At 33.2% G+C, this 144,179-nt stretch overlaps 9 protein-coding genes, 5 long non-coding RNA genes and 2 pseudogenes across 21 annotated transcripts; 6 read left to right on the top strand and 10 right to left on the bottom strand.

The window, feature by feature from the left end:
• Nucleotides 1-485: 485 nt before the first annotated feature.
• Nucleotides 486-2,057, bottom strand: LOC146952299 (uncharacterized). The gene is made up of 3 exons (XR_015020217.1): nt 1,865-2,057; nt 732-763; nt 486-644 (listed from the first exon to the last, which is right to left on the bottom strand). It is a non-coding gene; the product is annotated as an uncharacterized LOC146952299 (long non-coding RNA).
• Nucleotides 2,058-7,942: 5,885 nt separating this feature from the next.
• Nucleotides 7,943-9,110, top strand: LOC146952298 (uncharacterized). Its single transcript, XM_085700804.1, has one exon. It carries the CDS (start codon nt 7,982-7,984, stop codon nt 8,990-8,992), a length of 1,011 nt encoding a protein of 336 aa, XP_085556930.1. The 5' UTR covers nt 7,943-7,981; the 3' UTR covers nt 8,993-9,110.
• A 3,459-nt stretch (nt 9,111-12,569) lies between these two features.
• On the top strand, nt 12,570-34,324 carry LOC146952297 (myosin-15-like). Of its 2 annotated transcripts, none has more exons than XM_085700670.1 (38): nt 12,570-12,927; nt 13,021-13,167; nt 15,194-15,339; nt 15,469-15,608; nt 15,719-15,777; nt 16,638-16,794; nt 16,956-17,105; nt 17,214-17,350; nt 17,952-18,098; nt 18,192-18,293; nt 18,737-18,794; nt 18,915-19,016; nt 20,134-20,171; nt 20,264-20,390; nt 20,486-20,659; nt 20,829-20,960; nt 21,362-21,471; nt 22,724-22,784; nt 22,897-23,074; nt 23,681-23,886; nt 24,144-24,263; nt 24,349-24,447; nt 24,914-25,135; nt 26,632-26,771; nt 26,986-27,097; nt 27,271-27,318; nt 27,406-27,495; nt 27,810-27,980; nt 28,175-28,327; nt 30,348-30,524; nt 31,277-31,414; nt 32,289-32,359; nt 32,485-32,584; nt 32,660-32,716; nt 32,810-32,866; nt 33,385-33,465; nt 33,554-33,636; nt 33,748-34,324. In XM_085700670.1, exons 3-38 carry the CDS (start codon nt 15,309-15,311, stop codon nt 33,869-33,871), a joined length of 4,152 nt encoding a protein of 1,383 aa, XP_085556796.1. In that variant the 5' UTR covers nt 12,570-12,927; nt 13,021-13,167; nt 15,194-15,308; the 3' UTR covers nt 33,872-34,324. The 2 variants fall into 2 exon arrangements, with proteins under 2 accessions (XP_085556796.1, XP_085556789.1); XM_085700663.1 differs by having other exon boundaries at nt 15,452-15,608.
• A 4,189-nt stretch (nt 34,325-38,513) lies between these two features.
• LOC146952296 (uncharacterized) lies at nt 38,514-40,383 on the bottom strand. Its single transcript, XM_085700653.1, has 2 exons — nt 40,080-40,383; nt 38,514-39,055 (listed from the first exon to the last, which is right to left on the bottom strand). The coding sequence occupies exons 1-2, from the start codon at nt 40,358-40,360 to the stop codon at nt 38,566-38,568; spliced, it is 771 nt and encodes a 256-aa protein (XP_085556779.1). The 5' UTR covers nt 40,361-40,383; the 3' UTR covers nt 38,514-38,565.
• A 10,668-nt stretch (nt 40,384-51,051) lies between these two features.
• On the bottom strand, nt 51,052-57,388 carry FAP2 (Chalcone-flavanone isomerase family protein). The gene is made up of 10 exons (XM_085700795.1): nt 56,749-57,388; nt 55,316-55,538; nt 54,079-54,154; nt 53,840-53,942; nt 53,481-53,549; nt 52,248-52,284; nt 52,082-52,156; nt 51,942-51,993; nt 51,682-51,726; nt 51,052-51,591 (listed from the first exon to the last, which is right to left on the bottom strand). The coding sequence occupies exons 1-10, from the start codon at nt 57,180-57,182 to the stop codon at nt 51,494-51,496; spliced, it is 1,212 nt and encodes a 403-aa protein (XP_085556921.1). The 5' UTR covers nt 57,183-57,388; the 3' UTR covers nt 51,052-51,493.
• A 995-nt stretch (nt 57,389-58,383) lies between these two features.
• LOC146952294 (uncharacterized) lies at nt 58,384-59,433 on the top strand. The gene has a single exon (XM_085737784.1). It carries the CDS (start codon nt 58,384-58,386, stop codon nt 59,431-59,433), a length of 1,050 nt encoding a protein of 349 aa, XP_085593910.1.
• Nucleotides 59,434-68,829: 9,396 nt separating this feature from the next.
• Nucleotides 68,830-71,017, bottom strand: LOC146952293 (uncharacterized). Its single transcript, XM_085700772.1, has 2 exons — nt 70,212-71,017; nt 68,830-69,637 (listed from the first exon to the last, which is right to left on the bottom strand). The coding sequence occupies exons 1-2, from the start codon at nt 70,750-70,752 to the stop codon at nt 68,835-68,837; spliced, it is 1,344 nt and encodes a 447-aa protein (XP_085556898.1). The 5' UTR covers nt 70,753-71,017; the 3' UTR covers nt 68,830-68,834.
• Nucleotides 71,018-71,562: 545 nt separating this feature from the next.
• LOC146952292 (F-box/kelch-repeat protein At3g23880-like) lies at nt 71,563-74,699 on the bottom strand (annotated as a pseudogene). Its single transcript, XR_015005708.1, has 2 exons — nt 73,134-74,699; nt 71,563-72,265 (listed from the first exon to the last, which is right to left on the bottom strand). The product of XR_015005708.1 is annotated as an F-box/kelch-repeat protein At3g23880-like (transcript).
• On the bottom strand, nt 74,700-77,336 carry LOC146952290 (uncharacterized). The gene is made up of 2 exons (XR_015005714.1): nt 76,839-77,336; nt 74,700-75,470 (listed from the first exon to the last, which is right to left on the bottom strand). It is a non-coding gene; the product is annotated as an uncharacterized LOC146952290 (long non-coding RNA).
• On the top strand, nt 75,070-76,196 carry LOC146952291 (uncharacterized). The gene is made up of 3 exons (XR_015005722.1): nt 75,070-75,205; nt 75,467-75,542; nt 75,810-76,196. It is a non-coding gene; the product is annotated as an uncharacterized LOC146952291 (long non-coding RNA).
• Nucleotides 77,337-81,635: 4,299 nt separating the features above from the next.
• On the top strand, nt 81,636-82,935 carry LOC146952289 (uncharacterized). 2 transcript variants are annotated; one of them, XR_015005697.1, is made up of 3 exons: nt 81,636-81,923; nt 82,131-82,183; nt 82,633-82,935. It is a non-coding gene; the product is annotated as an uncharacterized LOC146952289 (long non-coding RNA). The 2 variants fall into 2 exon arrangements; XR_015005694.1 differs by lacking the exon at nt 81,636-81,923 and having other exon boundaries at nt 82,108-82,183.
• Nucleotides 82,936-89,128: 6,193 nt separating this feature from the next.
• On the bottom strand, nt 89,129-92,024 carry LOC146952288 (F-box/kelch-repeat protein At3g23880-like). 2 transcript variants are annotated; one of them, XR_015005650.1, is made up of 3 exons: nt 90,704-92,024; nt 89,951-90,030; nt 89,129-89,911 (listed from the first exon to the last, which is right to left on the bottom strand). XR_015005650.1 is itself a non-coding variant. In XM_085700644.1 (2 exons), exon 1 carries the CDS (start codon nt 91,957-91,959, stop codon nt 90,706-90,708), a length of 1,254 nt encoding a protein of 417 aa, XP_085556770.1. In that variant the 5' UTR covers nt 91,960-92,021; the 3' UTR covers nt 89,129-90,030; nt 90,704-90,705. The 2 variants fall into 2 exon arrangements, 1 of the variants encoding a protein (XP_085556770.1); XM_085700644.1 differs by having other exon boundaries at nt 89,129-90,030; nt 90,704-92,021.
• A 2,328-nt stretch (nt 92,025-94,352) lies between these two features.
• LOC146952287 (F-box/kelch-repeat protein At3g06240-like) lies at nt 94,353-95,346 on the bottom strand (annotated as a pseudogene).
• A 4,307-nt stretch (nt 95,347-99,653) lies between these two features.
• On the bottom strand, nt 99,654-106,676 carry LOC146952286 (G protein alpha subunit 1). 4 transcript variants are annotated; one of them, XM_085700725.1, is made up of 14 exons: nt 106,110-106,676; nt 105,399-105,466; nt 105,238-105,310; nt 104,169-104,206; nt 103,998-104,087; nt 103,759-103,836; nt 103,479-103,586; nt 103,261-103,362; nt 102,965-103,020; nt 101,670-101,804; nt 101,271-101,364; nt 101,072-101,131; nt 100,912-100,991; nt 99,654-100,134 (listed from the first exon to the last, which is right to left on the bottom strand). In XM_085700725.1, exons 2-14 carry the CDS (start codon nt 105,459-105,461, stop codon nt 99,957-99,959), a joined length of 1,155 nt encoding a protein of 384 aa, XP_085556851.1. In that variant the 5' UTR covers nt 105,462-105,466; nt 106,110-106,676; the 3' UTR covers nt 99,654-99,956. The 4 variants fall into 4 exon arrangements, with proteins under 4 accessions (XP_085556851.1, XP_085556857.1, XP_085556864.1 ...); XM_085700731.1 differs by having other exon boundaries at nt 105,399-105,469; nt 106,110-106,591; XM_085700738.1 differs by having other exon boundaries at nt 105,399-105,546; nt 106,110-106,569.
• A 5,570-nt stretch (nt 106,677-112,246) lies between these two features.
• On the top strand, nt 112,247-120,123 carry LOC146952285 (S-adenosyl-L-methionine-dependent methyltransferases superfamily protein). Its single transcript, XM_085700623.1, has 12 exons — nt 112,247-112,398; nt 112,493-112,554; nt 114,106-114,156; nt 114,255-114,281; nt 114,761-114,865; nt 115,504-115,611; nt 115,782-115,853; nt 115,953-116,003; nt 117,950-118,012; nt 118,101-118,225; nt 118,327-118,531; nt 119,124-120,123. The coding sequence occupies exons 1-12, from the start codon at nt 112,290-112,292 to the stop codon at nt 119,835-119,837; spliced, it is 1,692 nt and encodes a 563-aa protein (XP_085556749.1). The 5' UTR covers nt 112,247-112,289; the 3' UTR covers nt 119,838-120,123.
• A 1,982-nt stretch (nt 120,124-122,105) lies between these two features.
• On the bottom strand, nt 122,106-123,631 carry LOC146952284 (uncharacterized). Its single transcript, XR_015005647.1, has 2 exons — nt 123,420-123,631; nt 122,106-122,361 (listed from the first exon to the last, which is right to left on the bottom strand). It is a non-coding gene; the product is annotated as an uncharacterized LOC146952284 (long non-coding RNA).
• Between the last annotated feature and the right edge of the window lie 20,548 nt (nt 123,632-144,179).

The following is a 144,179-nucleotide window of genomic DNA, read 5'->3' as shown; positions in this document are numbered from 1 at the left end:
GGTGGTGACAGAGAAGAGAGGAGATGTAGGTGTTGTCGCCGACGAGTCATGTTTGGTCGATGAGAGGGGGAGGAAATGAAAAGGAAACATGTTGCTTGAAGTAGTTCGTGAAATAGGAAATTTAGGTTAGGGGTAAAACAGGAAATTTAATCCCTAGGTTTAGGTTAAAATTAGGGCTAACATTTGCTTATGGGTTAACTTTTATATATAGATAGATGTTTTTGCCTCCCTTGGGAATCGAACCTAGTACCTGGGGATAAGTACTACTTGAATGCATTCCCACTACCAATTGAGCTAGCTCAATTGGTAGTGGGAATGCATTGAAGTAGTACTTATCCCCAGGTACTAGGTTCGATTCCCACGGGAGGCAAAAACACTAGTATGGTGAGGGGGCTAGTGATTAAGCTTGCGAGTAACAGTGCAGTGCGGGGGGTGCAGTGCCTTGCCTTGCAAGGGGCCCACCGGGCTGTTACAATACATGCTTTGCACATCGCCTGCCACTCACCAGAAAACATGCACGACACATCTCCATCGTGAGAGAAATCCATAAGCAATTTCCAGGGATAACCAAGGTAATCAATGACAGTTATCTTAGATGGCTCAGCAGGAAACGCAGATTGAGAAAAACCAATCCAATTCAGCTTCTGAGTATACGAAAAAAAAGGTTCGGTTAAATATCAATACACTTGTTAAAACACAATTAGAGCTTAAGAATATAGGACATAACTCACCAACATTGCCTCTGTGCCAGCATTGCCTACAACTATTAACATGATATTTAAGGTTAGCAAATAAGATAAAAGACTAACACATACAATTGAAAAAACATAAGCATGGACACACACACAACATTCAGAGGACAATCATACAGCTGATGAAACATGTAAATGAAACATAATTGGTCATTTTACAAATAAATGGTCAATTACAAATAAAATAATTGGTCATTTTACAAATAAAAATTACTTGTTCGATTTAGACATGTAAATGAAACAACTACCAAAACACATATTTAGGCATTGAAGAATGTAACAGGAGTGGAGACAATTTCAAATTCTAAATCAATCAAATCAAAATCATTACTATAGTTTTTTTAATCTTGCAAGCAAGTCATGACATACAAATAAAAAATCAATAAAATCACTTCATGTCAAATGCTTAAAAAATAAGTTCTTAAAAATGCAAAGAAACATATCAATATCAACAAATTGAGAAAGAAAGCAAAGAATAAAGTTTTTACAGTTACTATCTACCTTCATACATGATGTCATTAGATAAATAAACTATAAATTTTCAAAGACAATATCCATTGTTGAGATTGACAATTCCTAAATAACAATGATAGAAACATATACATTCTGAAATAGTTTTCCAAGGGGTGGAAATAAGCCATCTGATAGAAGGATGACCGAGAAAATTACTCATGTTAATCTACATCAGCACATAGAAAAGGATACCAAACATAAACAAAAAAATCAAAGTTTTAAAAAAAGGACAGATCTCTTAACTAAATGATATTAAGACATATTTGATGAAGTTTTGCTAGCATTCAATCCATCCAATAAACAAAAAGCCCCCTATCTCTTTAAAACATCCTAAACATTGACACATTGCAAACTCTAAGCAAACTTCAATGGAGAATATACACATTTGAGTTATGAAATTATGATTGAAATTTGAAAACTCCAAAAAAGCTTTACAAGTTAGCAAAAAAATTCAACTAAAAAACTAAATTAAACTAAAATCAATATGTCTAATCTACTACAATACATCCAATAACTGAGACGATAAAAACAACAAAATGATGATTAGAGGGGAAAAAATAGTCTTAACAGATTAAAGGGGAAAAAAAATATGGATCTACCTTCATTGATATCATACTACCAACCATCTACATGATTAGAGGGGGGAAAAAATACTCTTCACCAATTTCTTTTGGTAGGCCTACATACTTTATCATTCTATCATTTCTTCTTCTCTTGCCTGAAATCATTAAGGGCCTTCTCTGGAATAAGGAGATTAAAACGAATCCTAAATCAATAAATGAGCCATGGATTGATCAAGAGGAAATTTGAGATAATCATGAATTAATTAAGATAAAAATAAGTAATTGTACAATACTTACAATGAACTCCTAACAATAAAAAAAAAAAAATGCTTTCATCACAATGATGCACCTAGAGCTCTCAATTACAGGAACAAAATCATAAGATGGAGAAACCATAAACAAATTCAGATAAATTATTTAATCACATAATTGACAAAAAAAGGTTAACAACAAAACCTTACATAAAAATCGTTTCCAGAACCAATGAACCATACATCGTTAAATCGCAGACACATACCTTCAAATTGCAGATTCAAAATCGATTAGATTTTCCAAATCGCAACTTCAAATCGCAGAATTCTATGTCTTTTCAAATCGCAAAACTTTGTTTTCTAGGTTTTTCGAATCACAGCATCAAGCTTGGTGTTCTAGGTTTTCATCTTCGAATCACAGCATCAATCGCGTTTGTGTTCTGTGTTTGTGAACATTAAATTTAGCAGCAAAGTAAAAAAGGCATATGGAAGAGATTGAAATCGCAGACACATACCTTCAAATCGCAGAATCAAAATCGATTAGGAGGGAGGAAATGAAAAGGAAACTAATGATTTGGTGGTGACAGAGAAGAGAGGAGATGTAGGTTTTGTCGCCGGCGAGTCATGTTTGGTCGATGAGAGGGGGGAGGAAATGAAAAGGAAACATGTTGCTTGAAGTAGTTCGTGAAATAGGAAATTTAGGTTAGGGGTAAAATTTAGGTTAGGGGTAAAACAGGAAATTTAATCCCTAGGTTTAGGTTAAAATTAGGGCTAACATTTGCTTATGGGTTAACTTTTATATATTGATAGATATGAGAAAAAGACTCCTCACATAATACATCGTAATATTTTTTTAGTTCATTGTTGTGATTTTATCAGGTATTCTTTTCATTTTTCCCCGCTTTTTACTACCAAAAAAGAAAAAAAATCAAAAAAAGATGAGTCAGCCACATGATCCTAAATTCGTCTCTTATGATTTTGTATAATGATATAATTTAATTTTTTGGAACATTTGAAAGACAACATTAAGATTAATTTCTCTAGTAGACTTATTTTCAACTAAAATATAATTTGTTTTGTTATAAAATTCTCAATTTCTTGGATAATAAATATGACCAATATATTTAATATTAGCGAGGCACGTTATTAAGAAAAACTGAAAAATTTATAGGGAGGGTATATATAGAAATCTTTGTATAAAAGAGGGTATATATAGCAAATTGAGACAAATGGGCCATAAAAATTAACGGGCTTCAGCACAGCCTTTCAACATGTTTGGACCTTTCAGTAAACTTTGATATACACTCCCGCGAGAAACCAAATATTTCTATATACACCCCCTATCGTAATTTTTTTTAGGGCCCCCTACCAGCAAAGGCCTTAGGCCGTCGCACCCCCGACCTATGCCTAGGGCCGGCCCTGGGTGTATGAATCCTACCACAACGTATGTCGTGCCTTAACATCATCTCAAAGTTTTTATTGATTTCAGTAGAAGAATATTATGTTAATTGAATTGTATCTGATATTTTTAATTGAATTGAATCATATATTTTTCGTTCATAGAGATAATCAAACCCAAGAAGAAGAATTTTAATATGCAAGGAAAGGCATCAAATATAAATAATGTGGGGTTAAATATATTTTTACTCCCTATAAATATGTCAACTTTTCGTTTTAGTCTCTCTAAAAAATTTCTTCAACTTTTAGTCCCTCAAAAAAATTTCATCTTCACTTTTGATCCCTTTTTTAAAGTAAACTCATATGTATAATTCATATTTTTGAATAAAAATTTGCAGAAAAATTCATAATATTATAAGAATCTCTCCCAAAAAAATTTAGAATTTTTAAACGAAACATGAATTTAATATGAATTTTTATATTTTTGACGGTTAAAAATTCATATTTGATTTATGCTTTGTTAAAAAATTATAATTTTTTTTGGATTTTTTTTTACAAACATTTATGTACAATTTCATTAAAAAATACAAAAATTAACTTAAAAACAGGGACTAAAAGTATTGATTGAAAGTTTTAAAAAGACTAGAAGTTGAAGAAAATTTTTAGATGGACTAAAACAAAAAAGTTGTATATTTATAAAGACTAAAAACATATTTAACCCTATAATATATCACCAAAATTAGATGTACTAAATTCTTGTAAGTCAATCATTTGAGATTGAAATTGAAGGCACACACAAGTTTGTAGGTGTGGATTGCAGATTCTCCAAGGTTCCTATGAAAAAGGTTCTTGAGACATTCATCGTTTATAGGATATTTCCGTATCACCAATGTTAGTTTCATAAAGGAGGAGATAGGAGTAATAAAATCTTATTCTAAGGATTAAGAGTAATCAATCACAACTATTAATTAATATTAAAATATTTTTTTGACGGTATATATAACAATTATTTATCATTTATATTTTTTTTAAAGGAAAAAAATATAAATGATATTGTTGGTGAAAAATTTGTCAATTGAATAGTTTAAAGGGGTGTGCTGGACTATAATTTCAAAAGATTTTAAATAAAATCGGCAGATTTTTTTTTTAGTGATTAATTGAGACTTTTACTCAAAAAAAGTAAAGACTTCTAAATAATAATATAAATAATTTTTATTTGTCAAAAAAAAATATAAATAATTGTTATGGTATTACTTGAGACGAAAGTTTTGGTACTTAATGATATGAGAGATCTTGATATTATTTATAACGAAACAATATAGAGAAAATCCCTTAATTGAGAGGAAAATCTTTACAAAATCAATTATAAATAAATAGAATTATATACAAGAAAAATCTTAATACCGATAGTAAAGATCAAAGTAAATTGTATCCTTGAGCATAGCTCAGTTGAAGTTGACAGAGACAATGCAAAAAAACCTTTCAAAAATTAAAAAGTAAAGATCAAAGTAATGCATTTTTTTTTATAATAAAGTAGTGTACACATTAACACTTCCTTCCTTGAGTTTTTTTTTTCTTTCTTTTCTTTTCTAAGGGGACTTTCCCCATACAAATTGTTTGCATCAAGTTTGAGGCGTGCGTTATCGGTTCTCTCTTTCCAAAAAAATTTCTTCCTATATTTCTCTTTTCCATTTTTTTTTACTCGAAATCACCTCTCTTCATTTTTTCTTCTTCAAAAATTGATTTTTTTTCTTTGGACGACGTTACATAACTCTCTTCCTACCATGTCGATGTTGTGCCATCGTGGTATGATCCAAGTGAACATATGTTTGCGCTGTAATCAAGAACTTGAGACCACCTTCCAATGCCTCATGGATTGTGAGTTTGCAACTCGTCTTTGACAAACTATTGGCTTTACCGACTTATCTTTCTTCCAAGGGGATGATTTTTATGTTTGGTTGCATTGTGGTATTGATGGTCATTCTAGATTTCTTTTTATGTCCGCTTGTTGGATGTTAACGTGCGCGCTAGGAATAACTTGTTTATAGCAAACGAGGTTGTTTCCCCCTTTTCTATTAGGATGTGTACGGAAAAAACTATGCTAGGTGCTTCCTCAAACATCATCTAATTCCACTCATGCGAGTGATAAAATGGAACGATAAAGGTGGTAATGGCCTGATTTTGAATGTTGATGGCAACAATCTTGACAATCTCGGTGTCTTCGGTTTTGGGGGTTTGCTTAAGAATGAGGATGGTGCTTGTAACGCCCGTCTTAATTATTCGATTATTTAAAAATATATTTATATATATGATTTACGTGATTTTCATGACTGATATGTGTGAATTTTATGATTTATGAAGTTGAATGGGTTATATGATTTATAACTGAATTATGAGGGATATTTTGTTGTGGTGAAGTTGTTATGTTGTTATGACTTATTTTATTATTAAATAAAATAAGATTTGATAAATAAAATAAAAATATTAAAAATTGGGCTGTGTTGTGAGATGAGCAATTAGTAGTGATAAGAGTAATTAGGAGAGATAAATAGACAACAAAAGTTAGAAAACAGAATACGTACGTTTTTGGAGAAAAAGGGAGAAAAGTCAGAAAAGAGGAGAACCAGAGGGAGAGCTGCGATTTCATCATAACCAGGTAAGGGTGAGACTAATTTTCAATATTATTAAGGGTATAATTCTATAGGATGAATTTAGCATGATTAGGTTAAGTTTTGGTGAGAATTGAGAATTAGGTTTAGGATCAATTTTGATGAATAAATCAAGAACAGATGTTAGATTGATGCAAAATTAGTATACAGACCTTAGATATGACTTAAGATGATAATTAGATGCCATTTGGATGAAGGAATCATGAATATAGGTGAAAAGTTGTGATTTTTAGGTTTCTGGCCGTACTGACATTCATCGCTCGCACCTGCGAGCAAGAACACTCGCATCTGCGAGCTAGAACCCAGAACTCGCAACTGCGAGCAATGCAACTCGCAACTGCGAGTGACCTGTGAGCTCGCAACTGCGAGCAGAATAACTCGCCACTGCGAGTAAATACGTAGGAACCCAGAATGCACACTTTGCTCGCCAGTGCGAGTGAAGTTACTCGCCACTGCGAGTTAAGCTGTTAGTTGCCCAAAATTGTCCCGATGCGATCCTTTCGCACGTGTAGTCTTGAGATGACCTTAGAAGTAAGTTAGAGAGCTGTTTAGGATGCTTTCATAAGCTCCAGAAGTCTGTTATGGTGACTGAAAATTAGAAGTGTTGCTGCATGAATGCTATAATGATGTTTTATGATATTTATATTGATGTAATTAATTCCTTATGTGAATGTTAACACATTCAAGCGTTGTTAATTGTTGTATGTTGCTGCTGTTTTCTGTTGTCGACTGATAGTGTCTTGAGGTTGCATGAGTCGGTCTATGTTGTTGGAATTTAAGAAGTTGTCCATGATTATGAGTCGTATGAGTTGTACACGTCGTTGTCTAAGTTGTTGGAAGTTGAGTCCATTGCATACTCATATAAGTTGGTTGAGGGCTTGATGCCCTGGAATGCTTAGTCATTCACATGATTGGTGAGGGCTTGATGCCCTGGAGCTTTTGCTCACTATGTTGGGGGCTTGATGCCCTGAAGAGCCTAATTACGCTCATATAAGTTGGTTGGGAGCTTGATGCTCTGTATTGGTACCAAATGCATTTGCATATCAAGAGGTTCATGATGTTTAAGTTGTCAAGATGTTGTCGAGTTGATAGAGTTGCATGGTCAAGGATGAGTTGTGTCGTCAAGTTGAGTGTTAAGTTGATTATGATTTGTGATGAGAATTAGTAATGGTATTGATGATTGTATTTGTTATGTAATGAAAAATTATGCTAATTGTTAATTGTTGATATGTTATTAATGTTTAAGTTGTTAAATGCATTTTATTGGATTATATGCTTAATGTATTGATTATGAAATCTCACCCCTTCTGCGTATATGTTGCCTCGACCGTGGGTAATGTGCAGGTAATAAAGATTAGAGGCGTTCATGAGTGGACTCTCAGTTGGTGTCTAGGTGCTCTGATACGTAACGGGATGGGGGCTTGCTTTTACTTCTATTCCTTACGTGTCTCTTTTATGAACTAATTTATGAGATTTTTCAATAAGGCCTGCGTGCCAAGACTTTTAAATGTTGAACTATTTTCCGCTGCAATAGTTTAAGATTTTTCATGATGTTGAATTTGAAGGATAATTATTATTATCCATTTTATGATTTAATTGAAGTATGTGACATTCCGTTGTAATCAAAATACTCTGATTTTAAATGAAATTTTCATGTTGGGAAAACGGGGTGTTACAATTGGTATCAGAGCAGGTCGGTCCGTCCGGCCAAGTAGTGAGTCAAGTTGTGTCGTTTTAACAGTTAGGATATCCTTATTGTGTTATTCTAATTGTTGTGTGTTGCGCAATGAAGAAAACTGGAAGCTGCAAATCTTATCTGTTATAAGAGAACTAGAATGGCTGGAAGAAATGATGCTGCGATGGCTGCTGCCTTGGAAGCCGTGGCCCAAGCTATAGGACAACAACCAAATGCTGGTGCTGGTGTTAATGCTGATGTGAGAATGTTGGAGACTTTTGTGAGGAATCATCCTCCTACTTTCAAAGGAAGGTACGACCCTGATGGAGCACAGACGTGGCTCAAGGAGGTTGAAAGAATTTTCAGAGTTATGCAATGTACTGATGATCAGAAGGTGCGTTTTGGTACGCACATGCTATCTGAGGAAGCTGATGACTGGTGGGTTAGTCTTCTACCTAACTTAGAGCAAGATGATACGGTCGTTACTTGGGCTGTGTTTAGGAGGGAGTTCCTAAACAGGTACTTTCCGGAGGATGTTCGCGGGAAGAAAGAGATTGAGTTTCTTGAGTTGAAGCAAGGTGAAATGTTGGTGACTGAGTATGCTGCTAAGTTCGTGGAATTAGCTAAGTTTTATCCACACTACACTGCTGAGACTGCTGAATTTTCTAAGTGTATTAAGTTTGAGAATGGCTTACGTCCTGAGATCAAGCGGGCCATTGGATATCAGCAGATCCGTAATTTTTCCGAGCTGGTGAGCAGTTGCAGAATTTATGAAGAAGATACTATAACCCATTACAAGATCAGGAATGAGCGGAAGAGTAAGAACCAACAAAATCGTTATAAGCCTTACAATGCCCCTGCTGATAAGGATAGTCAAAGGGTGAATGATGAAAGGAAACCGGGAAGGAAAGATACTAATGCTGAGGTTGTTTGCTACACATGTGGTGAGAAGGGCCATAAGCGTAATGCTTGTACTGGAGAGGTGAAACGATGCTTTCGTTGTGGTAGAAAGGGACATACTATTATAGAGTGTAAGCATGATGATGTGGTGTGTTTTAATTGCAATGAAGAAGGTCACATGGGTTCACAGTGCAAGAAACCTAAGAAGGCTCAAGCTAGTGGGAAGGTGTTTGCTTTATCTGGTACTCAGACGGAGGGTGAGGATCGTTGATCTGAGGTAAATTTTCGAGGACGAAAATTCTATAAGTTGGGGAGAGTTGTAACGCCCGTCTTAATTATTCGATTATTTAAAAATATATTTATATATATGATTTACGTGATTTTCATGACTGATATGTGTGAATTTTATGATTTATGAAGTTGAATGGGTTATATGATTTATAACTGAATTATGAGGGATATTTTGTTGTGGTGAAGTTGTTATGTTGTTATGACTTATTTTATTATTAAATAAAATAAGATTTGATAAATAAAATAAAAATATTAAAAATTGGGCTGTGTTGTGAGATGAGCAATTAGTAGTGATAAGAGTAATTAGGAGAGATAAATAGACAACAAAAGTTAGAAAACAGAATACGTACGTTTTTGGAGAAAAAGGGAGAAAAGTCAGAAAAGAGGAGAACCAGAGGGAGAGCTGCGATTTCATCATAACCAGGTAAGGGTGAGACTAATTTTCAATATTATTAAGGGTATAATTCTATAGGATGAATTTAGCATGATTAGGTTAAGTTTTGGTGAGAATTGAGAATTAGGTTTAGGATCAATTTTGATGAATAAATCAAGAACAGATGTTAGATTGATGCAAAATTAGTATACAGACCTTAGATATGACTTAAGATGATAATTAGATGCCATTTGGATGAAGGAATCATGAATATAGGTGAAAAGTTGTGATTTTTAGGTTTCTGGCCGTACTGACATTCATCGCTCGCACCTGCGAGCAAGAACACTCGCATCTGCGAGCTAGAACCCAGAACTCGCAACTGCGAGCAATGCAACTCGCAACTGCGAGTGACCTGTGAGCTCGCAACTGCGAGCAGAATAACTCGCCACTGCGAGTAAATACGTAGGAACCCAGAATGCACACTTTGCTCGCCAGTGCGAGTGAAGTTACTCGCCACTGCGAGTTAAGCTGTTAGTTGCCCAAAATTGTCCCGATGCGATCCTTTCGCACGTGTAGTCTTGAGATGACCTTAGAAGTAAGTTAGAGAGCTGTTTAGGATGCTTTCATAAGCTCCAGAAGTCTGTTATGGTGACTGAAAATTAGAAGTGTTGCTGCATGAATGCTATAATGATGTTTTATGATATTTATATTGATGTAATTAATTCCTTATGTGAATGTTAACACATTCAAGCGTTGTTAATTGTTGTATGTTGCTGCTGTTTTCTGTTGTCGACTGATAGTGTCTTGAGGTTGCATGAGTCGGTCTATGTTGTTGGAATTTAAGAAGTTGTCCATGATTATGAGTCGTATGAGTTGTACACGTCGTTGTCTAAGTTGTTGGAAGTTGAGTCCATTGCATACTCATATAAGTTGGTTGAGGGCTTGATGCCCTGGAATGCTTAGTCATTCACATGATTGGTGAGGGCTTGATGCCCTGGAGCTTTTGCTCACTATGTTGGGGGCTTGATGCCCTGAAGAGCCTAATTACGCTCATATAAGTTGGTTGGGAGCTTGATGCTCTGTATTGGTACCAAATGCATTTGCATATCAAGAGGTTCATGATGTTTAAGTTGTCAAGATGTTGTCGAGTTGATAGAGTTGCATGGTCAAGGATGAGTTGTGTCGTCAAGTTGAGTGTTAAGTTGATTATGATTTGTGATGAGAATTAGTAATGGTATTGATGATTGTATTTGTTATGTAATGAAAAATTATGCTAATTGTTAATTGTTGATATGTTATTAATGTTTAAGTTGTTAAATGCATTTTATTGGATTATATGCTTAATGTATTGATTATGAAATCTCACCCCTTCTGCGTATATGTTGCCTCGACCGTGGGTAATGTGCAGGTAATAAAGATTAGAGGCGTTCATGAGTGGACTCTCAGTTGGTGTCTAGGTGCTCTGATACGTAACGGGATGGGGGCTTGCTTTTACTTCTATTCCTTACGTGTCTCTTTTATGAACTAATTTATGAGATTTTTCAATAAGGCCTGCGTGCCAAGACTTTTAAATGTTGAACTATTTTCCGCTGCAATAGTTTAAGATTTTTCATGATGTTGAATTTGAAGGATAATTATTATTATCCATTTTATGATTTAATTGAAGTATGTGACATTCCGTTGTAATCAAAATACTCTGATTTTAAATGAAATTTTCATGTTGGGAAAACGGGGTGTTACAGTGCTTGGATCCATGGATTTGCTGGAAATATAGGTTTCTCTAACATCCTCCATGCAGAGTTATTAGTAGTTTATCATGGGTTACGTATGGCCTGGGAGTTTGATATTTCATAGTTGTGCTGTTATTCTAACTCAAAGATAGCAATCAAGTTTATATCTAAACCTGTCAATGTTTGACATCACTGCGCATAAATCATTTATAATTCAAATGAGCTCATTTCCAAGGACTGACACATTCACATGCATCACACTCTTCGGGAGGGAAATGTTTGCGCCAACTATCTTGCTAAGCTTTTGGAGGTGGTAGCTATGAGACCTATCATTCTACTACAGTTCCTTCAACCGAAATTAATCTACTCCTGCTAGCTGATGTTAGTAGGATTTCCTTTTTTTATATAGTTTTTTTTCGTTCTCTTTATGGTTTCTTTTCGCCTATTGTAAAAAAAAAAAAAAAAAAAAAGAAGCTAGTATTGTCGTTATGATAGATGGATAAACATTTATGATAGTTTTTTTTTGAGAGAAAACATTTATGATAGTTATTAATAAAATAAGAAATAAAGCTAATATTTTCACTCATACGCCAAATTTTATAATTTATTTACGTAGTGGATATTTTTCTTGTTAATTAAATTGGTCAAAAGCATCTCCTAAAAAAAGTTGGTATAAAGAAAACATAATTAAATAATAATTAATATTATTCTACCATATAAAGATAAATAAAGATAAACATCAATTTTGTTGGTAGATAAATGAAATTACAATAGCCGCTAAAAACTCATGCATATAAGTGGAGGATTTTGAACCCAGATCACAATGTCAAACTTAACAATTTTAGTATTTTTCCCACTTGAGTTAGGAGTTGTGGCCAATATTTTTTTGGGTTAAGTAGCCTAATTACTAGAAATTCACATACCATTATTATTATTATTATTATTTTTTATGAAAAACCATCCTTCTTGATGTTGCATAATATAATGAATACAATGATTAAAAATTAGAAATATATTATCATACACATACAAATAAATTAATGTTCTCATGAGCTTATCATACACATACAATTAATGATTAAAACTTAACAATACATAATATATGCAAGTTCAAACCTCGACCACTACAAAAAATACAAATAAAATAATGTCAATCTCAGAATAATTCCCGCGATTACGGGGCGCGAACTTGAGATATTTTATTCTTGGGTAGTTTTCAGATGATATTCATCACTTCGTTGATTGACAAAAAAAATTATATTTTAATATTAATTAATATACTAAATATATTTTTCCTAGTTTACCTTTATTATTACCAAAAAAAGATTTTACTAAAAATGTTATTTTTGGTAGTTGTTGACAATTACACTCCCATTTCTCTCTTTCTTTCATTTTCTTCCTTTTTTTCAACATTTATTGTATAACTACTATAATCTATGGCTGCTAAATTTTCTACGGTACACAAAATTTGAAACTCAAACTCAAAAAAAGCGTAAAGTCGAAAACTGGACTCGTCACACTGTGTGACGTGTTGCTCAACCCAACCACGGTATAAATAATCTTCAGCATCGCCATTTTCAATTTTTAACTTTCAACTCAACGCACTTTCTCACAGCGCGGGAACTAAAACACTTCAACTCCTTAGATTAGGGTTTCAAATTCAATTTCATCATTTCGCAATTTTCATCAACGATGAATGCACGCAAAGGTTCAACGGTTTGGGTTCCGGATAAGGAACTAGCGTGGGTAGCTGCTGAAGTAATCGATTCTGATGATAATTCCGTTCATCTTGTAACTGATTCCGGCAAGAAGGTGAGTTTTCTTGCTGTTTGATGCTGAATTGTTGTTGTTTTGGTTGTAATTGTTGATAATTTGAGTTGTGACGGTGCCGGAGGAATTGTGCAGGTTGTTGTTTCCCCGGAGAAATTGTGTTTGAGAGATGCGGATGAAGATGAGCTTGGTGGATTTGAAGATATGACGAGGTTGACTTACTTGAATGAACCGGGAGTTTTGTATAATATTCGGAGGAGATACGCACTTAATGATATCTATGTGAGTTTGTGTTAATTTGTTTTTTAGCTAGCACTTGCACCACCGAAACTTCTGATGGAAGGCGTGTCCAGTGTTTGATATGCACGGACATGTGTGAATACATTTAATTTTATAATTTTTCGTAATTTTCTATCGGTGCTGATGTGTCCGTGTTTGATTGGTTATGAGTTTATTTATGAGTGTAGATTTATATGATTTTCAATGTAGCTCTTTAATCTTTATTATCTGAAACTGCTGTTTTCGTGTTGACACTATGATTTCCATAGTTTGTGTGTTAATTGATTGTAGATTGTTCAATTATGAGTTTATTTATGACTGTAGATTTTGGTTCTATTTGAAAAAAATTTTAGTGGATAGCTGATAATAAATTAACTTATGGCAGATGAGCTTATAAGCTGGCTTATAACTATCACAGATAAGTTGGCTAAGTGGGCTGATTGAATTTGCAGTGTTTGGTAAAATTAGCGTTTGAACTAATTTATAAATATGAAATGACATAAAAAAGATATGTTTAGTTAATATTTAATTTTTTTCAAGTAAGATGACAAGGGTAAAATTGAGAGAAAAATTATAATATAAGCCCGTGAGATTTTTTTTACCAAACAAGTTTTTTTGGGGGTTATAGCTTATATAACCCAAAAAAAGCGTGTATGATTTTTATTGGGTTATATAAGCTTTAACCTCAAAATCTAGCATTGCCAAACAGAGCCTTGTATGATTTTAAATGTAGCTCTTTATTGTTGTAGGGGGCGGGGCGGGGGGGTTGGGTAGCTCAATTGGTTTGTGGCAAGGGATTAAAGGAGTTGAGGAGTTAAAGTTCCAGGGTTCAAGTCTTGGCAAGGAGAAAAAAATACTAACAAAACAATTGACATACTCACTAACATTTGCCATTAAAAAAAAACTCATTATTGTTGTAAACTGGTTTTTTGCGTGGAATTACTGTTTTTTTTTTGTTTTTTTTTTTGGAGTATGGAAGTTTCCATGCGAATTGTGTGACAGTTGATATATGCTTTCTTGGCAGTTTCTGAATGATACTTTTTTTTTTTTTGGTAATTAAAAATTTAGGCGAGTCGAGTCTGGGGGCTTACTGGGCAGACCCCAAGACTCAGAGGGGTTTCACTTGGGTGACATTAATTTTGGTGACATTGGTGCATTTTAGATGAGAGAGAATGATCGATGAATGATTAAAATAAATTATTTTGATGAAAGAGAATAATTGATTAAGAGAGAGAGAGATAGGAACAATGTCACCGATAACAGTCACCCAAGTGCAATCTGACTCAGAGAATGCTTATAGAGGTACTTACAAATTATCCACGAACAAGGTTCTAACGTTAACATCGGGAGTTGAGCCCACGCCCTTGTGGTGTATGAATCAACTTCTTACCATCGAGACCAACCTACGTTGGCCGTATGATACTATTTTATTATTTTCATTTATGAGGTTTTTTACTGAAGATTTGGATGGGTGCATGAGTTCAATGTTGTTAAATAGAGGCTATAGCGACATTATAGCGTTATCGCATTGTAGAATTTGAACAAATCACTATTGTTCCGCGATACGCTATTTAGTACCAAATAATGTGAAATAGCTGCTATAGTACTGTTGCATAACGGAATTTGAGCAAACCGCTATTTTTCGTGATCCGCAATTGACAACACTGCATGGATTAATGATTGGGAAGTTCAGACAGGAAGAATCATTTTCAAATGCATCAATTAATTGAGTCAAAAAGAAAAAATGCGTCAATTAATTGAGTCAAAAAAATGCGTCAATTAATTGAGTAAAAAAAATGCGTCAATTAATTGAGTCAAAAAAATGTCAATTTATTAAATTAATTAATATATAAACAGTAGCTTTTAAAACTTTATTCTCCCTTTTGGCTATTTTACTTGATGAATTTCACGTGGTTTTAATGTGTGGTTGTTGCTTTTAATGTGTGGTTGTTGCTTATATGAATGGTTTTGTTTTCAACATGGACTGTCATTTCCTGCCTTTTGCCTGACTTATTTGTCTTTGCTATAGACATATACAGGGAGCATTTTAATAGCCGTTAATCCCTTCACCAAGCTTCCTCATTTGTATGATAACCATATGATGGAACAGTATAAAGGAGCTCCATTGGGTGAGCTTAGCCCACATGTTTTTGCTGTTGCTGATGCATCTTATAGGTTAGTACGCATTAAATGCATTTGTGTGCTATTTATATTTTTTTTGTTGATATTTTCTGTTTGTTATTTTATATATTGCATATTTAGTGAGATTTTATTGGTTATGATTTAGAGCAATGATGAATGAAGGTAAAAGTCAATCTATCTTGGTAAGCGGTGAAAGTGGCGCTGGAAAAACTGAGACTACAAAATTGATTATGCAATATCTTACTTTTGTTGGTGGTCGTACCGGTGGTGATGATAGAACAGTCGAACAACAAGTTCTTGAAGTAAGATACTCTCGAACCTAAGCATTCATTGGTTTAGGCATCGATTTAGTGCCAAGTTTCAGTTTTTTAGTATCAGTATGGGATGCTAATTTCACTTTTGCTTGTTTCAGTCAAATCCACTTTTGGAGGCATTTGGCAATGCAAGGACTGTTAGGAACGACAATTCAAGGTGAATTTGGTTCTCGTTTTTGTGCGTTTATCTTGTTTTATACTCTACCACTTGCCTTTGATCTTAGATTCCATCTTTTGCAATTTTCTTGGCATTTGCTCGCCCCCCTAAAAAAATTTACAAAAAAAGTTGATACCTAGTGTTTGGGCTGTCATTTTATCTATCCCACCATTTGTATCATGGAATGCATACTAAGTGGTAATGAGACTGCCAAGAGTCCCACATTGAATGAGATATGACCTGAAAATGTGTTTATAAGTTAGAGGCATCATTCACTTTACAAGTCAGGCTTGTAGGATTGAGTTCGACCCAACTCAAATTTTAAGACAATAATAGAGCTTATCCAAGATTCTACCGGGTCACTGCTATCAGACCACTTGGATCACGCTCCAAATCTTTAGTTCTTTACGAGAGGTAGGTGTGTGGAGAGTCCCACATTAGATGAGATATGACTTGAAAATGTGTATAATCGGGAGACATATTTTACTTAACAAGCCGATTTTGCAGGGTTGAGTTAGGTTCAACCTATATTTTAATATTTACTTAACAAGCCGATTTTGCAGGGTTGAGTTAGGTTCAACCTATATTTTAATAGGACCTTTATGGAAACAAGGTGATGAAGGCATGTTTAAATCGTGGACATGAATTTTTAGTCAGTATCCTGATTAAAGGAGATTGATCAGAGAGGAATTCTCAATTTGTTATGTAATACTTCGTTTTTCTTTAGATATGTGGGTGATGTGCAGTCCTTTATCAGTACCTTTTCTGTGCAAACGGTTTTTAGGGTATAAGAGTGTCAAATACTCTGCCATTGAAATTATAATTGTTCATAACCTATTACTGTGTTTTTTTGGTTGCAGTCGTTTTGGGAAGTTTGTTGAAATTCAGTTTGATAGAAATGGTAGAATGTCCGGTGCTGCCATCAGAACTTACTTATTAGAAAGATCACGAGTTGTGCAGATAACGGACCCGGAAAGAAATTATCACTGCTTCTATCAGTTGTGCGCCTCTGAAAGGGTATTCAATTTCGTTGAAGGCTTTTATTTGATTTTGTATTTTGGGGTTACATTGAAGCATAATGCAATAATTCGCATTGTGCATGTGCAGGTTATGGTTTTTATAATTTCACTGTCAAAGTATTAATTGTTGCATTTTGTAATTGGAATGCCTCATTTTAGGATGCAAAGGAGTATAAATTAGGACACCCAAGTCATTTCCACTATTTAAATCAAAGTAAAATCTATGAACTAAATGGTGTAAGCAATGCTGAAGAATACATAAAGACGAGGAGGGCAATGGATATTGTAGGCATCAGTCACGAGGATCAGGTGTAATATTGTTTTTATCCACTCTTGCTTTCGTACATGTTTTAATCATTTAATGAGTAGTTTTTGTGCTGGCCCTCTCTTATAGTTTTCCTTTCTTCCTTCCATCAGGAAGCCATATTTCGTGTCTTAGCTGCGATTTTGCACTTGGGAAATGTTGAATTTTCTCCTGGAAAAGAGCACGACTCATCAGTAACGAAGGATGAAAAATCAAGATTTCATATGCAGATGGCTGCTGATCTTTTTATGTATATGATTCAGATTATGTTTTGAATCTTATTTTCTTAAAATGACATAAAATATAAAACCATTTCCCTCATCAGCATTTGCATTCAAAATGCAATTACATATCTTTTCACCAATTTTTTATGAAAATATTTATGCTGCTGTTATACTTTCTGATAGTACGACCTTGTAGTGTATATAGACAAAATATATAACTAACATTTGCTGGCAGAAAGGGGATGGAAAAAGTTCTATACACAGCAACAACTAAGAAGTGACGTGGATGCATACCCAACTAAGTTCAAATAATTCGATCATATCTGTGCATGAGTCCAATACCTAACTAAATATTGTTTTGCATAACCAACTATCGACCTAAAAAAGATAGTAGTCTTATTGCTAAGTCTAAAGAGTTGGATGATATCCGTGTAAGAATCCAAAGCAGCTGACCCCAGAATAATCAGCATTGGTCTCTTTGGTACATTTTGTTGTTTCATAGAAACGATAAAAGTACTAAATGAATGGGATTATTGGTCGTTTCTCCTTTTAGATGTAATGACTAGACATAATATTAGACTTTTGTCCTTTGCTAAAGTTAATGACTTAATTTTTTTTCATCACTAGGTGTGATGTAGACCTACTGCTGGCAACATTGTGCACTCGAACAATACAAACTCGAGAAGGAAATATTGTCAAGGCTCTTGATTGTAATGCTGCGGTTGCTGGTCGGGATGCTTTGGCAAAAACTGTTTATGCTCGTTTATTTGATTGGTATACATGTGGTCATTGCAAAATCTACAAATATGTGTTTTTTTATTATGCATTGTTGGGTAACAATTCTATTTATTGTTGCTACTCTAACAGGCTCGTTGATAAGATCAATAGGTCTGTCGGACAAGATGTCAATTCCCAGATGCAAATTGGAGTTTTGGATATTTATGGTTTTGAGTGCTTTAAGGATAATAGGTAAGCCGGTTTCAGTTATTTTAGGACAAAAGCTGGTTTCAGTTACTTGTCACTGGAAGTATTTTTTATTTTCTTTTATTTTATTTGCAATACTTTAGTTGATTATGGAGAGTACAAGTTCACTCCGTATTTTACATTATGGAACATTCCAATGCATCGGTTGGGCGTTTATTCTTGTGTGTACTTGTCACTTCTCTGGTGTTCTTTATGTATTGTAAACTTGTACTTTCACTGGTAGGAAAGAGCTTAACGCTCAGCCTTTTCATTAGTATCATCTATGATCAATATATTACTTTAATTCGTATTCCATTGCTATTCCTATTATTAGATTTTAGTTTGTTGTTGTCACCAAAAAAAAAAAAAAGATTTTAGTTTGTCCACTGCTGCTGTTTGTTCACATTGGTTATTTTTTTTCTCAATCTAATAATATTCACTTCCCACAGTTTTGAGCAATTCTGTATCAATTTTGCAAATGAAAAGCTTCAGCAACATTTTAATGAGGTATCTGCATGTTATTTTAAGTTAATTTGCATTTACCAAGTTAATGTCGTCTTATTTTGGATATGCTAATGTTTATTCACCTATCTTTTTTTATAAATTATGTCTCGTCATTTCTTCCAGCATGTATTTAAGATGGAGCAAGAGGAGTATGGCAAAGAAGAAATTAACTGGAGTTACATTGAATTTGTGGACAACCAAGATGTTCTAGATTTGATTGAAAAGGTTTTTATATATTTATAAAAGATCAAAATTGAGAATCAGAATACATACATGTGCATCTAACTTGAGCAATTTATTTCATTAAAAAAAGTTCTAAAACAAGATACGATAGTATTTGACCTTTATTTATCCATCTACTATCGAAAAAGCTAAAAACGTTGTAATCAACTTTAATCTCTGTAACCCCTTGTTGATCAACATTTCTCAAGAGATCTTTAATCTTGATCTACCGTGTGTGGAAGCAGATAAAAAAATTCATACATTTGACTGAGTTGTTTGACACGCTTCGTATGAGTGTTATATAAGTGTTGAAGTAAAGAAAAAAACAATTTTTTAGGACACTTACTTGTCTGAATTGTCTGACACGTGTCATCGGAGTTTGGGCACCGATGCATGTCGGATACTGCGACATGCCTAGTCCTAATGTGTGTCCGTGCTTCATCAATTTATTTGTTGTAAGTGGGAGATCTAGGTCTGAGATAATGATGACTGAGGAACTGTGAACAAGTACGTCAGGTTAGAGGTTCTGAAAGTGCAAAGGGTTCTTTATAAAGAAGGAATCTACTCATCTAGTCAGCAATATATCAAAACTTTTTTGTCTAATCCTACAACCTAGGTTTTATGTTTAAATCTATCTCAAGATATATTAGTCTACAAATACATTGGCACGACCTGCTTATCTAGGATTCATATAATCATAGTTGTTGAAGTTATGGTTTTAGATAAAACAAGGAGAGAAATAATAAGAACTTTCAATATTGTTGATAATAACTTGATACAAAAGATAACACTAATTCATGTCTATGGAGACACAAGACTTCTAATCCTAAATAAATAGAGAAATCAGGAAATAAATCATGATAATAAATAACTAAATATATGAAAACTAATCCTAGAAGATACTCTTAAGATTAGAAATTTATCCTAGAAGATATACCAAGATACTAACAATAATCATGGCAATAAAAAGTGATATAGTTTCATTTGGTAGTGCATTGAAACGTTATGAATCTTACAAATGTGTAAGTCGTTGTTTTCTTTTGATTTCAATTTATATGTATTATGTATGCCTGTAATTTTCGATTACTCATTATTTTCTTATTCTTGCTTCCTTTTGCAGAAACCCATTGGTGTCATTGCTCTGTTGGATGAAGCTTGGTACTGTTTGAGTTTTTTTAACATTAATTGGTGTGTATTTGTTGATATCTATTGAAAATTTAACTTTATTCCTGAATCTCTTCTTTTTGCAGCATGTTTCCAAAATCAACACATGAAACATTCTCTACTAAGTTGTTTCAGAATTTCCGGTCTCACCCTAGGTTGGCATCGGAAAGGTTTTCACAAACAGATTTTATAATTTCTCATTATGCTGGAAAGGTGAGTATATGTTTCTTTACTTTTTCTTGATTTTGACATGCAATCTTGTGATATAATTTTACAAATTTTAAAGAGCGCTTCACTGCGTCATGCAGGTTACATATCATACAGATGCCTTTTTGGACAAAAATCGTGACTATGTTGTTGTAGAACATTGTAATCTATTATCTTCTTCAAATTGCCCTTTTGTTTCTGGTCTTTTCCCTTTGCTACCAGAGGAATCTTCAAGATCATCATACAAGTTTTCTTCAGTAGCTACCAGATTTAAGGTGTGAAAATCTACAACCTTTTCATATTGTACTGAAGACTAAGGGATGCATTACAACGAGTCAATGACCAAATTGTATAGAATCTATAGACGACTAGATTATTTCGACATCAGTTTTATGTTGTTAATTATTTTGGTATGGGGTGGTTATTGTCTCTTTGTATTCCCAGCAACAACTTCAAGCACTCATGGAGACCCTCAAGTCAACAGAGCCGCATTACATACGATGTGTGAAGCCAAATTCATTGAATCGACCACAAATGTTTGAGAATGCAAGCATCATACACCAATTACGCTGTGGGGTTAGTAACTTATATAGATCTCTTTAATTGAACCCACCAACGGAGTAACGTAATTGCTAACATGTTAATTAGTAAACTTGGTGTTAACTTGATTGCTATCTTAATTGTTACATTACTCAAATGGAAATTTGTTTGCCCAATTTTAACACTGATGCTTGATGCGGCGGTACAACTTATAATATATTTTTGGTCATCAGTGGCTGTACATTTTATTTTTCCCTCTTTCTCCGTATTAGTGGTTTTTTCACTTGTGACATCCAAAATAATCGTATGCCGTATGAACTTGATTGAAAATTTCATGCAAATAAGGCATCCACGATTCATATGTCTGTCTTCTAGTTTACTTTCTTGTAAATTTTCATTTATCAAGTAGTCTTACTCACAATCTCTATTTTATTCAGGGCGTCCTTGAAGCTGTTCGGATAAGTCTGGCAGGTTATCCCACTCGAAGAATGTATTCAGAGTTTGTAGATCGCTATGGATTAATAGGCCCGGAAATTTTGGATGGAAGGTGAGTTATTTTAAGGTGGTTTTAGCAGTACTAGCACTTTACTTGTTAGTTTAAATAAAAGTATTAGGTTAGAGTTGTATGAACCTTTTTTTTATATCATATCAGTATCAATCACATCTTATGCTGAGTATTTCTTTTCTGCCTATTTAGTTTTCTATATATAAACCTTATAATTTCAACATGGTGATAGTCAAGGACTACAGGAGCTACACGAGGTCAGATTGTACGTTCCATAACTGGCCGAATCAGATCAGACTGGGGCATACCATTTTAGACCAAACCGAATCAGACCAAACTTGATCAACCGAACTAGGCCGACTAAACCATACCATATGTCTGCTAGGATCAGTTTTATCAATATCTCACGATTCATGTCTACTTGTATCTCAGTTTCAAATTAAATCAAACACAACTGATACAAATTGGATCACAGATCTCTTTTGGACCTGTATCATTACAAGAATCTTGAATCACACAAATCGTGAGCCTCACTGAATTGTGCAGTATGAATTCCATTGTCGGTGGAGTCCAGAAGTTTTCTAGGTTGCATGACTCGGTTTCTAAAGGCCTAGTCGGATTTTTCCCCAATTTTTTTCTTTCATGGGATAGAATCGGTTAGTGTCATACCTTCCAAATAACTCAAGTTAGACTCACAAACAGAACAACCTTAGCACACTGTGTTTTTGGTTCCAATCCATCCTACATTGCAATTTTTTTTATTCTTCTTGCTTACACATTGTTTTGTGCTCTCCTTTCTTTATTCTTCTCTGATTTTTAGCCTCCTTTGTCTTGTTTTGAAGACAGTGAGCTCTTGCTCTCTCTTTGGTACCCATTTCTTCTCTCTTTCCACTTGCTGCTCTGCTGTGTTATTGCTTCTCTCCAATTTATGACTTGAATTCGTTTGAAGTTGATATATGATAAATCAACTTATGTTTTTTTTTTTTTTTTTTTTTTGCTTATGTTACTTTTGTTTTAACTGATTGCATATGTTATTTGTTTTTATTGAAACATGCCATATTTTTATTGATTTTGTATCTTTGATTCATAATGATTCGATTCATGATTCACAAAACAGGCTTTCTGGTTCACAGTGTGAATCTCAACATGATAACCTATTAGCCTTGTTATGTAGTATTACTTTTTCTTGTCATTGACGACAACTTTTTTTTTTCTTTTTTCTTTTTTGAATATATGCAACAGTATGAACTTCCTATTCGATATTTGATAAAAAATGCATTGTTTGCATTAACAGTTATGATGATAAAGCTGCAACTGAGAAAATTTTGCACAAGCTCAAGCTTGAGAATTTTCAGGTATGCTCTTTAGGAACCATGCATGAAGCTTTTTTCCATACATAAACTAGGAATATCAAAGTGTGACTTTAATGGGTATAATCCTTGTTTTTTGTTTTTCTTTCTTGTTCAGTTGGGCAGGACCAAAGTATTTCTCAGGGCTGGTCAAATTGGCGTTTTGGACTCCAAACGTGCTGAGGTTTTGGACAACGCTGCTAAGTGTATTCAGTGCCAACTGAGGACATTTATTACACGCAGGCATTTCATTTCAGTAAGAGCAGCTGCAGTTTCCCTTCAGGCATGCTGCAGAGGTTTGTTTTCTTAATTTTTTGTTGTATTATATAATGACTGTCTATTGGGAGGGGCTTCGTGATAGATAGTTTCTGCCATGATGGGATACAAGGAAGGGTTAGATGTATCGTGCTCTATGGTGTGCAGCCTTGTGCTGCATTAGCTAGAAACCGATTGCATGACTTGAACTTGTTATCTCCTTTCTCAGAGGAATAATTTCAGCAATTGTATGTTTAGTTTACAACTTTCAACTGCTCCTGGAAAAATAGTTGGCTTACCTGTTATACTCCTATCACATGGTCAACTGTCTTGAGACCATATGATTAATTTGATTTCAAATTGTGGGGAACTAGTTCTGAATTTGGCTTGGATTAATATATGTATGGTTAAATTGAATTTACTTATTTCCATAATGACAAGATCAGAAACATGTCAATTTATTTTATCACTTGTTTCTTAGTGCAAGCCAACTCATTGATGAATTTGTGTTTAGTTGGTTGGCTGCATGTTTAGAAATAGTCAACTTTTTCAAACTTGTTTCTGTGAGCACTCAAAATATAGGGAACTTAGGGTCACTAGTTCTATAATTACATCAGCCTGGTCCTCATAGGTTTTGGTAATTGTAGGATACATTGCCCAAAAGATGTATGCAGCTAAAAGGGAAACAGCAGCAGCTATCTCCATTCAAAAGTATATACGTATGAGGCTAACAAGGCATGCATACATGCAACTATATTCTACTGCTATTATCATACAATCGCATATTCGAGGTTTCATTACTCACCGAAGATTCTTGCATGAAAAAGAACACAAAGCTGCTATATCTGTTCAGGTAATTTTATCAAGAGATTGTTGTATGTGTTAGAACTTTGATATTGTCAAGATCATGGCCTATTCTTATTAAACATTTCAGTGAAGTTGATATTATTTTGTATCTATCCTTTTAATCGTGGTTGCCAATGCTTCACTGATTTGCATTCAATTGCTGCTGCATTCACTTTCAATATCTTTCCATTTATGGTTGGTTACTTGTGGACGATGGGATTTTTTATATTATTTTATTGATCATATGTAACACCGATATTATAGGCCTATTGGAGGATGTACAAGGTCAGGTCTGCTTTCCAGCAATATCTTGCTTCAGTTGTGGCAATACAATGTCTATGGCGGTGTAGACAAGCAAAAAGGGAGTTTCGTAAACTTAAACAAGTGAGTTTTTTTTTCCCCTTTTGATAGGAGATCCAATGTAACATATGTTGTTCTACTTGTCTCAATTTTTGTTCACTTTCTTCAGGAGGCCAATGAATCTGGTGCCCTCCGTCTGGCTAAAACTAAACTTGAGAAGCAATTGGAAGAGCTCACATGGCGTTTGCATCTAGAAAAGAAAATAAGGGTATTGCATCTAAAAGAAATGATGTTATGGATGGGTCGCATACTTGTGCATTTTAATACTTCTGTATATCTAGTCTTCCTACATCAAATGTGTTTTGGGATGTGATTTGTTGTTGCTGCTTCAACATTCTCTTATAAGTTTAGCACTCGCTGTGCCTGCATTTTTCTTAATTTTTACTATGGGGCTCAAATGATTTAAATGGCACGATGGTCACATGAGGTTGTTTAGTATAACTATTTCATTTTATGAGGATATGCATCAGTACCACATTCTTGAAAATTTAATCTTTCAAGTTCTTTGCTACCTACTTTTGTAAAATGTAACCTAGTGTTAGATCTGCCCGTGAGTTAATTAGCTGGTGCAGAGGCCTTTGCGATGTCGAGTCTGATCTTGAAAAAAGCACCATAATTTTAATACAGGTAGATATATATAGAACTTTTTATCATGATTTTGCATTGTTGTGCAGGTTTCTAATGATGAGGCCAAGCAAAGAGAGAATTCCATGCTTCGAAAAATGTTAGAAGCTCTGAATCTTGAATTAGATGCGGCCAAATTGGCTACGATTAATGAGTGCAACAAGAATGCTGTTCTGCAAAATCAATTGGAATTGTCAGCCAAAGAAAAATCTGCTTTAAAGAGAGAGCTAGTTTCTGTGGCTGAATTACGAAAGGAAAATGCTATGCTAAAGGTGCTTCATTAGTTGCTTGATTGTTTTCACCGCTGACAAATATTTTACTCTCATCATATTAGTCTATTGAAAGGATTTTGGATCTTGTTTTATGGCATGGCATCAAAAGTGAAGCTCTGCACACCATCACAAACTATTTCACATTCGTGACTGTGTTATGATATGAACTTACCTTTCTATATTTTATGATATAGTAAGACATTTTATAGTTTTCTATCTGCTAACATATATGATATAGAAATGGAGTACATTAAAGAGGTTTGTAGCATACTACTAATTATAATGAGTAAGGTTTATGCTAAGTTACAGATTTGGCTCAAAGAAAAGTTACTGGTTAGGTTTTTGCATGATGTCTATGCATCAACAGTATCAAAGTAAAAGGTAGAACATCGTTTTTATACAGATTAACTGATGGCAGAAGGGGCATGAAACTGTTTAGGTTTTTCTTTGTGAAGAATAAGAAAAGAGGTGGCATGGAATAGTCTAGGTGACGTGGAATTATCTTGCACCAATTTTACGTAGATACTTAGCGAGATGTAAATTGCTTGGTGCATTCTTCAAGTTCTAAGATTTTGCATATGGATAGAATTTATGGCATTTATTGGCTGTATTAGTTTTTCTTCGAATAGAACTTATATGGACATAGTAAGATCCTACATGCTGTCTGTCATTCATTTTTTTTTAAAGCCTGTAATGAATAACCTTTAGATGAAAACACATGTATGGCTGTTGAGATATTCCCCAGGTTTGCTTTCCGTTATTCCTGTTGTTTTAGATATCCTGTTTACATCTTTCTTACTGTAGCTTTTATTCTTTTCCCTATAATTTAGGATCTTGATTGTAATCTTTTTATGATAAATACACTATGCTGGGGGTTTAGCTTATCAAGTAAATCAAATCAATTTATGTTCCAATTTCAAGTGGCTTTGTCTCCTAGCTCCTTAGACAATCCTTTGGTTTAAAATGTGGAATAATGTACAAGCCCAAATAGTCTTTAAAGGCTCTGATAAGTTACCTGAACAACCTATTCTAATAGTGATCAGAGAATTTTTCCGTTTCCAAGAGCATATATCTGATGTGTTTTAAAACTACTATTTGTCGCATTAGGAGAAAGTTTAGGTTTGGAGACATATCATCTTTCAATATCTGTATGTTTGGCTAAACAACATAATTAAACGTTTAAATAAGCTCTTATGTATAAGATATTCCTATAATTAAAAGTGAAAGTATGGTTAAACTGTTTTCATAGAAGTTGTAAGTTGTTTTCATAAGTAACCTGAGAGAGCTTTATTGGAATGGGCTAAAAACAACTTGTAGGCATGCTATAAGCTCTTTTCATAAGCTCTTCCAAACGTTGACAAGTGCTTATGCCTATAGATAAATCCAAATAAGTTGTTCATAAGCCAATCCAAACACAGTCTATGTTACTGACCTGTTTGTTTGTTTTCTGTTCTGAATTTATACATTGTATTGCTTTTCTTGTCTTATATTTTCAGGTTGCACTGGATGCCTTTGAGAAGAAGTACTCATCTTTAGAGCTTGAGCATATAAATGTTCAAAAAGGCCGAGACGAAACGATTGAGAAACTGAGGGAATTTGAACAGAAGTGCTCTCAGCTCGAGCAAAATGTGAAAAGGTGCCTTTTCGGTTCCCTTTTTCTTCCTTCCTTAAAAAATGACTGAGTTACTGAATGGTGTTACATGTAACCCCATTCTATGCTCTTTATTGTTTGTGCTTGTTAGGGTTGTATTTTAGCTTTGCTATAAATTTTAATGAGTTGTGTCTGCCTAATTTAAAAAGTTATGTTCTTTTTTTATAATTACTCTTTTACTTGTACTTATTAAATGCAGCCTTGAGGAAAAGCTATTGAGTTTTGAGGATGAAAATCGCGTGCTTCGTCAGAAAGCCTTAAGTGCTCCTCGTAAGAGTATTCGCCCGAGTTTTGCTAAGTCTTTTTCAGAAGTAAGTTGCATTTGTATAGTTTTTTTTTTTTTGTTGCATTTTCTGTTATTAATTTGTAATTTCTGTGTTTCATGTTTCCATACAAATAAGATCTTTAATAGATATGTCTTCCTTATGTTGACAATTGCGCTGTAGTGACATTATTAGTTAATTTACATTTCTTTCTGCTACAGAAATACTCAACTCCAATTGCCTCCCGCAGTGAGAGAAAGCCCGTATTTGTAAGCTACTACTTTATCATTTTATTGTCATAAAAATAATTGCTAAACACAATTATAACTGTTTTCATGTGCTCTAATTTGATGCAGGAGACACCCACACCCACAAAACTTACTACCTCTTTTACGCCAGGCATGTCAGACTCTCATCGATCTAAGTCATCAGCAGATAGGCACCAGGTTGATCTTATTTCACTTCTGTTTTAAATTGTATAGTTTTGGCATGCTCCCTGCCCAAGCTTCAGCAAAACTTTTAAGGATAACAGATTTTTTTAAAGTCACCAGTTTTGCTTTTGAAGCGATATATATATTATTGAAGTTTTAAGATGATAGAAAAGGGGAACAAAAGAAGTGAATATTTTTTATCTTCATGATGGAAGACCAGTGGGATGTTGCATGTTGATTGTTTGAATCAGAAGACCATTTAGAACCACATTATTCACGTCTGAATGTAATCATGCACTCTAAGCTGATAGATATCATATGTTTTGCAGGACAATTATGAATTCCTCTCTAGATGTATCAAAGAGAATTTGGGATTCAAAAATGGTAAACCTATTGCAGCTCGTATCATATACAAATGTCTTCTTCACTGGCATGCTTTTGAATCTGAGCGCACAGCCATTTTTGATTACATTATTGAAGGCATAAATGACGCTCTAAAGGTAAATGACATGCTCTCAATTTTTAACCTCTACTTTTTATTATTGTTGTTGCTTGTATTAAATTTGTAATTTAAATTATAATTGAGTTTTGACAATTTTCTTTGGCAAAGTTTATCTTATATAGTTCTGTATCTGAATCTTATCATGTTTGTGTAATTTTTTGAGGTTTATTCATTGGAGTTAATCTGCTTCAGGTTAGGGAAGATGATATTGTCTTGCCATATTGGCTGTCCAACACTTCTGCTCTTCTATGCCTCTTACAGAGGAACTTACGTTCAAATGGCTTTTTAGCTACCAATGGTCAGCGTTATACTGGACAGTCTGGCTTGACCAGCAGAACTGGGAATGTGAGTTATCTAGTTGAACATTTGCATCATCACATATGTGCGTGAATCTGTGTGTGTGTGTTAGTTTCTTCCATTATGCAAGTCATATTATGTGATTATGTGGTCGATAATCAACTTGATCTAAGTTGCATTTAGTTCTGTCTAAAACGAGGGCTGTTGTTGTCAATTTATAAAATTGGCCTGGTAAGATTGGTGAACTGTAAGACACTTGAGGTTTAACTTGGAACAATGGAAGTTAGTCTTGTTTCACTCTTTTATGTATTTTGTTTTTTGAACACATGATAAGGTAGCTTTTGAACAAAACTCAGCAAAAGCACATAGAAGAATAACAAGGTAAAGAAAAAGAAACAAAAAAACAGAACTCACAGTAAAGAGAAAAAATTTGAACTGCTAGTCAGAAACAACAGAACACAAAGGAAAAGAGAAAATAGAGGTCAAGGAGAGAGCAAAATCATCCTGGTGGACAGTGAGAAGAAAAGGGAAAACAGAGCACTTTCCTGGAGTTTATGGATGGAGAGTGGGTTAGCAAACAAATGGCGAGTGCTAACTGAAAAATACCATTTCATGGTTGGAAAGTGTCAAATGGGGCCGTGCTGTAACAGAGAGATGAGTTTGCCATTCAGAGATGAGGAAGAGGCACACATATTCTTCTTTAAACCCTGTTTTCCACCCAAAAACCCCAAAATACCCCAAACTCACATGTGGATTTTTAGATGATTCGGCCATCAGAGGATGAGCCTTGTGCAACTGTAAGGTTGTTTCCTTGTGACCTCGAGGTCAACCTGTTAAAATCCTAAAAACAGCCTCTCTGTTTGCAGTGGTATGACTGGACATCTAGCCTAACAATTTGTGTTTGTTTATCATTGGCTCATGGCCAGGATTACACATGAAGTGTGGACAAATGCGGGTAGCCCACACTCAGGATTACACATGGAGTGTGGACAAATTCGGGTTGCCCACACTCAGGATTGGAAAATTTTTATTTATTTTTTGAACGGCAAAAAGCAATGTTATGTATAAGAAGCGAGCTACAAAGTACAGTTAGTACTCAAACCACCAAAAAAGGGTACAAAGTATAAGGGGTACTCAGGCCACCACTACCCAAATAAAGAAGGCAAAAAACACGCCCAGTAGAGAGAAGAAAATTAACTCCTCAAAATACACTCTCTTGGATGCATTAGCCATTCATAAAAAAGGCAAGGTATCCCCGCCTTCCTAGCCAATAACCATTGCCAAGACATATGTTAAATATGATCCACAATCTCTAACACGCTTAATTTTGAATCCAAAAAAATCCAATCATTTCTTGTCTTCCAAATGGCCCAAAGCGTTACATGCTACACCAACATCAAACCTTTTCTTTCCTTCCTTTTTCCGGAAAAAAGACACCAAATTTGGAACAAGGAAAAGTTATTTCAGGGACAAATGCGAGCGACCCTATAACAACATCCCATATGGCCAGGAGGGCTGGTCATCCAGACTCCAGAGCATGGATAAATACGGGTGATCCAATAATAGATCTAGATTTTGCATTGATACCATGTTTAGAGAGAGAAAATGGGAAAGCAAGTGATAGAATACATGTATGTTACTCAACAAAGCTGTACTATATATAAACTGATTCATGAAATAAATATAAGTATTGATGCTTCCCTATTTACATGATAATATCAACCACAATTATCATTTCTAACACACATATTGGACCCAAGATATCCAGACAGGAAGGTTTAAGGTATTGGTATGTTCTCCAATTTTCAATATTGAAAAAAGTGGAAAACAAACATATATAATTCTTTGTTTTTTCTACTGGAAGAAATTGGAGATCATTTTTAGCATTACAGATCATTGTTGAGGCCTCCTTAAATGTATTACCATATAGTTTGGTTTATTGATTTATTTGTGTTTTTCACAGTTGATTTTTTTAATAAAATTTCGTATATTTTACACTGGTTGACATTGGTTTCCCCTCCCTTGTATTATATCTTCCTCCTGATTGTAGTTTTGGTGTTACTTTTAGGGACCAAAATCTCCATTTAAGTTTATTGGATATGATGATGGTATGTCTCACGTGGAGGCAAGATATCCAGCTATACTTTTCAAGCAACAACTAACTGCATGTGTTGAGAAAATTTTTGGGCTTCTACGTGATAATTTGAAAAAAGAACTTTCTCCACTTCTGCAACTATGTATTCAGGTGAATTTTGTACTCTTAGTTGATACTTTGGAGATGTTATTTGTAGATAAATTACCTTGTCAATTGTTCAAACATTGTGATTCAGTTCTTGGTTCCATTGTAATCAAGAGAAGATCTAGAAGTGAATCAGTCTTGGACGTAGTTTGTAAAACACTATTCTGTTTTTATGCTGGGAGGGAAAGGGATTAATTAAGTCAGACTTAATCCACTATTTCCAAAACTAGTCTGAATTGCTTTGACATTTCCGAATGTATTATTGTAATATCACTGTAGCATATGCTTTCAATAAAGCAATTTCTTCCATTGAACATTGTTCGTTATATGGTGGATTTTGCATGAGCTGAAATATAGTTTCAGTGTGTTGAGAAAGAGGAAAGCGGGAAAACATATAAGAAAATTTGCATGTTTGAATTACACGCTAGAGAGTATGTATGTATGTATGTATGTATGTATGTATGTATGTATGTATGTATGTATGTATGTATATATATATATATATATATATATATATATATATATATATATATATATATATATATAGATCCATAAACACAAGGATTTGCAATTACACTAATTACTTAAATTCAATCCATAAGTACTCTAAAATGTAAACAACTGGCAGTTATGATAACTTAGATTCTATACCCTGGTTTGGTAATTTACATTTAAAAAATTAAACATTTTATTTGAAGTTTACATTTGTGATTTGGTGCATGCATTATTTGTAATTTATAATATACTTTTTTTATTAGACACCCAAAACAGGAAGGGCGCATGGTGGGAAATCATCTAGATCTCCTGTTGGGCTCTCTCCACAATCATCTGGCAGTCAGTGGGGCAACATTGTCAAATTTTTGGATTCACTCATGAGCAAACTTCGTGGAAATCATGTATGTTTCTTAATATTTCAATGGTCTCTTTATTACTGTTCATCAGTTTGTATATTTTTGTCCATTTTCATCATGATCTAGTGATCTATATCCATACACCTATAGGAGTTTAATTCACTGTATATTTACTGTGCACACTTCATATTATCTTGGAAATGAACTTTTCCTTCTTTTTTTCATGTTATGACTCCATAAATTGCAGCCTGAAACCGAATCAATATAAAATCTATATGGATACTTGCTTCTTCTACCTTAGATTTCATTTTTAATTTTCTTTTGAATGGTGATAATTGTGTCCGATTAGGATTGGGGCTAAAACTGAAAAATGACAACACACATCTGGCGTATATATACTGAAATATTTTCAATGTAGTTTTAGATGGAAGCCTTCAAGCCTATCTATTGTTTTTGATGATTAGTATTGGGAAAAACCCATGTTCCACATAGAATAGAGATAAGGTTTGAATGAGTTTATAAAGAATGACACCCTCACTTTATAAGTCAGTTTCGTAAGGATGAGTTAAGTCTAATAAAATAACCAATATGGTATCAGAGCCTATCCATTGGGAATCGTACCATTTATATCCATGCACTAGGCCCTAGAGTGTTGGGTGTGAGGGGGTGTATTGGGAAGCTGTGAGATTGCACACCTCTTTGTGGGCTATGGAATCAGATGCATTGTCCTTTATGCTTTGTAGTTAGGGCGACATTTGGTAAAAAAAAAAAATCATTTATTTTGGAGAACAATTAAACAGTGATAATTTCTAGGTTGTGGATTTATCTGCTTGTACTAACTTGTATAGAATTCAACCATTCACCATGATCTATTTCCCCGCCCCCACATTTTTTCTTACATAAACTTTTACATGTTCAGGTGCCATCCTTCTTCATTCGTAAACTTGTTACCCAAGTTTTTTCCTTCATCAATATTACACTCTTCAACAGGTAAAAATACATGATTTCATGAATTGGTTTTTTTGGCTTCAAATCATCAATTTACTTTGTTGTATAGATAATTTCTCTTTGTTTAGTTTTCTATTTCATTTTTTATCTTCTCATCATTTTTGTAGTCTTCTATTGCGTCGTGAATGTTGCACATTCTCCAACGGTGAATATATGAAATCTGGTCTCGCAGAACTGGAGAAATGGATAACCAATGCAAAGGAGATGGTAAACAGAGCTTGCTAACATTTCTTCAATATTTTTTTCATCACATGGGTTTGACTAGGTACTTGTGAAATGTAGTATGCAGGAATGTCTTGGCATGAGCTGAATTATATAAGGCAAGCTGTTGGATTCTTGGTATAAACACTGCCTTGTTTTTGTTGAACATCTAGTACTGTCAAATAAAGTCGCTGTCTCCTATTTATGTGTTCCTTTGTTTGAACTATACAGGTAATACATCAGAAGAGGAAAAAATCATTGGAAGAGATTCGACAGGACCTTTGTCCGGTATGATTATTACATTAATAGAGCGCGCAATGTCATATTAGCATGCATTAAAACGATTACTTTCCTGATTTGTAATTTTCATCATTTTATGAAGATTGTAGTGATAAATTAAACCTATTTCTCATAGTTGCGATCGCCTGAATCATGGGCCATGAATGTTTGATTCTAGCTGTTTATTATAAAACCTATATATGTACGTTAATATGATAGAACATCGTAAATCAGATAGCTGCTTTTTCCAAAACTCTTATTCCTGCTACTTGTATTGAGTTTATACCAATGCCTGACATGGTTGTTCAGATTCACTTTGGAGATCTTCCTTTTACTCTGTTATTCTCCTGTAGTTTTATCTTTTTAGTGTATGTTTGATATATTACTTGCATTTTGTTAATCATGGGGTTTTGGTTTTGTCCTCCAAAGAAAAAATATGTTGCTTGCATTGTATTTGCATTATTCTTGATATACCATTTGCCTGAGCATATAAGATTGGAAAAGGCTTAGAGATTTTCTTTCAACAGGCATTGACTGTCAGACAAATCTATCGAATCAGTACTATGTACTGGGATGACAAGTATGGAACACAGAGTGTGTCCAATGAGGTAAGTTGAGTCTATTAATTGATTCAGGTTTCAGAATACAATTACTATGGTAGTTTCTTTAGAGTTCTGAACCATATATGGTGAACAGGTAGTTAGTGTAATGAGGGAAATGGTTAACAAAGACAATCAGAATATGCCCTCTAATTCTTTCCTATTAGATGATGATCTGAGGTACACTGCTTTTTCCCATCCAAGTTCTTTTAACTTGCTTGCAGTTGTACCAATCAATGTTCATAGTTCCCCTTGCTTGCGGATAACAATATGTATCAATTCTTGTTGCAGCATTCCTTTCTCTGCCGAAGATGTAGATATGGCAATCCCTCCTATAGATCTGGACGAGATTGATCTCCCAGTATTCGTGTCTGAATATTCTTGCGCACAGTTTCTTAATTCACATCAGCAGTAGTTGACTTACAATTTCTTGGTCGTCACTGAAGCTTGACATTTAGATTAATACTTCAACTCTGGATTTCAGCTATCACTTTGTGCAGTTGCTAGTCATGATGTCAAAGGTAGAAGAGTAACGATCTTGGTTGGTTTGTAATTTACCCCACAAATTACCTAGCTAAACCAGCAAATTCCAGTAATCTATGTATAGAAAAGTAGAAGATGGTGTAAGCTTGACGTCCTCTTTGGTGTATTTATAGTAGTTTTTATGTTTGTGTTGTACATAGGCAATGCAATTGTAACTAGAGTAGAAATGAATTTCATTCATTGATGTAAATACTATTCTTATTGAATTTCGCTTTTGCGAACTCAAATTTTTGGTTTTACCTGGAGCATTGTGGTGTCCATTGTATGTGAAAACTTAGATCAGGCATTCTATAAATGTCTTTAATCAAAACATTTCCTTTGTAAATCCACCTCTGGGTAATTTAAAATTGGAAATATGTGGTCACTATTTTTTTTTTTCATCTTTCATAACCAGGCCTCAAGTGATGTCTGAAGTAATTTTATTTTGGGGTGAGAGTTTGCACATTACTCTTTTTGATAATAGAAAGTGTATTATTTTTTATTTTTTGAAAGGAATATAATGTGCATTATTGTAGAGCCTATTTGACTCCCTTTTATTTTTGGTAAAAAAAAAAAATCGATTCCATTCTTAAATTATGTTTTTCAATTATTATTTTTTTTAAAAGAAAATGGAAAACTTTTTAGTAACGTGTTTTGTTAAACTATTTTTAAAACAAACTGCAAGCAACACAATTGAGTATCTGGTTTTCTCGTCTTCTATTATGATTGGAGAATGCTTGTTTTTAGTGATGGTACTAGGTTTTGTTTTGGTATTCATGTTCACGAAACCTGTAGATCCATGAAATGGATTGAATTAGAGTATTGGGGGGGATTTTTTTTTTTTTTTGAATATATTCTAATAGTTAATTTTTTTTCTCCTCAAGATAAACCGAACTACGAGCCCTATTAATCCATATTTTAACTATATTGGTGGAATTGAGCATGGCATTTGGGAAGTATACATCCATATTGAAGGGAGTGACTATTTTAAATTATTTTTTAAATGTGAGATGATGATCGACATAATACAACTCTTCAAGAAATCAGTCATTTGGTCCTTACCATTCTTTAAAAGAACTCACGTCACCTCCTGCGTACAAAGAGAGCATTACGAAGAGTTTAAGCAACTGTAACTTAAAAAAAGTGATTAAATTTGTGTGTATTCATATGCCAAAAACACTCTCTTTTCGTTTATTTTCATATTTGAAGAAACCAATATTGATTTTACACTTTGAGAATGAGTCTCGTAAAAAATAATCAAACACATATTGATTGTATATAATAAAAGAGTAAGTATTAGAGAGAATGTTGAAGGAAAAAAAGTATTCATATCATTCTTCGTTCACCTATGATATAATATTGAATGCATCTCTTTAAATAAATGTTTGTCATTTGTGGATTTCACTTAGATGTCATTGGATTTTTATGCCATTGTACATATCTATAACATAACCAACCACTCTCTCTAATCTAAATAATTTATTTTAATCATTCATCTATCGTTTTTTCTAATTTAAAATACACTAAAAACACAAATGACATAAAAGTCAATAATACGCAAGTAAATTTGTATTAATTTGGCTGGTACTCGGTTGGTGAGGGATGGACTTGAGGTGAGTTTTTAACTTTCTATGAAAGATATAACATAAAATTTGTGAACCATATAATATAATATTACTTCGTAATTTATTATTTTCGTTTTTTGACGGAGTATTCTATCATTTCGTTGCAGTCAAAGTATATAGGGTGACTTGTATATGCGACGTGTGGAATTAAAATTGAACAAGAGACGCGTTATTCATGTCCACCGAAACTAAATTTGTAACACCAAAAAGTCTTTAAATTCCTTTTTTTTATTTATTGATGGAATAGTCTTTAAATTCTAACTCATCTTTAATATTATAAATGTATTCAACCCAAATATTATTTTTTAAAGAAATTTACGGTGAGGCAACCCAAATGTTAGACAAAATTTCATTTTTTTTTTCTCTTAACATAATTTCAGATAACAATTTAATCATCTGTCTTTTTTCAGTTTAGTTAGTAATTTAGGGTGAGGCAACCACAACCATCACAACACCAAATATGGATTTCAAATTGCAAATAGACGAAAAGAGCAAAAATGAAATTAAAAAAAAAACAAAGGACCAAATCATTTTCATAAATTAAGTTAAGGGACCGAAATGTAATTTTTCCCATATTACTCATTCTGTTTGACAATAACTGTCGCATTTGAGTGTTTTTCACATATTAAGAGGAAATGGTCAATAAAAGAAAAATAATTGTAATTTTATAAAGGGTGCTGCTCACCGGTGCCCCGGGACACTGGTTAAGGAGCAATAAATTGATCAGTTCATTTATTTTATCTCAATTAATATGAGAAATAGTAAACCAACTAATTAAAATTGTATTCAATACTCTCTTAAAGGCACAACTATTATATAATTTTGAGAGTTGACCAATTTATATCCTGTGAAATAGAAACATAGTATTATGTGATTTCTTCTTGTGAATTTTCCTCACAACAGTATTGGTTTTTTCCCATGAATTTTTTTTGCACCATTTTTTTTCATCCCGTGAATTTTACTCAGAGCATATTGTTTTCTTTCATTTTTTTAATTAAAAGTTGTTGAAATAATTAAATTAAGACAAAATATTTTAAAGTCCAAAATAAATTAGCAATTTCAAAGATAAAACATATTCAAATAAAATATCAAATACAAAATCATTAAATGTGTAATTAAATCCTCTTCAAAACAAAATAGCATCCTTTCATAGAGTATTGACTACAACTTTTATTAATTTTAATTAGTTGCTTATTATTTCTCACTTTAATTAAGGTAAATAAGTAGAATCTATGAATTTATTGCTTCTTATAGCATTACCCTTTTATAAATTACTCTTATTGATGTATTTTTATTCTTTTTAGATTTACTACCTTTTGAAAAGGTTTTGGTATAGTCCCCCTTTTCTTCTTTGTACTCTTTTTTTGTTCTTCTAATGGATAGTTGCTTTTAAAAATAAAAAAAAATACTGATGTATTTTTATCCTCATAAATGAAAAATTTAAACTAAAAAATTAGAAGTAATTAACAAAATATAAATTAGATTTGTGGCTAATTTTAAGTGTTAGTATGGTGTTGTTCGAGTTCTAATAGATGTCCAAATCTGCCTATATTGATGTTCGTTGGATAACCTCTTGTTGGTTATTACAAGTTTACTATTGATGAAACGAGTCTGAGTTATGTTAATAAGTTCTTGTATTATGTCCCCGTGAGTTTAACCCAGTTGGTAGGGACAATGCATAATATATGCAAGGTTCGGGGTTCGAACCATGGACACCACCAAAAAAAAGTCCTTGTATTAAAAGGTGTAACAAAAGTTTTAGCTATACGAACGAGTTTTAAATTTTTGAAAAATATGTTGTTCCTAAATATAATAACAAAAGAGTATTGCTATAGCTAGCGATTGAATTATCAAGAAAGGCTCGCTAATAAAAGTTTGAAATAAGAGCAATGCTATATTTCTAGAAAAATAACATCAAGAATTCTTCAAGAATAAAGAATAGCCAATCACAATGCACTATTTGCCACAATTCAAGGAGGTGTGGCTGAAAAATAGGAAGTGGACAAATAAATCATCCAATTAAAATTTGCCAACTATTTCTTGAAAAATTCTTGAAGCTTTTTTTATTGAGAAGTAGCATTTTCCTTGAAATAATATTGAGTTAGTGAAAGTGTGAAACACACATTCGTGATATTTTCGCAAAACATTCTGTCGCAACATCTATTATTTCCCATAACAAAATCTGATGCTTCAAACTATTGATTTTTTTTTTTTTTTGAAAGGAGCTTCAAACTATTGATGGTTCTATTATTGATGTTGAACATTCATCAACAATAATCCAACTATGTTAGTTCTATTTTTGGAGATTGAATTTTTATTGACAGATAATGAGTTCATTATCTTTTTTTTTTCTTTTTTTTGGTCAAGATGAGTTCATTATCTTTAAGGTTAATGTTATTTACATATTGGTTCATATACACATAAATATGGGTTTGTAACAACACAGACACCTAAAACAACCTAGTGAACCCGGTGATCCTAACCAATTATATTGGTTCGACTTTTTTCGATGCTAAACCTAATCTTTATTGATTCAGATATGAATGTTGCGTAATTCAAAATTAATAACCAAAAACTAAAACTTCTTTTATATACTTGTTCAACGTTATACACTAGTTTTAAAAGTTATTTAAGTTATTTATGGGACATTTTAAAATAAATTTTTAAAATGCCCATCTGATCATACCAAACCATCTTTCCATCGGTTTTCCAAAGAAAAGATTGTAAGATCAAACCAAGTATTATTTGTTGGTTCGGAGATTTTCTCTTTAAAAAATCGAATCAAACCGACCCGTATATATCATCAACTATACATTGTTAATATGAAGAGATCATACTAAAAAGATTTATCTATGATTTTATTCTATAACCTCTTTCTCGCTGAAAGAAAATAGAACTAGAGCAAGAAACTCAAAAAAAAGTTAATAGACGTTGTATTTTAGTTATCATAAGGTTTTATACACTATGATGGATGATTAGTTGTTTCATTTTCAATTGAAGAATTAGGCATTTTCATTGTTGCAGCAATGGCACAATGATGCAGATCAGCCAAGGAAAAGAAATTCCTCTGCAAAGGAGATGCTAAAGAAGACACTCTATTTCCCGGATGACGCGGTGGAAGTGGCGAAGAAGGTGCTGAAGAATATGAGGTTGAAGCAGCTGAATCATCACTTGTAAAACTAGAGCTACTATCAGAATTGCTTAATGCAACTGCAAGAGCTAAAGCACTTCTACTTAAGCTCATTGTTCTCTTTGAAATTCCACCACTATTGCTTCTCAAAGGGAAATTTTTGTTCTTGTCCCAACCATGATTGAAAGCCAGCAAATTTCTACGTCTTCTTGTGTATGCATTCTCTGGTTTTACAATGTCTTTTACAGATGGTGTTGTGACAACATCAGCTAGGCTTGTAAAGGACTTAGACTTCCCGCTATAGAAATTTGAGATACTTCTCCTGCATAACCATAAAAGATTGGATTAGCCTTTATAATTTACAAAAAATTAATTATCAAAACTGAATTTGAATTGAAGCGTACAATGTTTAAAAGTTTTTATTCAATGGTAAATTTTGAAGAAAAATGCACAATTGCACAAATTGGATCGAGTGAGTTTGGCAAAATCATAATGAACCACCAGAAACTACACTTCGTAGCTTCAACAAAATCACACGATTTTGTCAAACTCACAGCGATTACAAACAAGGCAAAAATGAATTTGCAAAATGTCCTTAACCAAAACCAAAAAAGGCCATATTCAGTTTTAGTATTCAATCCAATTCAAAAGTTTATCCAGTACCAATTGCAAACATGTTCTTTAGTACAAAGTACAAACCCAAGTTTTCTTCAATCAAAAGTATGATTGAAGCTTACAAAAGGTTTATCCAAAACATGATGAATTCATTGGTTCAAGCCATATCAAATCAGAAACCCTTACTATTTTTAGCAAAAAACTACTCAGTACAATATAAACCTAATTTTGTGAAACAAAGGGAATACAAATACAGACAAAACCTATAGATCACATCATCCATCATACACTACTGGATAGACATGCCTTACAATACAATCACCAAATTTCATTTAATCAAATTGATCCAACAATAGTTCCATAATTAATTTAACTAATACCCCACAAAAATTCATTTCTCAAACTTTTCTTTTCATCAAAAATTGATCCAACAACTAGTACCCTAACTAAATTAACTAAAAATGCAATCTTTACAATTTAACAACCCTGCTTAAAACATTAAAAAAAAAAAAAACTAAATATCAAAACACAATCAACAAGCAAACAAACTATATTAATTGAAACTAAGATCAAACAAAAAAAGATAAAAACTTGAATCATTTTAGTAAAACAAAACATTCAAAAGTGAAGGATCTAACATCAAATTCACATGATATATATGATATGATCTACCAAAACAATAAAAAAATACAATATAATATAATAGGAAAAAAAATGTTAATAATGGTTACCTTATAGGAAGAACCTCTTCTAAAGCCTCCATACAATCTAAAGCACCACCATTATATTTACTCTCAGCTTCATTTTCACCATTCTCGTCCATTGATCTCTCTGATGAAACCTCATCATCATCATCATCATCACTATTTCTTCCGATCGATGAAGACGACGTCGTACTACACACCTTCCCTTGATCATCATCATCATCAACATGATCCCTTCGCGCGTCAAATAATACAGAAGTACGTGATCCCACGCGCTTAAACGCCACCGTTTCAAGCTCCATAATCATCAAAATGAAAAGAAGATAGACACGAAAATGCAAAAATGGATTTGTTTGTGTATTTATAATAATGGAAAGGACAACATAGTAATAACGTTGTATTATTTAATACATGTGTTTTTTAATGCTAAAAATTTAGGTAACATGTGTTATTTTATTGTTAGGAGGATAAGGTATCCAACATCATAGTACTCTTTTTTTAATATTGCTGTTTGGTCTTATCCTTTCTTACTGGATGCTAAAAAAAAGTTGGTTTCTTTCTTTGCTTTTTATTTATTTTTATTAATATTAATAAAAATGAGCTGTTATCCAGTGCTTGTTTCAACTACTTGATAAGGCTTTTAATTTTTATTGGGTAGTGTTAACTTGTGCCTTTAGGGCACATGTTAAGAGACCTAAAAGGAGAAAGATTTTATAAAATTTTGTGCATTCAACTCATTAAAAAGTTAAAGATTAAATGTATTGCACACATTACAATGAGCTATTTCTATATTTGTTTCATTAACTTGTGCCTTAAGGGCACAAGTTAACATTTCCCATTTTTATTTATTTTTTTGTAACAGTCTTTTTTGTTTAATCTTCTGCCATCAAAAGTTCAGTTTATCCTTTTTAATAGTAATAAAATTATCTAGTGGGAGTAACCTATAAAAAAATTAGTGATAAAATGAACAAGTCTACTATTGAAACAGAATTTGTCAATCCCTTCAAAAAAAAAAAAAACTGAATTTGCCAAGTCACGTTCTTATCCTCCTAGGATAAAAAGAGAATAGTTATCTTATCGTAATTAATTTTTTGTTAGTATCTTATCTTAATTAATTATTCGATTATTCCATCAAAGTAAAAGCCCTCTTTCCTTAGATTATTTAAGCCTTTTAATAAAAAAAAAATTAAACATTTTGTAAAAAAAATTAAGACGTAAAAATGGAATGTATTAACACAACAAAGCACCTCACTAGCATAAAATGTGTCAAATAAGACGGCAAAATTTTACAAGCAAATCTTGCTCTAAGAGATAACATAAGACAATATTAATCGATTCCCAAACAAACAAACGGGCACAACCACCATCTGTGATGGCCAAAAACAAAAGTGACATTAGCCACCTTTAAACATCAGAAGGAATGAAATTTTACGCTATCTAACAACTTTTCTAGAGATTTTTCTTTTTGGTTGAAAAGTCTATTATTTCTTTCGCTCCACATTACCCAGCACACATGCAAGCCAAATTAGCTGCATAAGCTAACGTCTCGCCAATAAGCCACCTGCTGAAAAAGCGAACTAAACAAAATGGTCATCAATAGAATTCGGCTCTGCCGTAGAAACCTCAATCCAAGCTCGGACTAGAGACCAAAGAGCCCTGAAACCATTACAAGAGAGGAACAAATGACTAACTGATTCGACATTACCACATCCATTAGCGCATAACTGCGTGTCTTGGGAAATAATTCCATGCACCGCCAAATTGTTCTTGGTCAGTAACCTGGCACGCATAAGTCTCCAAACAAAAATCGATACTTTTGGAACCTGTTTGTGCCAAATCAAGTCTGACATTGCCCCAACAATAAGATTCTCATTAGAAGTAAGCAACTGATAAGCACCACGAACAGAGTAGCCACCTACAGGATCCAACTGTCACTAATCTAAACTGTGATCCTGCAAAATCACATTAGCAAACAATCTCCAACACTCCCCTACCATTTCCTCCTCACATTCCCACAACCGCCTTCGTCACTTCCACGCCTCACCACCTTTCCCCCACCCGTACACAAACATATCATACACCGTTCATGACTTATTAACTAATAAATTATATAACCGCCTAAACCTCACCGACAAAGGAACCCCTCCCACCCAAGGTCCAGTCCAAAAAAAAATGTTCCTACCATTCCCAACCTTTTTCGCTATACACTCACGGAACCACCCTCCACCAAGACCACCAACACCCTCACGAAATTTTCGCCACCTCCATCCACCAATAGGAATCACATCGCCCCCTTCTCTCAAAGGCTATCCACCTCACCATAACGAGCTACCAACACCTTATACCACAATCATGGTTATCTGTTCAAAAATGGAGGGAAAGATGGGGAAAACCACGTATTTATATTAAAAGATGAAAGGAAAAGAATAAGACATGCAAATGAATAAAATTATGAGTCTTGTTAACGAGTGTCATAAGGACACCTTTTAAGGATTTCTAATTTAAAAAATATTTTTAGAAAGAGTTAAATAATTCAGTTTTCAATGCATTGAATACATCAATTTGTATAAATACTCGTCAATATTTCCCTAAAAATATCTCAAAATCACCTTTCTCTTTTTTTGAACAAGACAAAATGAATTATATTAACATTGACACCACTATCACCTCAGCACAAGGCGCCAAAGCAACCACAAAATATACAAAAGTCTGTCAGAAAGAAACAAAAGGTTAGCCAATGCCCAAACACAGAAGAGGGCTCGACCACCATAAATGAGTCCTGAATACAAAGTTAGTGTTACAAGCTTTCAGCCACCATAACGATTTGGACTTAATTTTATCTACCAACTGAATAATAGAACATTCCTTATTTTTAAATAACCTGCAATTGCGTTTGTTCCATACGACCCAAACGCACAAAAGCCAAATCATATGCAAAAAGGAGCACCGCGACTTCAGACCACCTGTATAATTAATAAACTGCAAGAAGTGATCTGAAAGAATCTGAGAGTCCACCCCATAAAAACCAATCCACGTCCGTACCAACGGCCAAATAGCACCGAAGGTACGGCACGACAGAAACAAGTGAGTAGTGTCCTCAATGTGTCCGCAACCCGCCACACACAACCACGACTCTGTAGTGATAATATCCCAGAGTGCCAAATTGGATTTAGTAGGAAGTCTGTCACGGAGAAGTCTCCACGCAAAGATTGATACTCAAAGGGACCTTTTTGTGCCAAATGAGATCCAGATTAAGATGTAACTGAGGATTCTCATGTGATGTCAGCAAGTCATGAATAGCACAAACAGAGTATCCCCCGATCAGATCCAAAAGCCACTCTCAAGAATCGCATGTCTCTAATAAATGAAAAAGAATGAATAAGAAAGTTAAGAGAGAGTCTGAAAAAATGTTAGGGCTAGCTCAAATAAGAGTCGGAGTTCTCATGACATTGGTTAAGCAACTAAAACTAATAAATTTTTATAAAAAATGGTGTAATTATTACTTACTCAAAATTCAAAACTTATATTTTCAAAATAAATTTTTAATTTATAGTTCTTTAACCATATTGGTTAACAAAACCCATAAATCATACTCGAACCACTTTTTTTTTTCTAAGGTGCTCGAGTTGACTCGTTAACCCCCTAACAACAATAATATGTCAAGTACAAACGTGGCTGCCTATGCCTGCAATGAAATGAAATAGACACTTGAAGATGTGAAGAAGCTAACAATGTAATTACGTAATATGAGGACATTTTGAAGAATATGTAGACTGCTAAAATGCTGAGCATAGTTTATATACGACAAATTATCTTTCAACATTTGCATAATATTAATATTGAAGTTTTGCCTTGTCGCTGTCTTTTTCTTTATCGTCTGAACATCATATATATCAAAATTTTATTATATATGAGTAATAAGGATTGGTAGTAGGTATCATTCCATATTTCCATTATATATCAAAACCAAAATAATATAAAAGTCTCTGATTAAATTAAACGTAAACGTTTTCAATTTTGACATCATATATAATGTTCAAATAAGAAGAAAATTGTTACTTGGGAAGCATGTCAGAAAATTGTGCATCATCTTCTTATTTGGTGTGTGTCACAATCTTAATCTCAGTAAGTTGGATGCATATGACGTGGCAATGAGGATAGGGTGTGTGGTGTCCGTCTTGTGAAGCTTATCCACACAAGAGAAAAAGTAGAACATGGGCCCCACCCTATGAAATTAACAATAAATGCCAACCTTCCAAATTCGTATCCTATGACATTATTTTTTATGGATGGATATTCTTGACAAACAAGGACTATAGTTTTGTGATACTTAAAATATTAAGTGAAGATGCAGTATTATTGTCATTTGTCTAATTGTTTTCCGTTCAATAGATTGATTCACACAGGTGTTTCAACAATTGGTATTATAGTCTGATTTGATTTTGTGGAAAAGCATGAATGCTTCATGGTGATAGATCTCGGATGCAAAGAGTCTCTTACTTGAGAGAAAAATGTTAATACGTTAAGTGTGAGTTGAAGTTTTACATTGAATGCAAGAGTAGATGTTAAGCGACAAATAAGTGATATGACCTTATACCTAATTTCTTAAGGTTTAGGATTAAAATGCGGTGTCAAACTCACTTGTATGAATTTACTTTGTCTAAGGTGATGATCAAACTCAACGTAGAATCTCACGAAAGTTACAAATGAATTGTTTATTTAGTTTTTGGATGTCATTTGTTTACTTTTTTTATCTTAAAATTTAGTTTTTAAATGTCTTTATCTTTTATGTGATTTTTTATTTTAACCTCTATTATTTTAAATTCATTCACTTTTAGACTTTGGTGGCAAATGACAGTAGAAAATTACATATGTGTTATGTTGAGTTAACAAAATACAAGCATATTAGATATTTAAAATTATGTGATATTTTTTAATTGAATAAAAAAATTTGAAAAAGTAATTACCTAAAAATCTCCAACTCCTTTAACAAAAACATAAAATTACCATAAACTCGCATTATTCTCTATTCTGCCACGAACATAACACACAATAATCTTTTTCCCTTATCTTCTCTCATGTACAAATTCATTTTTGGAAAAATTACATTTTTAATCCCTTGACTTAATTTCAGGTAAAAGTTTGGTGTTTTATCTTTTTTTTTAATTTTATTTTTGTCTTTTAGTCCATTTTCATATGGATTTTTAAGTTTCAAATCTAATACTCATATGCAAATATAAATGAAAGGCCACAGATTTAAAAATTGAGAGGCGATAAGAAAATAAAAACATGAATTTTAAGCTTGAAAATCTATACACAAATGGCCCAAAAGCACAAGATTGAATGAAAAAAAGATAAATGACTAAACTGTTAACATAAACTAAGTTAAGGGACTAAAACTATAAGTTTGCCTTCTTTTTTCAAATTCGTTGTTTTTCCTTCTAATTTTCTTTCTTTCTTCTCATAAAAGAAAGAAACATAAAACTCTCATCATGAAACAACCACCGATCAACCTTTTGGAACATTATCTGCCTCAGTTGGACCTTAATTGACTATGTCATGTGATTATAGACACAGATAGTTGCCACTTGATTAAGAGATGTTAATGTATCAAATGTGAGTTCAAATTCTACATTGGATAGAATGGTAGATTTCAAGTGAGATGACACATACATCTGATGTATTGAGTTTTAGATGAAGATGTGATATCAATCTCACATGTGTGATTTTTCTTAGTTTGATGTGGTGATCAAACACGGTCTAGGATCCCTCCAAAGTTTCAAAATTATGATGAAGTGTTTTGTCAATTTTTTGATGTCATTTGTTTGATTTTTTTCTTAAATTTTAGATATTGAATGTCATTCGCTTTCATGTTATTTTTTTATTCAGATTATTTTAAATTCTTTGACTTTGGTCTTTGATCGAATCTAAAATGCAAAAATATAGATGTATTATGCTGATTTGACAAAATATATACTTAACATAAATTTTAAATTGGCGTGTCATTTTTTTTAATCGAGTCTAATTTTTTGATAAAATAATTATCCCAAAATCTCCTAATTATTCAACAAACCTGCAAAATTACCAACAACTCATTTTATTCCTTATACTCTCACGGTTAAAGTACACCGTCCTTATTTTATTTTGAGGAATGATTGATGAACATCAAAAAAGTTGTTCACACCCTCTTTTTATACGGTTAACAGTATAAAGTTAATTTTTTTAATATTTTGTATTTGTCTTGAAATGCGTGCTAGCCTATAATTCCTTCATAAAACCATACGGTGTTAAATTGGTTGTTGAATTTTGATTGTCAATATATCATTGCTCTTTTCTTTTCCCTACCATTTCTTTTGTTGGTGAGTTCTAAAAGGTCCACCGTGGAATAATGATGAAAATTATCATAAATTTCAATCACTCTCAATCATATATTAAAAAAAGTTTAAATATATTTTTAGTCTCTATAAAAATTTTAATCATAACTTTTGGTCGTTATTTCTAAGTGAACTCATGTGTTTCTATTTATTACTCTTTCTTCTTTCAATTTTTTCATTTATCTTTTTCATATTATTTATTAGAAACAATTTTATAAAACAACCCATAATATATATTTCTCACACAAAATCAATTACATTTTTCAATACGTGTGAAATGTCGAAAACGTCATATAACTTAGGATAGAGCATGTAGTTCATGAACCATTTACGAAGATAATCCATATTGAAATTTCTATATCTTTGATTTGTGACTTTTCTCCTCTCACCATAAGCTGTTGTTGAACCGAAATTTGAAATTCAACATCACAAACCTAAACCGTGAGATTTTAAGCCGTGAGATTACAGTAATTGAAGAATGAATGATTGAAGACCATAACGATCTAATTCAATTCTTTCTGCTCCCTTATCCCCCACTCTTCAATCATGTCCCATCAACTCCAATTGGAATCCAATACGCAATAGAGATAATGGTATTAATTGACCAAAAAAACAAAAGAGATAATGGTATTAATTAATGGGATTTGCTAGAACACACCCACTAGTTTATATGTGGGAGTGTTTTAGCAAGCTACACCTTAAGGTGTATTTAACTACTTTTTAGTTATAACTTGCTAAAACACACCTTCTAAAAAATAAGTGGGTGTATCCTAGCAAATGCATATAGGAGTTGCTAACATACACCCAATTATTTTTTAGAAGATGTGTTTTAGCAACATTCACCTTAAGGTGTATTTAACAACTTTTTAGTTATATCTTTGCTAAAACACACATTAATAAAAACTAGTGGGTGTATCCTAGCAAACCCCTTAATAAATGACTTTAATATAAATGACTTTAGAGACAATATACTTTAATATTTTTTCCACAAAAAAAGCTATACTTATAGATATCTGTTTTAGTGAAAATAATATATTTTGTTGCTAACATGTTTAAAGGTTACGGATCAGGAGTGTGGAAAACATTACATAAATATTTCTTCCATAAGAGTAGAATATAAAAAAAAAAATGAAAAAGTCAAATGTATTCCCCAAAAAAAGTCAAATGTATTCACTAGTAGTTTAAAATATGGACCAAATACAATAATTTTTTTGATTATTTATATTGCATTCTAGAATTTTCAATCAAGTCTTAAAAAAAAAAAAAAAAGAATTTTGAATCAAATACATTTGATGTTTTGAATCCTTTTTATTCATATTGCATTCTAGAATCTAACAACAAAATATATTGCATTCTAGAGGGAGTAAGCTAATTATTTTTTCTAATCCTCTTTCCTTTTTTTTTTAAAGTGTAGTTTTTTGTAAAAAATTTATTTCATTTATTTTCAATTTTAAATTGTTTAATATTGGTTTGTCAAAATTATCTCTGATTATTTATTATAAAGTGAGATATGTGAAATAAAATAATAAATAGGTCTTGTAAAAAATAAAGGTGTTATACAAAAGATAAATAATTTTAATTTTTTTTATTGATTTTCTTGGTATGAGTAAATAATCTTAAAATGGTTGCGTAGTTACAACAAAGATAGTAAAAAACTTCAGAGAATTCATATATATTTATTATAAAAAGTAATATCATGACATGATATTATAGTAGAAAATAATTATATTTCAATGTATGATTAATGTTCTATAATATTATTATAGTAGAAAAAAATTAATATATATTTAGACAATAATTTTTTTGTTTAATCTCAGTAGCCAGCAGGGGTGGATCTAGACATTTGATATTGGTGTGGCAAAACTTTCAAAGCAACTATATATATGACATGATATTATAGTAGAAAATAATTATATTTCAATGTATGATTAATGTTCTATAATATTATTATAGTAGAAAAAAATTAATATATAAATTATATTTAGACAATTATTTTTTTTGTTTAATCTCAGTATCCAACAGGGGTGGATCTAGACATTTGATATTGGTGTGACAAAACTTTCAAAGCAACTATATATATTAACAAAGTAGACCATTTCAAAACTGCAACTCGATAGGAGTTGAACACAGGTCAAACGAATCATCCATCAAGCATAAACCGCTAGGCCAAGAGAGAAACCTATGATATGTGAGCGACTTATATTATATATATATATATATATATATATATATATATATATATATATATATATATATATATAATTATTTAAGTAAAGTATATGAAAAAAAAAAAGGGAAATAATCTGGTGTGGCAACTGCCACACCATGTTTCACAGTGGATCCAATCCGCCCCTGGTAGCCAGCCCAATGACCGACCAATTCAAAGGATCCAAGAGATTTTAATTTTTCACCCTTCAAGATTCTTGCGCTTCCTCCATGTTTTTTTTACCAATTATATAATCGAAACCAAAAAATACGATCTGAATAATATGATTCAAACCATACCTATACATACGCAAAACCAACTTGTTTCATCATTTTCTAATTTTTGCCCTAAATCTCTTCTAAACACCCAAAATCCGAACTACCGTCCAAAATTCAAACCCTCCCCATCAAGTTATTGAATGTTAGATAGAATATCAAATAAAAGTCTAGAATAGTAGAGTTTTCACCATATGTGAAATGAATAAACTACCAATTGATTCTACAAATCCTCACCATCACTCTAATTAAATTCTAAATTATGTCAATATAATAACTAATAAGAATTCTTTAAAAATATAAAATTGTTTATGTAGTCTGAAATTAATATCAAGATGTTAGAATCTTTTTTTTTTTTTAAGAAACTAAAATGATGTTATATAGCCAAACCAAAGAGCGATTCCAAGCACAAGGCGTGCCTAGGAACCACTACAGAGTTACAGAGTCGGTACACAAAAGCATAGAAAAATAAAGTTAGCCAATGCCCAGACAAGCTAAAGGGCTTGACCACCACCTCTAGGTACCGAACATAAACATGACATTTTTAGCCTTCAGCCACCCTAGAGATAACAATTTGACCTTGTCTAACAAAAGGGAAACAGGAGTAACAATATTATTGAAGATGTTAGAACCTATATTAACAGATTTTTATATACTTTAACGATTAAGTTGATGAGTTTGGTATAACTTGAAGACTATTTGAATACAATTTAGACTTAGAGATCCAATTAAAAAGTGAGTAACAGTTTAAAAAAATCAAATTGATGGATATGGAATTGAATTTGAGAGAATATGTTTTTATTCTGTAATTTACAAGCAAATTAAAGAGTGGATTAGGAAATGATAGGAATTAACGTGGTATGGAACACTTCAACTTCAACAATCAACATATATCACATTACACGTCTTTGCATCACGTGGTAGTGGTGGTGGGAGGGAGTCACTATATTGCTATTTCATTATCACCAATACCACCTTTTAATTTGTAGGTGGTTAACCTACGTACACTATTTAATTTAATATAATTTTAATGGATGAGCTTAATCGGCCCCTTAAAACTAAACGATTTCTTATATGTTTAATGGTGTAGTAAGTTTGATTCCTTAAATTTAAGGAATGACTCTCGTATAGTTTACCCTAAAAATTGGTTCCTTACGACTCAAATATTATCTTTTTTATTACAACTATCATCTCAATAGAAATTAATCATTCTCATCATATTTATACAATGCACCCATTTTGTTTGTTCCAAATTAATTATTATTTTAAAAAAAATTATGATATGAATTAATTGAAATAAAATATAGTAGGTATGTTAATTGCACTTTTGGCCCCCTATCTTTCCAAAACTTGCGGTTACAGCCCCCTAACTAATTTAAATACAAAACAGCCCCCTAAATACAAAACATCCCCCTAAGTATTGAATCTTTGACAGTTTTGGCCCCCCAACGCTGACGTGGCACCCTAAATGAGGTGCCACGTGTCATTTTTTTATTTTTTTTTTGGCCTTGGGGGGCCAAAACTGCCAAAGATTCAATACTTAGGGGGCTGTTTTGTATTTAAATTAGTTAGAGGGCTGTAACCGCAAGTTTTGGAAAGATAGGGGGCCAAAAGTGCAATTAAGCCAAGAATAATTAAGCTGAATTTTATTTTTAATAGAAAATATATTTTTAAAGTAGATTAATTTGAATTTGAAACAATCGAGTGCAAATATTTTAATATTAAAGTCTGAGTTGTTTAAAAAATGCTTAATTTTTATACAATTGGAGTAAAATATTTAAGAGCTCCTAAAAATGATGTAGCACTGTGAAACTAATTTTTAATGGTTATGCAACTCAAAATGTGTGTTCCTCATTTTCTCCCAATTGTTTATGGGAATGACGAACCATTTTGAGTTGCATAACCATTAATCAAATCATATTACTATAAAAAATCATATTACTAACCGTATTTCATCTCCTGTGGTGTATACTGAGCAAAAATTGAAAGAAAAAGGATGTCACTTGACTTATAAGGAACAAATGAATGGAGAGGAAAAGCAAGTGATTATGCTTTAGGTGTGGAGAAATATTCCACATCCATCACATAAATGTGCATATAATAAACAGATGAAATTGGTGGAAATTTAATGCTAGAATCAAGTATTTCTGATATAGAAATGTTGTCAAATAATATAATTTAAATACTGCTACTTGTAGCATTTCTCGTCTGTATCAAAGAATGCCAGTTCAACTATGGTTATGATTGTAATTGTGTATAAATGTGGCAAAGCGCAATTTTTTTCTTTAATTCTCTAAAATAGGAGTACACATCTAACAAGGGATAGAGGCATCAAAGAGATGTGTAGTATTATCAATAGCAACCGAGAAAATTTCAAACATAAATAAATCTAACTTGAGCTATCCTAATGACTTCTATGATTCAAGGACAAACCTTAAATGGTAATTCCGGGGAATTTTGAGCAGATTGAAATCGATTTTTTGAAACAACTGCTTCTGCTATAGGGTGGGGATAAATGCCATGCCACCCTCCATATCCAACTGTCCATTCTAAAAATAAGGGCAATTGGAAAGAAAATGAACAGTTTCAACAATTCCTAATAATATTTACGATGTTTGTGCCAATCTCTTTCTTGGTTTGTTCACACACAGGGACATCTCCAATGTACATGCCAAAGAAAGCCCCTGTAAGTTTAAAAATATCGAACAAGTTCAGTTTGATACTCTAGAGTCTAGAAGGTGCAATACAAGCACATAAGTTATAGTATGACTTACGACACAAATCTTTGCTGTGGACACTTCCAACATGATTGCCACCAACTGTACGGGTAAAAGAAGACTTTCAGTTGTGAACACTATTTATCAAATAATTCAGGTTACATACAAAGATACTACAAAGAAATATGCATATGCCTCCAAATATCAGAGAGAAGGCACACCAAAACAACACACGTCTTTATTCCTTAAATACCCTAAGGCAAACACTAAAGACACAGTTTAAAAGGTCAATTATTATGCCAGCAAAAAATACTTACTTTCAGTAATCAGACGTCCATCGAATGTTCGTTTAAACTCAATAACTGTTCCCTGCAACGTTGCAGTAAAGCTAGTGTAACTACATGACATGATTAGTTATTTAGTATTATTACAAGAAACATATTCGTTGCTTACTTACCAAAGGTATCGGGATATTCTCCGTAAAGTATGAACCAAATGTCCAAAGGCAATGAAAGTCTGTGGATGGATTTGTCTAACCAAAAAGTGGGGTTCGGGAAAAGTTAGAAGTTAGAACTAATCCAGAGTAGAAGTGTTAAAAACTGATTTTTCAAAAGGTAAAGTACCTTAACTAATCGAGCTCTAAGTGATTTCTCAAAAGCGCTGCAGTGAAGAGAGAAAAAATCAGTTCCATGTAGTCGATTTTAATTTTATTAAATCAAATATATGCCAAAAGTCTCAATGCCAAGGCTGCATCAGAGCATTAGAAGAGCAGGCCTGCTCTATTCATCCTCAATTTCGTTGAGGTTGTACTAATCTGAATTCTGAACAATCGGTTCTAAAAATTACTCCCTCCTTTTCAAAATGAGTATCGTTTTAGGTGTTTACACACATATTAAGAAATGCAATGATTAAAAGAAAGAGAATGGTTATTTTACCAAGTTATCCTTATTAACTACTGGTTAGTTTTAAAAGTAATACTTTGGAAGTAGTGTGTTGAGTATTAATTGGAGGGTACAATTGAAAAGAAAAAGTTATTATTGCATTGGAAACTGAAAGTGACATTCATTTTGAAACAAATTTTTTTGGCTAAAGCGACACTCATTTTGAAACGGAGGGAGTACAAAAAAACTAAACTGAACATTATGGTTCAGTAAATTCTTGGTGAGAAAATTCTAACTACTCAATATTGGTGCATAAAAATGTGTAAAATAGAAAGATGGAAAACAAACCAAAATCATGTGGACGGTATAAGCATTCAAAAGTGTTGTTTGAAAACTAAAACTAGCACACTCAAGACTTTTTCTAGATAAAAGCAAGTTTATCAGATATAAGGAATAGAGACCAATCAGGAGAAGGTAAAATATATATTTAAAAATGGCTTAATTACTATTTTGGTCCCTTAAGTTATTTGTTGGTTACATTTTGGTCCCATAAGTTATTAACGTTACAATTTGGTCCCTTAAGTTATTTGTTGGTTACATTTTGGTCTCATAAGTTATTAACGTTACAATTTAGTCCCTTAACTTAATTTTTGGTTTCGTTTTGGTCCCTTAACTTATTTTTTGGTTTCGTTTTTGTACCTTAACTCTAATAACATAAAGGACCAGAGTGGTTGACGGAGGAAGAGTTAAGGTACCAAAACGAAACCAAAAAATAAGTTAAGGGACCAAATTGTAACGTTAATAACTTATGGGACCAAGATGTAACCAACAAATAACTTAAGGGACCAAATTGTAACGTTAATAACTTATGGGACCAAAATGTAACCAACAAATAACTTAAGGGACCAAATCATTAATTAAGCCTTTAAAAATTAAGCAAACATTTATGCAACACTAAGAAAAAAAATTACTTACTCTCTCACGCTGTTAATTTTCATTCCTTTGCAATTTACGACAAGCCTAACAGTCATATTGATATCTTCCCTGCATAAGTAAAAACCCAAAATCAATATTTTATATCATATTCATGAAACCAACCAACAGCTTCTTGAAGTTCACAAACCCCACAGGCACAAATTATTTTGCCAAATCCTACTTAAGGAAATGTAATGCTTGATTCAACCCATCCTTTTATATTTCATAGAAATCCACAAAGTTTGCCAATGTATCTTTTAAAATATTATGTATAATTGAGTATGAAAACCGAGAAAGATCACTTGCATTCAATAACATTTCATGCACATAAAACAAAGTTAGCACAAGATGTTTGAAACCTGAGAAGATCCTGGTAGAAATCATTACGGTCATTCAATTCATCTGCAGAAATTGAAGCATATTTTGGGCCCAACTTCTCACAGAGGGAGTACGGGTGAACATCTGTTAAATAACATCCAAGAGTGACTCAATGTAAAGGGGAACTTTTGCCAACAATAGCACAAACAAAAATCAATAATATTCTTTTTTCCCTTCAAATGGAATGGGAAAATCAAGTATAGAGAAAAGAAAAACTTACAAAATCCAAAGGCATAGACTTTCAGGGTCTTGATTTTAACAATTGTCATGTTTTTGGATCCTGTTCCAACCAGGACCTGAAGCAAATTTAATTGATTAATCATGTGAAAACGAAGGTAAGTATGGAATTTCAAACACACGATATGTTGATAGGCAGAAGAGTGAAATCCAATAAGATTTGAAAAACTAGTATTAGTTACCAAATAACCACATATGCCAGAAATTGAGAAGTAATGCTACCACGCTCTTCCAACCTATTAATTATTAACTATACTGTAACTGTAAGTCATTTTTCAGTAGCTATTTATCACCTCATTTGGTTCATGGTTGAGTTTGGTTAACTGGTGACTCGTTACATGTTTGTGATTTGTTAGCTCTCTGCTAACATACAAGCCCCTCTAGGACTCGGTACATTTCAGTTTCTTCTCTAACCACCGTTCTTTCGACTTCTGTATGTTTTCCCTTTTCTTCTTTATTTTTTTTTTTTTTTTCTTTCTAGATTTTCAATGTTTCTTTGTTAAGAGTCTCACATTGGATGGATAAGGCCTGACAATGTGTTTATAAGTGGGAATAATTCTCACCTTACAAGCCTTATCCATCCAATGTGAGACTCTTAACAAAAAGAAACATTGAAAATCTAGAAAGAAAAAAAAAAATAAAGAAGAAAAAGGAAAACATACAGAAATCGAAAGAACGGTGGTTAGAGAAGAAACTGAAATGTACCGAGTGAAAAGATCTATTGATTTATAAATAGTTTAAGCATCTGCTGATTTCACTAGTAATCGTGTGAAACAGAAGCAAGGTTTGAACCGGAAACACTGAAGAGAACTAGGAAAATGACGGCCAATTTTGGATTGATTTTCTAAGAAAAGTCTGAAAATTTAGGTTGGGCCTAACTCAGAAAATTCACATTGGATGGATAAGGCCTAACCCAACCCAAGATGCTTAAACTATTTATAGATCTGCATTTATCTTTTCCGTCCTGACTTTCTTATATTTGTGAGCATTGAGCAAACTTCCAAGATTTAACCATAGCTTTGCATTTATGAGTAAGCCACCCCAAGATACTAGCTAACTATGTATTTGATAACCAAAAATAACCACTAGACAGCAATCAAGCAAGAATCTAGCAAGAGTATATAACTAAAACTAAAAACTGGTCAATAAAGAAATTCGGCATACAACTGCTGTAAGAGTTAGAAGAGCCAGCAAAGAATAGTAGTAAAACAGATATTAACCTCTGAGCCAAGGCTGGAATTCCGATCTCCAGCTGATAAATTATCCAGAACCACAGGAAATTCGATGCCAGTTTTAGGCTCCACGGTAGAGTTTGCTAGGCTCAACTCGGAAATTGATAGGCGAGGACATCCCCGGCGTTCAACATCCTTAGGCACTTGGTCCATGCCGCCATGCATTTGTACATCAGGATCCTGCATTGGCCCAGACAGTAGATTTGATGACCTAGAAGCAAAATTAAGATAAAATAAGAAAATCAAAAGGACTGAACTGTTGTAAAGCAACAAAACGGAATGGAATAAACATAGACTGTTTGAATTTTGCAGAAATGGATAGAAGGAAATGTCATCAGACCATTATTTGGATATATAAGGGTCCAGTCCATTTACTTCGTCTTCAAATTTTCATTTTTTTTGTCTTCAATACACATACAAGTAGTGCACACATAATCAAGGAGATAATATACAAAGTGAGATGATATACATAGTTGAGAAGTATCATATTTTGAAACGTTGAAAATGCTACAAAGTTATTTTCACCAGTTCCAAAGATGTTATTGATTCTTGCAACACTAATCTCCGTTCTGAATATTATTTCTTTGACTTTGCACATACTGATATGTGTATTTTATTGAAAATTGAAATGAAAATTTAAAACTAAACGAGCCCTAAACTTCTTAAAATTCAAATGAATGAAAAGGAACAAAATGGAGTCTATTGTATTCTACTTCATCCAATACTTTTGTTTTCCCCATTCCCCAGTTTGTGCAATAAGATAAACTCTATTTAAGTTATAAGGGTGACTATATTTGGATACCCCAAAGTCCCCAACACCCATTTCAACACCTCATTTTCTCTATATATCTCTTTTCCTCACATCACTCTCTCCATTTCTTTCTCTCTCAAGGTGCATATGGAATGTATGGGTGTCCATGAAACATTTTCCAATATAATTCATACCATTCTATCAGACTGAAAACCTGATTATAATCATTATATTCCATTCCATCGTCAAAAATCAATCAATAATACAGTAATTCCATCCCATTTGATCTACTTCCATTCTACTCAACCCATAATCAAATATCCAAACAAAACCAAAAGATTAATCAGATAACGAGGTCGTGAGTTCGATCCCAACTCCCACTATAATAATATTAACAATACTAATATCGGTCATTTCACAAAAAAATAAGTAGCAAATTTTTTCAAGCTTAATAGCTATATACACTATTAGACATGCAATCACTTCCATTCTACTCCACTAATGATCACATATCCAAACACAGCCTAACTATCAATCAAATAATTATTAATATCAGTTATTTTCAAGTTTAATAACTAAAAAGTATCAACATTGAATCATATTTCGCCATCATATCATAAAATCATAACACTGTTACAAAAAATGAAATATGAAATGATAATATACATACAAGTTTTGAATTGGCGGCACCAATGCAGCAGCAAGAGAAAGAACAGGAAAAGATTGAATCCTTTTGGCTTCTCTCCAAAACAATCTAACAACAAAACTTGAAATCTTCCCCAAACTCACACGTTCACAAGTTTTCCTCTTCGATCCAAATCCAAAACCAAACCTAGGTGCCACATTATTCGTTATCACAGGCTTAACCTTCAAATTCACATTACAAAAACCACCACCGCCACCGAATCGAAGAGAACCAGCACCACTACCACCGCCGGAAAACCAAAACAACAACGCGCCGGCGAATTTGGAAACGCGGCCGAATGCTTCTTCGATTGCAGAAGTTTCGTAGAAGGTTTTAGAATTATCTAGAAAGAAGAGGAATGGTTCGAATGGGAATAGGTTTGGATCTGAATCCATCCATGATAACCAATCGTTCTTCATTCGTGAATAAGTGATTATGTTGTTTTTTAAAAGCAATGAAGAAATGTGAAACGATTAAGCTTTTGGAGTTGGAAAAGTTTGGAATGAAACGAAAGAGTAAGCAAAATGAAAAAGGAAGAAAATGGAATATTCGTTGGGTATGAAAGGGAAAATCGCGGTGGAGCCAAAAACAATAAAACAAACAAAAATGCGACAATGAAATGAAATGAAAAGCACGTTTGGTAAAATTAATCACTTCTATTAATGGTCGGAAGTAACCGGCCACTTGAGTTTGTTTGACCATGTACTTTCACATGTTGGGTGTCAAATTGTGAAAATTAGGTGGGTATACTATTGGAATGTTATGACTTGACTTATATTGGAACATTAAGCCATGTGGAATGTTTTGCTCATGAATAAAATTGCTATCATATGAAGGGAAAAAAAAAAAAGTGTTTTTTTAAGGAATAAAAAGTGTTTGTTTTAACGGAAAAAAAAGTGTTGATTACGAATAAAATTATTGTCTAGTTTTTTTTGAATGAAAAATTCATTCTCTATTTTATAGGTTAAACTGCACTTTTCGCCTTCTAAGTTTTAAAATGTTGCGATTTTGGTTCCCTATTAAAAACAATGATAATTTTGGCCCTTTTCGTCCCAAAATTGCTGAGAAGACACGTGTCCCAGAACAAGGGTCATAATCGCAACTTTCTGATAAGATAACGGGTCAAAAGATCATATTTTCCTTATGTTAGGGGGGTCAAAAGAGCATATTTCTCTAAACATGGGGTCATTTTTGCTTTTTTTTAATAGGGGACAAAAATCACAACATTTTAAAACTTAGGTGGCGAAAAGTGCAGAGTTTTAGAGTTTGGTCTTTTTACAATCATAATCGGTAGTAGTTCAATTATAACCAATGTGGAATTATCACTCACTATATTTGTCAAAATAAATTGGAATTGTCGAACCAACTCATAATTTTAATGGATTGTCGTAATAAAAAAGAATTTCCAAAGGTGTGTTTGGATTGAGGGTTTAGGAGGAGAAAGGAGGGGAGGACTCACTTTTATTTGTTAAATTATGAACAATGTAAAATGATTTTTTTAAAAAAAATCATTGTATAATGTCCGTAATTTAAAAAAGAAAAGTAAACCCTCCTTTTCCGCCTTCTCTCTAGAATTTACCATGCAGTATCATTGTCTACACTAAAGACAACTCACTAAAGATGAATAATCACAAAAATCCGGTGGTGCAAGGCAAACATGCTCCATTACCAGAGTTCATCAAGGCTAGGTTGTCTAACTCAGTTTCTTTTTACTTCTCCAATATTGATGAAGATACGAAGAAGGGTGAGCTGTGGAAAGTGTTTGGTCGTTGTGGTAAGGTTAAAGATGTCTTTATTCCGGCGAAAATAAATAAAGATGGTGTTAGATTTGGCTTCGTCAGGTTCGCAGCAGATAGCCTGGGGGATGATTTATTGGCTAAATTGGACCAGGTTTGGGTACATTCACTCAAAGTTAAGGTGAATATATCACTGTTTGAGAGGGAAATGGTGGCGGATGCTCAAGTGGATCAGGGTAAGCCGGTTCATATTCAACAATCTGGTGGTGATACTCTTAACCAGAGGGTGCTGGCTGGTAGGTCCTTCGCAGGTCAGGTAGTGAAGGAGGTGGTCTGCGAGGTTCCGGAAGGAAGATTGGAAGAATTATCTCAGAGTGTGGTGGGTCTTCTACTTCCAGGCTTCTGTGTGCAAAAGGTTAGGGAAGCCCTTATAATTGCGGGGATGCCAAATATCAAGGTGCGCTCTTTAGGTGGGAACCAAGTGCTGATAGATTCAGACATTGAAGGTTTGCTTAAAGATTCTTTGCTTGAGAGGAGAGACTGGTGGCTTTCATGGTTCAAAGGATTTTCTAGGTGGTCAGTAAATGCTCCGCCACCAGGACGCTGTGTTTGGTTGAAGATAACTGGTGTTCCGGTCCAGTTGTGGTGTGATGAACCTTTTGCTAATATTGGGGCTTTGTTCGGTGAAGTGCTGGAAGTGGAGTCTGGGAATTTGAATTTTGAGTTTGGTAGGGTGCGTATTATTACTCCATGTGTTAGTCCAGTGGCAGAGACAGTGATGCTGTTGGCGGAGGGGTCTAAGTTCGCTACATATGTCATGGAAGAATTCCCGTTGATGGAGAGCCAACTACGGGTTACGCCGGCAACAGGTGGTTCAAAAGTTGATGGTGGTGCTTATGTCAGAGAGGATGATATCTCAGATGTAGAAGCATAGGCAGAGAACATTGGAGACTCCTCCTCCTCTTCTGGTTGCTCAGATACGTGGCAGCATTGGGTGGAATCAAGGAGAGAAGGGACAACTTATGAGCATGAGGAGGACACTGATAGAAGGAGGAAAGTTTCCTTAGAATATGAAACGGTGAGTCCCATATGCAAAAAGGTTTGTTTAGAAAATTCAACAAACTTGGTGCAGGACAACAATATGTCAGGAACGTGTGGTTTTCTTGGAGGAGTACAACTTGTGCAGGATGGTCAAAGCATGTGTAATGATGGCCATGCTGTAAATTCAACATATGTTTCCTTTACCACACGCGCGTGTGAGCCAATCGCGGAAAAACAAGGAAATCAGCACATGGAACTGTTGGAAACGGGAAATACACTCTCCACTCCAAATGTGTCACGTGGCACTGCTGAACCCAACTCTTTCTTGGGCCTTTCTACAAATGGGCCGGCCTTAGAGTTTCAACCTTCTAGCAGTTTGGACCTCCTCAAACGGTTTGGCACCCCCCCAGCTTCCATCTTCAAATCCTCAGACCGGTTCCCATGGTTTAATGTCACGACTTATTAGTGGTTCCCCGGAACGGGTTGCTAATACTGAGGGTCTGCTTCCAGTCTTTGAGTCTCAAGCGGTGCAAGCTAGTCAGGTAGCTATTCTTGAGGGTGGGTTTCGGCCACAGGTGGTTTTTTCATCACTATCGTCACACGATCAGGATCCGACGGTGATACCCGCTTTCTTCTCTAGAGATGCTAATCATAAGAGAAAAAGGGGAAGGCCTAGGAAGACAGTTAGAGGTGGGCGGAAAGGCAAAACTTCATCGCCATTACTTGGTGATTCTAGCGTTACACGCCAGCTGTTTAAGGATGGAGAACAACATGTTAGCTCGAAGGATTCGTCGGGGAGGCTAGGTGCGGTGATCCCACTTCTGACTTCTCATGCGGCATCAGGTATTCCTTGCCCTATCTCCTCTACCTTTTTTACACACGGTGATGGGGACCCAATGCCGATTTTAGTGGAGGTAGGGACTCCCCTGGGCAGCAACCATACCACTCCACTTATACGTTTATCGTCCCCGAGGGGTTCTCTCTTTGAGGCCCCAGAGATATGTCTATCCGGGAGCCATGTTGGTCCGTCTAATAATTGTATTGCCAAACAAGTTCTTAGTTCGGGTAAGAAGATGGGGGTGTTTTTTAAGATGTTAGATTCTTTAGAGGTGTCTAGGTTAGTAGCCTTGGAGGTTAGAGACAGTGCAACCAAGGCGGCCATAGGGACTGACAAGAGTATTCCATGATAATCGGATCCTTTAATGTTAGAGGGTTAGGGGGTAGGATTAAAAAGAGGAAAGTTAGGGAGTTCATCTCTAATAACCATCTAGATTGTGTGTTGATTCAAGAGACTAAATTGTCTACCGTGTCGGATGCTCTTTGTCATTACCTTTGGGGTAATACTTTTTGTGATTGGAGTTTTACCCCGGCAACAGGTAATAGTGGGGGTATCTTATCTATTTGGTGTAGCTCCAAAGGGAAAGCGTCTTTTTCATTCTCATGGCCTGGTTTTATAGGGGTGTGCTTGGAGTGAGGGGTTCTGAGGCAGAGATGTTTCATTGTTAATATGTATTCAAAATGCTACATTGCGGAGAAAAGGGTTATGTGGGAGAAATTGGTTGATTTTAAAAACTCCTTGGGGGGGATCTATGGTGTGTGGCAGGGGACTTTAATTCGGTTCTTCACGAATCAGAAAGGAGAGGTAACCCTCTGGGAGGTGGTAATGTTATGGGTAGTGAAATCCGCCTCTTCTCAGGTTTTGTTGATAGGATGGGTTTGTTTGATTTCCCTCTGCTCGGAAGACGCTTCACCTGGTGCCAGCCTAATGGACTTGCGATGAGTAGACTTGACCGTTTTCTCCTTTCTGATGGGTGGGGGAATTTTTGGGGTGAGGCGACTCAGTGGGCTTTACCCAGAGATGTTTCTGATCATTGCCCGGTAGTGTTGAGGTACTCCGATCAAATTTGGGTTCCCAAACCATTTAGGTTCAATAATTTCTGGCTAACTAATTGTAAGATAGAGGAGATGGTCAACCAAAGTTGGTCCCGGTCTAGACCCGTCGAATGAATGGCTGTTAGGCTTTCAGCTAAGCTCAAGGCTCTTAAATTTGATCTAAAGGGTTGGCATGCTCAGACCTTCGGTAGGTTGGATGAATGGATTGAGACCCTAGCGGATGCTCTAAAGGTCCTTGATCTCAAGGCAGAAACATCTGGGTTGTCTCCGGCAGAGACGGAAACGCGCTCTACAGGGTTCCATGATTTATGGGATCTTTTAAGAGCTAGAGATTCTAGAATTTTCCAACAATCCAGGACAAAGTGGCTTCGTGAGGGGGATGTTAACTCCAGATTCTTTCATGCTAGTATCAAGATGAGAATTCGAAGGAATTCTATTCTCGCTCTAAGAGTCGGTGATAGATGGGTTGAGAGTGTCCGTGAGGTCCATGAGGAGGTGGTGGAATTCTTTAGGAGTCACTTTACTGATCCTGAAGAGAACCATCCAACCCTAGATGGTGTGCCTATGTCATCACTATCGGTTGTAGAAGCGGAGGGGCTGTCTATTCCCTTTAGGGATGATGAGATTACAGATGTTGCGTTATCCTCGGATGGCTCGAAATGCCTGGGTCCAGATGGCTTTAATTTTGCTTTCTACAAGAGATTTTGGGATCTCTTGAAGGGAGAAATCTTTATGATGTTTAATCAATTCTATCACTCGGCGACTCTTCCGCGTAGCTTTTCCTCTTTCTTTGTTACCCTCATCCCGAAAGTTCATTCCCCGTCTAGTTTAGGTGATTACCGTCCTATATCTCTTTCGGGGTCCCTCTATAAGTTGGTGGCCAAGGTTTTGGCAGGTAGGCTGGCACCTATTATGAATAGACTCATCTCTTCAAACCGATATGCTTTTATTAAGGGTCGTCAGCTTGTGGACGGGGTGGTTGCGGTGAACGAGATCATTGATTTCGCTATGAAGAAAAGGAAAGAATGCCTTATTTTCAAAGTTGATTTTGAGAAAGCTTATGACTCCGTCAGCTGGAGTTTTCTTGAATATATGATGAGGAGAGTTGGGTTCAGTAACAAGTGGTGTAGGTGGATCCGTGCCTGTGTTTGCTGTGGTAATCTCTCGGTGCTTGTCAATGGGTGTCCCACGAAAGAGGTTAATATCCAGAGAGGTCTGAAGCAGGGTGATCCTCTAGCACCGTTCCTCTTTTTGCTGGTGGTTGAGGGCCTTAGTAGTTTGGTTCGGTCGGCTGAAACGTGTGGCCTTTATCATGATTTTAAGGTGGGGAATTCTGGTCTATCTATCTCCAAGTTACAGTATACCTTATTCTTGGGGGAACCTACCGTGCAAAATTTATGGTCCCTGAAAACCATTCTACTGAGCTTTGAGCTCGCGTCGGGTCTCAAGGTTAATTTTTCTAAGAGCTCCGTGATGGGGGTGAATGTGGGGGATGAGTTCCTCGGTCTGGCTGAAAGATTCCTATATTGCAGGATCGGAAGTGTCCCCTTCACCTATCTTGGGTTACCTGTTGGTGCTAACCCTCGTCTTGATAGAACCTGGCAACCTCTCCTTCAGCTACTTACCAGTAGGCTTGGCTCTTGGGGGTACAAATATGTGAGCTTTGGTGATAGAGTTGTTCTTCTTAATTATGTCCTTAATGCTATACCCATCTTTTATATGTCAGTTATGAAGATGCCTGTTAAAGTCTGGAAAAAGATTGTCCGCATCCAGAGGGAATTCTTGTGGGGTGGGGTTAGGCGAAGCAGGAGTATCCCTTGGGTTTCTTGGGCGCTTATATGTAAGCCTAAGCATGAGGGAGGGTTGAGGGTGAGAGATCTTCGTCAGGTTAACCTAGCCCTTTTGGCTAAATGGCGGTGGCGTTTTCTCCTTGAAGAAGGGGGGTTGTGGCGTGATATTCTGATCGTCCGTTATGGTGTTTGTTACCCCTCACCCCATCTGGGTGGCAAGCCTTCCGGCCTTTGTGGTGCTTCACCTTGGTGGTCGGTTATCTCCCTTTTGGGTTCTGATAAGGAAGCGATTGGGGATTGGTTTTCTGATAGTGTGGTGAGGGTGGTTGGTGATGGTCTGACTACCCATTTTTGGCATGATCCGTGGTGTGGCAGCTTTATTCTTAGTGTTAGGTTTAGGCGCCTCTTTCAACTATCCCTACAGGTGGATGGGAAGGTGGGGGATCTTGGTCACTTGGAGGGGACTGATTGGGTTTGGAATCTTAGCTGGAGAAACCCTCTTTTTGTTTGGGAGTTGGATCTGCTGGCGGATCTCCTCTTGGTCGCCTCTAGAGTTACACGGGTTGTTAGGAAAGACGTTTGGTCCTGGAATCATAGTCCTGATTGCCAGTTTTCTGTCAAGTCGGCCTATTCTTTTCTTCTAAAGGGTTTGCCAGATCCGGGGTGTCCTGATGGGGTCGTCCTACAGGCGGTTTCTAGGGTTTAGAAGTCTTAGGCACCTTCCAAAGTGATTGTCTTTTCGTGGCAGCTTCTCCTCGATAGGATCCCTAAACGGACCAACCTTATTAGGCGGGGTGTGCCACTTCCTTTGGATGGGGTGGGGTGTGTTTTTTGTGACAGGCCTTCTGAGACTGCTATCCACCTTTTCCTTTCTTGTCCTTCTTCCTTTCCAGTTTGGTATCAGGTGTCTAAGTGGTTGGGTTGGTAGTTTGTGATGCCATTGGGGTTGGCCCAGCAGTTACAGGCTTTCACAGGTTTAGGTGGAGGGAAGAAAGTGAGGTTAGGGTTGCTTCTTGTTTGGCATGCTGTTATTTGGACCGTTTGGTCTTCCCGAAATGACCGTATCTTTGCTGGTGGCTTACTCCATGAGAATCCAGTGGTTGATAGAGTTAAGCTCCTGGCTTGGAAGTGGTTTAGGGCCAAGTGTCCTGCGAGTTCCTGCTCCCTCTATGAGTGGGAGGTGCAACCCATCCTGTGTTTGAATCAGTAGAGTAGTGTGGTGGTTATGTTTCCTGGGGTTGCATCGGGTTGGGGGTGGTTGTATCTCCCCGTCCTTCCCGGGGTGGCCTTCTGGTTACTTTTCTTGTTTTCTCTATTCCCTGCAGGTGTTGCTGGAGACTTCTTTTGAGGGTGCTGGCATATTTTTAGGGGTTTTTGGGTGTTTTTTTGTTCTTTTTGGTGTAATATTGTAAGGGGTTTTCTAACCTGTGCAATGTTGCACAGTTTAAAGGGCATTAAATACATCATTTGACTCACATAATCTGTCTAATAATTGGTCTTTCCTTGAAAAAGAATTGTTTTCTCTCTCCTATTAACGTTTCAAGTCAAACCTCATTATCTCTAAGAAAACAAACACAATGAAATGCCATTTATGTCCCTCAAGGATTTGTTTTTGCTCTCTCCTAGAAGCAGTCAACGAGAGAATTCACCTTCATGACAGAAAGAACAACCGGTATCTCATACTGACATTGTACTATACACCGTAGGTATTGCGATACATAATGACCTCTTGATCGGAATTTTCGCCGGCGACATAGGCTTTTATCTCATTAAATTTTGACCCGACCCAGATGGATTTGCATCATGAGGTGACCCTTCCACATGGACCTCTAAATTACAGTGAAGTTCGCCGGAGTATTGTGTCAGTAGTGACCGCCGTGACGGCAACGTTGCACAAAGTTAGGATAGAGAGAGGGACAAAAAGAGCATTTCGTTTTGTTTGTTTTCTTGAGACTATGGATGAACCTCTCTGATCTAGACTAGTTAATTGGAAAGTGGAAAAAATCATTTTCAAGGAAAGGCTATTTATTAATTGACAGTTTCTGTGAATAAAAAAGTGTATTTAATGCCCTTTAAGCTGTGCAACATTGCACAGGTTAGAAAAACCCATATTGCAATATTGGAACTTTGTTCCTATTCTTAATATATATATATATATATATATATATATATATATATATTTTGCCATTCAAAAAAAAAAAAAAACCCTCCCTTTCCCTCCCCTCCCCTCCTAAACCCTCCCTCCCTCCAAACACACCCTAAACAAATAGGGTGATTTCTTATTGTGCCCTCTGCACTTCTTCCCCCATCATACAAATATTTTGGATTCTATCTTCCGAACAGGTAAAAGCAAGCAAGAACCCTCCATTTTTTGGATTACAGATATTTTGGATTCTATCTTCCACCACCATGGCACTATTGCTCCTCTTCACTATCCACTTATATTGCATTCTATGTATTTTTGGGTTGAAACTGAAGGAAATCAACTCCGTGCCTTTCATTGATAATGATCAAGAGTACATATAGTTACAATAGGTAGAGTCAAACCTAGGAAAATAATTACAAAATAATGGAGAGTAATTACCTAATAATAACTAACATAATGACTAACATAATTACATAAAGTCAAGCAATAATTATTAACATAATTACATAAAGTCATATTCTATCACACCCCCGCAGTCGAAGCGGGAGGTTCACGGACGCTTAGACTGGTCCGAAAATCATCAAAAAGAACTCGAGGTAGGCCTTTGGTGAAAATGTCAGCAATCTGATGACGAGAAGGAACATGAAGGACGCGTGCCTGGCCACGCGCGACCTTTTCCCGAACAAAGTGAATGTCCATCTCAATATGTTTAGTACGTTGATGCTGCACTGGATTACCAGAAAGGTATATGGCACTAACATTATCACAGTACACCAAAGTAGCTTGGGAAAGTGCGTAGTGAAGCTCTAAGAGAAGATTGCGAAGCCAACACGATTCAGAAACCACATTAGCAACACCCCTGTACTCAGCTTCTGCACTGGAGCGAGAAAGTGTGGGTTATCGTTTGGAAGACCAGGAAATGAGGTTTTCACCAAGAAACACACAATAGCCAGAGGTCGAACGACGGGTGTCAGGACATCCACCCCAATCAGCATCAGTGTAGGAGATAAGTTTCTCAATAGGGGATGAATAAAGATGCAAACCATAGTGTAGGGTGCCCTGAACATAACGCAAGATGCGTTTGAGGGCAAGCATGTGGTCGGTGCAAGGGGCATGCATGTGAAGACACACCTGTTGGACAGCATAAGAGATGTCAGGTCGGGTGAAAGTAAGATACTGCAAGGCTCCTGCAAGACTTCGATATAGAGTAGGATCGTCATATGAAGTGCCGGCGGTGGTACTGAGCTTCTGTTTGGTGTCAACTGGAGTAGCAGAAGGTTTGCACGAGGCCATGCCTGCTCGAGCAATAATATCACTAGCATAAGTACTCTGGCTGAGGAAGAGTCCACCATCATGTCTAGTCACGGAAATGCCCAAGAAGTAACTCAGTGGACCCAAATCCTTCATGGCAAACTCAGATGCAAGGAGTGCCATGATAGATTTTCGAAGATCATGGGAGGAAGTGATGAGGATGATGTCATCAACATAAAGCAAGATGTAAGCCATATCAGAGCCACGTCGGTAGATGAAGAGTGAGTGATCTGAAGTGCTATGCTGAAATCCAATGGTGGAGACAAAGTCAGCAAAGCGCTGGTACCAAGCACGAGGCGCTTGCTTAAGACCATAAAGTGATTTTCGCAATCGACACACATAATCTGGGCGATGAGGATCACGAAAACCTAGTGGCTGATGCATGTATACTGTTTCATGAAGGTCACCATGTAGAAATGCATTTTGAACATCTAGCTGATGAATAGGCCAGGATTTGGATAGTGCAATGGTGAGAACGGTGCGAATCGTCGCCGGTTTTACTACAGGACTGAATGTCTCATCACAATCTACACCTGCAATCTGTGACCTGCCATCACCTACAAGACGAGCCTTGTAACGCTCAAAAACACCATTAGATTTCTTTTTATGACGAAAAATCCACATACAACGAATAATATTAACATCACAAGGTCGTGGAACCAAATCCCACGTATTATTTCTAATAAGAGCATTAAATTCAGACTGCATTGCGGATTTCCAATTAGGGTCAGATAAGGCTAGTTTAGGGTTTTTGGGAAGTGGTGAGATGGTCGGATCATCAATGGTGACAGAAAGGTTAAAGAGTTTTCTGGGTTTGTGGATACCTCGCATGCTACGGGTGGCCATGGTCCTAGTAGGAGGTGCGGGCGGGGCCGGTGGTGTAGGTGATGGAGAGGTATTAGGTGAATCTATAGAGGTGGAAGAAGATGTCATGGTAGGAGAAGTATTAGGGGTTCCGGCCATAGAGGGAGACAGATGGTCAGGTGGCGGACTAGGAGGGTTAGCAGGAAGAGGTTGTAAGGTAGGATTATTCCACTGGTGGACAATATGTGGGTGTAAGTCATCAGTAAAACATTTATAGTCAGGGAGAGGTGGTGAAGATAGTTGGGAAAAGGGGAATTGGGTCTCATCAAAAATTACATGGCGGGAAATAATGATCTTTCTGTGCGACAAATCAAAACATTTATAACCTCTGTGGTTAATGGGATACCCTAAGAAGACACACGGGGTCGAGCGTGGTTGTAGTTTGTTAATGGTAGTTGATGGAAACAAAGGATAACAAAGACAACCAAAGACACGAAGATGTGTGTAGGAGGGGTCACGGTGATACAAGAGTTGGGTTGGAGAGTAATTAGCTAGATTCTTTTGAGGAAGGATATTAAGAAGATATGTGGCCATTTGAAGTGCATGATGCCAAAATGAGGGAGGAACAGACGAATGAGCGAGAAGAGTGCGAATCATGTTGTTAATAGTGCGTATCTTACGTTCCGCCTTGCCATTTTGAGATGATGTGTGAGGGCAAGAGAAACGAAAAATAAGACCATTATCAACACAATATTTATGAAATAGTGAATTATTATATTCACGCCCATTATCACATTGAAAACATTTGACAGTTTGAGAAAATTGTGTGCGAATTTGATTGGAAAGTGAAATGAACATTTCAAAAACTTGAGACTTGTTGCTTATAGGAAATGTCCACAAAAAATCAGAATAATCATCCAAGAATAAAACATAATACCGATGACCAGAGGAACTTAAAATTGGTGATGTCCATAAATCACTGTGTAAAATATCAAATGGCATTAAAGTAACATTTTTGGATGAATTAAAAGGCAACTTAACATGTTTGCCAAACACACAAGAATTACAAATAGTCTTAGTACTCAATTGTTCACTACTAATGAACTTATTTTTATGAAGAGACTGCAAAATAGAAGAACTAGGATGACCAAGGCGTCTGTGCCAGATACTGGAAGCAAGACCAGCAAAGTGAGAGGGAGAGGTGACTGGATAGAGATCTCCGAGGCTATTACATCTCATGCGAGAAATCCCCGTCTGAAAGTCAAATATCGAGAAACCAAATGGGTCAAATGACACAGAAACATTATTGTCAGTTGTGAGTTGTCGCACAGAAATCAAATTTTTAATAATTTATGGTGTGTGTAAAACATTGTTAAGGTTTAAGGGTTTCTGTTTGTGAGATGTAGGTAAAGTTGTGTGACCAGACCCTTGAATTGGGATACCTTGTCCACTACCAACAATCAGTTTCTGATTTAAATGACTCAAATTAGAATAAGACGAGAGATTACCTTGCGATGCGGCTGTATGGGACGAAGCTCCAGTGTCCATGTACCATGTGCTATCCGGAGGAGTGAGAGACATGGTATGCATAGCAGCTGCAATGTCAGTGGGTGCTGGTGAAACCGTAGCAGTGTGAGCCTGAGGGCGCTGACCTAGAATGCCCGGCTGACTTGAAGGACCGGTGGGACGAGTCCACTGAGATGTAGGATAAGGGCAGGGAGGCACACCCCAAGGAGGTGGGGTCCAACCCCAAGGAGACCAGGGTGGATACTGCTGCTGCCAGGGCTGAGAAGGCCAAGAAGAAGCTGCTGCCGCAGGTCCAAAGGGGCCATCGGAGCGTGAACCACCACGCTGTCCACGCCCTCTTGGGCGATTCTGATTGTTGCGGTTGTGTCCAGATCTAGAGCGGTTGTTCTGACGACGATTTGAGTGCTGCTGAGAGGAGTCATCAGAGTCTTTTGGAGCTGCAGTGTGCAAGGCAGTATGAGAACTAGTGTTGTGCATTTTTGCCAAGCCGGATTCCTCCAAGGTAAGCATGGATCGCGCCTGAAAGAATGATGGCAATGGATTACTTTGGCGGATTAAGGTGGCAACCCCGCGGTACGGCTCAGAAAGACCAGACACCAGCTGAAGGACCAGACGGTGACTGCTGACTAGGGATGGCAATTGGACCCAAGCCCATTGGGTACCCGCAAAAAATACCCACGATGGGCGGGTAAATACCCGCATTATTGGGTATGGGCCTGGGCACGGGTAATTACCCACAAATTTGAACGGGTATGGGTGCGGGTGCGGGCACTCTAGTGCCCACCCCGCCCCATGCCCACACATTATATACACCATGCGAATAATTTTATTTATATTAAAGTTAGTTAATTAATCCTAAGTCTTTGATATTTTTTGTAATATGCACTTGTTTTTTATATTTTAGATGCTTTTTATTTGGCCAAATAATATGATGCGTAATATTTTATATGTTGATTTAGAAGATTTCATATCATATTTTAATTATGTTGTGATATTTTTTGGTATTTATTATCTTTTTGTTGTGAAAGTGCGGGTAATGGGTGCGGGTACGGGCACTTAGATACCCATAGGGTATGGGGACGGGTACCAAACTTGTTGCCCACGAGGGTATGGGCCCGGGTATGGGGATTTTTTTAAAACGCGGGTATGGGGATGGGCACTATGGTACCCTGCCCAATGGGTACCCATTGCCATCCCTACTGCTGACAGGTGCTCCAACGTTTTTCAACTGATCAGAAAGTTGCTTGAGACGTTGACAATAGGCAGAAACATTTGGAAAATCCTCCATGCGAGTGGATGAGAAATCTTGCTCAAGAGCAACTGCACGTGAGTTTTGATTATCCTCAAAGATGTCAGCCAAACGTTTCCAGGCAGCCATGGCAGTGGATCCTTTTTCCATAATGGTGGTAAGGAGATCAAAAGAGATGGTGGAATAAATCCATTGAAGAACCGTTGAATCGAGAATTGTCCACATTTCAAAACTAGCATCAGTGGAAGCAGGCTTCTCTTTTCCAGGTTGAGGAATAATGTGATCGACAACCTTGTGGGCACGAGCATGAATCTCAAACAATTCAGCCCACATGGCGTAGTGATCCTTCTCCATTTCTAGCACAAAGGGAATGCTATTTTTTATATTGGTCACGGCAAGGGCCGGATGAAAATCAGGTTTTGCCGAATTGGAGGTCGCGGCAGTGGTGGAGGACACGGCGGCGGACGACGACATGGCAGGAGAGGAAGACATGGTGTGGCAGCAATGGGTTGCGCAAGAGAGAGGCACGACACGAGAGAAAGCTGCTAGTTGGTTTGGCTAAGGAAGACGCTTGAGCGGCAGTGGGCGGCTCAAGGGAGTAGGAAGCGGCGGCCTTGGTTGAAGAAAGTGGCGGCGGCTGTAAGGAAGAAAGAGATAGGTTACTGGAAATTAGACTCGTGATACCATGAAGGAAATCAATTCCGTGCCTTTCATTGATAATGATCAAGAGTACATATAGTTACAATAGGTAGAGTCAAACCTAGGAAAATAATTACAAAATAATGGAGAGTAATTACCTAATAATAACTAACATAATGACATAAAGTCAAGCAATAATTATTAACATAATTACATAAAGTCATATTCTATCAGAAACTTCAAAATGTAATTTTTGCAAAATTATGATAGTTCGTTGTGCGTCCATAGATCCAAACATGCACTTGGACACTCTACCATTGTCACCAAACACCCTCCACTACTGATATTATTGCCCTTTACCAAACTACTTCTATCACATTAAAAAATTATCAACATATTTGTTTTCCTATCAGTTCTAAACATATTGAAATTAATATAATCATGTACACACAAAACAGTAAAAAAGAAACTGCATTCAAACATGTCCTGCTCGAATTCCTACACATGTTTTATCTTTGAATGTTCGACTTGTAAACGTTAACCAATTAATCCAATGTCCACAAAGCGGTGAACATACTTCTCAAATAAGATTATCTCCAATTGAACCAGAGATGTAAATTTACCGAATAAAGAGTAGACGCAAAGTAGTATTACTACGAGTACTAATACAAATAAATATGCAATACTTCATATCATTGCTGATTTTCAATCTATAAAAAAAAATCACAAAGAGATTCCTCTTATATAACATATATGGTTCATTCACTGGTCATAACAAGCCAGAACTCAGAAATACAAAGCTTGAAGACTCGGAATCTGAATCGCAGGCCGGTCGGACAAAATCCAAATTCCAAACCTCGCCAATTTACGGAACAACAAACATCTCACCAGCAATTTGTCACGCCAGAACTCTGCTACGATGAAAACTTATATATAATAACCAGCATTATGTCTTCCAATAACCCTTAGACCCATTAACGAAGTACACTAACAAGGCATAAAACCCAAGACATCAACAAAATAATACCAACACCCCAAAGGGCTTGAACGCCATGCAGCCAAGACAACTACAGATGATAAAAATACGAAATTAATGCAACACTAGCAGTCCAGCAAGCAAGATACAACGTCAAACAGACCCCAAAACGCCACAACACTGCAGCAGAACTAGAACATCAGAGCAGGACCGGAACAGCTGAAGGTCAGAAGAAAGCAACAGCTGAACTAACCCCTTTGACTTCAACCAAAATACACCAATGCACTTTTTCTTTCTGATTGTTGAATGAAATATTTATATATTTATATCTGGAGTTTGAAGATTCTGTTGAATACATAGTTACATATCTCCAGGCTCAGTTTGTCCAAACTATGTAAGAATCAAAGATGTATCAAATGAAGAACCAAGAGTGATGGCAAGTAAGTAGTAACTATCAAAACATAACTAAATACACTTTATTCATCAGGGTTAACGTTACAAGGCATGCAAAAGGAACTAGAGTCCATCTAGTGTCCACATGCTATGTTGAATAATTCCATGGCTTTAAAGTTAAACTTGTAAAAAAACTAGCAAAATATTAGGATTTTCTTTTCATATTAAACTGAATCTTCAATTTCTAGGCTCCATGCCTTTACCGGGAGAAGCATAACTACACATAAGAAATTACGCAGAAAAATCCTAAAACATCTTCCATGCCGATCTGAAATCCTATGTCCAAACAAAAGGAAAAAACCTGAAGACCCTGAATAAAAAATATTTACTATACAAAACTTAAATGTTGAGATTGTATGCATATAATTATCACAGTCTAGTTGTGTCCTCTCATCAGATGTTGTTGGTAATGGTACCGATTAGTCAAATTGCGGTCCACTTCCCTCTTTCTTAACGAGAGGGACCCCTCGTGATGGTGTGTAACTACCACAACCAAAATATGCTTTCCTATCTTTAAAAATGAAAATTTCATCTTGCGAACAAAGAGATAATTCAAATTCTGTCCACAATGATGTTATCCAGTGCATACAGTAGCAGGAAACAAATATCCCAACATGCCCATATATAGTTATACATTCTGATAATAATCATATAGACTTTTCTCAATATAAGCCACATGCTCGATATACAATTGAATTAACCTAAGCAATAATAAAATAGAATATTCACACAATCGTTTATTATAAAACAACATATAACATATGAACATAAATTCAGACAAGTGAATGATGCAAGAGAAACTTACTTTCAAAAAATTGGAACTAAGCTTTCAACATAATCTTCGGACTCGTTCAAATATACATCATCCAAATATTCATAATCAACATCGCTGGTTCTATTATCGGCAGTAGTTCTACATGCAATAATCTCTGTTCGCTTAGTTCTGTTATCTCTCCTATTGTAGAGAATTGTTTCAAATTCTTGATTGATCTTAAGTATAAGGGTATCACCATCCTCAGAAAGAAATAATGGCTTCAATTGAAAATATGTTCCGTCATCACGGCTAATGTCATAATCTATTAGAAGATCATGATAACTAATTTTAAGCAATTGAGTCCAAGAATCTTCAACTCCAAACTTCTTATTCTGCCAGATACAGAAATCGGTTTCCCTATGGAAATAAGAAAAACAAAGGCAGCCCCCCAACACACTAATAGTTGGCAAGTAAAGCGGACCTTTATCAAAGCCATGAGGCACCATGTATTGATTGTATGTCTCCGTCCCCAAATCAAGAGAAACAATAGTAAATTGTTCAATAATGTGGTTGTGAATAGCCAACCAGTTCAGAGTGCCACTCAAATACACATAATCGACATAATCGGCACCAAGGTCCAAACTTAAAGGAGCAAAAGGAAAACTTTCAATATTTCTCCAAACACGATCACCACCCAAATTGAGAATTTTCGCCAAACACGGAGCCAGTGCTTAAATTCGCCATCAGCGAAAAGAATCAAACCATTACAGGAACCAACTATAAAAGAGGCTTCTGGAAAATCTTTGAAGTTCAGATTGTGAGAGTGAGAATCGTTATAAACGGTGAAGGAAGGGTTTTCGAATATACTATCGACGGGGTATCTAACGACCCTGTATTCCTCCTCAATATCATCATTTAAGTATTCGTGCTTTGTGATTATTGTTAAGAGTGAAGAGTTTAGTTTTTGTGATTGTGATTTCTGGAGGTGCAATTTCACAAAAGTTGGATCGAAAATTAGGGTTTTCCAAGACTTACACACGCATCTAAATTGGAGAAGAGATCTAACAGGGAGAAATGAAAGTACCTCAGCGATGAGATCGTCGGAGAGGTTCGCCGGCGACCGAGTCATCGTAGATCGTTGTGAGGACTGAAAGGAGAAATACGATAATGAGAGCTTTCTTTCTTTCTTCAGAAAAGTTTTACCCCAACTCTACAATTATATCTTAACCCCACAAAACATTCATATTTCCAACTTTCGACGACACAACGGTCTTAATAATCGTAACCTTAACTTGGTGTGATAATGAATGTAAAGGTCTGAGATTCGAAACATCGATCACCGCAAAAAGAAAATCTATCTATTATATATTATATATATGAGAAAACAAATGCCTACCAAAATTATTTAACTGTCCTTTTCTCTAACTTTTTTTACTTCACATTTTTTCAACTTACTAAGGTTAAAATTGGTAATTCAAGTTCCAAGAAGGCTTCACAATTCTTTTGTCAATCTGGACTAACATACCCTTGTCACAAACACTAACATAACTAAAGCAAAATCAACTTTTTAAGGCTATTTTAGATATTTCGCAACTAAACTCAATTTTCTCACTTTTATCTAATCTCTCTTAATATAAGAAGGGAAGATGTTGTGGAAAATTTATTATTACCCTAGGCTGGTTGCTTGACAAATCACACAATTGAGGGTAAAAGTTGTCTAAAAATTACTTTATTGAACTAAATGACCACAATTAACTATGATGATGTCATGTAACAACTAAAAGCATTTGGTTTAGTTTATTTGCTCTACAAAAACACCATTTCCCTTACATTGCAACTAGATAAATTACTTTTGCATCAGCTTTTATGTCTTTAACCAATGCTGCAAGTTGTACTCTTGGGGGCAAAAATTCAAATTTCAAATTTCAAATTTCAAATACTCTTTTATATATCATCCAATACTTCTTCACTATTATATCATTCTCCCTTTTTCTTCTTTCATTGTTTTTATGAGTACTTTTTTTTCTTCTCAATTTTTTCTAACAACCATTTTTTTCATCTCTGTTTTGCAGAAAAATCTTGAACACATGAAGATAAATGAAACTTCTTTTATCTTCACAAAGGTATGAAGATGATAATGAACTCATTTTTTAGTTGTGCATTGTCTTTAATTTTTTTTCCTCTTCATACCAAATCTCTATAACATGTTAAATGAAGCTTCTACATGAATGCAAAAGAAACAGTATACATATAAGAGGAAATAAAACAATGAATAACGGGGAGAAGTGAGTGAACACATTTTATATCGTTTGCATCTTCTTATCTTTGATATCTCTACTTCATATATGTTACAAGAATGTTGAATGATCATCTTGTGTCTCCAGCAAACTATAATACAAGAAGAAAAGCACATATAAGTTGAAAGAAAAGCACAAGTAAGTAAATGATGAGAAAACATGGGTAAGTGAATGATCCTTTCTATTTTTTTCTTCCATTTCTATTGTTTTGAAAAATAAATATAACTAATTTGTCAAAATAAAAGTTCAAGAAATAAAATAAAATCTACATAAAATACATGTTTGGACACATTTCTACTTTCATTCATAGACATGCTTTCTTGTGTTACAAAATCAAATGCTCAAATATCAATTCTTCAAATGCTAATCTCATTATTTGTCATTGTCATCTTTAATTTGTTTTAATAGTGGATATATTTTTACTTTGTAGGAAAGTTGAACATGGTTCTTATCTCTCCAAGAAACATCAAAGAGGGTAAATAAATGATGAAAAACAGGCAGAAGAAAATAATTGGTTCGATAATTGTAGAACCACTGTGGTAACCATGATTCCAAATCAAAACAGTTCCCAAACCATGTATAAAGTGTTGCTACCTAAAAATTTGAATTTTTTTGTTGCAGATAGATGAACTAGGAGATAAATACATGTCAACAGTGCCTTGAGGATAATGGAACTGTTTTTCTTTTCTTTTCTTCAAAACACAAAGATAAATGGTCTTTTTATGCAAACCTATTTCTAGAGATTCAACAAAAGTTGCTGTATAAAAAAATACACTATTTAAGCACTATTTTTAGTTATTATATAATAAAAATAAATGTCATGCTCACATATTTTTTTCTAGACAACAGATATGGAAATAAAAATATTATGCATTCATTACTTTATTTATGTTATGCAAAAGAACAAATAATACATCCGATTTTAATTCATTGTAAAAACAAAATTACACATGACTGTACAGATAGCACAATTTTAACTTTCCATTCTTTGTTTTTTTTTTCACATTTTAAAAAAGAAAACAAAAAATTGAAACAACAAACCAAAAGTCATTCTAACATTTACTCTTCAAAAATATTCCTGTTAGTATAGAGATTGACTATTTTTTAATTTAGTTTTTTTTTTGTGTGTGTATTTCAATTCAATTCCTCTACTTTTTTCCTTGAAAAGTTATTATCTCTTCAAGCGATGTTTAGATAAAGCAAAAATCCATGAAAGGAAAAAGGAAATATCATAATTTTTTTTTTTACCATGAATAACTAACTACTCAGGTACAAATGTTAGAGGAAAATTCGAATTTATCATCTCTAAATAAAATTAAAACTCTAATCAAAACTAAAATAAAATGGCAGAAAATAAAATGGCAGAATGATGAAAGAAAGAAGGAAGTAAAAAAAATAAAAAATTGATGAAGTGAAAGTAAAAGAGGTTAATAGAGACATAAGATGTGAAGAACTTGACCTTTATTGATACACCAACCCAGAAATTGATGAAGGAAAGTAAAAGAGGTGAATAGAAAGAAAAACTTGACCTTCATTAATACATCAACCCATATTTTAGACCATAACACAATGGTGGCTGCAATTTCCGACGCGGTGGTCGTCGATGAAGGTATCTCAGATTAATGATTTTCTTCGTGGGCTTTGTAGAGGAGATAAAGGAGATTCTTTCTATGGTGTTGATTTTTCAAAATATTGTCTATGTTGGTCGAGATCTAGCCGAGAAGGTGGTGGATGAGATGTTTAAAAATCTACCGGATCTGAAAATAAATTTAATCTACCGGATAGAAGAGAAAAAATAGATGAAGATTTGAGGGTAACTCGGCCAAAGGCGGTCGGAAATGAAATATGGAGGTTGTGAACAGTGTTGCGGCAGCTAGGGTTTACGAAGGGGAGGAGAGCTTCACAAGATTCATTTTGTTGAGGAAAGAGAAATAAATTACCAAATGAGTGTCTCTGTAAAAAAAAAGTATAAGAGAATAAGAGAGATAAAATTAATTAAAAAAAACTTTAAAATGGAGCTTATTCAAAAGAAGAAAAAAAATAAAATCAAGAGTGCTACAGGTCTATTTTTTAGGAAAGTGTGCTACAGATCTTTTTTAATTTTTTTGATGAAGAAAGTGTGCTACAGGTCTATAAGAATTAAATTAAGAGTATTTCTTTCTCTTTTTTTTTTTGTCGAAAAATCAAGAGTATTTTTAAAAAATAAAAAATAAAAATTAAGAGTACTAATAGCATCATCGTTGGTATCATTCTCAAAAAAGTCCAAAAGAAGAAGAAAAAAACTATGATATATGGATTAAATTGTGAACAACATAACTACTATACCCAAGTTATTTATTATCCTTTCCTTTTAAAAAAAATTATTTATTATATACTCCATCCGGCCACATTTATAAGCAAAAAAAAAACTTTTTAAGTTCATTGAATATTTAATGTATCCGGTCTATATATTGGTCAAATACATTAATCATTCAATAAATTTAAAAAGTTGTATTTTGCTTATAAATGTGACTGGAGGAAGTATGAGATAGTTTGTTGGTGATACAAATTTTAAAATAAATATATACTCTTTTTTGTCCTATTTATTAAAGACATTTAGATAAACAAAATGAATAAGTTGTCATTAATAAATGAGACAAGTTGTCACCGCTCAAAACTTAAAAAAAAACATTATTATACACACGACATGTTGTCATTGATAACAAAAATTAATATAATTATTATACACGAGACAAGTCATCAAAGATATAAATTTTAAAATATTTATTACATGCGGGGAAAGTTGTCGGTGAGACATATTTTGAAATAAATATTATACATTAGACAAGTTGTCGCTACTAAAACTTTAAAATAATTGTTATACACGGTACAAGTTCTCACTTATATTTCCGTATAGCAATGAATTATTGTTTGCAGAATGATACAAATTTTAAAATAAATGTTATACATCGAACAAGTTGCCACTAATAAAAGTTTAAAATAATTGTTATACACAAAACAAGTCCTCGCTGTTGCAAATTTTAAAGTAATTATTATAATCATTTTTTTTGAAAGAATAATTATTATAATCATGACAAGTCGTCATTGATATAAATTTTAAAATAATTGTTATACCTTAGACAAATTGTGGGTGATACAAATATTAAAATAAGTATTACACATAAGACAAGTCTTCATTACTAAGAGCATTATTATACACAGGCTAAGTCATCGTTAATTAACAACTACTTCTAATAACAATAATAACAATAACAATATATATAAATCGAAGTTCACCAAAATTTCATAATTGTCATTATTACTACACATTATCTTCTTAATTTCATGTGCATAATGGGCATTTTGCAAAATTTAATTTATTTATTTTTAAAAAACTAATTATGGATAGTGGTCATCATAAGTGAAACTATTTCCACCGATTACTATTATTTATTTTGATGAACTTTGTTTTTTATATAAATTGTTAGTAAAATTAGATGCTTTCTCCATTTTTTTTAATCATAATATAAAGTGAAAAACTAACTTAAAATTTTTAAAAATAGTAATATACGCGATACTGATTTGATGGTAGTGAAGCAGACTTCTATTCATAATTGTCCTTATTAAAACTCATTATCTTCTTAATTTTTTTGAGGAAATCTTCTTAATTTTATGTGTTAACTTTAAAAGATTTATTATACACGAAACAAGTTGTCACTGTTAACTTTAAAAATTATTATTATACACGGGCGAAGTTGTCACTGATATAAATATACTAGCATCTAATTCTACTACTACTACTACTACTACTACTACTAATAATAATAATAATAATAATAATAATAATAATAATAATAATAATAATAATAATAATAATAATAATATATAAAAATCAAAGTCCACCGAAATTTCAAAATCGTCGTTATTAAAACTCATTATCTTCTTAATATAATGTGCATAATGGTCATTTTATAAAATTAAATTTATTTCTTTATTAAAACTAATTACGGAATATGATAATAACAAGTGTAACTAATTTTCACTGATAACTATGGAACTGATTTATTTATTTTGATGGACTTTGATTTTTATATACTCCCTCCGTACTTATATGTAAACACCCATTTGACTAAAAATTTGTACCTAAATGTAACCCCCTTTCCAAATTCCTAGATGCATTTATTATTTTTTTTCCCAAACATACTCCTAATTAATACTATCAACTTATCTTGAAATATGAAAAGTTAAATTTAATACACATAGAAACAAATGACAATTTGGTAATATTAACACATAAATTAGACACAATAATTACACTGACAACTTTTCTTAAGAAATGTGAAAAAAGCAAAAGGGGTATAGATATAGGGACGGAGGGAGTATATTGTTAGTAGCATTATATGCATACTCCATCTTTTAATCATAATATAAGTGAAAAACTAACTTAAACATTTAAAAAATCAGTATTATATGCGATACATGTTATCATTGAGTGCACATTTAAAATAATTATAACAAAATAGACAAGTTGTCGCTGATATGAATTTCAAGATAATTATTAACCACGTGACATGTCATCACTGATATATATTATAAAAGATTTATTATACACGAAACAAGCTGTCACTGTTAGCTTTAAAAATTATTATTATATACAGGAGAAGTCGTCACTGATATAAATATACCAGCATCTAATTCTACTAACAATAATAATAATAATAATATATAAAAATTAAAGTCCGCCAAAATTTCAAAATCGTCGTTATTAAAACTCATTATCTTCTTAATTTCATGTGCATAATGGTCATTTTACAAAATTATATTTATTTCTATATTAAAACTAATTACGGAATATGATAATAACAAGCGTAACTAATTTTCACTGATAATTATGGAACTAATTTATTTATTTTGATGGACTTTGATTTTTATATATATTGTTAGTAGCATTATATGCATACTCCCTCTTTTAATCATGATATAAGTGAAAAACTAACTTAAACATTTAAAAAAGCAGTATTATACGCGATACATGTTATTATTGAGTACAAATTTAAAATAATTATAACAAAATAGAAAAGTTGTCGCTGATATAAATTTGAAGATAATTATTAATCACGTGACATGTCATCAATGATAGATACTATAAAGGATTTATTATACACAAAACAAGTTGTCAGTGTTAGCTTTAAAAATTATTATTATACATGGGCGAAGTCGTCAATGATATAAATCTACTAACATCTACGTCTACTAATAATTACTTTTATACACGGGCACTAATAATTACTTTTATACACGGGCGAAGTCGTCACTGATGCAAATCTACTAACATCTACTTCTACTAACAATAATAAAAATATATAAAAATCGAAGTCCACCAAAATTCCATAATCGTCCTTATTAAAACTCATTATCTTCTTAATTCAATGTGTTAATTTTAAAAGATTTATTATACATGAAACAAGTTATCGTTGTTAACTTCAAAAATTATTATTATACACGGGCGAAGTCGTCACTAATACAAATCTACTAACATCTACTTCTACTAACAATATATAAAAATTGAAGTTTAGCAAAATTTCACAATCCTTCTTATCAAAACTCATGATCTCCTTAATTTCATGTGCATAATGATTATTTTGCAAAAATTAATTTATTTGTTTTTATAAAATTAATTACGAATAATGGTCATCACAAGTATGACTTTGCATTTTTTATAAAGCACAACTTATGTGACAACCTCATATTATGTGGAGATAATAGAGAAAATGAAAATTTCAACATCATTGTCAATAATGATCGCAAATTAATTGTGCAAAAAAAATGATCGCAAATTAACTACACAAATTGGACAAAAGTGGGATAACTTCTCGTGAATCGTTGAATTCCGACAGAGATGCACTGTCAGATTTAAATTTTCTATCAACAATTATTGTTGTGTTTGTCATGTATTTCGTATAAAATAGGACTATGTAGGTTATTTTCTATTAGTATATTTATGACTATTTATTCCTAAAATTGTACCAATGCATTAACGTTGCATCTCAATTGTCTTTTCCACATTTTAATTTTAATTAACATTAAGTATCTTCTACTAATTCAAAAAAGTTTAATATACCATCAAACATATAATACACAAATAATTCGACATTTACATTACATTGACATGCAATTCAAATTCAATTATATCAAAACTTTTATTAAAATTTAATGATCTTTTACAAATAACAAACATTTACTGTACCCGTGCGTCAGCACGGGTTTGTTACTAGTTCAACTTTACAACTTTTGAAGATTTGAATTTGAATTTCAAATTTCAAACTTCATTGATTCATTTTATATTCCATCCTTTACCTTCTCTTTTTAAAAAAGTTTATCTTCATTTCTCTCCTCTCTCCTTCTCATCTTCAACTATATTATTGCTTTTTGTAATTTTCTTTTCATTTCTGTCATCTCCCATCTTCTACTACCAATTTTTTTTTTTTGTTGAAAACATAGAAATTGAAAGACACAATATGAAGCCAATGACCAACAAAGATCATTCGCAAATCATGGCATCAAGGTACCACTAAACAATTCCATAGGGTGTTATGTTTTTTTCCTTATTTTCTTTTCTTTATTATTTTTAACAAATTATTGTCTTCTTCAACTTCATCAAACATACAAATATGATGACATTCTTTTTTTATATAATGAATAGTGTTACTAACATTTTTTTTTTATTTCTTCTAATATGAATTATTTTCATATTATGTTTTTCCTTTTCAAGAAGGATGCACAAGAAAACATATTATGAAATTCATCTTCAAGAATAAATACATGGTAAGCTAATGAGATTTTTCAGCTATGTTACTTTTTTTTCTCTCCATCAAAAGTGTTTTCTAACATTTTATTTAATTTATTTTGCAGGAAACTTATTCTTCTTTTACCAAATCTTATGTCTTTTTATTAAATTATAAATACCATTAAACAAATTTCTTTTTATTTTCCAACAAAAAAGTTTTCTTTGTTTTAATCAAAAGAAAAGTCTTTTATTTTTACTAAACAAAAAAAAACTGAAGATAAAATATGAATATATATATATATATATATATATATATATATATATATATATATATATATATATATATATATCAGATCCAAAAAACATAAACGGATTCATTGATCTATAAAGAAGAAGGAAGAGAAGAAACTGTATTGTATATTTACTTAAAAGAAAATGAGATCTAATCTTATCATTTGATTGTTGTTATTGTTGTTATTGCTGCAAGTATGAGAGAAAAGAACTGACTCGTCCCGATCATGTGAAGAAAGATGTACAAATAGAAAAAGAACTAGATGCACCATTAACTCCGGCAACGGTGGAGGCAGATCCCGGCGTGGTGGTTGCCGGCGAAGTGTCTCTGCTAACCATTCTTTTATGTGGTTTTTGATGTAGTATTTAAAAGAAACAAGATGATTGAATTTACCGGAAAATATTAGTGAATACGGAGGACTCAACTTATCTCAAATTAAATAATGGGTTTTGTAAAGGAGAATGAGATGATTAGAATTTTGATTTTTGTTTTCTTAAACTGTTGCCTGAAATTGTAGAAAATGAAGAGAGAAGGTGGGGCTTGTGGTGGTTTGTGTGGGAGAGAAAAACCGTGAGAAAGAAGGAGAAAGAAAGGGGAGTTGTTGAGAGGAAGGGATTGTGAGAGAAAGAAAATAGAAAACTGAAAAATAAATAATGTTGTGATCTTTCACTTCCTTTTTCAGTTTTGCAATTAATATTAAAAATAAATAATTAAATAACAATAAATACTAATAATTTTTTTGTTGAATGCGATGATGCCAAAATCATCCAAAGAGTGCATAATTGTTACACGGGACCCAATTTGAACACTAATTTAATGTATACAAATACATAAGCAACTTAACGACTGTCAAATATATTGTATTGTCCTTGCATAATACTTCTGTTTGTTTTGATGATTCAATTTCGAGGGTTAATTCTTACTAATCTAATGTATATACATATACATATACATAAGAAACTTAACGACTACCAAAGTTATTGTATTGTCTTAACCTAATACACCCTCCGGTCACTATTATAAGCAAAAATTAACATTTTAGATTCATTCATTAAATGATGTATGTAGTCTATAATAAAGACTACATACATCATTTAATGAATGAACCTAGAATGTTGATTTTTGCTTATAATAGTGACCGGAGGGTGTACTTTGGTTTGATTTGATAACTCAGTTTTGAAGATTAATTCTGATATTTGCTAATGAAATAAAATAATATTTTATAGAAATACTCCCTCCGGTCCTATTATATGAAACAAATTGGTCAACAAAAATTTATGTACTTGGTCCAATTTTTTCACTCGATACATCAACTTTTGTTGACCAAATTTCTATTTTAAATAGAAAAGGAGGAAGTATTATATTAATTTATTATTTTTGAAAATACTTCATATAAAATTTTCACTACTAAAATTACTCAAATAATGTATAATTGATACATGGGACGCAATTTGATCACTGAGCTAATGTATACAAATACATAAGAAACTTATTGACTACCAAACCTATTGTCTTGCCCCTTGCCTAATACTTCACTTTGCTCTTTTTTTTTTTTGACGTTGAAAATAATTTCATTAACGAAAGTCTGACAATAAATTAAATGCCAAGACTGCAGAAATACTTCTCTTTGCTTTGATAAATCAGTTTGAGGGTTAATTATGATATTTGCTAATAAAATAAACTATGAGTTTATAAAAATACTATATAATTTTTTTTTTTATAAAAAACTCCATATAAAATCTCTACTACCATCCAAAGGGTGTATCATAGATATACATAAGAAACTTAACGACTGCCAAAGTTATTGTATTGTCCTAACCTAATACTTTGGTTTGTTTTGATAACTCAATTTTGAGGATTAATTTTGTTATTTGCTAATAAAATGAACTAAGAGTTTATAAAAATACTATATAAAAAAAACTCCATATAAAATTTCCACTATCAAAATTATCCAAAGAATGTATAACTCATACACGGGATTCAATTTGAACACTAATCTAATGTATACATATAAATAAGAAACTTAAAGAGTGCCAAAGTTATTATGTTGTCCTAACCTAATGCTTTGGTTTGATTTACTAACTCAATTTTGAGGATTAATTATGATATTTGCTAATAAGATGAGCTAAGAGTTTAGAAAAATACTATATAAAAAAAAACTCCATATAAAATTTCCACTACCAAAATCATTCGAGAGTGTATAATTGATACACGGGACCGAATTTGAACACTACGCTAACGTATACATAAGAAACTTGGAACGTCAAAGTTATTGTGTTGTCCTAACCTAATACTTTGGTTTGCTTTAATAACTCAGTTTTGAGGATTAATTCTGATATTTGTTAATAAAATGAACTAAGAGTTTATAAAAATACTATATAAAAAAAACTCCATATAAAATTTTAACTACCAAAATCATCTGAAGAGTGTATAATTGATACACGGGACCGAATTTAAACACTAATCTAATATATACATGTACATGAGAAACATAACGACTGCAAAAATTATTGTACTGTCTTTGCTTAATATTTTGTTTTGCTTTGATAACTCGGTTTTGAAAATTATTTTTATATTTGTAAATAAAATAAATTATGATTTTCTAGAAATACTATATCAATTTTTTTTTAAAGGACTATATCAAAGTTTTTTTAAATGCTCCATACAACATTTCCACTACTAAAATTATTCAATGAAAGTATAATTGATACACGAGACTCAAAATTACTCACCTATTATAGTATACTAATTTTGTTACCACATAATTAGTTAAAGTTAATAACAAATGATAAAGATAAAAAATAATTATAAATTTTTTTATAGCATTATTTACTATTATATTTGTTCTCGCCGACACGCACCTCATCGCACAACAACACACATTTTGCTGCGCGGCGCAGCCGCGCTACCCGTACTGAGCACGGGTATCTCGAATAGTTAATAAGTAATTTTTAACTCATGTGATGTACTCCTACAAATATACCAATGAACACAAATAAAATTATTAGAGTTACAATATCATCATAATAAAATGAATCTTAGTATGTCTTTCAATCATATTTGAATCTTACCAAAATTTTCATTTTAGTTTTAACAGATATGAAAACATACTTTATTAAACTTATTTGCTTGCATTCAATAACTAAAAAAGTAAGTAAAATAAGTACAAGTATATTCTTCTCCACATCATCACTACTCCCTCCGTCTCATAATATTAGTCGTTTAAGGTTTTTACACACAGTTTAAGAAATGCAATAAATTAGTCAACAGATATACTATTTTTACTAAACTAACCTCACTATTTTTTATTGTAAAATCAAATTTACAAGACATATTGCTTGGAAAGAACAAAAGTCACGTGGCCACCCACTTTTCAACTTACCATCGCCAATTCTTTAATGAGTTAATTATGTTTCTAGTCCCTATAAAATAGCGACCTTGTAAGTTTAGTTCCTACTTAATTTTAATAGCATTTTTAGTCCCTATAAAAAAAATTTACTTATAATTTTAGTCCCTGCTAAAACAAAGTTTGATTAATTATCCTTAAACTCTTAAAGTTTTGAATGATTTTTTTGAGACAAGATTAGAACACTATGAAAGGTTCGTTTACTAAAATTTAGAATTTTCTGACATGAAATGAATTAAATATGAATTTTTTAAAACGACAAAAGTTAAAGATAAAAAGTAATAAAATCTGGATGTAGAAATCAAATTTTGCGATAATTTTTTGCGGACGAACTTTTAGTAATGTTCTAAACATGTCTGCAAAAAATTGTTCAAAAATTTAAGAGTTTAAGCATAAATTAAACAAATTTGAATTGAGTAGGGACTAATACTCAGTGCAGAAAAACAAAATTAAGGACTAAAAATGCTATTAAAATTAAGTAGGGACTAAACTTACAAGGTCACTATTTTATAGGGACTAAAAACATAATTAACCCTTCTTTAATATACCAACAGACATATGCTTTCTTTAATATAGCAAGAGGCAATTATTTCATCTGCTTTTCAACTTTTCTTCTACTGTCATTGTAAGACTATAAGCATATTTTTCTTTTCTCTTTCTTCCAAACCTTCATCTTCTATCTCTACTACTCCTTCAATATTTGGTTCCAACTCATTTTCTCCAACTTCTTCCTCTGCAACTTCAACAAAATCTGGATGCAACTCATTTGCTCCAACTTCTTCTGCAGCTGTCTCAAAATTTGGTTCCACTACTTCCAAAGCATGGTCTTCATCTTCTTCATCATCAACTATCTCAAAATCAAGAGAATTTTCTACTCTTTCCAAGTCATAATTTAGGTCGTCTTCTTCTTCACTATTCCAAGTCATAATTTAGCATTAAATGACGAAGGGCATATACCGATTTTTCCGGAGTACATGGCTCAAGATGTTGCATTTTTCAAAAGGCAACAGGAAGCTAAAAAGACAACAGGGGCAAAACTGGAAAAACTGGCTTAATTTCACATTGAAATTACAAAGCGTCAATAATTCTGCTAGCATTTTTTTTTAAAACGTCAATTTTTAAGAGACGGAGGGAGTATTTGAGATATTATCTTCACATTGAGTTGTTGTAAGAGTCTCTTTAAGAAAACACTTCTTGTTTTATGTAAAATCATCATCTTTAATTAAATATAATTCTTCACTTCCTCGATGTAGTGCTATCATTTCTAAAAGATGAGATGATATTCTTGTTTCTCTAAAATACAATTGTATACTTTACTTTGTTCCAATATTCGTGTTTACTAATATTGACAAGCACAAAATACCATGATATATATAATTAGCAAAATAAATTAGTGTCCACATCTGAACTAAGATATGGATGGATGGTACTTCAGGACCAATTCAAGGTGTTCCTCATTGTCCTGGGGATATTATCTTTACTCACATCAAGTGACATTATAATCCTTCTAGTACATAATCAACTAGATTTGTCCTGCCAAATTATTTTAGCATATTTGCTATATAAGTTTCTCAATGCACAAATTTCATTTAAATAATAAATTTGCAAGTTCGGGCAAATTTTGCACATCCAACTTATTTTATTTCAATCCTTTATATAATCAACAAATTTTTGGATATATTCAGGATTTCTAATGATATTTATATCATCATAAAATTGAATATAGCAAAAATTTATTTTCAAATCTTTAAATTAACAAATGATGCTATCTCAATATTTCTAATAGTATGTCTCACATAAATTAAATACTTAAGGAAGTTTCATATAATCATCTTTATCAATAGAGCCATACAAATAAATTGTAACTCATGTTTCAAATGATTTGATCCCTTCATGTAAAGGATCAAATCATACTAATTTATCATTCTAATTTTCATGACATAAGTTATTTAGATCTCTTTATTTTCACAAATACCTAATAAGTTATTGTGGAACTGAAAAAATCAATTATGTCAAACATTTTTTTTGGATTTTAATTTTCTCGTTTGGGTCATCTTTCTGGTCAACTCCTTTTCTTCCTCGAAGATTTTTATACAAATTCGATAAAAATAAAAATGATGTATATATACAAACAAACTCACAACATTTATGTTAATAACATAAAACTACAAAATATATAAAGCTATACATATGAATTTTTTTTTAAGTGTCTAAAATATCTATGTCTTCAAATCTATAACGTCCATGACACCAATGTCATTCATTTTTATTTTTTTTTAGGGAAATGTCATTCATTAAATATACACTGAATTGAAGCTAATCTGACAATGTTAACGAACAAACATCAAAATAAAGACGAAAACTATTAATAATCTATATCTATATTACTAATAAAGTGTCATTTCATAGTCACTATCAATAAGTTTAGAAAGAAACTATTTTTACTGACGATTTATAATTGAAGATATATGTATATGGAAATTCATAAAAATTATGAACTATTCTAAGCATCCTTACAATTTTGAAAATTAATTTACCTATTCAGATTCATTGAGAGGGACTATTTCCTTCTCTCTTTTTTTCTCTAGAGGTTGCCTTGTCATATGATTGCAAAAGAACGTGTATTTGCAAAAGAACTTTTTTCTTTCATATGATTGAATGATTGTTACCTTGTGATTTTTCAAATCAAACTCTTATTTACGTAGAACACAAGTAACACGAAAAATCAAACTTTCACGTTTCATTTCCATTGGGTTTGTATGTCACTAAAAGCCATTTTTTGGTGAAAGTCATTCTTCCTAAATATCACAATTTGTATACAACTTTCATGTTTCAAACATCATCTATCATTGTTATTGTTGCTTTATACCATCTATCACCATATTAGTCTAGCACCCTCCACCATTATTATTCCTCCTCTTAGCCATCCATCCATACATTCTATGCATGTATTCCTCCTTTGGCTTGTTTATTAGACAATAACGGAAACTAAAAAGAGTTTGTCCGCGTTAATTTGTTGTGCTCAGCTGGTTATGAAAAACTATTTCCTATGAACTTAGAGTAGTACCACGTTCAACCTTCAAGGTAGGTTAGAAATCAAAACCTCATTCATCATGGTATAGTTTGAATTAACTTCTAAATTGTATGAGCTTCTCAATCAAATTAAGTTGTTATTGCAAGTGTTAGTTCATTGTGCTTAGGAAGAAGTTAAATGAGTTGTTGACAAAATGGAAATGCAGAAGTTAATTTCCGATTATATGATAAACTATTCTAAAGAGCTCAGAGTTATTACAAGTTTCTTTTATTTTATTTTTCATAACCAATATTGTCTAATAAACAAGGCCAGAGCAATTTTCATCTACTTTAACAGGAAACAAGGCTTCAAACAGAGCAGATGCCTTTACAGAGTTGAACACTACTAGTTCCATTTTCTTTCTGATTGTTAAAAAAAAAAAAAAAAAATACAAAAAAACAAGGTTTCTTAAAAGAGTCTAGTCTCGGAATAAAGCGAGCAAGAACAGAAAACTAAAGCACTGTCAATCTTTTATATATAGCTTGACAACCAACTACGAGGAATACCAATACAATTGATCCTGCTAAAAAACAGAACAAATAGACACGCCAAACATTCAACAGCGACAAAACTGAAATACCAAGCTTGAAAACTCAGAAACTGAATCGTGGGCCGATCTAGCAGAATTGAAATCCCCAACCCCGCCAATTTACGGAACAGCAGACAACTCACCAGCAATTTCTCACACCAGAACTCTAATGCAACACTAGCAGTAAGACCCACTAATGCAGTCCACTAGCAAAGCAACCAATACCAAAGAAATCGACAAAAGAAAACCAACACCGAAGGGCTCAAATGCCAAGCAGTAAAGATAGCTACTTACAAAGGATAAAACATGAAACTGATGCAACACTAGCAGTCCAGCAAGAAAAATACAACGTCAAACACGCTCCAAAACACCATGAAACTGCAGCAGAACTAGAATATCAGAGCAGGACCGGAACAGCTGAAGGTCAGAAAGCCACAACTGAACAAACCCTTTCAACTTCAACCAAAATAGGCCAATACACTTTTCTTTTTGATAGCTGACTCAAGGAATTATATCTGGGCTTCGAAGATTCTGTTGAATACATAAATACATCCGGTATCTCCATCCAGGTTCAGTTTGTCCATCCTATGTAAGAACCAAAATAATCAAAGATGTATCAAAAGAAGAACCAAGAATGAGGGAAAGAAACAAATAAAGCATAACAAAACACACTTTATTTATCGGTGTTAATGTTAAAAGGCATGTAAAAAGAACTAGAGTTCATCCATAGTCTACATGCTATGTTGAATAATTTCTTAAAGCATAACTGCACATAAAAAATTATGTAGCAAAATCTTAAAGCATCTTCCATGCTGATCTGAAATCCTATGTGTAAATAAAAGGTAAAATCCTAAAGACCCAGAATAAAAAACATCTACTATACAAAACTTGAAAGTGGAGATGGTGTGTATAACATATTCTAGTTGTGTCCTCTCATCCGATGTTGTTGGAAATGGCACCGATCAGTTAAATTTCTCTCTTTCTTAACGAGAGGTTGATATATAAAAACCTTAAAATCTCCAAAAGAGATAATCCAAATTATGTCCGCAATGATGATATACAGTGCAAACGTTACAAGTATACAATTAAACTAATAATAATCGTATAGATTTTTTCTCAATATAAGCCACATGCTCAGTATACAATTAAATTAACCTAAGCAATAATAAAATAAAATAGTCACACAATTGATTATTATAAAACAACATATACAAATGAACATAAATTCAAACTCGTAAATGATGTAAGAGAAACTTACTTTCAAAAAATTGGAACTAAGCTTTCAACATAATTGTTGGCATCGTTCCAATATTTATCATTGGTAGTTCTATTATCGGCAGTAGTTCTACTTGCAATAATTTCTGTTTGCTTTGCTCTATTATCTCTCCTGTTAAAGAGAATCGTTTGGGATTCTAAGCAATAAAGTTTGCTCTTATGTAACAGCAAATCACCATCCTCAGAAAGAAATAATGGCACCAATTGAAACTCACTTCTGTCATCGTCACTAAAGTTGCCATAATCTATTAGAAGATCATGGTAACTAATTTTAAGCAATTGAGTCCAAGAATCTTCAACCCCAAATTTCTTCATTTGCCATATAACAAGATCAGTTTCCCTGTGTGAATAAGAAAAACAAAGGCAGCCTCCGAGCACACTAATAGTTGGCGCGTCAGGCGGCACTTCATCAAAACCACAGGGCATCGTGTATTGATTGTATGTCTCAGTCCCCAAATCAAGAGAAAGAATAGTAAATTGTTCAATAGTATATTTCTTAAAATTATAACAAAAGGTATTGTTGTTATGAATAGCCAACCAATTGAGAGTGCCACTCAAATACACATACTTACAATCATCACAGAGCAAACGAAAAGGAACAACAGGAAAACTTTCAATATTTCTCCAACCATCACGACCACCACCACCCAAGTTGAGAACTCTCACCTCTGGTTGTTGATTAATATTGCAGAACGCCACCACTTTATAAGTTCCGGTTGAATTATCGCATCCAAAGGCAAAGCTGGAAATGTCACGATGGTGAAAATACCTCATTTTAAATGAAGTCCTGGTGGCTGGGTTCCAAACAAAAAGCCAGTACTCAAAATCCTTCCTATACCATTCAGAATCAACATTCAAAAGAAGCAATCCATTACAGGAACCAACTATATTAGAGTACTTTCGAGTTATTGCTGGGTTTTTCAAATGATAAGAATGGGAATCGTAAAAAAAGGTGAAGGAAGGGTTTTCGAATACACGATCGATAGGGTGTCTAACGACCCTGTATTCCTCATCATTTCCCGGAATGTAGTTTTTGTGCTTCGTGATTATTGTTAAAAGTGAAGAGTTTCGTGTTTGTGATTGTGATTTTTCGAGGTGCAATTTCACAAAAGTGGGATCTGAAATTAAGGTTTTCCACGACTTACTCACACACCTGAATCGGACAAGAGATTTCACTGGAAGAAACGAAAGTACCTCGATGATGAGATCCTCTGTTAGAACCGCCGGTGACGTAGTCATTGTGATGGAAACAGCGTGATAGTTGATGGTGATGGTTTGAGTACTGAGTTGTGAAATACGATGGTGGGAAAAATAAGAAGAGTGGTGCTATTTATAGCGAAAACATTTATCCCAATCTTTCACGAACAGTCATGGATCTATTTTCTAAAAGAGCATTATTATTAATAAAAAGACAAGTTGCCAACTTGACGTGATCTCATTAGACCGAAGACTAAAAAAATAAGAATGGAAAAAAACTCGATTCATCCAATCCATATGTTGGAGTATGAGTAAGTTCAAAAGGCATAACTAGAATTACATAATGCCCGTAGCATGTGAAAAGAGTTGTCATTGATATAAGATTGCTCTTAATCTTTAATTGGTGATACCAAAACCGCAAATTAAATTAATCTTAGAAAAATACTAAATTCTTTGGAGTTGATCAAACAATACAACAATGCTCGGTAAATTATATTTATTCTTTACTATCACCTTGTTCAACTATTTATTGTCTACTACACTACACATAATCATATAGATCCATCTTTCTTCTTTACAAATAATATCAATGTTCCTCAAGAAAAATAACTTGGGCCGAATGAAACTCTTATCGATAAGATTTGTAACAAGGGTGTAGATGTAGGATGAGTGTTAGGAACTGAGTTTATTGAGAATTCATATTCTCCCAATCAGGTAGAAATTCATTAATCTCTTCAGGAAAAATATCATATTCTTGGGAAAAAAAAGAGATAATCCAAATTCTGTCCGCAATGATTTTATACAGTGCAAACGTTACAAGGAAACAACTATCCCAACAAGCTGATATAGTTGTATATACTAATAATAATCATATAGATTTTTCTCAATATAAGTCTCAGCATGCAATTAGATTAACGTAAGCAATCATAAAAGAACATTCACATTATTATAAAACATGTACAAATAAAACAACATATACAAACGAACATAAATTCAAATACATAAACAATGGACTAGAAACTTACTTTCAAAAATTTGGAACTAAGCTTTCAACATAATCCAACTCATAGTCCCAATATACACGATCACTAGTTCTATTATCAGTAGTAGTTCTATTTACAATAATTTATGTTCACTTTGCTCTATTATCTCTCCTATTATAGAGAATTGTTTCAGATTCTAGATTGCTTAGAAGTATCAGTGAACCACCATCCTCAGAAAGAAATATGGCACCAACTGAAAATAACTTATGTACGTGTCACTAAAGTTGTCATAATCTATTAGAAGATCATGGTAACTAATTTTAAGCAACAGAGTCTAAGAATCTTCAACCGCAAATTTCTTCATCTGCCATATAACAAAATCAATTTCCCTGTGCAAATAAGAAAACCAAAGGCAGACTCCCAACACACAGCGAGTTAGGCAGCACTTCAGCAAAACTTTTGAGAAGCAACGGAGAAATAGGAGAATCATAGTCTAAAATTTATCTTCAATCAAAGAACAATACAATTGCAACCAAGAACACAATTCAAATAATAAAAATTTGGGTTAATAGTGCTTTTCACCCATGTAATATAGGTCATTTCCGGTTTTCGCCTCTCTAAAATTTTCGGTTTGATTTGAATCCTTTTTTTTTGCTAAGCAGGGAGAAAGACAGACATCAAGGAGAGGCACCCCAACTAGGTTGGCACCCCGGGAAGCCTCCGTCCTATGCCCGTCAAACTCTAAAATTTTATTAAAAAAGAGGGAAAAAATATACAAGGAGAGGGGGGCTAGGCCAAAACCCTCAAAGAAAAACAAAAGAAAACATAAAAGAACGACTACTAAAATCTATAATTGGGCAAGCCAATTCTGTCTCAAAAGAAATCCATATGCAACTCCGCTGGAAGCCTGTCTAACCAAACAAACCTTGAACTCAGACATTTCAATATGCATTGGCCAGTAGCACTTTTTCTCCAATTATTATCATCACAGATGTTGAATCCTTGTAAAACTTTTTTTTTCCAGAAAACACACCTCCCCCATCCAAATCAGCAAAATCGCATATGTGGCGCTGATTTAGTATTTTTTTCATTATTTATTTTTTTTAATTGGCCACGTGTCAAAAAAATTTCCATGTCATATTTTATTTTTAAAATATTTGAAAATAAATTTTAAAAAATAAAAAAATCATAAAAATATTTAGTTTTTTTTCAAAAATTTTAAAAATCGAAAAATAATTTTTAAAACATTCAGAAAAAATATTAAAATTTTTTCCGAAATATAAAAAAACAGAAAAATAGTCATATTTTTTCCAAAAAAGTTAAAAATAAAAAAATTAGATTTTTTTCAAAAATTTTAAAATTATAAAAAAACTATTAAGATTTTTTTCGAAATTTAAAAAATTAAAAAAAATTAGAAAATATAATCAGATTTTTTTAAAATTAAAAAGATTTTTAAAAATTATGGAATTTAATTTTCAAATTGAGAACTCTGACCTCTGATGTTGTCTCTCCATCATTACAGTACGCCACCACTTTATAAGTTCCGGTTGAATTATCACATACAAAGGCATAGAGGAAATCTTGATCGGAATAACCAAAATTTTCAGATAGAGTCCTGGTGGCTGGGTTCCAAACACGAAGCCAGTGCTTCAAATCTGCATCAGCCAAAAGAACAATCCATTACACGAACCAACTATAAAAGAGCCTTTTCGAAATTCTTTGATGTTGAGATGATGAGATTGAGAATCGTGAAAACAGGTGAAGGAAGGGTTTTCGAATATACGATCAATAGGGTATCTAACGACACTGTATTCCTCTTCAAGTTCATCGTCATTTAAGTGTTCCTTCCCCGTGAATAGTGTGAACCCCGTGAATATTGTGAAGAGTGAAGAGTTTAGTTTTTGTGATTGTGATTTCTCCAGATGCAGTTTCACAAAAAAGGGATCGGAAATTAGGGTTTTCCAAGATTTGCTCACACACCTGAATTGAAGAAGAGATTTCACCGGAAGAAACGAAAGTACCTCGACGATGAGATCGTCGAAGAGGACCACCGGCGACCGAGTCATCGTTGGCTTATAGTTATGGATCGATTTGTGTACTTGCACCAAAAGTAGTAAGTAGGGTTTGTCTCTCAAAGTTGTATTTATAGCCTTTATGCGCTTGATTTATCGTGACTAATGAGGGTGTTGAGGTCTTTATGCCGAGCTCTAGAAGCTGTTTGAGGCGGCGCTCTGGGGAGGGCGCGCCCTGGGCCATAGAGCCCTTTAAAAGGGCGCCGAGGCCTCTAGGAGGATCTTTAGACCCTTTGGGAGGACTTCTAAGTCCTTAAGAAGATATTGACGGTACAATTTGATTGGTAGTGACGGTGGTGATGCCTTTGAAACGGCGGAGATGGTTGTGAGTACCGAAAGGTGAAATAGGATAACGAGATTTCTTTCTTTCTTTGGAAAATTTTAAGGGTAATAGTCACTTCGATTCCGGTGCTAACTTACTCCCATCCAAAAACATGAAGGAGTAACTTAGCAACCCTACTCCCACTTGTTTTTTACTAAAAGCTCCATTATGTCATTAATAAACACTCCCTCCGTTTCAAAATGAGTGTCGCTTTAGCCAAAAAAAATTGTTTCAAAATGAATGTCACTTTCAGTTTTCAATGCAATAATAACTTTTTCTTTTCAATTGTACCCTCCAATTAATACTCTGCACACTACTTCCAAAGTATTACTTTTAAAACTAACCAATAGTTAAGGAGGATAATTTGGTAAAATAACCATTCTCTTTCTTTTAATCATTGCATTCTTAATATGTGTGTAAACACCTAAAACGACATTCATTTTGAAACGGAGGGAGTACTACTTTAATGAAGGGGCATTATTGTATTTTGACTTGTAATGTTTTTTTTAAACAATATTTTTTTTTACCTGACGGCCACCTCGTACAAACGTTTGTTGCTTTTTTTTTTTTTTTTTTTTTCTTTTTCTCTTTCCTTCTTAAACAATAAAAAATAGCTGAACAACACATTATGTAAGCTCATAAGTTTGTTGGAAGCACTGTGTAACTAATTAGTGTATTCTTTGTTCTTTTTTTTTTTTTTAACAAAGCATTCTTTGTTAGTTTAATATGATATTTTGACAACCAATTTCTAACCACTTTTAGTGACAACCTTTTTCCTTTTTTTTATTGGACAATAACATTAGAGAGAGAAAAAAAAAGAGAATAAAAGTACAATGAGAGCATGAGAGAGAGTTGTCACAAAAGTTGTTAAAAAATGAATGTTCAAATATCATTTCTCTTAGGGTCATGTTAACATGTGCCCTAAGGGCACAAGTTAAAGATCTAAAAAAAGAAATAAAACATAAGTTTTGTATTGAAAAAATAAATTTTTAAACTTTCAAAGCATTGAATGCACAATTTCCAAAAATTAGTTTCTACAATTGGCTTCTAAACTTGTGCCCTAAGGGCACAAGTTAACATTTCCCTTTCTCTTAATTTAATGAATTGAAATTGACCATGTTAAAACATAGACTACTAACATTCATTATGCTTAATTTAATGAATTTAACAAAGCATCTTGTGTAAACCCACTTGGGCTGGCCTAGTGGTATTGGCTTGGGACCCGGGAATGTGCTCCTTCTCGAGGTCTCAGGTTCGATTCTCCCTAGTGGCAATTTAGGTGGGCTTTTCCCTAGTGTCAATTTAAGTGGACTAATTTAGCTTCTTCCAAAAAAAACAACAAAGCATCGGTGGGCTTTTCCCTAGTGGCAATTTAGGTGGGCTAATTTAGCTTCTTCCAAAAAAAACAACAAAGCATCTTGTGCTTTTGAATTTACATTTATTAGACTGTTCAAATTGCTTTTGAATATACATTTATTAGACTGTGCAAATTTAAGAAGAACAAAGTTTCGATTTTGTCACGGAATTTTAAGGTCTAATTCGTATTGAATCATGTTAAGTACTGCAGTAAAATGTAAATTTAAGGTCTTTGACTCTGTAATGCTATCATTGTGCTTTCTTAATTGATGTTAATACAAACTGGGGGTGTAATATTGTTTTTGAGGGCGATGAGTTTATGTTCCAACAAGAAACATATGTTTAATTCAACAAAAACAAAAATAAAGTGCAATTTACAAATTTATCCCTCACCTAAAATTGGTTTTATATAGATAAAAATTGGTCTTTTGGTAAAAAAACAAGTGGGAGTAGGGTTGCTAACTTACTCCTTCATGTTTTTGGGTGGAAGTAAGTTAGCAACCCTATATATATATATATATATATATATATATATATATATATATATATATATATATATATATTTATGTTCATTGAATAATTAATATATATAGCCTTCATTATAAATCAAATATATTAATTATTAAATGAACCTAAAAAAAATCTTTTCTTACATTTGAATCCATAGAAAGTAGTGGTAATATGACTAGCCGAACAAACCCTGTAACAACAAGAGAACTATTAATAATGTGTTTGTATACTACTTTAATCAATTTTTTTCTCTCTAGATGTTACCTTGTCATATGATCATATGATTGAAAAAGAACATGTTTCTTTCTTATTTCTTACGATCGTATGATTGTTACTTTGACATTTTCAAACCAAATCATATTTACGCAAAACACCAATAACACTAAAAATCAAATAACTCATTTAGGTTGGTTGGTAGTATTAATTTAGATCTGAAAGTGTGTTACTCTATAAAATTCGATTCTCCCCATGTTAACTTGGGTGGACTAGTTTAACTTCTTAAAAAAAAAACTAAAAATCAAACTTTCGCGCTCATTTCCATTTCCCATTGGGTTTGTATGTGATTAAAAGTCATTTTTCGTGAAAGTAACTCTTCTTAGACATCACAATTTGTATACAATTTTCACGTTTCAAACATCATCTATCATTGCTATTGTTGCTACCATCTTTCACCATAATAGTCTAGCACCCTCCCCCATAAAATTTCTCCTCTTCTTAGCCATCTCCTTCTATTACATTTTATGCATGCTTTCCGTTATTTTGCTGAAGTTGAAACTTTTTGTAAAACCATGATAGCTTACCATGACTCACTATGGATCCAAAACATGCACTCTGACACTCTACCATTGTCATCAAACATCCTCCACTATCAAACATGTCCCGCTCGGACTCTTGCATGCAGTGGCGGATCTTGAATTTTTTTTCCAGGGGTGCCAAATATTTGAAGAATATATATTAAACAGTTTCAAAAATTGTACATTATCGGAAATAGTTGTGGTGGTAAGATTGCCATGATTCAGGCATAGGGATGCTTGTTCAAATCCCACCAGAACCATTTTTTTGAATTAAACAAGAAAAATTCGCTTAGAATTATAAAAAGAAGGGCGCCAGGGATCGAACGCGCGACCTAAAACACTCTGGGGGGACCGCTTGACCGCTGGAACGGCAATGCATTTGTGAAATATCATGGATAATATGAAATTTATATTAAAACTGGGGGGTGCAGTGGCACCTGGGGGTCTCTAAAGAGATCCGCCCCTGCTTGCATGTGTTCTATCTTTGAATGTTGGACTTTTAAATGTTTACCAATTAATCCAAATGTCCACCACGCGGTGAACATGTTTTTCGAACAAGACTATCTCCAATTGGACGAGAGATGTATTGTGTGGAGTTTTAAGCTCTAAAGTGTAGTTTTTTGTAAAAAAAAAACATGTAACTCGCCATGATTATTTCAACTCACTATGGATCCAAAACATGCACTCTGACACTCAACCATTGTTTTTTGGGTCATGTTAACTTGTGCCCTTATGGCACATGTAAGCAACCTAAAAGTAGAAATTGTTTCTTAAATTTTGTGCATTCAATTAGTTAAAAGTCAAAAAGTTAAATTCAAATACATTAATTACAACAAAACATTTCTATTTTTACTTCTTAACTTGTGCCTTGAGGGCACAAGTTAACATTAGCCTTGTTTTTTTTTTATAAGGCAAGAAATAAGTTAGGCATCAAGGAGGCTGGAAACATCCCAACTAGGTTGGCACCCAACCGGAACTGTCATCCTCTACCGCCTACTCCATATATATTATTAAAAAAGGGGAAGAAAAAAAAAAAGATATATACATGAGAGGGGGACTAGGCCAAAACCCTCGGCAACAAAAAAAAAAGAGAAAGAAAAAGAAAACAGACAACCTAGGGAAATTGAAAATTAGGAAGGCCGTGCCGTTCCCTAAAGAAGTCTAAAGACAACGACAATGGAAGAGTATCAAACCAAATCGAGCCAACCAAACCATGGTCAATGGAAGCAAACAAGTCCGCGCAACAATTGCCTTCACGATAATGGAAGCAATTGTGCCATCTGTTGCGAGGACGAAAAGGAATCAAGGAAAAAATTTTAAAAGCCAACATCGCACTAGTAGAATCACATGCACTCACACCCAATCATTGTCACCAAACACCCTCCATTACCATATACTTCTATTACCTTAAAAAAGTATCAACATAATTGTTGTTTTCCCACTTCTAAATATATTGAAATTAATACAATCAAATAGAGAATAGTAAAACAAAACTATATTCAAACATGTTCTGCTTTGAATGTTTGACTTTTAAATGTTTACGAATTAATCCAAATGTCCACAATGTTGTGAACATGCTTCTCGAGTAAGATTATCTTCAATTGGCGAGAGATGTAAATTTACGGAATAATAAGATTATCTCCAATTGGCGAGAGATGTAAATTTACGGAATAATAAGATTATCTCTAATAATCACAAATAAATATGAAATACTTCATATCATTGCTGATTTTCAATCTATAAAAACATAATCACAAATCATGATATCAAATCTTGAAACTTCATAGCAACAAATTTCCCCTTTAAAGATGAATGTGGAGATCACTATATAGAAAGACCTTTCTCCATCCACTCACTCCAACAAAGATTTTACAAGAAATAAAATCAACAAATCGATTTAATGTTTAGTATACCTTACTTCTAGTATACCCAAAATCTGATCTCACCTCTTCATTGTAAAAATATTTTATCCCTCTTATATAACATATGGTCCACTCATTGGTCATAACAAGCCAGCCTCAAAGAGATTCCTCCGTCTCAAAGTCTCATCAACAAGCTTGAATGTCTTCTTCACAACCTTCTGGTCAAGTGCAGTGGTCCTATATATCTTAAACACGCGGTCTACGCTATCCGGAGCAGTGTTCTGGAAATATGATTCCTCAAATTTTTTCTTCACAAACCTGAAATAAAGAGTTTGTCCATGTTAATTCGTTGCGCTGTACTGCTGGTTATGAAAATCTAATTCCTATGAACTTGTAGTGGTACCACTTTCAACGTAGGTAAGAAATCATGACGTAATTTATCATGGTCTAGTATGAATTAACTTCTAACTGTATGAGCTTCTCGAGAGACTCTAGATCTAAAAACTATATGAGCTTCTCAGTCAAAATAAGTTATTGGTTTTTCACTAATAAAAAAGTAAGCATTAGTTTACAAATGCTTAGGAAGAAGTTAGATGAGCGAGTTAATGAAAAATTTCAAATGCGGAAGTTAATTTCTATTTATATGATATGCTATTCTAAAGAACTCGTAATTATTATAAGAATCTTTTATTTTATTTTTGTGAAAAGTTCATCCAAAACTGACTATGTTATATTATTATGTTACATACAAGCTTCAACATGAGTATGGGGAAGCTTGGATGGACTTATTTAAGTTTATCTGCTAGTATAAGCACTTCTGAGACTGTTTCGGATGAAAATAGCTTGTGACATGGCAATGAGCTGTTTTCAATTAATTTCCATAAACTATTCAGAATAGCTTATGAAACAGCTTATAGTATGAAAACTATTCAACTTTATTTTATCATTTGTTATAGAAATAACTTATTCATAAGCACTTATATGATAAGCCCTTGTGCTGTAAGCGCCAAATTAAGTTGTTTATCCAAACAGGGCCCAAGTCTTCAATGCTCAAGGCTATAATTCAACGCCTAAGGCTATAAATAAGTTACTTACTCGTATGCATGTTCAATCTCTTGTTTCCCGGTTGAAAGTGGCTGGTAGTCTTTGAACCACTCACATACATTAAGCGGGACCTGCACAATACAAAACATTAGACTAAAACAAAAATAGCCTCCACCATTGACAAAGTGTATGAGGTTAGGCTGGTTCTTACATCCAGGATCTTCTTCTCAAATATGTCAAACTTGTTCAAAAATAGCATGAAGGATGTTTTCTGTGTAGAAAAGAGAAAGACATGAGATAGGCCGAAATCTTAACTGTTAGTGAAGAATGGAGCTCTAAGGGAACAGAAAAAATTCCATAGGAAACTTTCCATATAATTGTCTTAGATGTTAAAGTGAAGAAAAAAAAACCTCAAAACATTGTTGCTTCAGGACCCACTCAAAAAGTTCTTTTGTCTCCATCATTCTGTTCTTGTTTTCATCCTCAAAAAGTGTTTGATCATACCTGGAAGGCAAGTGAGATGTCAACAAATTCTTCAGCTTTGCACATTTTGTAATTAAATGATGTCTTTGCCAATGATATCGAAGGGATACACGAAATAATTTGTTCCCTTAAAGTACTGGCATGAAATATTTTGAGCACTAACATGTTTTTTAATTAGTGACCAAAAGAAAAACTTTTAACTGGATTCTTTAACCTTTTGATTTGTTGCGCAATTAAATCAAAACAGATACACATGTAAGAACGCAATACATGTTTTTGAGATTTGTTAAATTCATATTAAAATAGAGTCAAATGGTAGACCATACTCGCTAATCGCAACACAGAATATTACAGCTGAAACTCCTTCAAACAGATGGATCCATTTTCTCCTCTCATTTCTCTGGCCACCGACATCAAACAGTCTATAGACTTCACCACTTTTCTTGTTTTCTCCAACAGGGCTGTCAAAATAACAAAGACATGACAATTATGTTGTTGTGCAAGGGGACAGTATAATCATAGAGTAACAAGATCACACCAACCTTCAAATAATGAAGGTGGCTAGACTCACGTGAGTAATGTAGAAAATGATTCTAATATTTTCAAAGTTGTAAATAGGATACAAACATTAATTCATTTAAATAGACTATTATAAATCTAACGGGCCTGACTAATGGGCGAAATACAGTTCTTACAAATAATTACAAAAATACATTATTTATAACAAGAGTGCACGGGATGTAAGGTTGGTTTGGTTGCTGGGGTGGAGGAGTTAAGAAGTGAAGCGATAAAAAGGTCAAAGGTTCGATCACCACGGACATCATAATACTACCAATTACAACATCCATCGTTTCAACAAAAAAAAAAAATACAAGAATAACATACACATGAAGACCGACATGCCTTGTCCTTCCTACCAGAATTTATAGAAACGATCATTTGACAAGTATATAAAACAATGAAGAAAAAACTTAAAATGTTGCTAATATTCGTAATAATCTTTTAACACTAAGATAAAACTTAATATGTTTTATTTCGTTAAGACTAAGAACACCGGCCCAAATCTTGCCAAAGAATTCAGGCAACTAGCACTCACCTGAATCATAAACTTCAAATTCAGTACATACCCAGCAACCTTAATCATAAACACACGACAAAAAGCCAGACAAAAGACAAAAGAAGAAACAATGACACGTAGAGGAAGTTTTCAACAAGAGACAAGAAACTAAACAAGATAGCAAATGCTGATCCTTTGAAACACAGCATAGAGAAGAAGGAACACTGGACCAATCCTTTATTGTCAAACTTGAAATTCGCAAGTCGGCAGGTTAACTTCTAGAATCATGTATTTAGAATACTATGTGGGATACATATCAAGTTAACTCGTTGTAAAACTCCTTTTTAGTCAGAGGACACCAGTGTTTAAAGGGTTTACTACACACAACATACTGTTTAAAGAAAGTGAATAAATGACAGGAAACTAAGTAATACCAAAGGCCAAAGGGCCATTTTTTTCGAGTAAAAAGCATATCAAGAAGAGATCAAAATGGCGACAGGAATAACCGAATAAGCGTTTCTGAGTAATTTCAGTATGACAGCTAAAGATGATCGACATGTTTACCTGAACTGAATCTCTACAACACCAGTGGTACGAACTCTTGCAAGCAACACATCCTCCTGAAATTGTATAACAGAGTGAAAGGTTTAGTAGTTGAAATCTAATAGTTGAAATCTAGATCTATTTCCTCGCTATTTAGTATGATGGACCTAACATACTTAAACCATGGAACTTTTGATATGAAATGATTTTTAAATTTCCCAAGACCCACAATGTGACAAAAGCAGGCAAATGAAAACAAGAATATGCTTTAAATTAAAATGAATGTAAAAAAGAATAGTGTGCTAAATCTTGGATACCTTTGTTGGAACATAATTAGAATCAGACAGCCTCTGCAAATTTTCCATGAAATAATGGGTACAATCTGGAACTTGGAGCTCATTACCACGGGCATATGTTTCCTACAGAAAGTATAACATGCAGTTTATACTATACATTGACTGATACCGAAAAACAACGAAGGACTAAGCAGCACAGTGAAAGTAGTAAAAGCAATCAAAGCATGACATTTAGCTACCTGAATTGCAGCATCCTTCCACAGACTCTCTATTTCTTGTGCAAGTTCCTTAGTGAGACGAGGGTAATCAAGTCTGCCTCCAATTTCTGATAACTTTTCGCCAATGTCCTGTCAGGAAAATTATGAGAGCGCATTTCGAATTAAGAAGAAAGTTCTTAAAAGTTTGGCAAAAAGCAACAGATTCCACACAAAACAAACAAACAAAAAACCTACATACAATTGGTTGCTCTACAGTTCTTTATAATAAATAGTTTTAACAGAGACAGAAGCATTGACCTACCTTATTTTCACTGGATATAACATACTTCGAAAAATCAACATCATTCTGGGCAAACTCTTTTGATCCGTCGTGAAGTAACTGTAGAAACAAGTCCAGTACATAATAAGAATGACAGTTTACAAAACCAGCTCAACCAAAACACAATTCACAGAAAACTGTAACTACAAACAGTGGACACTGCAAACACTTCATTTTTAAGAGAAAAAATAATCAACACACCCTTTCCAAGTATTGCGTACTTTTATTGTCTGATAGACATTGGCATGAATGACTGGTAGGTAGCTTTTTAGCTCTGCCTCATCAAAGCCAGTTTGAAATAAAAGTTTTATCTGCATATTACAGACAAACAAATATCAACAATCAAGTACACACACACGGTGCTAAGATACGGAGAAAATGCATTTTCTTACCTGCTTAAATATAGTGGACTTCCCCGACTCTCCAGCTCCTAAAAAAAGGGACCATTGATAAGTTTAAATAAGTGCACCATAAAAATAATAAAAGCAAGCATGAAAATGAAATATTATTGAATAAATGATTCAAGCAAATGAGTATGCAATTATTTGCAGGAACATGATAGATAACTTAAAATTAGTCATTACGATAAATAAAGAAAATCTAATCTCCTGTTTGATCAGTTATTCCAAATCCCAAAAACATGAGTATACAAATAGTTTCCTCAATCAACAATACTAAAAAAAACTCATCTGCAAAATTTTATTTGGAAAAATGGAGGCAGCAATGATCAACTCGTGACCACTTGGTCAGAAGCTTGATACCATATCAATAGCCAACTATCCCAAAAGCTCAGGCTACTAGATGAAAGCTCGTAAATGGTTTTATATCAAAAATACATATGGAAATCAAGTAACCCTCAATCGGAAGTTGAATACACTTTTCCATAGTATAGTAAAACACCTTATGCTGCAAAGATGACAGTTTTCTCCATAATGGAGACGGAAAAAAAATAACGAGAGCATTGAATGTTTGGGAACAATTCATTTCCTGCACAGACTACTTATGAACTCTCGGTATTCGGGTTGGGACTAGCTTGCAAGGTGAGGGATGTCTCCCACTTATATAATACATTGCAGGTCATTTCTCATCTAATGTGGAACTCTCATCACACACCCGTCATGTCCAAAACTGGACATCTAGATTTTTACCCGAAAGCAGGTGGTCCAATGGATCTTGGATAGGCTCTGATACCGCTTGGAATTCAGGTTATGCCTAATTCAATCCTACTAAATCGGTTTGTAAGACGGGGGATGTCTCTCACTTATAAACACATTTTCAGCTCATGTATCATCTAATGTGAGACTCTCAACATAAAAAGATAGACATTGCTTCAAAATCTGACGAGTGTCATCATTTATACATTGTAGATTCCAACATGGCAAAGTTCAACTTTATAATGTAAACACAAACCACTTAGCATATAAGACTAAGATAAAAAGACAATTGTCCAATAAAATGTACCTAGTAGTAGAAGTTTCTGAATATGCTTTTCAGCCTTTGTTTCTAACTCTATTCTTCTTTCAATTTCTGCAGTCTGTAAATGCATGTAACCTTAATCAAATATAGCACTTTCAGATTATTAAGAACTTAAAAAAGTATGTACTCAATCAAGTATAATTGACCTGTGCATTTTCTTCAGTGTTGGCATCATTATAACGGCGACTTTTGCTACAAAGTAAGCCCATTTTTTCTGCTACAAAACACAGCATAGAAGATGATTAGTCAAGCTCCAGCCGAAGTGTGTACATGAATTAGTGGGCTTGATTTCACCTAATAAGAGAACTAGCATAGCATCAGCAGCGCCAGAAAACAAAAAAAAAACATCTGCTACTTTAACTCGGCGATTATTCTCTTTTTTTTTTTTTAACTCGGTATCCGGCCCAAAGACCCAACCAACTAATCCGGGGGACCAATCCCTCAGTACACTAAGGGGGCCTAATCGAAGCCAAAGCAAAGCTCTGAACGGACTGGTCTAACACAAAAACTAAACTAAATTATTTGAAGCTATGAATGCTAAATATCTCCAAACAAAAGGAAGAAAAACAAGCCCTTTCAAATTATTCTAAAACCATAAGCATGCAAACTTAACAAAATAGTTAAACAATACACTCCAAATTGGTACCCTAACCAAATGCAAAATCACAAAAACAAAAATAAACATTAAAAAAAAGCCAAATATTATGCTAAACTGCTAACATCTCGATCTACATATGCAACTGCAAAATCAAACCCCCAAAAAAAAAAAAAAATTAAGCCAGCCCAGATAAAATTTCTCAATAAAGGATGGATCTTGAAAGAGAAATTAAGAATGCAACATAAAAAAAGTAGGTTACCTGAAAAGGGTCGTTGTTGTTAAACTAGATTTGAGTGATGAATTTGAGATGAAGCTAAAAAGCAAGTTCAGTTTTCTTCAGTAGTAAAACAGCAAACATTAACAATAATAATAACATAAAAAAACAATAAAAGTTTGTTAATTTTAAGGTGATAATAATAATAAATTAAGATTAGGATAGTAGTGCTAGTTTAGAGTTTTTGAATGTAGTGTAGGTACTAATAATGAGTACAAAAAAAAAAAAAAAACATGTATGGTGGTGGTTGTTGAAACTGGTAAAAAATGAAAAAGAATGAGGAAAATGAGGGAATGAAAAAAATGGGGTTAAAGAAAAAGAGCGCCGAAAGGTGATTCTGGTAAGGCTTGTTCTTGTTCTTGTTTGGTTTTGGTCAAAGATTGGAAAAAGACAGGAACATACATACACACAGGTAAGCAGTGCTTTGCTGTGTGAATGACAACACTTTTCTATCTATGTGTCTTGTTGGAAAAACACACACACCACCACTTGTACTTTCTTTGCACTTTTTTTTTTTTTTTTCCTTGAGCTCACACACATAATTGTGAGATTCTTTAAATTAAATTTAGTTTTGATTTAAGTTAAAAAATTTACACGAAGATGTTCAGTTTAATAATATTGATATTGTCCGGGTTGCTTCAAAAAAAAATATTGATATTGTCAATTAAACTATGTTTTATGGATGTATTTCATATTTTTCCTTCAACGAAATTCACATTTATTTGATGTAAGTATTTTTTATTCAATTTTTTTTACATTTTTAATTTAAATAGATTAAAAAGCTACATGCTTTTAGTCTTTATAAATAAATATGAGGAGGATCTCATCTTTTAGAATTATTGGCAATAGTGTGATGATTGTGAGGCTAGTAAAATTGTTGAATTTGATGTTATTTTTTTCCATATTAAAATGTGAGTTCTTTGATTCTAAAAGAATTGAATGCGACTAAAAATTACGATAAATACAAAAAAATAGGCTAATTACTAACGAGTGTCCTAGAAATCTATATGGAGGATTCAACAAACAGAGATGTTGTTTTTTAAGTTGTGTATTCATTGAAAGTGAAAGTTCTTATGTTTAACCCAATATTTATATATTCAATAATCAAGTTGTATTTCTTTGAATAATTTTTTTTTTAAGGCAACAAAATGACGGAGAAATAGAAGCTGATGTACATCATCGTATTCAAGCTGGGTGGTTGAAATGGAGAAGAGCCTCAGGTGTTTTGTGCGATAAGAAAGTACCACTTAAGCTGAAAGGAAAGTTCTATCGGACAGCAGTCAGACCGGCAATGTTGTATGGTACGGAGTGTTGGGCGATTAAGAGCCAACACGAGAGTAAAGTAAGCGTAGCGGAGATGAGGATGTTGCGTTGGATGAGTGGTAAGACTAGACATGATAGGATTAGGAATGACATCATTAGAGAGAGAGTGGGGGTAGCACCTATAGTAGAAAAGTTGGTAGAAAATAGGCTTAGATGGTTTGGACATATAGAGAGACGGCCCGTAGACGCCGTGGTAAGAAGAGTAGATCAAATGGCGGAGAGTCAGGTTAAAAGAGGTAGAGGAAGACCTAAGAAAACTATTAGAGAAACCATTAGAAAAGATTTAGAGGTCAATGAGTTGGATCCAAATATGGTCTTTGATAGAACATCATGGCGGCATTTGATCCATGTAGCCGACCCCACTTAGTGGGATAAGGCGTTGTTGTTGTTGTTGTTGTTGCAACAAATATTGTGTTTGATCTCTCAGAAATAAAATATTGTATTTGTTGTTTTGTTTTGTACTCAACTGATCCAATATGCACTTTATGACCAAAGCTTTCTAGATGTGGAGGGTTATTCAAAGTAAAAGATGCGTGGTCTTATTCTTCTATGTACTACTAGTCTTTGTCGTCTTCTTTTCTTTAAATCTCTTTCAAAGTACATTTTTCTATCTTAATTATTTAATGTTGAATTACTCTGCCCATATTTGACTCAAGTATGGTGTTAAAAGCTTCCACTATTGCAAATATGATTCTCCATCAATAGCTAAACAGAGATGGGAATTATCACCAAATAATCATAATCCATAAAAACGACAACTTATACGGGTCAAATTATCAAGAAATATTTGGGTGTATATATTCATTTTTTAAAAGTTACTGCTTGTGACCATTTCTGTATAATTAATTGATATGAAAGGAGTGTCCTCGTGAGCTTAGCTCAGTTGGTTGGACAATGCATAAAAATATGCAAGGTTCGGGGTTCAAACCCCGGCCACTACCAAAAAATAATTGATATGGTACTATAATCCCCATGAGCATAGCTCAGCTGATAGGGATATCGCATATTATATGCAGGGTCCGGGGTTCGAACCCCGGACACCCCACTTCTCCACAATTAAATTGTGTGAGCTCTAGCCACTAGACTACTTGACCAAAAAAAAGGGTACCATATAGTTTATTTATCGAAGTTTGATAAATTTGTGAACAAACTCAGAACAGTGATGGAGTTAGAGAAAAATGTTCTGGGTGGGTTAGGCATGGCAATGGGGTGGGGTGAGGACGGCTTTTACATTCCCCGTCTCTGTACCCGATTCTCATATATTTACCTGTTACCCTACCCATATCCAACGGAGATGAGAAATTGAACCTCATCCCCGTCCCCGCCTCATCCCCGTCCCCGCATTGAATAATTTATTTTAATAAAAAAAAAAGTTTTTTTGCAACCCCTAGAGAAATGTTGTAATGCATTATCCAGCAATATGCTCACTTTAACATTTGTTAGACCGATTGATTTAGTTTCTCCTTTAAATATCAATGGTAGTTTTCATAACACAACAGTTATCAAACAAAATAACATGGCATATCAACATAAAGTAATGTTCTGCATCCGGGACTGGTTTGGGTGTGGGTTCGGGTGGGTACCTATATACCCGTTACCCGTCCCATACCCGTGTTTTGAAATCGGGGAAAACCCAAACCCAGTCAAAACGGCGAAAACCCATCAAATTGGGTTTGGTTCGGGCGGGTAACCACGGGTATGGGTTTTGTTGCCATGTCTAGGGTGGGTCAAAAAATTAACTCTTGGAATAAACATGCATAAATTTGTTCATAAATTATTTCTTTACGCAATCTAATCGACTTTTTTTAGAAGACACGATCCAACCGACTTGAAATCATCAATAACTATCTCAGAACTAATACTTGCAAAAATTTCCCTTTCGATATACATTTATCATTTAGAAACTCACCTTCAATCTTGTTTTTCAACCTAATATTGCTTCATAAATAAAAATATTTTAAGCCAGTTCAAGAGGAATCTTTCAAAAGTGCAACACACGTGTAAATCTTTTATATTTGTTGATTCAATTAACACAATATTTTATTGATACATATACATCATGGAACCAATATTAGATCATTTATTTATGCATCTAAACCAATCCTTTTAATTCCTTGCTCTGAACCAATTTGATTATGCAACGGAAATGGCATATGGCATATGCATAAATTGATTTGAGACATCCATCCTCTGTGGTTATTCAAGCTTTCGTTACCAACAATTGAGACATAAATTGAGGAACAAACAATAACAAAAAACAATCAATCCTATTCAATTAAGCCAATCCAATCGATAATATTGCAGTTTTAAAATTCAAGAATCAACTAAGCCAAACATAATAATAGTAACAATCAACAATAACAAACAACAATTAATCTTAATAGCATTCAATAAGAGCAAACAACAACAAACACCTTTCAATTCTAAGATGAAGATCAATAAGAGGCAACAAACTACATTTCAATTTAGTTTGAAAAAACAGAGACCAAAGCAATAGAATGAGAGAGGAAGAATGGAGTGATTGAGTTGAATGATAATATATCCGTCCTTAATTATTAGACCCCTTTAAGAATTTCTTATGTGTATTTTTATAAGACCCCTTTGATATTTTCAAATACATTAATTAATTTTTTTTACCAGCATACTCTATTTATTTTATATCTTTTTCTTCAATCAACATTAAATATTATGTTGAAAACATAAACTTAGTCTCTCTCTTAAAGAATATAATTGTAAAAACAATATTAATTACAAACAAATTGATTACCATTATCAATTTTCTTAATTCTCGTTATTTTTCCAAAAAGACCATATAATTAGGGACGGAGAATAAGATGTAATGAGCGTTACTGATTGTCTTTGAGTAACAACGGAAGGAAGGCGAAGGGGCTGGGGTGGGCCACATGGGAGAAAACATTAAGCAATGGGTATTTTTGAAATTTCCCCAACAAAGAATACAATTTTTTGTTCTTGGGGTATGGCCCCACCTTGGTCTTAAGTATGCTCCGCCACTACCCACAACATCTTGGTTAATAATATGAAACGACAAAATGTATAAATTTACATGTATGACTATGTTCAAGTGTTCGAAATAGTTATGTATTTAAATTTGTAACGTCGATAACGTCAAGATCATTGATTAAATGTGCATTATATCAAATCTAATCTTCAACCGGAATCAAATGAACTTGAATCAGATGTTGAATTTTTTAGAGATGGTTTAACCATGTTAACCCATAAGGGAGGTAATATTTTTTTTTTTACATTAGGTTAACACAAAAACAAATTAGACTAGAGAAGACTCGCTTTATGCAAGACCAGAGAAAATCACTAACATAAATTCAATGAAATATCTAATCATACATATCAACCGGAATTGATTAAATTTTCTCTATTTTTTTTTTGGGCAAAATCTATTTTTCGCTCGTTATAAATTATCAGAAAAATTACATTCCATAAATTATTCTCAAATAGCACAAACACCCTTTTTAGTTTTTAAGTACACACTGACCTCTCTTATTTTTTTTTCTTCTTTCATAGCGATAATCACCTCTCTTCCATCTGAACACAGTTTATTTTTCCATTAACTTCTCTTTCACTTTCTTCTTAAAAAAAACTTCTCTTTCCCTTTACATTTACTAGTTTTTTCTTCCATAATCGTCGTGGTATTGTTTGTAAGTTCTCTTTCTTTTAATTTTATTGAAAGTAAGTTCTAGCCCAAAACACAAAAGCATTATAAAAACCAAAAACAAAAGGAAACAAGATAAACGCATTAAAATATTGGCTGCAAGTGCAAGAGATCGTTGCCTTTTATTTTGGCTGATGCATTTTAATTGATGATGGATTATTTAACGGCCTTTAATTTTATCAAGGAGGAAGAATGGTTGGCCCCTTTTCTAGGAAGGAGCTTAGTTTTTGAAGATGGCAAAATATAATTAGAAAATGCTAACAAGTATGACATAGGACACTATTTAAACATTTAAAAGTAACAACTGCATATATGAAAATTGTATAGTCATGACTTTTAAATGTTTATGATTTGTATTTTTAAGACAAAATATCTTTTGCAGATTTCTTAAACAATGTCCTCGTGACATTTGTTAGCAAAACCCAATGTACTTTTAGTATTTTTTACATGATACCACATGCTATATTTTTTTTCTTCTAGAAAAGTACCAACAAATGCACTAGTTAACATGACCATCTTTTTATATGTAGAACTTAAGACGTCAAAGCAAATAAGAATGTAAATAGGAATTTTTTACAGGAAATTCTTTTTGTAAAAAATTAAATTTGTTAAACATTGAATGAAATAAATATGAATTTTATAAAATCCAAAATTTCAAGATATAACTAATGAAAAATTTGACCTAAAAATCAAATCGAGCTAATTTTGTACGGATGAACTTTTTATAATAATTTTAAAAAATCATTCAAACAAAAATATAAAAATTTAAGCATAATTAAACACATTTTATTTTAACAGAGAGTAAAAACTATATGTTGAAAATTTCTATAGGAATCAAAACATGTCAATTCTTTTTTACGAACACCTAAAATGAAATTGATTATATTTATAGTGGTAAAAAACTTATTTTTTTTTTAACATTTGAGTAAAGTTTAGAGGAAGTCAATAAAATTTGCCTTAAATCATATTAAATAAATTATTAATATTAAATTTTATGTGGTTTTATTTATTTATTTTCAACCTAAAAAAAAGCAACAACATGGTAATTAGATCTTAGGGATGTACGAAGAAAAAATCAGAGGGATAAACCCTGAAACTGAAGTGGTCTTGTACACTTGAAAAACACAAGTACTCAAGTCATCGCACACACGTTAATGCTTGATCTCACGGCAATGGCATCAGGGGAATCAAATTTGCCACTTCAAACTCAAAGGTTGCAAATTTATTCCAAACCAAATTCTGGGGTCTCACCCTTTTGGAGAGGTACCTACCCTCTTTCTTTCTTTCCTTCTCACGCTCTTGCTTCAGAATTAATTTCTAAATATAAAGTTTATTTTTTTATGTTTTTTGGTTGCAGAAAAGTATGAAAGAGAAGCTAAGAAATATTGGGATGTCTTCTACAAACACCACAAAGACAAGGTTAGTTTTCCTTACTCTTAAGTTTGTTTTGTACTCATGGTTGTGTTAGATTATCACTTATCAGAAGGCCATACAAATCAAACTAGAAGTGTCCCACATTAGATGAGACATCATTCACTGCACAAGCAAGTTTTGTAGGATTGAGTTAGAGACCAAACTTAAATTTTAGGATGATCAGAGGCTATCCATTATTTGTTGGACCACTAAGGTCACACTTTAGATTTATCGAGTATGACTCATATATAGACACAATAGAAGGGAAAGGGGTGGAGGAGGAGTTGAGCTACCGGTTCAGGGGCATTGTAATGTAGTACTATATATCGGTTGTAACACTGTAAACCCTAATTCATCACAAGAAATATACAAAACTATAGTTGCTCTACAATCACAGGTAGGCACCGTTGGCGAACTCTGCATGAACGAAGATTGTATCTCATTGTTTTGCAACTTTCGTTTCATTTATTTTTCTATTACTGGTTGTTGTTCTAACAAGATGTTTAGTCCAGAGCTGGTCAAATGTATTTTTAGGCCTAAAGCAAAATTTAAATAGAGATATTTTAAGTGCATTTAGAGAGAATAAGACAAAAAAAGAAAAAAATTCCATAAGTTCCCTCAATCGTAAATAATTCTATATGACGTGTGTCAGACACTAATTAAATGAGTATTTTGTCAGCTAGAAATCAAACTTTGGTTTGTCACATTGTGAGAGGATATCCTCTTTTGCTATAATCAGTGTAAACTTTCTAACACACACACACACATATGTGAGTGCGAGCGAGCGCGCTTGCGTGCATGTTGAAAATAATATTTAATATAAACATTATTTACCAATTGATAGAGGTCTTAAAATAAAAAAATAATATTGAAATGATACAAATGTAAATTAATTTTTTACGTTTACAGACTTTGATTACACACTACTTGTCTTAACATATTTAGAACAACCGACATCGAATTAGATTGACATGAACCTGAAGGCAAAAAGAATTTAAGGTTTAAATAACCAATAAAATAGCTAGCATTGAAATCGAACATCGAACTTGCAAACGAACTACGGCTCCTCATTTACATACTATTTGAGCTTCGAGTGAACATGTTTACAAAATTTGATGTGCGAAAATATTTTCCAAAGACAAAAATATGAGGCCGGCTTAACACGGAGCCTAAAAAAATTAGGGGCCTAAAGCCCTTGCTTCAGGGGCAGCCCCCTTAGACTGGCCCTGGTTTAGTCCTAGATGCTAGGGTGTGTTATGAGTCCCACATTGTATCAGATATGACAATGACACAAGTTTATAAGTAGAGTCGTCCCTCAACTTACAAACCGGTTTTGTAAGGTCGCGTTAGGTCACACCCGAATTCTGAGACATTTAATGGATTTTTTTTTGTTGGTTGGGTTAATTATTCGCTTCAACTTAATGTTATGTTGGGTTCTTCTTGTTTGTGGTATATTTTACTGTAATTGTAACCATATTTTTTAAGTATTTATGTTTCATATTGATGTGAATTATTTGCTACTTGTAATTTGACTATAATGATGATACCTTTCTTCAGTTTTTCAAAGACCGGCATTACTTGGATAAAGAATGGGGAGATTACTTTTCAGTGAGTGGAAGGAAAAATATATTAATTTTTAATTTGACTTATTTTTTCTATGTTTGTTTTCTTCCTGTGCTGATGAGTTAAGTAATCTTTTATTTCAGGGAGGAGGAAAGAAAGTAATTTTGGAGGTAGTATATTTTCCCACATTATGCTCTTTAACCTCTACTGTTTATAACTTATAAGTTTATCATATAAAGGATTAACCTGTCTGCATTGACTCATTTGAACTTGTCTACTGGCATAGACACTAGTGAGATTGTTTCAGAGAGCTTATGAAAACAACTTATGACTTGTCCATATCTGTTTTCAACTTATTTCCATAAGCTTTCTGGATAGCTTATGAAAGTAACTTATAGCTTATGTGATAACATTTTGACTTTATTTTACTTTGTGTTATAGAACATAATTATATGGTGTTACAGTTAGATTAATGTGAAAAGATAATTTTCTTATTTTAAGATATCTGTGGAGTCTACTATGATAAAAGAGATTGAATCTTCTCGCATCATTTCTATTCTACTCTATTCATTATTTGTTATGTTTATTTAGCAGTGAAGTATTTTTTATACCAATTATGCTTTCTTAAGAAGTGTTGTTTACTGAACAGGTTGGGTGTGGAGCTGGAAATACCATATTTCCTGTGATAGCATCATATCCAGATGCTTTTGTTTATGCATGCGATTTCTCACCACGAGCTATTGAATTGGTTAAGGTTGGAAATTTGCTTTACATAAACTTAAACTCTCTGTCAAATAGTCATCTTGTTGTATATGTGTTTGCACAGTAGCTTGACTTTGGTGTATGTTTTTCGATTCAATCAGTAAGATTCATTTTGCAGAGAATGTAAATCGATCTAAGTGTCGGTAGCATTGGTCATAATCATGTTGCATTGTTGTTTCAAATAGATAGACCTAGGGGAAGCCTTTCATAGCTAGATACTCTTTTTATTAGTTGAGATTTATGTGAGTCCCATTAAAACGCGAAAGTCTCACTTCTAGAGTTCATTGAAAAGAGTGATGCTGAATATAGCGTGTTGCTACTATTTCTCTATACCTTTTACATTGGACGTAAATTGTAGAAGCAACATTTTGTTTATAGTTTCGATATGGTGTTGGTGGAATTTCACTTTAGTCCCTTCAAAATGTGCTTCCTGGTGTGATCTTTTGTCACAGTTCAACTAACTTTAGGATTTGTGAAATTGCGATATCTCATTTATTTTTCGATAAAAGGATGCACTTTATGTTTACATATGTATAACTCATCTTTCCTGTCATAAAATAAAGAAAAACATTGTTTTTGTTGTTGTTTATATACATCTAATTGGAACAAATTTGTGTTCCTTAACTGCAGATGCATGAAGACTTTAAGGAGTCCCATGTTCACGCTTTTGTCGCTGACTTGACAGCCGATGATTTGTGCAAAGAGATTATTCCATCTTCTGTTGATATTGTTACAATGGTATCTGAAATTCTGTGTGACAGATATATAGCTTATGTTTACAGTTTGTGTAGAGTGATTACGTGATCACATTCACTATCATTTTCTTGCGTTATTTCAGATAACCTCTGTGCTATTATTATTGAAATTATTTACGACTCTTATATTGAAGTACCTGACATGGTAAACAGATATTTATGTTATCTGCAGTGTCCCCGGAAAAGATGCCTATTGTTTTGCAGAATATTAAAAAAGTTCTAAAAGTAAGAAATTGTTACTGTGAATTCGTTATAGTTATTCTCAAACCTTGTTAGATAACTTATTCATGTGTGATGACATTTCTACCCTTTCTCCATTTGCAGCCAAATGGATATGTGCTGCTGCGAGACTATGCTACTGGAGACCTTGCTCAGGTTGATTTTGTTGTCCCTTTTATTTTTTAACCAGAAAACTGACAAGTGCTTAGTTATTATCAAGATAATTTTTTTTCTGCTAATCATGTCTATGATGACCGGAAGAATCCAAATATAATTCTTATTGTTTTAACATCAAAGCGATTTAAAAATTAATATCTGTATTTTCTGCTGACGATTTAAAAATTAATATCTGTTTGACGAGGCTTACTCCTGAGCTAAAACAAGGTCAATCGTCAAACAAATTACCATTTTATCTTTTGCCATAAAGCATATACACCAACACGTTGGCAATGTCCAAAGTTCAAGACGCCGTGATACAACAATATAGGCATACATGGTCCATGTCATAGAGATTCGACAAAGTTTTACGTTGGCTGTCGAGGCCTAACACAACCCTCTCCTTTTACCCGGGCTTGGGACCGGCCTTGGCAGGATTTAATATAGGCATACATGAATGCATTTATTTTAGAGTTTGGCACAACCTTTTTCAGTCTTTTCTTCTCCTTATGAGAAGCTGAATCTAACGCTTAAAAAATCCTTGTAAAGAACAACTTATTTTTGATGAAGAAAGTTTTCGAAAAAGGCTTTGAGAAAAGCTGTTGTATGCTCAGGAGTAATTGCCCCTCGGGGACTGGCGGTCTCCAGACTGAGCCTAGTTTTATGCTTCTCCTCATCTCTTCCTAGCGACTGTTTCTTGTTCTCCTTGTTCTGTTCTTTCCTTATTCTGGTTTTCTCCTCTCCATCTTCATCCTATACAATATTTTGGTTTTTTCTTGTCCCATACGTGTTAAGTGTGTGTAAGACAATAATTTTTTTTTCCCGATGCTCTGACTAATAAGTGCATAATTCAGAATAACTTAGTCAGTAGTTAGACTTAAGTATGCGGCAGTGGTGGTTTTTGCATACACAGCACAGTGCTGATTCAGAATGTTCTGTTGTACTAGTTAGTTGGACAGTTACTGTGCTTAGTTCATCTAACTTTTGCGTATGAAAACATAATGTACTCACTCTATAGTTCAGGGATCGTTTTCTAAAATCTTAGAACCCAAATTCTTCATTTCTCTCTAACCTCTACTTTATCATGGTATCTAGAGTTTTTCTCTGGGCCTGTTTCTTCATTTGAGGGGCTGATTCACCTCTTCTTCAAGATCCGCTCAACTGTGTTGGTTAAAATCCTCATAATCCCTTTTCTCAAAACCAACAATGGCTGGTTTTCGTGGCTGGTTCAGGACCAGATGCTGGTTTTCGTGGCTCCTAGCGTGAATATCAAAAGCTATGCTCCGTAGCTTTATCTTCTATACCTATATATAAAGAGAATATCAGGTTTTTTCCCTTCCAATTTTACCCTTCATTTAAACTCTTATGTTTATAATTTTATCATTATTTATCTAATTAAATAATTGAATTTCGTCCTAATTTCAAATTTGAATCAAATCAAATTTGATCTAACCCTAATTTAAATTTTAAATCAAATCTTATCTAATCCTTAAATCAGTCCTAAAAAATAATATCTAAACTCATCCTAATTCAAATTTGAATTGAAAATATAGTAATTGAAATAAAAATAATAATAGTAAATGGTAGAATTTCGTCCACAACTTAAAGCTTAAAATTTGTCACGATGGAGTTCGACTTATGCTCTTCATTGGAGGAAAGCAGAGTCCGGCTGCACGCCAGTTGGGTTCAACTGTGTAAACAATCTTGGCAGGTCTTGGACAAGGTCCATAATATTTTTTACTTCCTGCTTTAAAGCCAGAATGGAGTGTCAAACACGTCATACAATTGTTGGTGTTGGACACTCACACCGAAGTAACATTCATTGCCGTGTTTCATGGAATTTTAGCATTTCTTTTGTTGGAAAGTAGAATTGTTTGACCGTCAAATATTGGTTGATGAATTTCCTTGTTTGGGCAATCAATAATTTGTATATTTAATTTATATAGGAGAGATTCTCTGGCAAGGATCAAAAGATAAGCGATAACTTTTATGTTAGAGGTGACGGCACTGTAAGTTTTCAGTTCTTCCATGTTATCTTTAGTTCACATGTGAGTTTTTTATTTTCTAATGTTATACTCCTTTTTGTTTCCTATCCAGCGCGCTTACTATTTTTCAAATGAGTTCTTGACAAATTTATTCAAAGAAAATGGTTTCAATGTTCGCAAACTTGATGTGTGCTGCAAAGAAGTTGAGAACCGCTCAAGGGAGTTGATAATGAAACGGTAAATACATTATACCACTTGTTCATTTTTGCTCAGTTTATCATGATACTGTAGCTTTTATGAGTTGTCTTTTTTATTTTCCTTCTGTTTGCTGGTTTCAGGCGTTGGGTCCAAGCTGTATTTTGTGTTTCAGATGGTTCCAACTCTTCCAGTAAAGAAGCTGAGGCGAATCATCTTGATGGTGATAACAATATTGGCACGGCAATCGAGAAAAATAATTGTGGTAGTATAACTGACTCTGTAATTGACATGTCTGAGGGAGTCGGGGCTGACATGTTTGGAGTCTTGCCTTCCGACGAGTATGAGGTAAGGCTTTCATCTTTTTGCTCCATTTGGCTGCTCTCCAGCTCTTTATTCGAGCATATCCCATCTGAGGTTGCCTATTCTTTTAGAAGTTCTACAAAGGGCCTGCTTGAATTAGCTTATTTAATGGCATAATCACTTATAAGCAAGGTTGTAAGAATCGAGATCTAGCATAAGATCGAAAGGGGATAGCAAGATCATAAGACATAAGATCGCAACCAAGATTGAAGGGATCCCATCAAAACAAAAATCATACTAAATATATATTTTATTGTGCATAACGTACTCCAAGTTTCAAATCATCAACATAAAACAACCAAGGCTCAAATCTTAAACATAAACGACTCAGTCTCAAACCTTATGATTTGAAACTTTAGTAGTTTATGCACTATATATTTGGTATTATTTTTGTTTTCGTAGGATCCTTTGATCTTGGTTGTGATCTTATGTTTTATGATCTTGCTATCACCTTTCAATCTTATGCAAGATCTTGATTCTGACAACCCTGCTCAACAAAAGACATGGTCGCTATTTTGGCTTCTAATATTTTTGTACTGATTTTCTTGTTATGGTTTTCACTTTTGATTCCCAATAGATTATGGAGATCAACCTTAGAGGCTGGAATTTCAAAATTAACTTACTATCAAAAGAGTACCAACATACCTGCAAATCAACTGGTTTGATGCTGTGGGAATCGGCCCGATTAATGGCTTCCGTCCTTGCAGAAAATCCCAATATTGTTTCCGGAAAAAGGGTATTGGAGTTAGGGTGTGGCAGTGGTGGAATCTGCTCTATGATTGCTTCTAGACACGCCGATCGAGTAGTTGCTACAGATGGAGATGATTTTTCTCTTGACCTGTTAGCCAAAAATGTTGCATCTAATATTGAACAACCATTGCTGACTAAACTAACTACAAAAAAACTTGAGTGGGGAAACAAAGATCACATAGAAAGCATAAAGGAGATGAGTGATAGAGGGTTCAATGTCATCATCGGCACTGACGTTACATACGTTGCTGAAGCTATATTGCCTTTGTTTGCAACTGCAAAAGAACTTATTGCTTCAAGTGAAAGTAATAAAGATGAGAATGTTCCTGTACTTATTCTTTGCCATATCTTTCGCCGTGTCGATGAACCAACGTTGCTTTCAGCTGCATCACAATTTGGGTTTATATTAGTAGACAAGTGGCCTACCGGAAATTCGCCTGAAACGTCTCGAAGTGTTATTGACAATTGGTTTATGGACAATGATTTAAAAGATGATCTTCCTAATAGTGCATTAAACATATTGCTCTTCTGCATGGAGTGAAATCAAGTTCAACATTCTAGCCTGAATTAATTAATACAAGCTGTTTTGTTGATTCTTTTTACAATACAAAATGAGAAGTAGAATGTTTTTTACAGGTTGATTTATTGTAGTACTTTACATTCCATTTAAGCTCATTTTGAAGTTATTTTGTAGCACCCTTGTATTTTTATTAATGTTGTATTTTTCAAATCCCATTGATTTGCTTCTCACTTTGGGGATGCCATTCATATGTAGAACGTTCTCATCATCAGCTTGAAATTAAAAGGCCAACTTTTTGTTGTGGTTATGATTGTTTATTGTTGTATTCAATTTGAGGCTATATTTTTGTTAGAGTTAATACAATAAATTTCTCCACAAATATTTAATAAACAGATCAAGATTTTTTTTTATTAATTATTAGCTTTTTATTTAATATAATAATATCTTGGCAAAAATATTGACAACATGCATAAGATAATTTACAATTTGCATTTGAACCACTTAGGTTCTGAATGTACCAGCTAGAATAAATACATGAAAATAAATGAACATGTATTTTAATTCAATCTCTTGCTTCTAGCATGATACGAGTTTATGCAACAATTTTGCTTAAGGTAATTTAGATCGTTAAAAGGATGGTAAATTAGATTAGAAATTCAATAAGATTGAAATGTAGTTGTTGAACAAGTCAAAATAGTCTCTGGTGAGGATCAGCTTAATAGGGTTTATCCCATTCTAGATGGATATTGCCATACTTGAAACAGAGATGATCATTTTTTATCAGTTGGAATTGAACTTAATATTTTAAAGTTTATAATAGTCACATATTGCGCACCAATCGCTTGCGCTAGATTCCGGTGGTAGAGAAATTATCATTCATATTATATAAAATTATTTATTTTATATCAAAAATAATAATTCTTTTTGTAGAATATTTTAACTAAAAGTCGTGATTGCTTTTTGTCAAAAAAAAAAAAAAGTCGTGATTGCTTAATATTTTTGGTTCTGATTTATGTGGCCTAAATAGTGTTTGGTTGGGGAAATTGAGGGGGATTGAGAGCGATCATTTTGAATATATCTATCTTTTTACGCTTCAATATTTTGAAGGGAAAACAAAAACTTTCTTTTATGTGATTGAGGTCAAATGATTAATAAGTTTCAACAAAAGTTAAATCAATACAAAATATCATATTCGAACCTTGATTAGAATAATTATTAATCATATTTTATTTATACATGAGTTAAAGGAGTTAAATGAGTGGTGCTCAAACTTTTATGAAAGAGGAAAATTCTAACAAAACAACTAATATATCAACATTTTCTTAATAAAAAAAGTTACAAGGATAAAAAATTAAATTAATTCAAGATTCCTCCTCCCCTAATTTCTTATGAACCAAACAAAGAGATAGATATTTCTCACCATCTCCCCTCTCAATCAAACATTTGATATCTAATTGAATATCTCATTTCCCTTCTCCTCCCCCATTCCTTAAAATTCCTCATCTCTCCTCCCATATTTTAAACTAAATATGCATGAAGAAGCATTTCTTGGGATGTTACTTTAATTCAATAAGTCATGATCAGTGAAACCATTAGTTAATTTATCCCTTCCTCCATACGGCTGAAAACACTCTCAAATAAAGAATCAATGAAAACAAGGACCACTCTAGCAACAATCACTTTCTTTGCACTCAAATTGAAACATCCTATTTTATTTGTTTTTGCTATTAAAAGACTATAAGGAAATCCTTTATAGTGTTCATTTTCAATGAGCAACAGTTATTCTAAGCTGCATGCACATATATAACATATTATTTAGTTCCATGTTTGCATAGGGTGTAGCTCACTGTATTTCATCTTTACCTTCACATTACAATATGTTAGAAGTGAATGTTCAATTTTTCTAGTAAGATCTTTGGTTGAACCTTGTGAACAGAAAATTTAAACCTTAGAAGAGCTTTAATTACCCCTTAAGTAGATTCATCATCTAATTGACTCAAATTAGCATATATATGTTTTTATTGGCAAAATCACATATTCACGATCTCTTAAAAACAACACTTTAGAGCTTTAACAAAATCACAGTACCAATGCGTTATGAGATTCATAATTGTGTGTAGTAAGTTAGAATAGATAGAGATTTGATTCAAAATTGAGTTACATCTATCAACATCGTTCTTCCCTAAAATGTTTACCCTTTCACACCCTCAATGAATAAAACAATTAATATATGTGTATTGTAAAAGCTTAGTGCACTATTGTGTGTGTATATATATCCTGACAAAAATATTTGTGAATATATAGATCTTTATTATCATATGCCATCACTCATTTTTTTTCAAAAACAAATATATGCATACATCTTCTTCATCATAATAATATAATTAACAAGATGAATTGACCAGAACAACACCCTTAATTTCCCCATTTCCATCTTCATCTGTTAACCTCAAATTAAAGGAAAAAAAAAGTACATATTATTGTTTTAATTTCCCACACCATTGAAACTTCTGCTTGATTTCAAATGATCTCCACATTTCACAACCTGAAAGGAGTTTGAGTATTTATATTTGAAGAAACCTGTGAGGGATTAAAAACCTATATATAGTATAAATTAGAACCCTATTGTGTTCTAGCATATATATAAGACAAAAAAGAAAATCAAGTTTTATTCTACAATATCAGGAGTTTGACTCCCTTATTAGAGCAAGGAATGTAATTAATAATAATAATAATAGACTGTTAAATTATTAAAATATAACAATTATAGATCTGCACTTTATCTTATGTATGTCAATAGAAATTAAAAGCATGAAAATGAACTACTTTCTTGAAGGTAATTAATCTGAAAGTGAATCATTGTTAGAATTCTTAAAGAGTTAAACAAACCAGCCAGATTGTTTATCAGTTTGCTTCTTGGGCATACAAATTCCAAACCCTAATATAACAGTTTGGTAAATGAATTCAAAATTAGGTTCACAAAAATTAAGCATGTTTTTTTTTTTACATATAAAACATCAGCCAAGAATAGACTATATATTGCATCTCAACCATGAGATCACCTGGTTGACTGAGAATATAAGATCCAAATTCATCAATTAGAGTCAATATTCATAATTGTGAAAATAGCTTCTGCATCTAGACACACACGTCTTTCATACATAAATAAATCTTAATTTTAAATTGTGGTCGCAATTGTGCTATAATTGCATCATAATTATGGAAAATCGCGGTCAAATACAACTAATGCCTGCATTAATTTTCTCACAAAGACATCAAAAACATGGATGTTAAGGCCACAACCGCGGTGGCCTTTGCATACCATTTTTACAAAACATAACAGACCTAATTAAAAAAATTATTTTCATGAAACTGATCTGAGTACTGATCAGATCAGCCTAAATGGTACTGATATGAGATATGATGCATAATAAACAGATGTGCATAGTATTAGAAAACAATATAATTAAAGGGATTGAATTGAATTAAAGAAAAAGATGGTGATGGGGTGACAGATAGAGAGTGAGCACACATAGCTTCGAGAATGAAACATCATTCAAGAAAGTACCATGTGTGCTCACTCTCTTCTGTCACCTCCCTTACCCTAGATCGAATCTGATATGCGTTGATCACCCTTCCTTACAGCCTGCAAGTATTGCATCAAACTATGCTAACCCTTATAAATTATTTCTGAAATAGGGGATGGAGGGTTAGGAGGAAAAGAAAATAATAAACAAACCATATCTCTCTAAATTTTACAACAAAGAAGCTAAGTGTTCCTTTTCTATGAACAAATGAGAAACTTGTTGTTGTCTGAGGAGATGAAGAAGGATACAAGGGTTTATATAGAGCCCAAAAAGAGAAAATAATTGATTGCATCATGTATAAGTATGGAAGGAATAAATGTGGGGTTTGTCTTCCATTGCCATTTTAATTATAATTTACTGTAAAAGTTACATAATATGAGGGGAAAAAACTAATAAAATAGAAAAAAAAGTATATAAAAACTTTATCTTTGTCGTATACGGAAAAAACTCACTCGAGATAGAACTCACCTTGTGTGTCCAACATCATTTTAATTATAATTTACCGTAAAAGTTACATAACGTGAGGGAAAAAAACAAATAAATTAGAAAAAAAAAAAGTATATAAAAACTTTATCTTTGTCGTATACAAGAAAACTCACTCGAGATAGAATTCACCTTGTGTGTTCAACCATTTTCTTAACAGAGATTAGTTTATGCTAAACAATGAACAATACTTAGTTTATAAAATAATTGATCAATACTTTGCTAACTTACTCCTTATAGTTTTATGCAAGTGTAGGTTGTTAATTTACTCTTTAATGTTTTTAGGGGAGTGTAAACTATCAGTTATATACACCGAAACAACCCCAACCACAACCTCACTTACTCATTGTTGTTACCAAAGCATCTTATAAGCCCTAGTGGCAAGCAGTTCATACGGTTTAAATTTCTTTGTCCATTTTCAAGTTACTGTGTGTACTGAAAAATGTTTAATTCCAAAGCATCTTGTAATTCTAAATGTGTGTTGTTGACTCACCAATTATGTTTTGAAGTCTCTTCAAAAAGTAATTGTATTATTTGAAAAAATAAAAATAAAAGTAATAGCAACTTTTAAGCTACAAAATAAGTTATGGCTAATTAGCTCTAGTATACTTCTGTGGGACACCAGTTAAGGAAGCCAAAAAAAGAAATTTTAAGTCAAAAATGACATTTATTAAACTTTTAATGCATTGACTACACAACTTCCAATGCAAATACTATTTTGATTTCTTAACTTGTGTGTCTCGGATGCACCGGTTAACATTTCTCAATTTTTTTCCAATGCAAATACTATTTTGATTTCTTAACCTGTGTGTCCTGGATGCACTGGTTAACATTTCTCAATATTTTTTTTGTCAGAATACACATGCGATTTCTTGTGTGTATATACATCTAAGTCCATTTTCTTACATTTTTTTTTATGATCGATTCTTTACATAAAATTTATTTTTTGTGGCTATAATAAACTTTGAGAAAATTTTGGATTTGAGAAATCATAGATGTGAAGAACCACTCAAAAAACATTCAAATTACATGAAGAAAGAACTTAAAACCTGGGAAACTAGGACCAAAGTTCCAGACTTAAAAACCAGGAGAATAAATTTCTATTTCATTAAAATAGGAAATAAACAAGTGCCCTAAGTGTATTGTTTAAGGAACCTATAAAAAGAAATTTTATCTTGAAAATACAAGTCAAATATATATAAAAGTCATAACTACACAATTTTCAAGAAAAAGTTACTAATTTTAAATACTTAAACAATGTCTTAAGGGCACTTGTCAGCATTTTCCATATTTTTAGTTAGTCTAGTCCATTTAGCTTTGCTATATAATCTTTTGTAACTCTATTTTAATATTCTATATCATTGTAATATTATTGAAACCCTAACCATCTTTTTGTTATTCTCTATTGAAACTCAATATCTTCAACAACACTTATACATAAAATAATGATAAAGAAGTCAATGAAAAAAAAGGTTCTTGCTCTGAATGATCATGTCAAGAACTAAGTGCAACATTATTGCTGTTCATCTGGAAGGAATATCCATGGTGTTTTACTACTCATTTCACATAAATCATAATATACTTCAGACCGATCGAGTTGTTGCCCAACACATGGAAGTATAATGGCAGGTTCCTGAACTAACTAACCAATTTTAGTGCTCAACACAACCCATAAACACAAAAATCTAATGCGGCGATAAAGCAGTTTAAAGTATAGTTGCTTTATGCTTTATATTAATTTAAAACATTATTGATTGATGCAAAGTAAATATTCATAGATGTCAATGTTCCAGCCAAGCGTTTCATGCGTGTTTGAGTTTTGGCCTCAACCTTTTTTTAATAGATTAAATTTAAGTTTTACTTTACTAAGATAAAAATGTGTTTGTTAAGTGTTAACCAACAATAAAATAGTCGAAGTGGTAAAGAAATTTGACTCCTTAAATATATGGTCATAGATTCGATTCATAACTTTTGCGTATGAAAAATATCTGGTCGAAATGAGAGGACCCATCATGTGTGCCTCACAAGTTCACTGATAAACATTAGTTACATTGAGCGAAAGTGATAATTTCATACTAATAGGCAATATCACGTGTAAAAAAATGTGTTTGTTACAGTTTTTTTTCAATAGGAAAATCGTTTTTTTTTAAATTACTACCCATAAAAAAAACACTTCTGAATGTTTATATCATGTTTGTTACGGTTTTAAGAAAATGAGAATATGTAAAAGAGTCTACACGTGACTTTACATGATAAGCTGCTTTTAGTAATTTCTCTAAAAAATCATTTTTTATAATTGATATATATTCTCAAATTATGAAGCTTATAACGGACAACTAAAAAAATACAATTTTATTTGTTTCTAATTATTTGAAACATCATCAAAGTTATTGTGAAAATGCCTCATATTGCGATCCTTCTAAATAGTAAAAAGAGTTGAAATTCAAATAATGTTAAAAGTCAAACGATACTTGTTGGAAAAACCCCCTGATAAGTGCTCAAAAGTGATATATTTCATGTGTTAGTTTAGACATTTTAGTGACTTGTTTTGCAAGATTATCCATGGAAAACTCCAATATTATGCAAATATGTCATTTATGCTTTTGTGCCTTATTCTACCCTTTTTGTGCAGGAAAATACAAGCAAGGAGCAAAAATTGTCAAAGTTCATAAGAAGTCGCTATTAGCGTGTTTTTCGCTGATAGCGAAATCCTCACAGGGAGTTACGCCATCAGCGTATCTGGGAGCGAGATCAGGAGCAAACTTGAAGAATTTCGCTATTAGCGAATATTTCGCTGATAGCGAAATTACTTCAGACAGTTACGCCATCAGCGCAACCTGGGGCGAAACCAGAAGCAGACTTGAAGAAAGTCGCCATTAGCGACATCTACGCTATTAGCGAAATTTCTCCAGAGAATTTCGCTGATAGCGAAAGTGGGGGCGAAAACTCATGAAGATCAGGTGCAAGGACTACGTGGCACAACCCCATTGGCCACCGACACTTTCGCTGATAGCGAAATAGTAGCTATTAGCGACATTTCGCAAACTCAGCCCATTTAAACAGCTTTTCCACCTCTCTCTATTCATTCATTCACTGTTTTATTCATTTACATCTTAGAGAGAGGTTAGGGCATTTCTAGAGAGAGAAACTCAAAGCAAGGTAGTTAGGAGTAGATTCAAGCCAAGATTTGTTAAGACATCATGGATCTTGTCATAGAATCTTCATCTTTTCTTCATCCTTTGCATAGCTATCATAGACATATGTAGCTACATCTACTCTTGTGGTATTGAGGTATTCAAACAAGCTATTATGTAATCTTTTGATCATTTAATATATGGATCTAGCTATTTATTCAATATTGTTGTTATTCTTGCTTTTATTGTCTTATTGAGATTTAAAATGTTATGGACACATATTTTTGAGTCTAGAAATAGAATAACAATCTATCTTCAGTTATCATTCTAGACATAGATGTTAATATTTGATAATCATTTTTAATCTAGAACTTAATGCTTTTGGGTAATGTAATCGGTTGGGAAATCGTCGATTAGATTATCCGAACGACTTTGTGATCGTTTAAATGTTTGGGAAATCGATGTTTAAACGATCCCTTAGAACTAACAATATCATTTGGACACGAATGATATTGTCGAGTGATTGTGATAATATCGTTTAAAAAGCTAGAATCCGATTAATCAATCGAGAGATTGCAGCTGTTACGCTTGGTTGATATCTCTAACCGCAAGCGAAATAGCCCTATCTCTTCTCGTTTTACTTTTATGTCGAATAGGAAAATAGTTTTACACAAACAAACAATTTATACTCAAACCCTTAATGTGATAGATATTGTGAAAACGCTCATGATATATGCAACTCTCTGTGGACACAATCCTATTCTATACTTACGTGTAAATAGTTTTATGAGATGTAAAAATCTTACATCACCCCCACACCTTCAAACTGAAGAAAATGCTCAAATAAGGAACCTTGAAGAGTCGTTGAGATGTCTAACCATCCCGATATTAAAAGTCAAAGTTGAGCATAAAAAGCACAAGAAAAGAACAAATGATCATGATCCTCGACCAATCCGCAAGCGGCCGAACAAAAAGAGTCGCTATAATCTAAGATATTTATCCTAAACAAATTCATCTTTGTTGCTAATCCGTTTTTGAACAAACGCCAAATAAAAATATTGACTTTAAGCGAAATTTGCTTAAGCCATAAAATATGATTGCAGCGGTCATCAATTGCCACATCCGAACTAGTTAAGTGATTATAAGCACTTTTGACTGTGTACCTGTGGGAAGAATGGACCTTTCAAATCCGCATGTCAGACACACCAACCTGCAAAACCACAAATGAAAGTTGCTATGCACAATCTCTCACCGACCTCTCCTCCCACGCAAACAATCTTCTTCTCCACTTCCACGCTTCAACATTAACTTCCCAACCCAAAATGAACATCTCTATGACAGGGGCACATCGATTGATGTTAGTTTCACGTTATGTGATTTAGATAATACAAAAGTTATGCAATGACACTATTTTCTCTAATAAGGTTGTCACATTTAAGCGATTGGTAGACTGTGTTAAATTTTCTTCTTTAAAGTGGTTTTTGGGGTAAATACGTGTGTTTGGCCCAACTTTTTGGAGACATAAAAGCTACTTTAAACTTAAAGTTAAAGATATGAGCTTTAGAAATTAAGTTTAAGTTGTTTGGTAAATTTTGCTTTTTATTTCAAAATCTATTTTATGTTGAAGTGTTTGATAATATTTTTAAACAAAATGAATTTATTTTAAGAAAGTTCATATTTCATAATAAATTATGATAAATAAATAAATATTTTTAAAATGAAACAAAAATTATAAAAATGTTATATATATATATATATATATATATATATATATATAAAGAAGTGAATAAGATTTATAAAAATTCATACATTATGATTTTAAGTAGTTTTTGAAGATATTTCGTAAATGATAACCTTTTTATGATTTTTTTTCTTTTTTTTGGATGAAAATGCCTTGTTATGATCTACTATTAAAATATTTAAAAATGAAAAAAATTCCTTATATATATATATATATATATATATATATATATATATTACTAAACTACATAATATTTTTTAAAATTAAAAAACCTATAAATGATTATATTCAAATGTTCAGTAAAATATTTTAGAAAATAGAGATCATTTTATGAGAATGCAAATTATACTAAAAAGCCTGAATAAATAATTCTTAATTATCTTTCAAAAGAAAAAATCTTGATTAAATATATAAATAATGGACCTATAAATTTACATCACAATATTTCTTTAAAAGAGCACGTCATGATTCATGAATAGTATTTACTCAAAAAAAAAAAAGAATAGTATACCATTCCCTTAAAAAAAAAAATAGTATACCATTGTCAATAAAAAGTATCAGGATGGCAAATTGTGAATGGTAATTTTTTTATAACTAATTTGTTAATACGGTTAATAAAAGATAACCATTTTTAAACCTAAACAAACTATAGCAATTAAAAAAATGGTAAAAACAAACAAAACACAACAAACAGTAATTGTATAGCACATGCATGCCGTAAGAAAAATCAAATAAAATGAAACATAAAATGTGCTCAGTGGGATTCGAAAGGGAAATCATAGAAAAAAGTAGCCGAGAATTCTTAGAAGTAGGTTTCAACAACTTTAACAAAAGTTATTTATTTGTGTATTTTAACAAATAGGTTTCTCAAGAAATATGTTTGGCCCAACTTCTCCTTTTGCGTGTCAAAAATAAGATTGGTTAATGAAGTTATTTAGAGATAAATATTATCTGGAGTAGTTAAGAATGAGAAAACATGGGAAATTTTACATTGTAAATAACAAATTTTCAAGTTTAAAAAAGTCGACTTAAGTTTAATACACCATTTTTCAAGACAAAATTTTTAATTTTATTTTCTTAACAAGTGGACATTTTTAGCATTTTCCTATCTTTATTTAAGCGGTTGGTTTCACTGCATATACTCCCTCCATCTTATTTTGTTGGTCACGTTAACATTTTTTTTCTCTGTCTTAAGAAAATTGTCACTTTTCAATATTAATACAATATATTTTTTTTCCCACTAATACCTTTATTTATTGAACTTTATTCTACTAATTATAATCAATAAGAATATTTTACTAAATGATATTAATTTTACTATTAAAATCAACTCAAATAATTATTATTTTCTTAAGAACCCGACACAACACTTAAAACCCTTAAAAACAACTGTAATAAGACCGAGGGAGTAGTTTTTTTTTTTTTTTTTTTAAAGATTGGCTGCATAAGATTTGAGGGGGATATTACCCCAATCATTTTATAGGACCCTCCATGAATGATGATTATCTCTGTGCATGTGGATCACACCGAAAGATAGGTTGTTGTTTCACGCCTCAATGTACAGATCATTTTAACGCAATTTCCCCGTATCTTCATAGCAACATCATTGTAAACATGTTATAGGATAGATACAAAACACTTTCCCAATATGGAAGAACATACGAGTATTAGATTCTCTTGACTTTACCCTTTTTTGGTGGACAAGAAGGATTTTTTTTTGACAAAAAGAAGGATGTTGTTACATTATATTCCAAGTTTAATTTTTCTATATATACAACTGCACAGACAGATCCTCGAGTTTATTAGAAAAATAAATATTGTTGATAAAAAACCGATACCTGTATTGTCAACACCAATTATATGATTTTGATAAAAAAAAAAAACACCAATTATATGATAAGCATTTTTTTAAGTAAACTATCAATTTAGATGATAAGAGATTTTTATATTTGTATTGTCTAAGATCTAAATTGGTAAGAGATTGATGCTTAGGAAATAAATTGATGGCTTATACGCAAAAGATAATTATAGAGGCACTTGCATGAACCCTCTGCAATAGCTGCATCATACAACTCAAAGAAAAGCTGTTAGATCTCATCTTTTTTTCTTCTTATTTTTTCTTTATTTTTTGATTCAATGACTTTTTTTTTGTTGATGAATTTTTATTCAATGACTTTGAAGCTAGTTGTAATATAGGTAGCCATGACAAAAGATTAAAATCCCATGATAAGAAGTTGATGAACACCCTTCAAGGTTTTTTTTTTTTTTTGTTAAATTGAATTTGAATCGATATATGTACACATTCTCTCTAATTAAGGATTTAACATGTTTTTTTTTATCCAACTCTTTCAAAATGAATATTATCAATCATACAAATTAAAATGTTGATATTGTTGATACATCCTAACAAACTATGAGTTGGTTAAAGTAGTAATGATTGATTTTATTTTATTTTACAAAACATTTCACTCATTTTAAAAGAGTCAAACTATTCTTTTCTTTTCATTTAATAAATGGAATGATAAACATCTAACACGGTCTCTTCTTTGTTATTTTGTCTGCGTGTTGTTAAAAAATTGTAAATGCTAACATATATCTTTAAGAAACGTGTTAAGTATAAAAAATTATCTTAAAAATTATACATTTAATTTCTTAAAATTTAAATTTTGTACAACACGTTTACTTTTAAATTTTTAAAGTTGAAAAGACCTGAAAGAAAATATAGAGTTGCATATATCTTCATAGGGTAGCACGTGGATCCTTTTAGATTTGCTACATTTTTTTTAAGTATCAAATTACTCTACATAGATGACAAAATCAATCTTCTTGAATATTACATTTATAAATTTAGGAGACACAATATTATTATGCATGATCAATTGAGCTTTTTATAAAGTTTTATAATCTTTGTTGTTAGGAAATTAAAAGTGTCAAACGTAAATGATATATAAGTATGTCGAATTGTTGATTATCAAAACATGTTTTCTCATGTTTAACCACATTGTTTGAAGCAACTTTAAGGACAATCTACCCTACAATAAAAACTTTGATCCTCACTCCCACAAACGAGAAAACCCTAATCAGATCAACACATGCATGTTTCCTTCTTATGCACCCTTGCATCAAAACAAATGGTTCTTAAGTGTTGATCTTCCCGTCTATGGGTTGGTCAAAATGTTCACATATAATACATCTTTTTCTTATGAAAATAACGTCAGTAATTCGAAGTTAAACTACGAAGTAAGATCAATAATTTTTTAGTCTAAGGTTTGAACTTAGTTTCTTCTGAACATTTATATTATATGTAGCATGAGAAATGATAAAAATACTCTTTTTTTTAACACTAGTTCTATCACCGACTCTTTTATTAAATCAATTTTATCTCATCATTTTATATGAGATCCACTTCTAAAATACAAATTAAAATTAATTTCGCACAATAAAAAATAAGTATTAGATAGAGTATTTTTAACATTTCTCTTACAATTTTATATGAAAATTAAAACCGATCATGCACACCTAAAAAAGTTGAACAAATTTCAATTATCTAAAAAACTGAAACAAAAACGACAAAGCAACAGTTTTAGTAAAGGATAACGATCTAATCAATTTCCCATAATAATAATATCTGACTCATATAGGCATATATCTTCAATAGCCACATTTCGTGGTTGGGGTTGCTTTGCAATATTGGCTCTATATGACCAAGTGGATGGGGGGTTGATTGATTCCATTGGCTTAGAAGTGATAAGCCCTAATCTTTGTAGTTTTGGGAATCGAATCATCGATATAATTGTGTTGGAAAATGGCCAACCAAACCGGGTCAGTCAAACATACAGTACTAGCCTCTCGTTAGGGTAAAAAAAATTCATATTATGATGACCATACTCTTATCGAGCAAGTCTTTCACAGTCACAAGACTATGGACATAAATTTAAGCACACTAACATAAAAGTAAAATATAAAGGTAACTCTATTATTACTTTTGAAATAATTAAAAGAATAAGATATGAATTTATATTTTGTGAGTGTACCTAAAAAATTTGTATTTGAGCTTTGTGACTATCTAAGAATAATTCACTCCTTATTTTATCTTATATGAAAACAACTCTAGCCTCACATTGAAGAAAAATAAGATCTAATTAAAGTTTATAAAAAAAACCATACTCCTTATCTTATAAATCAGTTTTGTAGAGTTAAGGTAGAAGACCTAATTAATAACTCATTCCTGTAAAATTTAACGAAAAAAAGTGGTACTCATTAACTGAAATAAAGAGCAGAAGTTTTTCTTCTTGTTTCTATTGGTTATTGATTTGTCGTCAGAAAAGATAATTGCCAACTCAGGTACATGTGACAAGAATTAAGAAGCATGTGATAGAAGCTGCACAAACATCTTTTGGTAGTGTGCATTGTGCAATGCATGCAAGCTAGACTGTATTGGCCAAGTGGGGCGGTTTTGCTGTATGTATCCCCACTCCTGCACTATTAACAGAAAGACTACTGCTAGGGGAGAATTTTGGTCTTTCTTTTAACTACTCCCTCCGTCCCATAATACTTGACACAGTTGACCTTATTACGCATGTCAATGCATAACTTTGAGCTTATCTTGAATAATATATTAGAAAAAATTATGAAAATTTGATATTTTGAAAATACTCATCGAGACGAATCTAACGACATCTTATATGATATTATTTATCTTTGTATATTAGTAGAAAAATACGGTCAAAGTAAGTTAGGTCAAAATTGCACATTTTCAAATGGGTCATCTATTGCGGGACGGAGGGAGTACTTTATACTCATCACTCCTTTTCAAAATATTGCTCCATGATAGAGTCTTCGCTAACTTGTGTCTCATGACTACATGTTAAAAAACTCGAAAGTAGTTACTTTCTCCGTTCCATATTAACTGACACAATTAACTCTATCACATATACTAATGTATATTTTTTATTTTTAATTATATATTAGAAAAATTATGAAGATTTAATATTTTGAAAATATTTATCTTTGTATATTAGTAGAAAAATATGGTCGAAGTATGTCAAATCAATAGTGTACATTGTCAACTAGGTCATCTAATATGGGACCAAAGAAGTATACTACATTGTAAAAAGGGTTAATTATGTTTAAGGTCCCTACAAATAAGCGAGCTTCCAACATTGGTCCCTATTTAAATTTTATTAAATTTTTAATCCCCAATGTTTTTTTCCGTTTGTAAGTTTGGTCCTTGCCGTCAAACTGTTCTTACTAGGCTAACATAATGCTTTTACCCAGACATGCCACATGGACATTTCAAGTGACATGGCTGCCATGTGGTAAATGACATCATATGTTTTTGGTCCCTATAAAATTTGGACCTTTTAAGTTTAGTCCTTACTTAATTTTAATACTCCCTCCGTCCCGCAATAGATGACCCATTTGACAATGTGCAATTTTGACCTAACTTACTTTGACTGCATTTTTCTACTAATATACAAAGATAAATAATATCATATAAAATGTCGTTAGATTCGTCTCGATGAGTATTTTCAAAATATCAAATTTTCATAATTTTTTCTAATATATTATTCAAGATATTTAAGCTCAAAGATATGCATTGGCATGCGTAATATGGTCAACTGTGTCAAATATTATGGGACGGAGGGAGTAGTGTTTTTAGTCCATATAAAAAAAATCATGCACTTAGTTTTAGTCCCTACTAAATCTAAATTTATTTAATTATGCTTCAACTTTTAAGATTTTGAACAAGTTTTTGCACAAGTGTTAAAAACATTACGAAAAGTTCATCTGCATAAAATTATCTCAAAATTATAGAAGAGTTTTTAGAAGAGCGTCGCCGGCGTGAACGAGGTGGTGAAAAATCCAAACTCTCTCCTCCTACTCTTTTCACCACCTCGTTCACGCCGGCGACGCTCTTCTAACCCTCGTTTACTAAAATTTAGAATTTTTTAACATGAAATAAATTAAATATGAATTTTTTAAAAGACAAAAGTTCAAAATAAAATTAACAAAATTCTGGACGCAGAAATAAAATTTTGAGATAATTTTTTGGAGATGAACTTTTCGTAATGTTATTAACACATGTGCAGAAAATTGTTCAAAATCTTAAAAGTTTAAAAGTTTAAGCATAATTAAACAAATTTAGATCTAGTAGGGACTAAAACTGAGTGCGTAATTTTTTTATATGGACTAAAAACACTATTAAAATTAAGTAAGGACTAAACTTAAAAGATCCAAATTTTATAGGGACCAAAAACATATGATGTCATTTACCACATGGCAGCCATGTCACTTGAAATGTCCATGTGGCATGTCTGGGTCAGCATTATGTTAGCCTAGTCAGCACAGTTTGACGGCAAGGACCAAACTTACAAACAGAAAAAAAAGCTGGGGATGAAAAATTTAATAAAATTTAAATAGGGACCAATGTTGAAAGCTCGCTTATTTGCAGGGACCTTAAACATAATTAACCCTTGTAAAAATAATAATATTTTAACTTTTCAAAGTTGAATGCAGGATTTTTAAGATAAATTTTTATATTGAGTTTTTTTAAACAAAATTAGGACACATATTAACATTGATTTGTCTTCCTTTTACACATTTTAAAAGAATAATTATAAATAATAAATATTTATATTAATTTTATAAAATTATCTTTATTAACTATTCCCTCCCTGGTTCAACCAAGTTATTGAGCTCATAGAGAGTAAGGCAAATCGTGGGGCGCCATGTACACACGACAAAAATCACAATAGTATCACAATAGTACGCATTATGAACGAGTTTAGTCGAGTAACAATAGTCGTGATTGAGTCTTTGTAGGGCACATTCATAGCCAATTGAATTAAAATTGAAAAAAATAACGTGTCTTCAAAATACAAAACGAAATTCAATCTGAACTATGGTAAATTAAAATTTAAATAAATAAATAAAACAAGGGTGTCTTTAAAGAAAAATATTTGGTTGGTCACAAATATTTAGGCACTTTATTTAGGGCTCACACATAATTGAGAAAAAGCAGAAAGAAAAAATAATTAAAAATATGTATTTTTCAAATAATCAATAAATACTTTTATCTATGTGTGCCCTAAAAAAAAATATGATCTGGGCCACTTTTAAGTATATGATCAAATGCTTGGGACCATGTAAGACTTCACCCTCCTCAGTTCATAGGACTACTTTGTGTCAAAAGAGAGAACCTAGCTAGTATACTTATTGTATAGTTTTATATTGATCTTCTTTCCTTTATTTTAATTTTATGAAAAGAAAACTAACTTTATTCCTCTTGATTTTTTATCAAGAGTAACAGAATAATGGTGGTAACTTTGTATGACAGAAGGACATTAGCTAATTAATTAATGGATTTACTTGCATATATGCTGATGATCATGCAATTCATCTATCATGCGTATCGATATGTGATTGGTCCAACCTTAACTAATATGCATATAGTTTTCAGTGTGTCCCAAATGCAGCAACACATGCATTCCTAATATCCAGTCAAGGTAGAAATGGAAGCATATTTTTAGAATATATATTAAAATCTTTGTAATTAATTATGGATTTTTAAAACCTTCTACAGAACATAAATACTGAAATGGTTTGAGAGATTATTACTTTTAGTTGTATCTCAAAAATAGGAAAACAGACAATTTGTTTGATACCTTCTTTTCAATTTTTTTAAACAGTGTTCAATTTATTGTTTATGAACTAAAAATCAAATCAATTTATGGATGTTTCTGGTTTTAAATTTTTAAATAGTTTTTTTCAAAATCATTTTGCAAACAAAAAAAAGGAACAGTATATAAAAATGTTTTTATTTTTGTTTTTCCTTTCCAAAATTTAGTTTTTCAAACGCAAGATATACATTCTGAAAAGTTGATGATGTCTCGAAATTTCCTTTCTCAAAAATAGTAAATTTCATTTTTCAAACATTCGTGATTCTTGCAAAATACATACTCCTATATATCATCTTGCTTTTTCAAACAAAACATACTATATTTCATCTTACTTTCATATACTTATATATTTAAGAGAATGGAAGTGAGGAGGGGGTGTATAAATAAAAGAGTAGATGAAGATTCCAAATCGAAATTATTAAAAAGAGAACACCCTGCACATTTTGCTCGCGCCCTGCAGCCATGCCAAAAATACCCTTGCGCAAGTTAACTAGCGTAAATGTTAATCACTGCGCCACTTAACTAACGCTGCGTGAGTTAACTAACGCAACGTTAGTTAACTCACGCTACGTGTTGTTTTAAACAAGGCAGAGCATCTCATTTTCTCATTTCTCATCTAAAATCTCAAAAAATCTCAAAAATCTCTCTCAAATCACCCAAATCCAAAATTCCTTCAAGTTCAAATCAAACAACACTCCAATAACAAGTAAGTTTTCATGATCGAACACCATTAACCTTTTATTTTTACATGTTAGATTTTTTCTCTTAGATTAGAAATTTTTTAGATTCAGAGTTTGTTTAAATTTTGGTGTTTTTGGCAAGAAATCATACAATGTTTACATGTAAATGACTTGTGTTGCTTAAATGTTTAGATGTTTGCATATTTATGTTGTAGTTTTGAGTTTTAGAGAATTTTTTTAGATTTAGGGTTTGTTTAAATTTTTATTTTTTTTGCAAGATATGATACAATGTTACATGCAAATGAGTAATATTGCAAATGAATTTTTTTAGATTTAGTGTTTGTTTAAATTTTGATTTTTTTCCCCAACATGACGAGTCATTATTTTCCCCAAGAGCTGTTGGCATATACCGAAGAGGGTAAACAAATATTAAGTAGATTAGTTAATTGGGATAAAATATATGTATTGCTTATTGTAGTCTTTGAATAATATTAATAAAATGAGAGTTCTATTTACTATTTGTATTTATTTTTGCATTTATTTTATAATTTCAAAAAAAAATGAATTAGTATAAAATCAGATTTATTTTATAATTTCGAATAAAATTGAATTAGTATAAAATCGGATTTATTTTATAATTTCGAATAAAAATGAATTAGTATAGAATAAAATCAGTTTTTACCCAACTTGGACAAGTTAACTCGCGCATAGCCAATGGTGCGTGACTTAAGTCACGCATAGCTCATAAGGTGCGTTAGTTAAGTCACGCAAGGGCGTATTTGGAAGGCTTGCAGGGCGCGAGCAAAATGTGCAAGGTGAAAAGCAGAATTCTTAAAAAGAACGTTCCAATTGGGCAGCAAATCCACTTATCAATAGTTATCAGGAAATTATACCCTATACCCCTACATTTATACCCTTACCCCAACATTTGATATGAACTACCTATTTTACCCTTATATATAAACTTAAAAATCCCATTTTTTCATTTGTCTCGCAATTTTTTCCAAGTCTTTTCGGTGTACACTGGAAAAAACGAGAGTAAAGTGTCTGCATAAACAAACCAAAAAACAACTTATGAGCTTTCATGTGTGCCTTCTATACCGAAAAACGCATAGCAACCGTTTTCGAATCTGATTGTTATTAGGCATGACAACAAAACCCATACCCGTGGTTACCCACCCGAACCAAACCCAATTTGACGGGTTTTCCCCGTTTTGACTGGGTTTGGGTATGGGTTTGGGTTTTCCCCGATTTCAAAACACGGGTATGGGACGGGTAACGGGTATATAGGTACCCACCCCGAACCCATACCCAAACCCGTCCCGAATGAAGAAAACTTCTTAATGTTGATATGTCATGTTATTTTGTTTGATAATTGTTGTGTTATAAAAATTACCATTGATAATTAAAGGAGCAACTAAATCAATCGGTCTAACAAATGTTAAAGTGAACACATTGTTGGATAATGCATTGCAATATTTCTTTAGGGGTTGCAAAAAAAATTCTGTTTTTCACTAAAAAAAAATTATTCAATGCAGGACGGGGATGGGGCGGGGATACCCGAACCCGTCGGGGACGGGGATGGGGTTCAATTTCTCATCCCCGTTGGGTATGGGTAGGGTAACGGGTAAGTATATGAGAATCGGGTATGGGGATGGGGAATGTAAAACCCGTCCCCACCCCGCCCCATTGCCATGCCTAATTGTTATCAAAAAACTCATATTTTAGGTGTTTTTGGTTCAGCTCCTACGATTATTACTGATTGCAGTCAGGCACGGATCTAGTGTGGGGGCAATGGAGTCAAGCGACCCCACTTGCCTCCACACGTGTATTGTATTTTTAACCTAAATTTAAATATATACCTAGTTTGACCCCTCTTTATATAATATTATTGTCTTTACATACTCTATTTATTACATATAAAATATTACAAAACTAAGAAGGATCCTAACGAGTGTTCTAAGAGCACTAGTTAATAAATCAGAATAAGTAGTTTTTTTTATAAAAAGTTGTTATAATTATTATATCAATACAAATAATGCTTATTTTTAAGATAAAATTTTCTTTTATGAAATCTTTAACCAATTATCTCAGAGCATATCGTTAGCAAGACCATACAACTATTATTATAATATAAACTATTCTTATATTTGTTGAAAAAGGTTGTGACTTTTTTTTTTTGGTTACAAAAAGTTTAGGTGGGTTCGGCTCCGGTCACCACCAGGGTCAGGGCACGCCTCCGGGCCCAAAGGGCACTTATAGAGGTACTTACAGATCACCCACCAACACTGTCCTCACATCGGCAGAGGGAATCGAACACACAACCTTATACAAGGAAGTGGCCCGTTCCTTACCAACTGAGCCAACGTGTGTTGGTAAAAAAAAAAAAAAAAAAAGGTTGTGACTGACGCTATGTTGGTGGTGAAAAAATAATTAATTATGGTTATATTATTTATACCCTGCTAGAAATGGACAAATATTTTTTAAAAAATCAACATTTTAGGGCAATTATAATTATAACTTGTATAATATTCGCACGCTTACGCGTTTATAAATTTTTTATGATATAACTTGACCCCACTTATTAAAATTTCTGGATCCGTCACTGATTGCAGTTCAGGTCTGGTTACCGGAAAATGCATAGCAATGATTCCGATATCAGACCTGGTTTATTGAAAAACAGATAAGATGATTACAATTCACAATATGCACCAGAAAATTCTTAAGATTTATGTTTCAGATCTCCTTTCTGGTTTACCGAAAAGTAATATTGAAAATCTTACTTTTGTAGGATCTCAATCTCAATACTAATCAATTTGTTGGTTTAATTCGACATTCCTTATCAGAAAGGAACCTTAAATTACTTGTTTTGAACTATTTGTTAATTTGAGATTATTTATTCAACTTAGGCCCCGTTTGGATTGGCTTATTTTGAGCTTATGTGAGCTTATCTACTAACATAAGTCTTTTCAAATGCGTTTGGATAAATAATAAAAATAGCTTATAACAATTTCATAAGCCGCTTATACCATATTTTAATAAGCCAAAATTTTGAGCTTACCACATAACTTATACGGAGCTTATGCCAATTATATATATGACCTCCTTCGATACTCGCTTTACCATTTTTCTTCAAAGCCTATATTTTTTAATTTTATTTATTATAAACATGTCTTTTATATACGTTGGTGATGAGTAGAATACCTAACTAGAATACCTTCTTTAATCAACACACGTATCTTTAATTAATCTATATCTACATATATTTTTTTTTTTACAAAGTATATGCATATATGATATACTAGTATGGACACCCGTGCCAAGCACGGGCTAGAATTTCGTCTTCCTCGATATAGAGAATATTGTGATGCATCAAGTGTCAGTTGAATCTCAACATTGTATAAAATATTGGAGGTTGAAGAACATATAAGTGAAAAATAAATCATATACTTAAGTCTTAAAATTTTGGATGAAGATGTAACATCATTTTCACTTGTGTGATTGCTTTTTCTACATTGTGTTGATTCACACAAGTGTTGGCTCGCCATAAGTCCCAATGGTGATATCATATTCGTTTCAACATTTTTGGGGAGCGAAAGTGGTTCGTGGTGGTGGATCGCAGACACAGAGAGTCTCATACTTAATGGAGAGATGCTAATGTGTCATGTGTGAGTTAAAATAACACATTGAATGCAATAGTAGATGTTGAGAAACATATAAGTGAGATGACTCGTATATCTAATGTCTTAAGATTTTGGGTGAAGTTGCGATGTCAATCTTACTTGTGTGCTTGCTTTTAACCTAATGTTATGATACAACCGAATAAAGGTTCCCACGAAAGTCTCAACATTATGATGATTTGTTTTGTTAGCTTTTGGTGTCATTTGTTTAATTTTTTTTATCTTAAATTTTGGTTTTGGGATGTCATTCACTTTCAAGCACTTTTTTATTCAACCACTATTGTATTAAATTCCTTCACTTCTGGTTTTTGGTGCGATTTGACAATGAAAAAATGTAGACGTGTTCTGCTATGTTAATAAAATACATGCTTATTATGGTAGCATAATTACCCAATAATTTCCAACTCCTTCAACAAATTCATAAAATTACCAACAAATCATTTATCTCGTGCACAAATTCTTTTTACATCTTATTTCTTTTTCTAATTTACTTTCTCTTTTCTATTAAAAAAAAGGAAAAAAGACACCCCTCTATTAAACCACCACCAACCATATTTTTTTTACTTTGTTGTGCCTTTATGCTTATTTGATTATCTCATCATATCATAAATACAAATAGTCTCACACTTGAGGGAAAGACGTTAATGTGTCATGTTTGATTTAAACTTCTCCATTATATGAAAGAGTAGATATTGAGCAACATATAAGTGAGAAGACTAATATACGCAAAATCTTAAGGTTTTGAGTTTAGATGTGGTGTGAATTTCACGTGTGGGGTGTCTCTTGGTCAAATGTGATCATTAAACTCATTGTAGGCACTCTAAGAACTCTGGACATCGTGATGAATTGTTTTGTTAGTTTTTGGATTTCGTTTGCTTAATTTTTTTTTATATTAAATATACGTTATTGGAAGTCATTCAATATTATTTAAAATACATTCACTTTCGCTTTTTGTGAGATCTAACAATGAAAAAAATGCATGTGTTTTGCTGAGCTGATAAAGTGATATTTTAAAATTATGTGACATTTTCTTATTGAGTTTATTTATTTTTGGGTAGAATAATCACTCGTAAATCTCAAACTCCTGCAACTAAACCATAAAATTACCAATAACTCGATCTATTTTCAATACTTCCACGGATGAAACACTCACTATTTTTTTCCTATCATTTCTCTGATTTTCAACTTACTTTTTCATATTCTTTCTTTTTCTAATTTCATTTATCTCTTTTCGTGAAAGTTAGAATTATAAACCCCTCTCCATGAAATCACCATCAATCCACCTGTTTAACCATGTTACGCCTCCTTCTGACCTTATTTGGTTATGTTATCAGATCAGAGACGCAGACAGTCTCACACTTAAGGAAGATATGTTAAAATGTCAATTGTGATTTAAAGTTCCACATTAGATACAATAGTAGATGTTGAGACACATAAATGAGATGACCAATGTAAGAGTATATGTTTAATTTTATATTAAATTTAAATTTTTTTGTTTTTCATTTTTATGCAATTTTTTTTATTAATCCCTATTATTTCGAATTTCTTCACTTTGTGTCTTTGGTGAGATTTAACCATAGAAAAACTCAAATGTATTATGCTGAATTAACAGAATATGTGCCTAATTATTAGAATTTCTTAAATGTTATTGTGTTTTTTTTATTAAGTCTAATTTTTGGGAAGTGAATTACTCAAAATTCTCCAACTCATTTGACTCACTTTATTCTTTATAACCTCAGGGACAAAACACACATTTTTTTTACCGGTGTCATTTATCTCAATCTCAAATTTCTTTTGCATCATCTTTCATTTTCTAATTTTCTTTCTCTTTTCTCATGAAAGAAAGGAACATAAATATCTCATCATTAAATCACCACCAACCCACTTTTTTATCTGTTGTGCCTCCGTTTGACCTTATTTGACTATGTCATATAATTACGGACATAGAGAGCCGCACACTTGGGGGATAGGTGTTAATATGTCAAGTATGAGTTAAAGTTCTAGAATTGATGGAATAGTAGATGTTGAATAACATATATGTGAGATGACTCATATATATGTGCCTAGATATTTTGAAAGAAGATGTAATATTAATTTCACTTGTGTGGTTTCACATATAGTCTAATACGATGATACAACCCAATGTAAGCTCCATGAGAATTGCCAACATTATAATGATTTATTTTGTTATTTTTTGGATAATATTTGTTTAACTTTTTTTTTATCTTAAGCCTTAGAAGCGTACGGTTTCCGCCTGAGTAGAAACAAGATGGAATATATGGAATGTAACTTCAGTAAAAGGAGAAGTGGGTCTACCTTAGAGGTGAAAGTTGGAGATCATATCATACCCCAAGTTACACGGTTTAGATATCTTGGGTCCATAGTACAAAATGACGGAGAAATAGAAGCTGATGTACATCATCGTATTCAAGCTGGGTGGTTGAAATGGAGAAGAGCCTCAGGTGTTTTGTGCGATAAGAAAGTACCACTTAAGCTGAAAGGAAAGTTCTATCGGACAGCAGTCAGACCGGCAATGTTGTATGGTACGGAGTGTTGGGCGGTTAAGAGCCAACACGAGAGTAAAGTAAGCGTAGCGGAGATGAGGATGTTGCGTTGGATGAGTGGTAAGACTAGACATGATAGGATTAGGAATGACATCATTAGAGAGAGAGTGGGGGTAGCACCTATAGTAGAAAAGTTGGTAGAAAATAGGCTTAGATGGTTTGGACATGTAGAGAGAAGACCCGTAGACGCCGTGGTAAGAAGAGTAGATCAAATGGAGGAGAGTCAGGTTAAAAGAGGTAGAGGAAGACCTAAGAAAACTATTAGAGAAACCATTAGAAAAGATTTAGAGGTCAATGAGTTGGATCCAAATATGGTCTTTGATAGAACATTATGGCGGCATTTGATCCATGTAGCCGACCCCACTTAGTGGGATAAGGCGTTGTTGTTGTTGTTGTTAAATTTTATATTTTTGATTTCATTCACTTTCGTGCAATTTTTTTTATCAAGACAATATTTTTTTTAACATCTATTATTTCAAATTTCTTCGCCTTTTTTAGAGTATGGGCAAAGAAGAAAGTTAGTTATCAAGTTCCAATCTAGTTGAGACGTCATGCCTTTCTCTTTTATGCTTTACATTCTATTCATTTATTAAAAAAATCTTCACCCTTGGTCTTTTGCAAGATCTCACAAAAGGAAAACGTAGATGTGTTATACTAAGTTAACAAAATACATTTGCTAAAAAAAAAAAGTTAACAAAATACATGTTTATTATACATTTAAAATTGATATGGAATTTTTTTAATAAGTGTAATATTTTGGTAGTATAGTTACCGACTAATCTTCAACTCCTTCAACAAACCCATAACACTAA

The sequence above is a fragment of the Medicago sativa genome, chromosome 1 (assembly GCF_051527215.1).
Source record: "Medicago sativa cultivar Bolivia chromosome 1, Bolivia_mono, whole genome shotgun sequence".
Classification (NCBI taxonomy): domain Eukaryota; kingdom Viridiplantae; phylum Streptophyta; class Magnoliopsida; order Fabales; family Fabaceae; genus Medicago; species Medicago sativa.
Note: the sequence above shows the minus strand (reverse complement) of the source record. Positions and strands in the feature narration are given on the sequence as shown.

Excerpts from the sequence above, each read along its gene's own strand:
- FAP2 (XM_085700795.1), bottom strand. The coding sequence starts at position 57,182 with ATGAAGAACGATTGGTTATCATGGATGGATTCAGATCCAAACCTATTC. Across the intron at positions 53,550-53,839 it reads TTCTACCAGGATCTTCTCAG|GGAAGATATCAATATGACTG; the intron begins GTTTCAAACATC and ends TTACTTATGCAG. Across the intron at positions 52,285-53,480 it reads AAAATTAACAGCGTGAGAGA|CGCTTTTGAGAAATCACTTA; the intron begins GTAAGTAATTTT and ends TCTTCACTGCAG.
- LOC146952293 (XM_085700772.1), bottom strand. The coding sequence starts at position 70,752 with ATGTCTTCCTCTCCTGCCATGTCGTCGTCCGCCGCCGTGTCCTCCACC. Across the intron at positions 69,638-70,211 it reads CGTTGGAGCACCTGTCAGCA|TCAGCAGTCACCGTCTGGTC; the intron begins GTAGGGATGGCA and ends TGCCATCCCTAG.
- LOC146952296 (XM_085700653.1), bottom strand. The coding sequence starts at position 40,360 with ATGATTATGGAGCTTGAAACGGTGGCGTTTAAGCGCGTGGGATCACGT. Across the intron at positions 39,056-40,079 it reads GAAGAGGTTCTTCCTATAAG|GAGAAGTATCTCAAATTTCT; the intron begins GTAACCATTATT and ends ATGGTTATGCAG.
- LOC146952286 (XM_085700738.1), bottom strand. The coding sequence starts at position 105,485 with ATGCTGTGTTTTGTAGCAGAAAAAATGGGCTTACTTTGTAGCAAAAGT. Across the intron at positions 103,587-103,758 it reads TTATATCCAGTGAAAATAAG|GACATTGGCGAAAAGTTATC; the intron begins GTAGGTCAATGC and ends TTTTCCTGACAG. Across the intron at positions 103,363-103,478 it reads GGAAGGATGCTGCAATTCAG|GAAACATATGCCCGTGGTAA; the intron begins GTAGCTAAATGT and ends TACTTTCTGTAG.
- LOC146952288 (XM_085700644.1), bottom strand. The coding sequence starts at position 91,959 with ATGACTACGTCACCGGCGGTTCTAACAGAGGATCTCATCATCGAGGTA.
- LOC146952294 (XM_085737784.1), top strand. The coding sequence starts at position 58,384 with ATGAATAATCACAAAAATCCGGTGGTGCAAGGCAAACATGCTCCATTA.
- LOC146952298 (XM_085700804.1), top strand. The coding sequence starts at position 7,982 with ATGGCTGGAAGAAATGATGCTGCGATGGCTGCTGCCTTGGAAGCCGTG.
- LOC146952297 (XM_085700663.1), top strand. The coding sequence starts at position 12,808 with ATGAATGCACGCAAAGGTTCAACGGTTTGGGTTCCGGATAAGGAACTA. Across the intron at positions 20,391-20,485 it reads TTTCTCATTATGCTGGAAAG|GTTACATATCATACAGATGC; the intron begins GTGAGTATATGT and ends TGCGTCATGCAG. Across the intron at positions 21,472-22,723 it reads CCGGAAATTTTGGATGGAAG|TTATGATGATAAAGCTGCAA; the intron begins GTGAGTTATTTT and ends TTGCATTAACAG.
- LOC146952285 (XM_085700623.1), top strand. The coding sequence starts at position 112,290 with ATGCTTGATCTCACGGCAATGGCATCAGGGGAATCAAATTTGCCACTT. Across the intron at positions 114,282-114,760 it reads GAAAGAAAGTAATTTTGGAG|GTTGGGTGTGGAGCTGGAAA; the intron begins GTAGTATATTTT and ends TTTACTGAACAG. Across the intron at positions 115,854-115,952 it reads ATATTAAAAAAGTTCTAAAA|CCAAATGGATATGTGCTGCT; the intron begins GTAAGAAATTGT and ends CTCCATTTGCAG.